The sequence below is a fragment of the Cherax quadricarinatus genome, chromosome 30 (genome assembly GCF_038502225.1).
Source record: "Cherax quadricarinatus isolate ZL_2023a chromosome 30, ASM3850222v1, whole genome shotgun sequence".
In the NCBI taxonomy this organism is placed as follows: Eukaryota; Metazoa; Arthropoda; class Malacostraca; order Decapoda; family Parastacidae; genus Cherax; species Cherax quadricarinatus.
In genome coordinates, this window is record NC_091321.1 from 32553506 (window position 1) to 32697684 (window position 144179).

Genomic DNA, 144179 nt, shown 5'->3' on the forward strand with positions numbered 1-144179 from the left:
TCAAATGAAAATGCTGGCCCACAGATGACTCCAACTTCATCCTGTTCCCTACTCGTATGTCTCATAACAATAAAAATGCTTTCAAATGAGCTGATGTAGGTAATAGCTCTTATCTTGCCAATAAAGTTAGGAATCCTTAACCTGTAAATAGCTTGCCAATAAAACTAGGGATCCTTAACCTTGTCAAACCCTGTGTAAAAAAAATAAAAGAGAGAGCGCAGAGCGAATGGCAGGAAGGGAGGGGTAAAGAAGGAAAAGTAGAAAACAGAAGGAACCGAGGGGAAAGAAGTGGAAGGGAACAGACGAGTTGATTATTTAGCGAAAATCCTTAGATATTCGGCAGGTACTGAAATTTTCATATACAGTATCAAAGTGCCAGTAGGTACTGAAGTTTTCTTACAGAACACGTAACTTTCAGTAGGTACTGAAGTTTTCGCACACTGGAGAAAGTTTCCAAAACTTTACTATCCCCGTCATTTCATTAGTGATTGCAGGCGCCGTGCACATAACGTCTTCAGTTCACCTTGACATGACACTTCTGATGGATATATATTTGTAGTCCTTAGCAACCCCATTATTAAACATGTTCCCAACATTTTCTCCAACACTTCTTCCACTGTGCCCAAGGACATCACCAGTAAGAATCACAACCAGCAAGTATACACAGGCTTAGTGCCCTTAGAATACCAGTACCCTAGCAAGATTTACACAGACGCCTTAATTTTTGTTACTTTTCGTTTTGGCAAAACACGCTTTTTGGTCTCTAACTCATTACACCCTCGAAATTCTACACATTCCAGGCAAGAGCAACGTCGTGACTCACGCACTAACAAAGCGTATCACTATTGTCAGTTCTGTCATCTCCTTTGTTGAGGATCTACAGTGAGCCCGTAACTCAGATCCGATTTAGTCACTTGTGATCAGGTTCATGATCCAAGATGACGACGTCCTACAGAACTATGACTGCTTCTACCTATAAAGGTAATTAACCAAGGCGTGCAGTACCGAGTTGCTTGATTAGCAGATCCTGATACAACTTACACCAGTTGGTGTTCCATAAATTCTTGATACCTGCAGCCTTGAAATTAATTCACTATGTTTCAGGTGTAACACTGGTGAAAAATTAGTGTCAGAGCAGAATGGCCTAAAATATCACAGAAGATCTCTAAGTATTTTCTGCCTGCAGAAAAAAGGCAATGTAAACATAACTTGATCGTAAAATATTCTGTGACAAAAGAGACGTGGAAGTGAATTTCGTTAACATGTTTGTAAACTTCTTTTCTTATATGAATGTTAGTAGGCATCTGTGATGGCTGATAAGCTGACTCGCTATTACTCACTTTCACTCTTTCAAACAAAACCACCGAGAAAAATTGAAAACGCATTTCTTGAGATAATGATCTTACGTCCAACTTATCCTCTTGTCTGGCAGTGGTTTAGATTTCATTAACTGCACGATTTTGTGATCTGTGCATTCACAAACTTGGAATGCGGTCATGGGTGTCTGGTTAATAACCATATGTCACCTTCCAACCTACTGCCAACATACCTACTAGCTGATATGAATGCCAAACACCCCGTCTTTCATCACACCAGTAACAACCAACTTGGTCACCAATTACTCAACTTCACAAACCACAAACACCTAGTTCACCTCGGCCCAGACTTCAGCACCTACAATCACACTGGCCAAGGCAAACCCAACATCATTCTGGCAAACCGAGCCAGCTCTCTCTTTCAACACTACATATCACCTGGCCCTGTTACAGGCTCTGATTACATTCCCGTCATCTTACACATCTCTTCTAACCCTATCCTCATCCCAGCCACACCTTCCTTCTCCTACAAGAACGCTGACTGGGATGCCTTCAAACAACACATAGATAATACTAACCTCACCTATGACTACAACAACAAACCCATCTCTGACATTAACACTTAACTTGCTCTCATTCAAGACACCATTACACAAGCAACCAACACTGCAATACCAAAGAAAACCCACACCACTCGTTATTCCTTCAAACCCTCAATCAGAACAAGAAGACTAATTATCTGTTATCACAACCGCTTTCTCTACAACACACATAGATTTAATCAAGTCCGATTAGATCTCACTTACCTCAGAAACAACATTCTACACAGTCTAAACCAAGACCACAACAATCACTGGTCACAGCTCATACTACAAGTGGACAAACAGCGTATCAAAAATACCAAAGCCTTCTGGAACTTTATCAAAAAAATCAGAGGCACCACTCCCGCCAACAAATTCAAACACATCACCCACAACAACACACACATCTCAGACCCGCAGGCTGCTACTAACATCTTCAAACACATCTGGGAGAACATCTTCCACCCTCACCCACCCCACTCTAACGCTATTCAACACATACAGAACATAGAACACTGGAACACTACACAAACACACGAAACAACACCAGACAGCCACATCCATCTGTACTCTTACCTCCTCCCAAGAACTTGACACTCCTTTCACCAACACAGACTTTAAAACTCTCCTCAGACACCTTCCTCCCAAGGCCCCTGGTGCCTCTGGCCTAAACCATATTATCCTGAAACACCTTCCTGACTCTATCATTACTGCCTACACAAACCTCCTCAATGCCTCCTTTGCCTCTGGATACTTCCCTTCCCTCTTCAAAGCTGCTACTGCTATCCTCCTTCCTAAACCCAATAAAGACCACTCTGACCCTAGAAACTATCGCCTTATCAGCCTCCTCGAAACTTTAGGAAAACTCTTTGAGAAACTCATCAATCATCGCCTTCGCAGATACCTGGAACAAAATTCTCTACTTTCTGATGGCCAGTTTGGCTTCAGAACACACAGATCCACACAGGATCCCATTAACATCATTCTCAACTACATCCACATAAACACAAAATAAAGAAACAGGACTGCCCTGGTTGCAAAAGCCTTTGACACTGTCTGGCACGAAGGGCTCAAGTACAAACTCTGCACTAACTTCAACCTGCCTCTCACTACTCGTAAACTCCTCTGCAACTTCCTAGACGGCCGTACCATGAGAATCAAATTCCAAGGCTGTTACTCTGACTACTTCACACTAAATGCCGGAGTACCCCAGGGATCTGTCCTCTCCCCTACCCTCTACATTTTATACACTAACGACATTCCAACACCTGTATTCCACAACTCCATCACACTAGCCTATGCAGACGACATTACACAACTTTTCACTCATGCCAATATAGATACACTCACACACAAAACACAAAATGAAGTCGACAGGATAGCCATCTGGGAACAAAAATGGAGGATCAAAACCAATGCAGCTAAATCCAGCATTACGTATTTTAACTACAGGAAACGTGATCCTCCATTACCTGTCGAGCTCAGAACAGCTGACACCCGCACTTACATCCCCATCACACAATCTGTCACTGTTCTTGGCGTTAATCTTGACTACCTTCTACGCTTACACGGACACATTCACTCTAGGCATGCAATAGCTAGTAAGGCCCTTGCGGGCCTCTACAAGCTGAAACATGCCTCTCGACGCACCAAACTACACCTCTAGAAATCCCTAATACGTCCTCTGATAACTTACTCTCCTCTAGCCCTCTCTCTTGCAGCAAAAACAAACTTACTTAAACTGCAGCGTGTCCAGAACAAGGCGCTGCGCTGGGCACTTGATGTCAGATGGGAGGACTTCGCCACAAGCGAGTCTCTCCATGCCCAATTAGACATCCCTGCGCTGAATCTGTACTGGAAGACGCTCAGTGACAGACAGACAAACTTGAGACACGACATGACTACTAGACCTCTCTCCTTGACGAAGACATTCGCAGACCCACAAACCAACACAACCTTTTCTACTCCTTGTATGATCCTGCTCCTAACCCTATTTACAAATAACCTTGGATTCGCTGACAGGTGCCTTCTATGACAGGTACCATTCTCTGACCCACGTTCGCCTTAGCTTTTGTGTTAAGACATGGCCCAGTTCTACACTCATCTCTAGTGCTAAACGTCGCATGTCCCTTCCTCCCCGCTCACCCCACCGGAGTCCTGAATTTCTCTTCTCAATATCTGTCCCACGATCGCCTTCGCTGCTGGGTTAAGCTCTGGCTCTATTTCTACGACTAAGAACACTCCTCTCCCGTCTTCCCCGCTCATCCCATTTGGGATCTTACCTGAACTTTCGTTCGTTCGTTCGTTCTGTATGTTAGAAGTGATCAAGGTCCCAGGACCGAAACGTTTTCTAATGTCATAGTGTTCGCTTACGTGTCTTTCTAAACCATCAGAAATCTTCCCTATGAAGATAGACTGAGGGCCCTGAATCTGCACTCTCTAGAAGGGTGTAGAATTAGGGGGGATATGATTGAGGTGTATGAATGGAAAACAGGAATAAATAAAGGGGATGTAAATAGCGTACTGAAAATATTCAACCAAGACAGGACTCGCAGCAATGGCTTCGAGTTGGAAAAGTTCAGATTCAGGAAGGATATAGGAAAGCACTGGTTTGGTAATAGAGTTGTGGATGAGTGGAACAAAATCCCGAGTACCATTATAGAAGCTGAGACGTTGTGTAGTTTTAAAAATAAGTTGGATAAATGCATGAATAGGTGTGGGTGGGTGTGAGTTGGATCTGACTAGCTTGGGCTACCAGGTCTGGTGCCGTGCTCCTTCCTTAAGTGGAAGTGACCTGACCAGGTGGTCATTGTTTTAGGCCGGAGGGCTGGCATGGACCTGCATCGCATGGATCAGTAGGCCTTTTGCAGTGTTCCTTCTTTCTTTTGTTCTTATGAAAACATAGATGTGAAAGTTAAGACACATGTGCAACATCTGGATATCTTTATTGTAGACGTTTCGCCATCCAGTGGCTTTATTAATACAGATTCTAGGACATAATAGGAAGACAGTAGAACTATATACCCTCGGCCTTGGAGTTAGTGTTCACAGCATCGTGGTGGAGGAGAATCTGGAGCAAAGGCAAAAAGACTGGCGTTTATATAGTCGTCAGTGGAAGGGACGGGCAGCAGACGAGGGCAGTCACTGGTAGGCGGGATTCCCCAGTGGAAGTAGGTCCTTCCCAAAGAGATGGGTTAGTTGCAGCAGCCGTGAAGAAGGTCTTGTAGATGTCCTCTGAACCAAGATTCCATGATGTTGCAGTGTCTGACAAGTTGTGCAAGAAAGGTATAAAATACCGACAATATGAAAGTTAAGACACATGTGCAACATCTGGATATCTTTGCAGATGTTGCACATGTGTCTTAACTTTCATATTGTCGGTATTTTATACCTTTCTTGCACAAAACATAGATACCAAGTGAACCAAATATTTTGTCACGCGTTGCATGGGAAGATGTCAGCCGAGATGAAACGTTGTGCTTTTCTTGTCGAGATAAAAAGAATTCTCTGCAGGTGGCAACTTTGGCAGCGATGTCAACTTTCGCCTTAGTGCACCTCTTGAAGTCCCTCTCGTATATTGAGAGTAAACTTCTCAATTATCAGACTCGGAACACTGTACAAATTTTTATGTTCATTCTCTTCTTTTTAAGTACATTCTTTCTAATAGTTTTTTTAAATTAAGAAGTTAAAACGATTACTTTGTCTACGGCACAGTAGAATGCGGATGCTGAACGACTGATTAAAAACAGTATGTCTCTCTACTTCAATATAAAATTTGCAGTTATGTATTTTTAATGATATAAAAATAATAGTTAACTAAGTAACAATTTCTGGGGAATATCTAAAATTTAATTCCTAAATTTTGGTGAAATTTTAGTTATCGAAGTGTAAAAAACAAAGGTCAAGGCTATTGCGTCCATTCTATTGTTTGTCACTGATATCAGTTCATTACAACTCATGATGAAATTATGCACTACGTTGATATGAAAGGTATGAAATCAGATGCGCCACGAAAATTTCTGGGGATTTAGGAAGACAGTTGGATCACAGATGATTATTCAACTAATTCACACTTGTGTTGGTTATACAATCATCCAATTGTAATAATGTTGGTAGAATTACCGACAATATGTAAAGTAAAAGGACACAAGTGCAACTAATGTGACATTTATTGTGGCAACGTTTCGCTCTCCAGGAGCTTTATCAAGCCATTACAAACAATACATGGACACAGAGGGTATATAAAGGCTCAGAGTGAGGTGAATACTAGTGAGGTACCATTTCGATGTTCACTAGTGGTAGTAGTAGTAGTAGTAGTAGTGGTAGTGACAAAAGTAATACAATATGATAGAGCAATTGATTCGTAATAGCTTTTATATCCTTTTACTCTTGTACGAATCAATTGCTCTATCATATTGTATTACTTTTGTCACTACTACTACTACTACTACTACCACTACCACTAGTGAGCATCGAAATGTTACCTCACTAGTATTGCACCTCACTCTGAGCCTTTATATACCCTCTGTGTCCATGTATTGTTTGTAATGGCTTGATAAAGCTCCTGGAGAGCGAAACGTTGCCACAATAAATGTCACATTAGTTGCACTTGTGTCCTTTTACTAATCATCCAATTGTAAGCTTCGTGATTGAGTGGAGAATCAGCCATCTTACAGAATACATCGTTATTTGTATTTTGAAGTCTGTCAGAAGATGCCGAGTTCCCTAGGGATTAATTCTTGAACAAATCCAAAATTTGACACTAAAATTGAGGAAGATTGCATCCAAAGTAGATTGAATATTCATATAAGTCGGAAAGGTTGGCAGTTTTGTCGGAGATGTGGAATATAAGTTTGAAAGTTGGCAAGTGTAAAGTTCTGTGTTTTGGACATAAAAAGTTTAAATGTGCAAATATAATGTTTGGCGATAAATAACTGAAAAGAGAGAAGAAAAGAACCTTTGAGTAATCATGAGCGAAGACTTCAGATAAACCATGCCATGGGCGGGGTTAGAACCCGCGATCAGAGTCATAAAACTCCAGACCGACGCGTTAGCCACTGGGGCAGCTGGTTACAATAAGATTCATCCAACTAGGTATATTTATATACCATAGGAAGGTATATAAACATACCTGCAAGTTTTTACAGACGAATCTCCCGCTAGCGTGGCCGTGACGAACTGTAGCGCAAGTCATTACATGTCATTACTATTTCGTGAGTCAGTTCAGATAATTCAAGGACATACGATGGTGTGAATGACTTTAGGCTAATTTCATTCTAGTCCCTGTTTGGTGTACTAGTACAACGAGCAGTATTTTATATTATTGTGACCACGTGTGTCCTTGGGTAGCGAGTACAACATCCAGTTCTGCTGGATGCGCTACTCTTAAGGATCGTATGGTCCAGTGGATAAGGGCGTCATGTGTTTTCGCCCACCATGAGGCAGGCCAAAGCAGCATGGGTTCGAGTCCTTGGCTAGTGCAGTGTCGTTATTGATATATAATATATATATATATATATATATATATATATATATATATATATATATATATATATATACTATGGCTCTCACTCTCACTGCTGAGGATGGCACACCTACCGAGACTGCTAAACCTTATATTGCTGAGGTCATACACACTACTGAGTCTATCACACTCGCTACTGAGTGTATCACACTACTAAGGCTTTCATACTGGACTGTCATAGTGAGTACTGTGGCTGCCATACTGAGACTGTCAGCCACTACTGTGGCAGTCATGCCATGGCTGTCTGTCTCACAGTCACTGGCTGACTGATTATAAAAACATAGACTCCCTTGCGCCTTTCTGAAAGCTAAAATAATTAGAGAATTATCACTAACGTTCCCAGGTCAAGAATAATGACAGCTGGTGGCCAGTCATTTGTTGTCGATGAAACGTAGAGATAAAGTGAGGAGGTGATGGATAAGAGAGGTGGGAGAAGAGACGGAGAAGAGGAAGTGGAAAGGGACAGCCACTAGGCTACGGTGCTCAGTGGCCTGGTTGCTAAAGCTCTCATTTCACACGGGAAAGGGCCGTGTTCGATTCCCGGTGAGGGTAGAAACACTGGCCGTGTTTCCTTACACCTGTTGTCTATGTTCCCCTTCAGGAAAATTGGTATCTAGATGTTAGTCGACTGGTGTGGGTCGCATCCTGGGACAAACCTGACCTAATTTCCCCGAAATGCTTAGCATAACAAGCGGCTTTCTATATACTAGTATGTCATTGATGTTAGCTAGGACTATATACCTTGTACATGTACTTGTAGAAATAAAGATAATTTTTTTTTTTTTTTAAAGTAGTTTGTTGGATTATGTATTGGTAGATAAAAGATTGTTGAGTAGACTTCAGGATGTACATGTTTACAAAGGGGCCACAGATATGTCAGATCACTTTTTAGTTGTAGCTACAGTGAGAGTAAAAGATAGATGGGATACAAGGAAAATAGAAGCATCAGGTAAGAGAGAGGTGAAGGAGGAGGCAGTTAGGGAAAGATATAAACAACTATTGGCGGATCGATGGGCTAGTGAGAGACTAGACAATGGGGTCGAATATGTATGGGGTAGGCTTAGGAATGTAGTGTTAGTGTTCAGCAGAAGTTTGTGGTTACAGGAAAGTGGGTGCGGGAGGGAAGAAGAGCGAGTGGTGGAATGATGATGCAAAGAGAGTAGTAAGGGAGAAAAAGTTAGCATATGAGAGGTTTTTGCAAAGTAGAAGTGATGCAACGAGGGAAGAGTATATGGAGAGAAAAAGAGAGGTTAAGAGTGGTGAAGCAATGTAAAATGAGCACATAAGAGAGTGGGTGAGATGTTATCAACAAATTTTGTTGAAAATAAGAAAGTTTTGGAATGTGGTTAATAAGTTAAGGACGCCTAGAGAACAAATGGATTTGTCAGTTAAAAATAGGAGAGTTATTCAATGGAGAGTTAGAGGTATCGGGAAGATGGAGGGAATATTTTGAGGAATAGTTAAATGTTGATGAAGATAGGGAATCTGTGATTTCGTGTATAGGGCAAGGACGCCAGAAAGACGGAAATGTGGGATACATCAACAGTTGCTGGATGCAAAACACACAACCGAGGAGGAGGTGAAGATAGCCAGCACCATTTCAGGGAAGGGAAATCCTGTGTAACAACCCTACTGGAGTTTTACGATAAGGTAGCAGAATTAAGACTAGAGAGAGAGAGGGGTGGGTAGATTGCATTTTATTGGACTGTGAGAAATCTTTCAACACAGTTCCACACAAGATATCAGTGTAAAAGCTAGAGGAGCAGGCAGAAATGACAGGAAAAGCACTGCAATGGATCAGAGAATACCTAAAAGGAAGGAAACAGCGAGTGATGGTACGTAAAGAGGTGTCAGAGTGGGCTTCCACAAGGGTTAGTCCTAGGGCTGGTGCTGTTTCTGGTATATGTGAATGACATGACTGAAGGGAGTTGTCCCTGTTTGCAGACGATGAGAAGCTGATGGGGAGAATTCAAACAGGCGAGGATTATGTAGGACTAAGGGATCTGGACAGGCTGCAAGCCTGGTCCATCAACTGGCTCCTGAAGTTGAACCCCATCAAGTGCAAAGTGACGAAGATTGGAGTATAGTAAAAAAAAGACCGCAGACAGAGTACAGGCTATGGAGCCAAAGACTGCAAACCTCACTCAAGAAAAAGGCTCTTGGAGTGTGGCATGCAAAGAGCGTTACAATTTATTTGACATATATCACACTCCCATATAGGCTGCCTCCCAACCAGCGAACCGGGTGCTAAGGGTTTAACGATCAATAGGGTACCCGTTATTAAATCAGTACCTTGGTTCATTGGCCAATCATAGGCAAGCCCGCCAAAGCTGAAGTAACGTGGTTCACATGTTCCAAGCGAATGGACAGACTTGCCTAGCTGCTGGCTGAGCATGGTGCACACTTTCTGGCTTATGCTTTGCCATCTGTCACCGTGGTGCACACTTACCATTTCTGTCTGTACATATTGTACATAGTGTCCATACCTAAAAGTATCTGGTGAAGGTAAATATAAACTATAGTCTAGTGTTGAGTTTTGCTTTTTCCATATCCCATTACGACCAGGTATCACAGGCCATTCATTCCCATATTTATATTATGGAGTATAATACCAAGCACATCTCTTGAGGCGCACCTCAACCAAATAACTTCTGGCAAACCTAAGGACAGCATTTCGACACCTTAGTAAGGAATTGTTCAAGTGTCTGTATACCGTGTACGTCAAGCCCATATTGGAATATGCAGCACTAGTATGGAATCCACACCTGGTCAAGCAGTCAAAAAATTAGAGAAAGTGCAAATGTATACAACAAGACTAGTTTCAGAGCTAAAGAGTATGTCCTACAAGGAGAGGTTGAGAAAAATCGACCTGAAGAGGACCACCTATTCTGTGCTCAGAAACCATTCAGGGCTACAGCTGCTCCCCTTGACGAGTCAAGTAGGGAGAGCACGCACACACCTTACAACTATAATCTTAGAAACCAACTCCCTGCACTCGGTAACAACGCAAAACACGCAAAATAATGGGGACCACAATTTTTCAACTTAGCATCCGACATTAATCAACAACCGCTGCATCCTAGAAGTTGAACTATGCAATCACATTCTGGAAATCATTATTCTGAATGAGATAGCTGCCAGACCAGACCAACATTTAAAGCTGTGTGGTTACTTTACACAGTTTCTCGAGTGTCTTGACAAATTAATTTTTGGTGTGATTTATAGGCCCCCAAACCTTGATAGGGAGTGCAGTAAGCTGTTACGGGACGAAATTCGTAAGGCATCTAGATATGAAAATGTATTAATGGGAGATTTTAACTTTAGACAAAATGATTGGAACAATGTGACAAGGAATGTTCAGTCTAGTGACTTTCTTAATACGGTTCAGGATTGCTTTTTAAAATAGTTTGTGACAGAACCAACTAGAGGAAACAATCTACTTGACTTGGTTCTTGCCAACAAAGATTCACTAATTAATAATCTTGAGGTTAATGATGAGCTTGGGGAAAGTGATCACCAATCACTTAGTTTCAATATATCATGGAATTACCCAGATAACTGCAATCAAATCTCTGTCCAAGACTTTCACTTGGCCGACTTCATGGGACTGAAAAATTACTTGGGTGGGCTAAATTGGGATGTCCTGACTATGGGTCAGGTAGGTGATCTTGGTTGCCAATATGACGTTTTTCAGAGCATAGTTCTAGCTGCCCAGACAATTGTTTTTTCCAAGTATGGAAATTAGACGTAACAAAAATGATCCCAAATGGATAAACAATAGATTAAAACATCTCATTGGTCAAAAGAGAGGCATATATAGGCATATCAAAAGAGGAGATGGGCAGTTAAGAAATCAATATATTTAATTAAAGAGAGAGATAAAAAAGAAGAAAAACGAAAAGGGATTATGAGGCTAAAGTTGCAAGGGATTCGAAGACTAACCCAAAAGGGTTCTTTCAGGTATTCAGAAGTAAGATTAGGGACGAGATAGGCCCACTTAAGAGTAACTCTGGTCAGATCACTGACAGTGATACGGATATCTATGAAATTTTCAATACTTACTTCCTCTCAGTTTTTACCCAGGAAAACACTAGCGAAATTCCAGAAATAATAGATTATGTAGAACAGGACGATAAACTATGCACGATTGCGGTAACTAGTGACATATTCCTCAGACAAATAGAGAAACTAAAATCTAACAAATCCCCAGGACCTTACGAACTGTTTGCAAGGGTGTTAAAGGAATGTAAAGAGGAACATAGCATACTTTTGGCTGATCTTTTCAACATATCAGGCACTATGCCAGTTTGTAGTGATAAGTGGAAAATGGCAAATGTAATACCTATTTACCTATTTACAAGGACAGGTCCTTGGCTTCGAATTATAGACCAATAAGCCTTACCTCCATAGTGGGAAAATTTATGGAGTCAATTGCCGGAGCACAGTTTTACAAAAGGGCATTCCTGTCTTACGAATTTACTAACTTTCTTCACTAAGGTATTTGAGGATGTAGATCATGTGTATATGAACTTCAGTAAGACTTTCGATAGAGTTCCACATCAGAGGCTATTGAGGAAACTTAAGTCACACGGAATAGGAGGAGAAATTTTTTCCTGGGTAGAGGCATGGTTGACAAATAGGCAACAGAGAGTTTGCATAAACGGGGAGAAACTAGAATGGGGGCACGTCATGAGTGGTGTTCCACAGGGATCAGTATTGGGCCCCTTGTTGTTCACAATTTACATAAACGACATAGATGAGGGAATAAATAGCAACATAAGCAAATGTGATGATCACACAAAAATTGGCCGCCCAATTCATTCTAATGAGGACACTAGAGCACTCCAGGATGATTTGCATAGACTAATGCAGTGGTCGGAGAAGTGGCAGATGCAGTTTAATATAGACAAATGCAAAGTTCTAAATGTTGGACAGGAAAATAACCATGCCACATATAAACTAAATGTAGATCTTAATATTACGGATTGCGAAAAGGATTTAGGAGTTCTGGTTAGCAGTAATCAGAAACCAAGACAACAGTGCATAAGTGTTCGCAATAAAGCTAACAGAATCCTTGGCTTCATAGCAAGAAGTATAAATAATAGAAGTCCTCAGGTTGTTCTTAAACTCTATACATCCTTGGTTAGGCCTCATTTAGATTATGCTGCACAGTTTTGGCCACCGTATTACAGAATGGACATAAATGCACTGGAAAACGTACAAAGGAGGATGACAAAGTTGATCCCACGTATCAGAAATCTTCCCTATGAGTATAGGCTGAGGGACCTGTATCTGCACTCTCTAGAAAGGCATAGAATTGGTGGGGAGATGATTGAGGTGTATAAATTGAAAACAAGAATTAATAAAGGGAATGTAAATAGCATGCTAAAAATATCTAACATAGACAAGACTCGCAGCAATGGCTTTAAATTGCAAAAATTCAGATTCAGGAAGGATGTAGGAAAGCACTGGTTTGGTTATAGAGTTGTGGATGAGTGAAACAAACTCCCGAGTACCGTCATAGAAGCTAAGACGTTGTGTAGTTTTAAAAATAGGTTGGATAAATACATGAGTGGGTGTGGGTGGGTGTGAGTTGGACCTGACTAGCTTGTGCTACTAGGTTGGATGCCGTGCTCCTCCCTTAAATGACGTGTGTAACATCCACGGTGACGAAGACAAGAGTCGGCACCATCGATGGAACTGGCTGATAGAACTAGACATTTTCCCTCCAGACAGTCGTATATAGAGCCCATCCCCTCCACCAGATACTCAGTATAAATGTTCCAACAGTCTTAGCAGGAGATTTTAATGCCCATCACCCCGCTCTCTTCAACCGCGGCGCCGCCCAACCGCTAGGTGACCAAGAGAAAAAAAGTAGCTATTCAATATAAGAGCAGCAAGAAACTTGTCATTGCAAGGCCCATTCTTCAAGTCATATGTGGGCCCCTCACCCGTGGACACCTGACGTAGTCCTTACCAATAGAGATTGAGACCTACACCATTGCATATTTTACCCAGGAGGAAATGTCAGATCGGACCACATTCCTGTCATAATTAAGCTCCAGACTTCGTCATGCCAGGTACTCACTCCTCCGAAACCCAACCTAAAAACCCTAGGCTTAAAGAACTATCTAGGCAATGACTGTACTGTTTTGCTCCCCTCAAGGTAGGTTTCTTGATGCTGGTGAGGGGCTCTTGATCTAGGAAATTGAATCTGTGCTCCAGTTTCTCAAATTAAGCCTGAATACTTTCCACATCCCCCCCACAGGCGCTTCCCCCTTTATAATAATAATCATGTACTGTTTTGCTTGGTAACCAGCCCTCAACTTCAATAGACAAGTCAGTCAGCTCCCTCCACGAAAGAATTTCCGATGCCACCCATGCATGCAGCCAACTAACAACAACGAAGATCTACCGGCAGTACAACCCAACGAGGGAAATTAAGCACAGAATGAAAAATTACCAAGCAGAGTAGAACATCAAGGAATGGAAGAGTGTTGTCGACTTCTAATGTGAATTGGATTGAGACTCGACCTGGCTGAGCTTGTGTTGGAGAGCTTGAACGTTGAAGCGTCTAGGAGGTACGATGAGAATGTCCTCAACATAAAGGAGGCAGGTGACTGAAGAGGGAATAATAGAGGAAAAACGCTCGGCTTCCAGATGTACCATGTAAAGGTTTGCCAGTATGGCACTACATGGGGAACCCGTGGGTAGTCCAGAAGTCTGCTAAAAAGGTAATTTTCGAAAGAGAAACATGTAAAGCCAACACACAGTTCAACAAGGTCGATGAAATCGCTGGCTGGAATAGGAAGATCAAGGGAGCCTTCAATTTTACGGCTTGTGTAGTGGTACCTTGGAAAAGAGAGACGTTACGTCAAAGTTAGAGAGTTTCTTGTTCTTGATGTTAATGTTGCGAATGCGATTCAGGAGATCACAAGTGTTTAAGTACTCGGCTGATAGTGCCTATCAGCCGAGTACTCATGTACTCGGCTGATAGGCACTATCATCCGAGTACATGAGTATATATAGGGTGAAGAGTCAGGTAAGGAATGCCGGGTAGGTTAGATCTGAGACGGACCTGTAAGGGACTGCCGAGAATGTTTGGTAGGTTGGAGCTGAGATGGACTTCCATTGGACAGGCGAGTGTGTATGTAGTCATGTAGAATAACGATGAAGTTACTTGGCAAAGGGTTCAGCTGTGTTATAGAAGCCGTTGTTCTGGTTGAAATTGTTAAATATACAGTTAAGTGATGATTCTTCTCTGGCGATATGTTACGAGTTTCTGTGGTTGATGAAATAATTGTTGAAGTTTTGGTGTTGAACGCAGGCGTTCCTTATATCGTGTGATCTGCTACTTACTGGTGTTCTGAAATACGTGTTTAGAGGTCTCTGGATATTTTGCCCACTTAGTGCTGTATTGGCGAATCTATACATGGAACATCGAGGTCCAGTCTTGCTCATTCATCCTCTCCTCTCTCTCTGGTAGTGTCCCTAACATGTTCATGCATGAGGTTTTCCAGCACCACGTCCATCATCTTGTCTTTCCATTTTTCGGGTCCCCCATGTGGCTCCAGATTTTCCCAGTCAATCTCCTTGTGATTTAAATCACCCATAACTAGTACCTTGCTCAACCCCTGTGAGCTCTTCTGGCCACTTCAGCTAGTATATCAACCATTGCTCTGTTGCTCTCGTCATATTCTTCTTTTGGCCTCCTGCTGCTCTGTGATGGGTTGTGCATTACTGCAATTATCATAAGAGGGGCCCCCAGACTGAACTGTTCCTACTATGTAGTCCCTGTTGCCAATTCTGCCCATTCCTTCCATTTCTTCATATCCCCACTAGTTTTTGATGAGCAATGTAACTTCTCTCACCCCTCTGCTCCCCTCTTTCTTTCCTCAGGATCTGATATCCGGATGAAAAGATCACATCTGTTATTCCATCCGTATATATATATATATATATATATATATATATATATATATATATATATATATATATATATATATATATATATATATATATATATATATATATATATATAATGTGTGTGTGTTTTTCTTGTATGTGTGTGTGTGTGTGTTTTTCTTGTATGTGTGTGTGTGTGTGTGTGTTTCTTGTATGTGTGTGTGTGTGTGTGTGTGTGTGTGTGTGTGTGTGTGTTTTTGTTGTATGTGTGTGTGTGTGTGTTTTTCTTGTATGTGTGTGTGTGTGTGTTTTTCTTGTATGTGTGTGTGTGTGTGTTTTTCTTGTGTGTGTGTGTGTGTGTGTTTTTCTTGTGTGTGTGTGTGTGTTTTTCTTGTATGTGTGTGTGTGTGTTTTTCTTGTATGTGTGTGTGTTTTTTCTTGTATGTGTGTGTGTGTTTTTCTTGTATGTGTGTGTGTGTATACTCGCCTGTTTGTGCTCACCTATTTGTGGTTGCAGAGGTCAGTTCACAGCTCCTGGCCCTGCATCTTCGCTGGTCGCTACTAGATCCACTCTCTCCCTGCTCCAAGAGATTAATCGTACCTCTTCTTAAAGCTATGTGTGAATCCTTCCTTCACTATATCACTGTCCAGACTGTTCGACTTCCTGACAAATCTATGCCTGAAGAAATACTTCCTAACATCTCTGTGACTCATCTGAGTTTTCCACTCTCAGTTGTGACCCCTTGTTACAGTGTCCTGTCTCTGAAACATTCTGTCCTTATCTACCTTGTCAATTCCTCTCAGTATTTTATATATTATATTTTTTATTAATACGTCGGCCGATTCCCACCAAGGCAGGGTGGACCGAAAAAAGAAAAATTTGCATCATTCACTCCATCACTGTCTTGCCAGAAGGGTGCTTTACACTACAGTTTATAAAGCTGCAACATTAACACCCCTCTTTCAGAGTGCAGGCACTGTACTTCCCATCTCCAGGACTCAAGTCCGGCCTGCCGGTTTCCCTAAATCCCTTCATAAATGTTACTTTGCTCACACTCCAACAGCACGTCAAGTATTAAAAACCATTTGTCTCCATTCACCTATCAAATACGCTCATGCATGCGTGCTGGAAGTTCAAGCCCCTCGCACACAAAACCTCCTTTACCCCCACTCTCCAACCTTCCCTAGGCCGTCCCCTACCCTGCCTTCCCTCCACTACAGATTTATACACTCTCGAAGTCCTCCTGTTTCGTTCCATTCTCTCTACATATCTGAACCACCTCAGCAACCCTTCCTCAGCCCTCTGGACAACAGTTTTGGTAATCCCACACCTCCTCCTAACTTCCAAACTACGAATTCTCTGCATTACATTCACACCACACATTGCCCTCAGACATGACATCTCCACTGCCTCCAGTCTTCTCCTCGCTGCAACATTCATCATCCATGCTTCACACCCATATAAGAGCGTTGGTAAAACTATACTCTCATACATTCCCCTCTTTTCTTCCAAGGACAAAGTTCTTTGTCTCCACAGACTCCTAAGTGCACCACTCACCCTTTTCCCCTCATCAATTCTATGATTCACCTCAGCTTTCATAGACCCATCTGCTGACACATCCACTCCCAAATATCTGAACACATTCACCTCCTCCATACTCTACTTTCAATCTGATATCCAGTGTTTCGTCACCTAATGTTTTTGTTAACCTCATCTTACTCTTTCAATAATAACTCTACCATACACTTTACCAGGTATACTCAACAGACTTATCCCCGCTATAATTTTTGCACTCTCTTTTGTCCCCTTTGTCTTTATACATGCTCTCTGCCAATCCCTAGGTACCTTACCCCCTTCCATACATTGATTAAATAATAACGCCAACCACTCCAAAACTATATCCCCACCTGCTTTTAACATTTCTATCTTTATTCCATCAATCCCAGTTGCCTTGCCCCCTTTCATTCTATCCACTTTCTCACGAACTTCCCCCACACTCACAACTGGCTCTTCCTCACTCCTAGAAGATGTTATTCCTCCTTGCTCTATACACGAAATCACAGCCTCCCTATCTTCATCAACATTTAACAATTCCTCAAAATATTCCCTCCATCTTCCTGATACCTCGAACTCTCCATTTAATAACTCTCCTCTCCTATTTTTAACTGACAAATCCATTTGTTCCCTAGGCTTCCTTAACTTGTTAATCTCACTCCAAAACTTTTTTCTTATTTTCAACAAAATTTGTTGATAACATCTCACCCACTCTCTTATTTGCTCTCTTTTTCCATTGCTTCACCACTCTCTTAACCTCTCGTTTTCTCTCCATATACTCTTCCCTCCTTGCATCACTTCTACTTTGTAAAAACCTCTTATATGCTAACTTTTTCTCCCATACTACTCTCTTTACATCATCATTCCATCAATCACTCTTCTTCCCTCCTGCACCCACTTTCCTGTAACCACAAACTTCTGCTGAACACTCTAACACTACATTCTTAAACCTACCCCATACATCTTCTACCCCATTGCCTATACTCTCACTAGCCCATCTATCCTCCAATAGTTGTTTATATCTTACCCTAACTGCCTCCTCTTTTAGTTCATAAACCTTCACCTCTCTCTTACTTGATACTTCTATTTTCCTTGTATCCCATCTACGCTTTACACTCGCTGTAGCTACAACTAGAAAGTGATCTGATATATCTGTGGCCCTTCTATAAACATGTACATCCTGAAGTCTACTCAACAGTCTTTTATCTACCAATACATAGTCCAACAAACTACTGTCATTACTCCCTACATCATATCTTGTACACTTATTTATCCACTTTTTCTTAAAATACGTATTACTTATAACTGAACCTCTTTCTATACAAAGTTCAATTAAAGGGCCCCCATTATCATTTACACCTGGCACCCCAAACTTACCTATCACACCCTCTCTAAATGTTTCTCCTACTTTAGCATTTAGGTCATCTACCTCCATTATTCTCTCACTTGGTTCAAAGGTTCCTATACATTCACTTAACGTCTCTCAAAATCTCACTCTTTCCTCTACACTCCTCTCTTTTCCAGGTGCATACACGCTTACTATGACCCACTTTTCCCATCCAACCATTATTTTATTCCACATAATCCTTGAATTTACACATTTGTATTCCTTCTTCTTCTTCCATAACTGATCCTTCAACATTATTGCTACCCCTTCCTTAGCTCTAACTCTCTCAGATACTCTTAACTTAATCCTATTTATTTCTCCCCACCAAAATTCCCCTAACCTCTTCAGCTTTGTTTCGCTTAGGGCCAGGACATCCATCTTCTTTTCATTCATAACATCAACAATCATCTTTCTTATCACCCGCACTACTTCCACGCACATTCAAGCATCACAGTTTTATAAAGTTTTTCTTCTTCTCTTTTTTAGTAAATGTCTACAGGAGAAGGGGTTACTAGCCCATTGCTCCCGGCATTTTAGTCGCCTCATACGACACTCATGGCTTACGGTGGAAAGATTCTTTTCCACTTTCCCATGGACAATAGAGGAAATAAATAAGAACAAGAGCTATTTAGAAAAAAAGAAGAAAAACCTAGATGTGTGTATGTATATATATGCATGTGCGTGTCTGTGTAGTGTGACCTATGTGTAAGTAGAAGTAGCAAGATATACCTGTTATCCAGCGGTTTTATGAGACAGAAAAAGACACCAGCAATCCAACCATCATGTAAAACAGTTACAGGTTTCTGTTTCTCAATCACCTGGCAGAACGGTAGTACTTCCCTGGGTGGTTTCTCTCTACCATCCTACTACCAAAAGTATTTTATATGCCGTTATAATGTCCCCTATATCCCTTCTGTCCTCCAGTGTGGTCAGGATGATTTCCCTCAACTTCTCCTCGTAGGACGTACTCCTTAGCTCTGGGATTAGTCTTGTTGGAAACCTTTGCCCTTTCTCTAATTTCTTGATGTGCTTTACCAGGTGTGGGTTCCATATTGGTGCTGCATACTCTAATATGAGCGTGACGTACACGGTGTGCAGTATCTTGAATGACTTTACTCAGGTGTCGAAACGCTAATCTTAAGTTTGCCAGATGCCCATATGTTGCAGCAGCTATTTGGTTGATGTCAACCTTTTGAGATGTGATCGATATGATAGTTACTTCAAGATAATTTTCCTTGAGTGAGCTTTGCAGTCTTTGGCCACCTAGCTTATGCTCCGTCTGCTGTCTTCTTTAATTTTCATGTCTCTGCACTTGGTGGGGTTAAACTCCAGGAACCAGTTGTTGGACCAGGCGTGCACCCTGTCCAGATCCCTTTGTAGTCCTGCCTGATCCTCATGCGTTTGAATTCTCCGCGTTAGATTCACATCATCTGCAAACAGGGACACCTCTGGATCTATCCTTTCCGTCATGTCATTCACATATACCAGAAACAACACGGGTCCTTGGACTGGATTTGTGGAACCCCGCTAGTCACAAACGCCCACTCTGATACCTCGTCACGTACCATCCCTCGATATTTCCTTCCTGTCAGGTATTCTCTGATCCATTGCAGTGCCTTTCCTGTTATTCCTACCTGCTCCTGCACTAATATATTGTACAGAACTGTGTAGAAAGCCTTCTTACAGTCCAATAAAATGCAGTCTACCCACGGCTCTCTCTCCTGTCTTGTGAATCCTTGTAGTAAAACTCCAGTAGGTTTGTGACACAGGATTTCCCTTCCCTGAAACCGTTCTGGTTTTTATGTATAAATTCTCCTTTCTATGTGCTCCACCACTCTTCTCCTGATAAGCTTATCCATGACTTTATTCTATACATGTCAGTAACATTGGTCTGTAGTTTAATGCTGCCTGTCTATCTCATTTCTTAAAAATTGCGACTACATTTGCTGTCTTCTACACCTCAGCTAATTGTCCTGTTTCGATAGATGTTTTGAAGAATGTTGTCAGTGGCACACACAGTGTCTCTGCTCCCTTTCGCAGGACCCATAGAGAGATGTCCGTTCTCACTGCCTTTGAGGTATTTAGTTCACTTAGCAGCCTCTTTATTTCCTCGGCTGTGTGTAGTGTGTGCAGCACTTGCTGGTGTACCCTACCATCCCGGTTGGCTGGAATCCTTTCTGTCGCCACTAAAAATACTTCCTTAAATCTCGTTGTGTGTGTGTGTGTGTGTGTGTGTGTGTGTGTGTGTGTGTGTGTGTGTGTGTGTACTCACCTAGTTCTCACCTAGTTGAGGTTGCGGGGGACGAGTCCGAGCTCCTGGCCCCGCCTCTTCACTGATCGTTACTAGGTCACTCTCCCTGAACCGTGAGCTTTATCATACCTCTGCTTAAAGCTATGTATGGATCTTGCCTCCACTACATCGCTTCCCAAACTATTCCACTTACTGACTACTATGTGGCTGAAGAAATACTTCCTAACATCCCTGTGATTCATCTGTGTCTTCAACTTCCAACTGTGTCCCCTTGTTACTGTGTCCAATCTCTGGAACATCCTGTCTTTGTCCACCTTGTCAATTCCTCTCAGTATTTTGTATGTCGTTATCATGTCCCCCCTATCTCTCCTGTCCTCCAGTGTCGTCAGGTTGATTTCCCTTAACCTCTCCTCGTAGGACATACCTCTTAGCTCTGGGAATAGTCTTGTTGCAAACCTTTGCACTTTCTCTAGTTTCTTTACGTGCTTGGCTAGGTGTGGGTTCCAAACTGGTGCCGCATACTCCAATATGGGCCTATCATACAAGGTGTACAGGGTCCTGAACGATTCCTTATTAAGATGTCGGAATGCTGTTCTGAGGTTTTCTAGGCGCCCATATGCTGCAGCAGTTATTTGGTTGATGTGCGCTTCAGGAGATGTGCCTGGTGTTATACTCACCCCAAGATCTTTTTCCTTGAGTGAGGTTTGTAGTCCCTGGCCCCCTAAACTGTACTCCGTCTGCGGTCTTCTTTGCCCTTCCCCAATTTTCATGACTTTGCACTTGGTGGGATTGAACTCCAGGAGCCAATTGCTGGACCAGGTCTGCAGCCTGTCCAGATCCCTTTGTAGTTCTGCCTGGTCTTCGATCGAGTGAATTCTTCTGATCAACTTCACGTCATCTGCAAACAGGGACACCTCAGAGTCTATTCCTTCCGTCATTTCGTTCACAAATACCAGAAACAGCACTGGTCCTAGGACTGACCCCTGTGGGACCCCGCTGGTCACAGGTGCCCACTCTGACACCTCGCCACGTACCATGACTCGCTGCTGTCTTCCTGACAAGTATTCCCTGATCCATTGTAGTGCCTTCCCTGTTATCCCTGCTTGGTCCTCCAGTTTTTGCACCAATCTCTTGTGTGGAACTGTGTCAAACGCCTTCTTGCAGTCCAAGAATATGCAATCCACCCACCCCTCTCTCTCTTGTCTTACTGCTGTCACCATGTCATAGAACTAGGTTTGTGACACAGGATTTCCCGTCCCTGAAACCATGTTGGCTGCTGTTGATGAGATCATTCCTTTCTAGATGTTCCACCACTCTTCTCCTGATAATCTTCTCCATGATTTTGCATACTATACATGTCAGTGACACTGGTCTGTAGTTTAATGCTTCATGTCTGTCTCCTTTTTTAAAGATTGGGACTACATTTGCTGTTTTCCATGCCTCAGGCAATCTCCCTGTTTCGATAGAGGTACTGAATATTGTTGTTAGGGGTACACATAGCTCCTCTGCTCCCTCTCTCAATACCCATGGGGAGATGTTATCTGGCCCCATTGCCTTTGAGGTATCTAGCTCACTCAGAAGCCTCTTCACTTCTTCCTCGGTTGTGTGCACTGTGTCCAGCACATCGTGGTGTGCCCCACCTCTCCGTCTTTCTGGAGCCCCTTCTGTCTCCTCTGTGAACACTTCTTTGAATCTCTTGTTGAGTTCCTCACATACTTCACGGTCATTTCTTGTTGTCTCTCTTCCTTCCTTCCTCAGCCTGATTACCTGGTCCTTGAGTGTTGTTTTCCTCCTGATGTGGCTGTACAACAGTTTCGGGTCAGATTTGGCTTTCGCTGCTGTGTGTGTGTGTGTGTGTGTGTGTGTGTGTGTGTGTGTGTGTGTGTGTGTGTGTGTGTGTCTTTCTGTCTGTCTGTCTGTCGGTGTCTGCTTGTCTGTGTGTCTTTAAGAATGTGAATCTGTGCTATTCTTATCAACTATAAATATATAATGAGTTACGCTACCAAATAAACACACAACCATTCATTTTTATTCAGCCTACTGCAGAGAAACAAGTACATTAAGACTAAATATATGCCTGCAGTCAGACCATCCACAAACAATATTAATTCTATTTTCTTAATATGTGTGTGTGTGTGTGTGTGTGTGTGTGTGTGTGTGTGTGTGTGTGTGTGTGAATGTGTAGGCTGTTTCAGAAATAAACTTTAACTGTTCACCATCAATACTAGCCGTTGCTTGGAGCCAGAGTGGTGTCAGCTGGGAGTGTTTCCCCTTTCTCGTTCCAATAAAATATATCGTTGTCAGTGAGTTATATATATTACGACAATTGCGTCTTTAATCAAAGTGTGTTCTTATGCCTTATTTCCCTTTAATTTGTTCTAGGATCATCTGCAGTGGTATCTAACGCCCCAGAAGTACGCAGGTTTATGTGAAGGTTGCGAGAGAATGATCAGAATGAACCTTAATTTATTTAATTTGTAATGTGTCTAAATTTGTAATGTCTAAATGTTCTACGGCAATGTAAACATTATGTTTATCTTATTTATTTTTCCCTGACGCTGCACGTATTAAATAATTGGTGATGTGAAATTGTTTCTCGAAATGTATAGATACCTTGAAAAATCAGTAAATTAGTCTACATGTAATGGTTCACACAGCTGAGAAACATGAACAAAGAAAGATCTGTATATTTCGACGTCAGTCAGCATCCTTCTTCAGCAAGTGAGGCCTAAATATTAAATTCATTTTACTTTTGTTTTGTATTTCGATCCAGATTAATAATAAACTATACTTTCTTTGTATGAGAACTTCAGTGGCAACTGGAGCAAATATACGTCAAAAGGAATTGTGCAAAATCCCTGCAGATCTGTAACTTTCAGTAAGCAATGAAATTAGCCAAGGAGACGAAACAACACGAAACAACGTACCCGATGAAGTGCAATTGTATATAAATTCAGAATTATTTAGACTAAAATCATTTATGTGTAGATACAAGCTACAGTTTATATAATGCAACAGTTATATTCAATAAATTGGAAGTAAGAGTGAGTTAACAAGGGCTATAATAGCCTACATTGGATTCTGACACCATAAATCACTCTCTTAATATATTTACACGACTCAATAAAAGCTTAACCTCAGTATAATGTACTACAAAAAGGAGTATTTATGAGCTGCATATGATTACCTCGCATCAGCTATTATATACCATCATGTATTATATACCATCATGTATTATATACCATCATGTATTATATACCATCATGTATTATATACCATCATGTATTATATACCATCCTGTATTATATACCATCATGTATTATATACCATCATGTATTATATACCATCCTGTATTATATACCATCCTGTATTATATACCATCCTGTATTATATACCATCATGTATTATATACCATCCTGTATTATATACCATCATGTATTATATACCATCATGTATTATATACCATCCTGTATTATATACCATCATGTATTATAGACCATCCTGTATTATATACCATCATGTATTATATACCACCATGTATTATATACCACCATGTATTATATACCACCATGTATTATATACCACCATGTATTATATACCATCATGTATTATATACCACCATGTATTATATACCATCATGTATTATATACCACCATGTATTATATACCACCATGTATTATATACCACCATGTATTATATACCACCATGTATTATATACCACCATGTATTATATACCATCATGTATTATATACCATCATGTATTATATACCACCATGTATTATATACCATCATGTATTATATACTATCATGTATTATATACCATCATGTATTATATACCATCATGTATTATATACCACCATGTATTATATACCATCATGTATTATATACCACCATGTATTATATACCACCATGTATTATATACCACCATGTATTATATACCACCATGTATTATATACCATCATGTATTATATACCATCATGTATTATATACCACCATGTATTATATACCACCATGTATTATATACCATCATGTATTATATACCATCATGTATTATATACCATCATGTATTATATACCACCATGTATTATATACCATCATGTATTATATACCACCATGTATTATATACCACCATGTATTATATACCATCATGTATTATATACCACCATGTATTATATACCACCATGTATTATATACCATCATGTATTATATACCATCATGTATTATATACCATCATGTATTATATACCATCATGTATTATATACCATCATGTATTATATACCATCATGTATTATATAGCATCCTGTCCCAAGACCCAGGTCTGACCTCATGCACTATGACTGACTTTAAAGAGGCCAGAGAACCAAACCAAGAACACTGGAAGACTTGCCTCGTAGCACACAGAATACAACAGGATCTTAGTCCATGTTATTACCATAAGAGATGCGTACCCAAAATTTTAACCATTGTAATATATATTTTGTAGACGGAAAAGAATGATGTATCCAAAACTCGAAATGTAATATATTACAAAATAGTTTTTCTGGTCTCCAGCCATGGCGTGAAGAAGTATTACCTAAATTATTATTTATCTCTGAAGAGGGATGAGAGATTAGCAGCTGCTCAACAGTGTGGTTACATAGTAAATTATAAAAAAAAAATCTGTTAAGCTAATTCTTATTATGGCAGCAAATTTTTAGGATGCATATATATTTAACTGCAAATGTCAAGGTGCCAGACAAACCCTACATGCTCTTACCACTTTAGACAGATCTCCACTTAGCTTTTGAGCAGCAACATCACAACATCAACACATATGATGCATATATATATATATATATATATATATATATATATATATATATATATATATATATATATATATATATATAAATATATATATATATATATATATATATATATATATATCAACCAATGCTGCTTTGGCCTCACGGTGGGCGGAAACTCATGACGCCTTAATCCACAGGACCACAACATCCAGTTCTGCTGGGTGTGCTACTCTTAAGGAGTGTGTGGTCCTGTGGATATATATATATATATATATATATATATATATATATATATATATATATATATATATATATATATATATTAGTCCCAAATAGGTAAAACCGGCCAGTTAGCAAGAACTCATTTAAAATTAACTCCTTTCTAAAATTTTCTCTTATACGTTTAAAGATATATTTTTTTCATTTATGTTAATGTAAAAATTAATAATTTTGTACGAAAAGAACCTTAAAAAACTTACCTAACCTTATTATAACAAGTGCAATTTAATTTAGCCTAATTCAACTATATATATTTTAGATAGGTTTACAATAATTTAATAAACAAACACACTAAAATATATTATTTTTCCTTAGGTTCAGAATGATTTTAGCCATTTAGATAATTTATAGGAAACTGAACCTATGGAGCTAATCACTGGTCAACAATTTTTGAGAAGCTGTATGCTTCTTAAATGAGATTAGTTAATTCTTGTGTTTTCATGTCGTGAATCCAAATATCACCTTGAAAAAATGCTTATTTTCGTTGTTGACCAGTGTAATTTGTCTGATTGGATTGCCTGGTTTGTGTGTTTTTATTAATCCATATATATAGGGTAAATATGGATTAATGGACGTAAAATTTTTAATTAATTCATCTTTGTCTTTCAGTAGATATAATCAGTCCCTCAACTGAGGGACTGACTACCTTAAATTTTGTATATAGTTCTGTCTTTCAATTATGTCCTCGAATTTGTACTGATAAAGACACTGGATGGCGATACGTCTACATTGAAGATACCCAGATGTTGCAAATTTGTGTAATTTTCATCTTGTCGGTATTGCATACCAGTCATATATTTTGTAAGAATTAATAATTTTTTTACCAAAAGAACCTTAGAAAACTTACCTAACCTTATTATAACAAGCTCAATTTAATTTAGCCTAATCCAACTATATATATTTTAGATAAGTTTGCAATAATTGTGTGGTCCAGGCCAGCATTAGTGGATGAATAAAAATGACTCACAGCAGAGCGCACGTTGTCTTAAGACAATTTATCCTCCTGCAGCCATCATCTTTGATCAGAGACAGGAGAATAAGCACATTGTGGCTGTGAAATTGCTTCCAAAAAAGCATTGTTATATTGCTGATGTCCTTGTTGATGTCCTTGTTGATGTCCTTGTTGATGTTCTTGCTGCTCTGACAAGTCAAGAGGATGAGTGTACATGTAGTGACAAAAGGTGCCCTATCCTGTTTCATATGCTTAGCAAAAGCATAGCAATACTCTATTGTATGTCCTCGCTTTTAGTAATAAGTACATCTGAAGTTTCTCCTTTCTTTACCTTTATTCAGCCTCGAGAGACTGACTTAGAAGTTATGGGAACTTCTGCAGGTTGGGTAGTAAAAAGTGGTGTACGATACTGAGGCGAGGGATTATGTAGACTTCACCCGTGTAGATCTCCCTGACTTAACCTTTATCTTTATGTGGACTCTTGTATGGATGAGCCTTTGTTTGTAAAATCTTATGAGTTATCTCATAAGTATCAGCTGTGATAGCCATCTCAGATACTTAAGAATAATGGCTATCATATATCCCTGAATGCTTGGAGGAATACAGTTATAAAATTCCTCAGTCAAATAGACTTGGAATAATACACTAGTTTATGTAGATCAGTCGTACACGATATGTGGAAGGTAATTTGCTTGTCTATAGCAAATTATACATACGTCTGTTGTTACAGTTCAAACTATCCGCATAGACAACTGCCGGAGAATATTAGATCAACATACTGATACGTCAATAGATACTCCCCAGTGGAATTAAGTCACTTTGACTTTTCTGGTCATCCTAGGTAATCTACACATATGCTACTGTGTATGACAATTTATGTGTACCTGTACATGAATAAGCTACTTCTTGCATCTAGCCTGTTTCTGGCTTGAAAATGGATTTGCAAGTTTTAACTCGGCCAATTATCGTTAGGTCAGTCCTCTTCAATGGAAGCTCCTTGACGAGGCGAAGAGGCTCTTGGTCTAAGGAATTAGACCCTTTGGTCTCTTTCTTCAGACCGAACCTAATCATCCCCCAGTCCTCCCTTTCCTATCCCATCCTCTCCATCCTCTTTTTTTCCTTTCCTCCAACCCCCAACCTTCCCTTTTTTTCCTCCCGTTTGTAGCCTCTGGGGTCCTCAATTCTGGCATTACGGTTTCTAGGTAGGGAAAAGTGTGCCTAGGTTCATCCCGACCCGTGAGGTTCCTCGGGTGAGGTGTAGTTTGCCGTGGAATCTGGATTATCTGGAGGCACCCAGCTCCCTTCCCAGATTTCCGAGAGGTAGGCGGGATGTCCTGCAGGTGATGGGTGTATCTCCGGAGGCTACCTGTCGGTTCTGGGAGGTGGTAACCAAAGAAGGTATGCTTTATGGCGGGTTTCCCAATGCCCTCTCTTTTGTCCGCTGAGGTGGCTCTGTAGCTGTGAGGTTGCTATCCCAGAGCGCTGGTTTAATGGCGTGAAGGGTAGGCTATGGCACGGGTTCCATGCTGCATCTGTACTGCTGGCGGTTTCAAGGTCCTCTCGGATGAGAGGGGGAACTTACGGCCCTTTCATGCCTTCTAGTGACTGTCCGTCTGCTGTCCCTCTTTTTTTTTTCCTTTCCTTTTTTCTTTTTTTTTTCTCAAAAATAATAATAAGAAAGTACCATCATTATGGAGTCTTCATTCCGTGATAACTCACCTCCTCCCAGGCTCCTTTTTGTTCCCCCATCCTGCTCTGACCCAGCTTTGTTATTGGACTATTCTCCAGACTTTTCCCATACCTTCTGCTGGTGACGCTTCGTCACCTGCTCCAGGTGCTGAGGCTCCACCTACTTCTAGTGCCTCTGCCTCTTGCACAACTTTTACAATGCGTCTGGCTTCCCCGAATACGGTGTGACAGTTTTCGGATCACCCACCTGCCTCAGGTCGGGCCGCCTGCAGAACTATGCCTAAATGTGCCAGACCATTAGCAGATGATGGTTCTTCGATATCTGCTCATTCTACCCAGAAATGACCTACATGACACCCTGTTGCTTTACATACCAAGTTTACAAGTACGCAGTCGACTAAATTCTTTTCTCTACAACCGACCTCTCCAACTGATTATCTTTCTGATCATAGTATTGATAAAACCCTTTTAAAACATGTTGGCCAAAATACATCCTTTCACGCTCTTCGAAGATGTGCGTGCATTGTTACAGTTCAGAATTCAGAACAAGCTCATGATATTTCCCATCTTACTTCCATTGAAAACATTCCAATCACAGTTCACAAGCACACTACTCTCAATTCTTGTAGTGGTACAGTGGTTATACCGCGTACCATTGTACACATTGATTTTCCGTCTTGCAGTGATGATATTTTTGAGCAATTAGCCCTTCAGAATCTTCCAATTCCCACAGTGGATACATATGTTCTGCCCGCTCGTGGGCGGAGGCGCTTTCCAAGCAACATCGCCCGCTTAACTTTTGACTGCTGTGAACTCCCGTCATTCATTTATATCACGGGCCATCGCCTAGAGGTCCGTAAAGTGGTCACTACTCCCCAACAGTGTCGAAATTGCTGGCGCTTCGGAGTGCCCGGTCTGCGGTGCCGTGGATCATGGTGATACATCTTGCAGTCTTCCCCCCACTTGTCTCAATTGCAATGAGACAAGTGGGGAGAAAAAGGATGACCCTTTTTCTTCCCGCCGATGTCAGGTCTATCTTAATGAATGAGAAATCCGTTGTCTTAAGGAGAGAGAAGGCCTTACGTTATGGCTGTCTCTCGGCTCTGCCTTCAGGAGAATCTTCCTTGTGTCCCTTATTCTCGAGTAGCTAGAACACCTCCAACCTTGGCGGTCCCTCTGCCTACCAGCTCCTCCAGTATGGTATCTTCCGGTATCAACCCCATCTCTAATTCTTTTGTGGTTTTATCCTCTGAAACCCCAACCTCTTTACATATTCCTACCTCTACTTTCGGGGGTCATCGCCCCCGCGGCTCAGTCTGAGACCAGGCTTCGTTTACCGGTGATTACAATTCCCCAACATTTTTCCTTTTCACCCTTGGTGCCTAGTTCTCACTCCCCTTTCTAACCCTCACACGAAGGTGGAGGTTCACCCCCCTCTTGTGTGGTCCTCTCTTCTCCTGGCCCCCCCAATTACCTTCCAGCCTCCTTCCTCTCCTGTTCCACCGCAGGACTCTTCTGTCCCCGCCGGTGCATCTCGCCAGGTTCATACTCCCATTCCCTCTTAGACCTCTTTGGCTCCCTCTGTAGTCTCCCCGATCTCTACTTGTTCTACCTCACCTGTCTCTGAAGTCATGGTATAGGCATCTTTCTTATTCGCTGAGACACTCGACGCTATCTCCGACTATATTGCGGAGATGAAACCTTCGATGGACATCAGCGCACCTCCTTCTACCCCTTCTTATTTTTCACGACACTCACAGCAATCTTTTCCTTCACAGCATTCTGATTTCTCTTTGTTTACACACTTTCCGTTGCCTCCACACATTGACTTCACTGACCCTTATAGCCCATAGATTTTACCACTTCTTATTGTTGGCTTACCTGACTTTGTGAATACTGACTTATTTATAATGGAATATTCGTGGCCTCAGGGGTAATCAGGGAGAACTCCAGGTGTTGCTCTCCCAGTTTTCCCCAGTATGTGTTGGGTTACAAGAGCCTAAACCATACCATAACGTGTCGGTCTGGAGTTTTATGACTGATTACAAGAGCCCAAAATTTGTTCAGCTGTTATTCGTCCTGCTTCGGGCTATGTTGCATTCTTCTGATCCCTTATCTGATGAATCATTTAATGAAAGTGAGCTTCTTGTGCTCGTTGGTATACCGTATTAACAGGTCATTGTTCGTTCTCTGCTGCATTATACTGCAGCCCATATTTATTTGCACAGTTGGTATACAGTTTATGGATATTGCATTCTTCATTTTTTCTCTGCCACCACCCTTCTTGTTGTTAGGTGATTTTAATGCTCACCATCATCTTTGGGGAGGGTCCCACTGTGACTCTCGTGGTGATCAGTTGGAGACTCTTCTTACTTCTCAACCTCATCATGTTTTAAATACGGGTGCTCCCACCCATTTTGACTCTTGCACTCAGTCTCTCTCTTGCATTGATCTTTCTATCTGCTCCTTATCAGCCGCACTTGATTACACTTGGTCTGTTCTCCCAAACTTGCACGACAGTGATCACTTTCATATTCTTCTTACTTCTACTACGTATTCCCTACCGCCTTGTAGCCCCCTTTGGCAATTTGGATGAGCTTTTTGTGGGGACCCTTCTTCGTCCTCCACTGATGAGCTTTTGCACCAGTTTTCGACCTTTGGTTTGACTGCAGCATCACATTCTATTCCTCAAACCTCAGGCAGGCATTCTCAGACATGAGTTCCTGCGTGTGCCCGTGCAGTGCATTTGAAACGTGTTGTGTGGGGCCATTATCAACATAATCGGACCTCAGATCGTCTTTCGGATTTTAAGCGGGCAAGGGCAGTTGCTCGCTGCATCATAAGTGATGCTAAATGCACTTGTTGGCTAGACTACATGTCTACCATTACCTCGACTTTCCCTGTGTGTGCAGCTTGGAAGAAGGTATGGAAGTTTTGTGGCAAGTACGCTCCAGACCCAGCTCCCGTTTTGCAGGTTTCCCGTGTTAGTGTTGCGGCACCTCTTGAAGTTGTCACGGAAATTAGAAACTATCTTGTCCATGTCTCCCAGGGGCTTCAACTCTGTCCCTCGTTTCTCACGTCTAAGCCTACCAAGGAGCAATTGCCCTTGGATTTCTCTTATAATAGAATGGAGCCATATAATGTACCTTTCACTCTCCTAGAGCTAGAGTCCATGCTTTCTGCTTGCCAGTCATTGGCAGCTGAGCCTGATGATATTCATACCCGCATGCTACAGCATCTATATTCTATAGCCCTTACAGTCCTTTTACGTCTTTTCAATCTTATTTGGACGCAAGAGGTTCTCCCCCAACATGGAATCTGCCATTGTACTACCATTTCGCAAACCAGGCACCTCGGGGTTTGAATCCTCTCACTATCGCCCCATTGTTCTGATCAGTGTAGTCTGCAAAGTGATGGAAGGATTGGTGAATAGTCGTCTGATATGGTATTTGGAGATTCATGATAGTCTTTCTCCTCGCCAATATGGCTTTCGCAAGGGCTACTCTACTTTGGACCCCTTGTTCCACTTAGATACACATGTGCGAAATGCCTTTGCTAACAAACACTCCGTCCTAACAGTTTTTTTTTTTTTTTTGATCTTGAGAAGGCATATGACACCACCTTGAGATATAACATTTTAGCCCAAGCCCATTTAGTCCTCTGCGGTAATCTACTAACCTTCCTTGCTGCTGTCTTATTTCGGCGCCTCGCTTTCCTCAGACTTTGTTAAGGCCGAGGGAGTCCAACAAGGTTGTGTCCTTAACACTACCCTTTTTCTCTTGGCTATAGGTAAACTACCTTCCATTCTTCCATCGCATATTTGATCGTCACTTTATGTGGATGACTTCGCTATAGTTTATACAGGCGCTGACTGTCGCCTGGTAACGGCCTCCCTTCAGGATACGATTGACTGAGTTTCCCATTGGGCTACTGCTCATGGATTTAAATTTTCTAGTACGAAAACCCATTTCATTATCTTCACTAGACGTCCTTTTGTCCCAGATATTCCATTTCATTTAGATGGCTCATGTATTCCAGAATGCGATACGGTCAAGTTTCTTGGCCTTCTCTTCGATGGCCGGTTGACATGGAAACCTCACATTTCCTATTTGAAGGCAGCTTGTCGTGGCCGGCTGAATTTCCTTAAAATTCTTGTGCATCGTTCATGGGGAGCAGATCGCCGGACTCTCCTCCGTTTGCGTTCCACCCTAGTCTTGTCCAGGCTGGATTATGGTGACCAAGTCTATTATGTGACTTCTCCTACAACTCTTTCTTAGATCTCCTTCATCCTCAAGGTCTACGTTTCTCCCTTGGTGCCTTTCGTTCATCCTATGTTGGAAGCCTCTATGCTGAGGCGAATGTCCCTTCCTTAGTGAATCGTCGTGATGCTCATTGCCTTCGTTACCTTGTCCGCTCTCATGACCTTCGTGTTCTTTCTGCGTATAGGTTGGTCTCAGACGTTAGTAAAAGCCCATTATTTGTTCAGCGCCCCTGCTTACTCCGACTATTTTCTCTTCGTCTTCACTCCAGTCTTCTCTCCAGTTGCCTCCCTTGCATGTTCATTTATCATCTGCCTTTTTTCATCCCCCTTGGGAAGTTCCAACGGTTCGTGTCTGTTCTCCCCTAATGCCGTGGGTCTAAGCTCTCCTACCTACGACTGCTTTTCACTCTCTTTTGTTTTGATTACTTTCGGTCACATGCTCATGCCGTTGCTGCTTATACAGATGGTTTGAAATCTGACGGTGTTGGGCTCGCGGCGGTGTTCCCTGACGATGTTGTCCGAGGTCATATGTTAGACTGGGCTAAGTATTTTTACCGCCGAGTTGTATGCCATCCTCGTAGTGCTTCTCCGTATTACATACATGTCTCCTTCGACGTCTGTGATCATTTCAGATTCCCTCAGTGCTTTACAAGCCATTAAACAATTTGATTCCCCTCATCCATTAGTTCCTCGTATTCAGCTATGGTTGCGCCGTGTGGCTAGGAAAAACAAAGATATAGTTTTCTGAAGAATTGAGACACTTATGCAACACATTAGAATCTTCAATTTGTCGGTTTTCAAAACCATTCATCACACATGTCGTTTTCTGTTGGGTCCCTGACACGTTGAGGTGCAGGGCAATGAACAGGCGGATGCTGCTGCGTGGTCAGCGGTACATGATCTCCCGGTTTCCTATAGAGGCATTCCGTTCAGAGATTATTTTAGTCATTTCTGCCCATCGCAGCCGTTGGCAACAACGGTGGTCGGACATGCACCATAACAAATTGCACTCTATTAAACCACTTTTAGGTTTTTGGTCATCTTCTTACCACCGTTGCCGTACCCGGGAGACTGCGCTCTCCCGTCTCCGCATCTGCCATACTCGCCTTACCCTATTCATCTCTGTGAGGTTTGTCGGGTCCCTATTTTAGTTCTTCACTTTCTAATGGATTGTCCGGTTTACCAGCTCACATGATTTACCTCTAGCGACGCCGCCGTACTACCGCTCTTACCTTATCTTCCCTTCTTGCAGACGGTCCTGCCTTTGACTTACAATCACTTTTTGACTTTTCGTCAGCAACTATTTGCTATACGAACTTTGACACATAGCCCTTAGCGTCCCTTCCAGCCCTTTTCTCCCCTCACCTCTGATCCCCTCTCCACCTAGCTGTTTATAGCCCCAGCACGATTTTCTGCCCCTCAGCACTGTGTGACCCTTGTCGGTTTAGCGCTTTCTTTGATTACAATAATCTTTAGATCAGTGCTATTATGTAAGGTTTTTAATAGCATTACATTTGGAAGAATTAATAGTAGCTAAAAAAGTCTGAGAAGTTTACTGAACCAAAAGCAGTTTTGTACACCACAAAGTGCATAACATCTGTAACTGTTATGTCTGTACATTAACTTCAACTATGCTCTTATACACGTTATCTTTGATCCTGTACATATTGTACTACCAGTAATAAACGGTACCATCTGCCATGTTATTCTATAAAATTGTACTCCGAAAGTACTAGAATAAGTAATGTGCAAGCGTAGGGTTCGACAGATTCAGCATAGGAAGTGGCAGTCAAAGTCCAACAAGTCATTAAATAGATTAATTTCTAAAAAATAGAGAGGCAATAAACACAGCTTTAACAACATTAACAATGCAGCGACCAGTTGGATGAACAGCAATACGCATAAAGTAGTCATAAACAGCACAGCGTCAAGCAATAATCAATGTACATATCACATAACAGTGAAGCTGTACACTCTTGGGCTTTTCCATTTAATGTAGTGTGTAACAAAGACGCCCACTGTTCTTTAGACCAGTTTAAGACAGTTGATTATATCCAAGAAACGTGGAGCTAGTGAGAGGCATTTCTGTACACTAAACACTCCAGGTCATATGAAGATTGTTGATTGTTAAACCTAGTTCTTTGATACCACATTTCCTCGCTGTCGCGCTCCTCCTTTAAAAATCTTTGGGCGGTTGTACACTCTAACTGTAACTTAAAAAGTATTTTATCCTCCCATAGTCTAAACCGCCTATCTTTCCCCCCCCCCCCACACTTTACTTTTCCTGCCACTTAGACATACTATAAGGGTTTCCATTGTGGAAGTTCATCTTTGCCCACGTACAGTCGCTCCCTCTCCTGTCTCCACTCAGGTTTCTTTCCACCAAGATACCGATAACCTGTCGTTATCTTTCCCTTCTGACTCTAACACTATGCTTCTTGCAGCTTCTTTGTCAATTGAAAAAAAAATGAAACGTTTATTGAGGAATTCAAACCTAAGATGGACACTGATCTACCTCTCAAAACTTCATATTTACTTCTGCCTCAGTCTTTTATATTTACTTTCATACATCGTCTCAGAGTTCCTCTAATTCGCTTCTTGATAGTTTCCTACTATATCCCCCACATTAACTTTGCAGAGCTTCCTAGTTCGTAGACAACTCCTGCATACTGTTAATGTAATATTTCTATTTACAGATCGTAGCATTCTTAGTGTGGAATATTAGAGGACTCAGGGGTAATCGAGTTGAGCTACAGTTTCCCCTTTATGTGCGTGTTTACAAGAATTAAAATTGTGCCCTTCTGTTGTCCTTCCCATCTCAGGCTATGTTTTATTGTGATTACCACATCCTTTTATCGATGAGACATTATAGAAGGTTCACTTCTTTTGCGTGTTGAAATACCACATTGTCAGTTTCTTTGTTCATACTTCACTGCATTACATTGCAGTCCGTATCTACTTGAACAAGTGGTTAACAGTCTGTTCTTTGTACGTTCTCGAACGTAGATTTTCTGGTTTCTTCCCTACCTAAAGAACCCCTTTTATTTTATGATTTTAACGCTCCTCATTTCCTCTGGGGAGAGTCCCAATGTTACTCGTGGCGATCAGTTGGAGGCTTTTCTCACTTCTCTTCCCCTCCATGTTTTAAATACCCATACCCCCTACACATTTTGCGACTCACTCGAACTCTTTGTTGCAATGGATCTTATTGTTTGCGCTTTTTCTACTGCGTTTAGCTTTACTCGGTCTGCAGTACCAGATCTACAAGACAGCGATCATTTCCTTATTCTTCCTTCTTCCCATTCGTATTCTCGATCTTCTTGTAGCTCATGTTGGCAGTTCGAACGAGCAGATTACTCCAACCTTTGTTTAGAAATTCTCGGAAATGCGTATCTTGGTGGACTCCTGCTTGTGCCTATGCAGTGCGCTTGCAATGTTTTGCGAGAGCCGCTGCCCGGCTAATAATTTGTAAAGCTAAACGCACTTGTTGGCGGGATTGTTTCTATTGCCACTTCCACTGCTTCCATAAATGTATTTTGGAAAAAAGTACGTAACTTGAGTGATAAGTATTTTACAGATCCAGCTCCTGTTCTTACGGTTCACGACGTTAGCATTGCATACCTTGCTGAAGTTGCCATAGAAATTAGAAATCATTCTTGTCTGTACATTTCAGGAGTTCCATCTGTTCCCTCGTTTCTTTTCTTAAAAATCTGCCCGAGTAGATTTTATTTCTAGGACAGGGGAATGATATAATGTGAAATTTACTCTTCGAAAACTTGAATCAACACTTAACAGTTGCTGACCGTCGGTAGCTGGAGCTCATGTAATTTTTGTGTGCTTCACTATTTACATAAAACGGCCCTTGTCATCCTTTTACGTCTCTTTACTCTTGTTTGGTCACAAGGGGTTCTTTCTCGTCCACGGAAAACTGCCCTAGTTCTGCCCTTTCACAAGCCAGGCACTTCGGACAATGATGCCTTCCACTATCGACCCATTGCTCGTACTAGTACAGTTTGCAGACTGTTGGAACGTCTGATAAACGTTTGATGTGTTATTTGGAGACGTATAATTGCTTTCGCTTCTTAATTTGGCTTTGTAAGGGCCGATCCAATATTGACGCCTTTCTCCGTATAGATATCTATGCTCGTAATGCTTTTGCTAGCATACATTTCGCTACTGCAGTTTTTTTTTTTATCATGCTAAGGGGCATGTCCTATGAGGAGCGGTTAATTAAGGGAAATCGACCTGACGACACTGGAGAACAGGAGAGATAGCGGGGACAAGAAAACGACATTTAAAAAACTGAGAGGTATCGACAAGGTGGACAGAGACAGGATGTTCCACAGACGGGACACAGTAACAGGGGATCACAGTTGGAAGTTAAAGACTCAGATGAGTCACAGAGCTATTAGGAACTATTTCTTCAGTCATAGATTTGCCAGGAAGTGGAATAGTCTGGAAAGTGATGTAGTGGAGGAAGGTTCCATGCATAACTTAAAGAACAGGTATGATAAAGCTTATGGAGCAGGGAGAGAGAGAGAGGACCTAGTAGTAGCCAGTGAAGAGGCGGGGCCAAGAGCTATGAATCGACCCCTACTACCACAATTAGATGAGTACAATTAGGTGAGTACACACACACACACACACACACACACACACACACACACACACACACGAGGTTCAGTGGGAAAGAGAATTCGTAGGAAAGTCAGTAAACAAAATGGACTACGTAAGAACAAAATGCAAGGACAACAGAAATAATGGGAAGAGCAGAATGAGCCCAGGAAAATAAAAAGATTAGTTAAAGAGCCAGAAACGAGTATGCACAGATAAGGAGGGAGGCCCAGCGACAATACGAAAACAACATAGCATCGAAAGTCAAGTCTGACCCAAAGCTGTTGTATAGCCACATCAGGAGGAAAACACTCGAGGACCAGTTAATCAGGCTGGGGAAAGAAGGTGGGGAGCTCACAAGAAACGACCAAGAAGTATGTAAGGAACTCAACAGGATCTTTAAGGAAGTATTTACAGTGGAGACAGAAAGGACTCTGGGAAGACAGAACAGAGGGGTACACCAACAAGGGATATGCTAAATAGTGTTGGATGAAATACACACAACCGAGGAGAAGGTAAAGAAGCTTCTAAGTGACCTTGATACCTCAAAGGCGGTGGAACCGAACATCTCTCCGAGGGTCCTTCGAGAGGGAGCAGAGACACTGTGTGTGCCACTAACCACAATTTTCAACACCTGAAGTATGGAAGATGGCAAATGTAGTCCCCATTTTTAAGAAAGAATACAGAAACGAGGCACTAAACTATAGACTAGTGTCAATGACGTGTATGATATGCAAAGTCATGGAGAAGATTATCAGGAGGAGAATGGTGGAGCCCTTGGGACGGAAGAAAATTATAAACGACAGCCAGCACGGATTCATGGAAGGCAAATCCTGTGTCACAAACCTACTGGAGTTTGTGACAAGGTAACAAAAGTAAGACGCGAGAGAGAGGGGTGGCCTTCGACACAATTCCTCACAAGAGATTAATGCAGAAGCTAGAGGATCGGGCACGTATAACACGAAGGACACTGCAATGGATCAGAGAATACCTGACAGGGAGGCAACAACGAGTCATGGTGCGTGATGAGGTTTCACAGTGGGCGCCTGTGACGAGCAGGGTCCCACAGGGGTCAGTCCTGGGACTAGTTCTATTTTAGGTATAAGTGATTGACATGACGAAAGGAATAAACTCAGAAGTGTTCCTGTTTGCAGATGATGTGAAGTTAATGAGAATTAAATCAGATGAGGATCAGGCTGGATGCGTGGTCCAGCAACTGGCTTCTCGAATTTAACACCGCCAAATGCAAAGCCATGAAGATCGGGGAAGGGCAAAGAAGGCAGCAGACAGAGTATAGGCTAGTGGCCAAACACTGCAAACCTCACTCAAGAAGAAAGATTTTGGGGTGAGTATAATATCGAGCACGTCTCCGGAAGCACACATCAACAAGGTAACTGCTGCAGCATATGGGCGCCTGGCAAATCTGAGAATAGCATTCCGATACCTCAGTAAGGAATCGTTCAAGACTCTACATCGTGTAAGTCAGGCCCATACTAGAGTATGCAGCACCAGTTTGGAACTAACACCGAGTCAAGCACGTCAAGAAATTAGAGAAAGCGCAAAAGTTTGCAACAAGGCTAGTTAAGGGAAATCGGCCTGAAGATACTGGAGGACAGGAGGGTTAGGGGAGACATGATAACGACATACAAAATACTGCGAGGAATAGATGAGATGGACAGACAGGATGTTCCAGAGATGGGACACATAAACAAGGGGTCACAATTGGAAGTTGAAGACTCAGATGAGTCAAAGGGTTCTTAGGAAGTATTTCTTCAGCCATAGAGTTGTCAGGAAGTGGAATAGTCTGGCAAGTGATGTAGTGGAGGTAGGAACCATACATAGCTTAAAGACGAGGTATGATATAGCTCATGGAGCAGGAGGAGAGAGAGAGGACCCATTAGCGATCAGTGAAGAGGCGGGGCCAGGAACTGAATCTCGACCCCTGCAGCCACAAATAGTTGAGTACACACTCACATACAAATAGTTCCATGGATTTTACTCAAGATACATTACACAGTCAATGAAAATTTGAAGTCGATCGAATAAATCATTCTTTAGTAACAAAATATATTGTTAGACAGCAAACTAAAGTGTTGCTGACAGTGTTCAGAAAAAAACGAGTCTCTCCTCGTTAAACTTAAAAAGACATAAAAGCGAGTAGATTTTTTTCCAGTTTATTTATCTGACATATTTCATTAAAAGTTGTCCACAGTCCTGTAAGAAAAAAAAATTATTTAAAAAAATCATGTTTGGTAAAACTGGCAGAAAAAAGTCATAGCCCAAAACATAGGCAAAAATACTTCCTATTGAGATATACAAGTATTTAGGGTTTGAAGCTGATCAAAAGAGCCATTCTCTAGTTATTAGCTTAATAAAATTAGGAAATCGATATTTTTCACATCTCGACCAGTGGTAAAAGTTTTAAGACGATCAGGAAAGGCATTTTCCAGAAATTGATTTGAACCCAGTGAATCCAAGTTTATATATTACATCAAATTTGCCAACACATAAACAAAAATTAGCTGGTACAATCCTGGGTCTAAGATGCAGCCGTCATTAAAAGTTGAAGCCTTTCAGAAAAGTTTAACTGAAATTTCTCTAACGTGTTTTAATGGGAATAAAAACTTAACACTATTTTACACATAATGCTAAATCTGCTTCTACACATTTGAATTTCACTCTTCGGCATCGTCGTCTATTTTGTCCTCTTTTGAATGTTTCCAGCTATGCCACAGAGGATTTTGGAAAATTTTCAAGGCATTCCAGGATGCTGGAAATAGGTTCTATAACTTTAGTCAGAGGGTCCATCAACATGCCAGTTGTTACAAGAATTTGTTCCTAATTACTGAATGAAGTGTTCTCGTATTACGAGCAAGATCTAAAAATTGGAAAAAGATAAAATTTCAGGCACCCTTTTAAGATACTCTTTTGGAATACCTGAAAAAAATACAGTAAAAGCAGTTATTATTTTGGATATATAACCGTTGGAATTTCAGGGGAAATTTCTGATGAATTTGAAATTAGGCTACATGTCCCTAGATTAAATCTACCTTCCACTCCTCTAGGCAGTGTGTGGCTCTTATGAGTTTAGCGCTTCCCACTAACTATAATAATCTGAAGAAGGATGCTCAATGTATGGGAGGCCAGTAACCCTTCTTCTGAACCTTTTGTAATATATAACTCTTGCAAGGAACTCTGGAACCACCTACACTATATTACTCTACATGACCTGCTTAGTGGGTACTGCAAAATGCAATTTATTCCATCATGACAAGTCTGTATTCATTGTGCATAGTTACCTGTACAAATATCTTGTGACCCTCTTTAGCATGAGGAATGCATCCCTCTCATTCTAGTGCCTCATGCATACCTCAGCGATCTGTTCGTCTATAGTAATGAGTGGAATCAGCACCACAGTCAACTGTTAGCCCTGTTTGATAAATTTACCTACTACAGTTGCCTACTAAATTTGTCGCGAATGTGAGTTTGGGCCACCCAAAGTACAATATCGTGGCTTTGTCATAGACCAGTGTCAGGTAGTTCCTGTGGATGAGAAAAAAGTGGCTACAGTTTTTTTTTTTTTTTTTTTTTTGGAAGAAGTTTAGTTCTGTCTGAACATTTCTGAGGTAGCTGCTCTTTTACCTTACTACTGAACTTATCAGTAGTAAGGTAGACTTTATTTGGTCACACCCCTAAGAACTTTCATTCCAGTATTTCTACCAGTTGCTTCCTCAGAATGCTAATTTCTTCCCAACCTTCATACTGCTGGAAAATAGTGGCACACTCCATGCAGTCTGCTTGCACAGCTCAAAGCTCAATTTATACCAAGAGAATTGTACTGCCACTGAAAGTGAAGCTTTAGCTCTGATTATGGCTTTGGAACACTTAGAAATCTATTTGGGCACATTATATAACATTAATATTGTCAGTGATCATAACCCACTGACTTTCATTACATAAGAACATAAGAAAGGAGGAACACTGCAGGAGGTCTGTTGGCCCATACTAGGCAGGTCCTTTACAATTTATCCCACTAACAAAACATTTGCCCAACCCAATTTTCAATGCCACCCAAGAAATAAGCTCTGATGTGAAAGTCCCACTCAAATCCAACCCCTTCCACTCATGTATTTATCCAACCTAAATTTGAAACTACCCAAAGTCCCAGCCTCAATAACCCAACTAAGTAGACTGTTCCACTCATCTACTACCCTATTTCCAAACCAATACTTTCCTATGTCCTTTCTAAATCTAAACTTATCTAATTTAAATCCATTACTGCGGGTTCTCTCTTGGAGAGACATCCCCAAGACCTTATTAATATCCCCTTTATTAATACCTATCTTCCACTCATACACTTCGATCAGGTCTCCCCTCATTCTTCGTCTAACAAGTGAATGTAACTTAAGAGTCTTCAATCTTCATAAGGAAGATTTCTAATGCTATGTATTAATTTAGTCATCCTACGCTGAATGTTTTCTAACGAATTTATGTCCATTCTGTAATATGGAGACCAGAACTGAGCTGCATAATCTAGGTGAGGCCTTACTAATGATGTATAAAGCTGCAGTATGACCTCTGGACTTCTGCTGCTTACACTTCTTTATATAAATCCCAGTAATCTATTTGCCTTATTACGTACGCTTAGGCATTGCTGTCTTGGTTTAAGGTTGCTGCTCACCATAACCCCCAAGTCCTTTTCGCAATCTGTATGGCTAAGCTCTACATCATTTAACTTATAAGTACTAGGGTTATGGGCACTCCCAAGCTTCAGAACCTTGCATTTATCTACATTGAACTGCATCTGCCACTTTTCTGACCAAGAATAGAGTTTGTTTAAATCCTCCTCAAGTTCCATAACATCTACGTTTGAATCAATTATCCTACCTATCTTTGTGTCATCGGCGAATTTGCTCATATCACTAGTAATTCCCTCATCAAGATCATTGATATATATTATAAACAACGGGCCCAAGACTGATCCCTGTGGAACGCCACTTGTTACAGATCCCCACTCGGATTTAACCCCCATTTATGGACACTCTCTGCTTCCTGTCAGTGAGCCATGACTCGATCCACGAGAGCACTTTTCCCCCAATGCCATGAGCTGCCACTTTCTTTAACAGTCTATGGTGCGGAACTCTATCAAAAGCCTTACTAAAATCTAAGTAAATAATATCAAATTCTTTATCGTGGTCAACAGCCTCAAAAGCTTTACTGAAGAAAGTTAATAAATTAGTTAGACAAGACCGGCCTCTTGTGAATCCATGCTGAGTATCATTAATCAAGCTATGCTTATCGAGATGGCTTCTTATAATCTCAGCTATAATTGACTCTAGTAATTTGCCTACAATTGAGGTCAGGCTTATTGGGCGGTAATTTGACGGTAACGACTTGTCCCCTGTTTTAAAAATAGGAATTACATTAGCCATCTTCCACATATCAGACACTACACCTGTTTGAAGAGATAAATTAAAAATATTAGTTAATGGTTCACAGAGTTCAATTTTGCATTCCTTAAGAACCCTTGAAAAAACCTCATCAGGACCCGGCGACTTATTTTGCTTCAGTCTGACTGTCTGCTTCACAACCATTTCACTAGTGACTGTGATGTTACATAATTTATCTTCTTCTAGCCCACTATGAAAATTAATTACTGGAATATTGTTAGTGTCTTCCTGTGTAAAAACTGAGAGAAAATAATTATTAAAAATCGAGCACATTTCATTCTCTTTGTCAGTAAGGTGCCCATAGTTATTTTTAAGGGGACCTATCTTATCTCTAACTTTTGTTCTATAGACCTGGAAAAAACTTTTTGGGTTAGTTTTAGAATCCCTAGCAACTTTAATTTCATAGTCCCTTTTAGCTTTTCTTATCCCCTTTTTAATGTCCCTCTTAATGTCAATATACTGATTCATAAGATGACCCTCACCTCTTTTGATACGCCTATAAATTCCTTTCTTATGCCCTAGTAGATATTTCAGCCTATTATTCATCCATTTTGGGTCATTTCTATTTGATCTAATTTCTTTATATGGGATAAACGTTCTTTGAGCAGCATGTATAGTGTTTAGAAAACTGTCATATTGATAGCTCACTTGGTTACCCCAGTCAACAGATGATAAGTGTTCTCTAAGCCCATCGTAATCTGCTAAGCGAAAATCTGGGACTGTTACTGAGTTATCGCTACTATCGTACTTCCATTCAATGCTAAATGTAATTGATTTGTGGTCGCTAGCACCCAGTTCCTCTGAAATTTCTAAATAATTAACAAGGGATTCATTGTTTGCCATAACTAAGTCAAGCAGGTTATTTCCCCTTGTAGGTTCTGTCACAAACTGCCTCTTCAAGGGGGGCTCCTTGGCGTGGTGAAGAGGCTCTTAGTCTGAGGAATTAGCCCTGTCGGTCTTCTTCCTCAGACCGAACCTAATTACCCCCCATTATCCCCTCCCCTATCCCATCCTCCCCATCCTCCCCTTTTTCCATTCCTCCTCCTCACCCCTCCCTTTTGCCCTTCCTCTTTTTGGCCTTTGGGATTTCTCCCACAGGCACGCTAGTTCCTAGGTAGGAGAAAGGACACCGGGGTCCATCCCATTCCGTTGAGGTTCTTGGCGGTGGCGTAGTTTGCCGTGGAATCTGGATTGCCTGGGGATGTCCCGATCCCTCTCCGGTATCCCGGAGTAGCTTTGGGTGTCTTTCGGGCGACGGGTGTATCTCTGGAAGCCACCTTTCGGATTCCGGGGGTGGTGGCCGAAGGAGGTATGCTTTGTGGCGGATATCCGGCCGCACTCTCTTTTGTCCACCGAGGTAGCTCGGCAGATGTGAGGTTGCTATCCCGGATTGCTGGTTTACTGGCATGAAGGGTAGGGTATGGCACGGGTTCCATGCTGCATCTGCGCTACTAGCGGTGTTGAGGTCCTCTTGGGCGCGGAGGGAGATTTCAGGCCCTTTCATTCTTCCTGGGAACTATTCCTCCCCGCTCCCCCCTTTTTTTATTCTTTTTTTTATTTTTATTTTCTTTTCTTCTTTCTTTTTTTTTTCTTAAAAACAAAAAGCAAAGGAGTAACCTAACCATGGCAGCCCTAGTCCATGAACCCACTACCCCCGGGCCCCTTCTTGATACCGCACCCCATTCTGACCCTGCCTTGTGTTTAAACCACTCTTTGGACACTCCTGATGCCCCTGTACCTCTTGCTGGTGCTGTTTCCTCACCCGCTTCAGGTACCGGGGCTTTGACTGACTCCTTGGATTTGTCTGAACTCCGCTCTCCTTTGACTATGCTTCCGGCTTCTCCCTCTACGGTATGGCAATTTTCGAATTGCCCACCCATTTCAAGCCGGACCAACTCCGGTCCTACTCCTAAACGCCAACGTCAATCTCCTGATGATGCTCCTTCATTACCTTCCCATTCTACTCGGAAAAGACCGACACGTCAAGCCCTCCCTCTCCACGCTCAGTTTCGGACCACACAATGGACTAAATTCTTTACTTTAAGACCGACTTCTTCTGCCTACCTTTCTGACCATAGTATTGGCAAAGCGCTCCTGCGTCATGTTGGTAGAGATATTTCATTTCATGCTCGCAAGAGCGGTATGCGCATCGTCACTGTCCAGAATGCTGCCCAAGCTCATGATCTTTCTCTCCTTTCGAATATCAATACTACTCCTGTCACTATTGAAAAACATCTTTCTCTCAATTCTTGTAGTGGTACTGTCATTCTGCCCCATACCATAGTCCAACAGAATTTCCAGTCATGTGGCAATGACATTTTGAACAGCTGGAACTCCAGGATCTCCCAATCCTCAAAGTAGACACTTATGTCCTTCCTGCCCGGGGGCGGAGACGTTACCCTTGCAATGTGGCTCGTTTAACTTTTGACAGCCGAGAACTCCCGTCCTCTGTATATGTCGCGGGACATCGGTTACAAGTTCGAAAGGTGATACCTACACCGCAACAATGTAGAAATTGCTGGCGTTTTGGTCACCCAGCGAAATATTGCAGATCTATGGCCGAATGCCCAGTCTGTGGTGCCGACGCCCATTCTAATACATCTTGCAGTCAACCTCCATCTTGCCTTAATTGTAATGAAGCTCACCCTTCGTACTCCTGCCGTTGCCAGGTCTACTTAAATGAACGTGAAATCCGTTGCCTCAAAGAGGCAGAAGGTCTCCCTTATGCTATGGCAGTTACTCATCTCCGCCTCCAAGGGAGACTACCCCGTGTTTCTTATTCTCGTGTTTCCAAACATCCCCCCACTTCTGGGGTCCCATCTTCTGCAGCCTCCTCTGTTGTTACCCCTCCCATAGCCACTATGGCATCTAATCCTTTTGCTGTCCTTGGCTCTGACGTCCCGACTACAACTCAGTCTGTTCTCACATCTTTGCGTCCTTCCTCACAAGCCCCAGTATCGACAAGACCTCGTACGACACCTAATACCAATCGCCCCTCTACTCAGAAGTCCAAAAAATCCACATTGCTCAAATCTTCTTTACCCCTTCCTTCCCTTCTTCCACCTCCACACTTTACCTTTCCAGTCTCTGTACCTAGTTCTTCCCCTCTCTCTGGCTCTATTACAAGTGTGGAGATTCACCCTCCTCTTCGTACTATGCCTTCCACCCCCGTCCCCTCCCAAGTTTCTCCCTCTTCTGCCACCTCCCAGGTTTCTGCCTCTTCTGTTCCCCCCCCCACACTTCATCTCCAGTCCCTTACACTCTTCCCTCCCCCTCTACTTTGGTACAGTCCATTACTGTCCCAATCTTTACTCACCCTCCTCCTTCTATCTCCAATATGGTCTCCCATACATCTTTGAATTCAGAAACACTTGAAGCCATTTCAGAATATATTGCAGAGACTAAACCTTCAATGGACACTGATTCACTTCCTGTTCCTTCTCTTCCCTCTCCTCCATCTTCACAACCCCATTCTTCGCAACGCTCCATTCCTTCGCTACTTGAACGTCTTCCAATGCCACCACATGTTGACTTTTCTAACCCCTCTAGTCCGTAGGTGCCTTTACCTACAGATTCCTGATATTTTCTTCATCGCCAATCATGGCCTATTTACAGTGGAATATCCGCGGCCTCAGGGGTAATCGGGGTGAGCTTCAGATGTTGCTTTCCAGGTTTTCCCCTGTTGGTGCTTGCTTACAAGAACCAAAATTACACTCGGCAGTTTTCCAACCTATCTCAGGCTATAATTTATTGTATTCTTCGGATCCTTTCTCAGATGGGACCTTTAATGAAAGTGCCCTTCTTCTATGCAATGATATTCCGTACTGTCAACTATTTGTCCATACCTCGCTGCATTACACTGCAGCCTGTATCCACTTGAATAAGTGGTTTACAATATGTTCTTTATATCTCTCTCCTTCTCGAGCATTTTCTATCCCAGACTTTGCCTTTCTTGTTTCATCCTTACCACCACCACTTCTGTTACTTGGTGATTTTAATGCCCACCATTTCCTCTGGGGGGGTCTCATTGTGACTCACGTGGCATTCAGTTGGAGGCATTTCTCGCCTCTCACCCCCTCCATGTTTTAAATACGGGTACTCCCACCCATTTTGATCCTCGTACTCATACTCTCTCTTGCATCGATCTATCAGTCTGCTCTTCCTCCACTTCACTAGACTTCACCTGGTCTGTTCTACCAGACTTACATGACAGCGATCATTTTCCGATCATTCTTACTTCTCCTTCCTATTCACCACCTTTCCGTAGCCCTCGCTGGCAATTTGATCGGGCAAATTGGGATCTTTACTCACACCTCACTGCTTTTACTGAGGTTCCTTCTTCATCCTCCATTGATGAGCTCCTACACATCTTCTCGACGTCAGTTTATAACGCAGCTTCTCATTCTATACCCCAAACCTCAGGCAGGCATTCTCAGAAGTGCATGCCTTGGTGGTCTCCTGCTTGTGCTCGTGCAGTACGTTTGAAACGTGCTGCATGGGGCAGGTACCGGTACAATAGAACCGCTGAGAGACTTCTTGATTTTAAGCAGAAGCGTGCGATCGCTCGCCGTGTCATCTGTGAAGCTAAACGCACTTGTTGGCGAGACTATGTTTCCACCATCACCTCTGCTTCTTCTATGAGTGCAGTCTGGAAAAAAGTGAGGAAATTGAGTGGTAAATACTCTCCTGACCCGGCTCCTGTTCTACGGGTCGCTGGTGTTGATGTAGCAAACCCTCTCAACGTTGCCATTGAACTTGGTACACATCTGGTCCGTATTTCCCGAGGGCTCCATCTATGCCCCTCGTTTCTTTCCTCAAAGTCTGCCAGAGAGTTAGTACCCTTGGACTTTTCTTCTCTCAGAGAAGAACAGTATAATGTGCCTTTTACACTTCAAGAACTGGAGGCAACGCTCTCAGCTTGCCGATCATCGGCAGCTGGGCCTGACGACATTCATATTCATATGTTACAACATTTACATCGGTCAGCCCTTGTAGTCCTCTTACACCTCTTCAATCTTATTTGGGCACAAGGAGTTCTTCCCCAGCTGTGGAAATCTGCCATTGTTCTCCCTTTCCACAAACCGGGTACTACAGGACATGATGCCTCCCACTATCGCCCCATCGCTCTTACTAGTGCAGTTTGCAAAGTGATGGAACGTCTCGTAAATCGACGTTTAATGTGGTATTTAGAGACACGCAAGTCTCTCCGCTAGTCAATATGGCTTTCGTAAGGGTCGTTCTACCATAGACCCCTTAGTACGCTTGGATACGTATGTTCGTAATGCCTTTGCGAATAATCACTCAGTTATTGCCATATTTTTTGACCTTGAGAAGGCATATGACACAACTTGGAGGTATAATATTTTGGCCCAGGCCCATTCCTTAGGCCTCCGAGGCAATCTACCATCCTTCCTTAAGAGCTTTTTAACTGACAGACATTTCCGTGTTCGAGTCAATAATGTTCTTTCCCCAGACTTCGTCCAAGCTGAAGGTGTCCCTCAGGGATGTGTTCTAAGCACAACACTGTTTCTCCTTGCTATAAATGATTTGGCCTCTGTTCTTCCACCCAATATTTGGTCATCACTCTATGTTGATGACTTCGCTATTGCTTGTGCAGGCGCTGACTGTCATCTTATTGCAGTTTCTCTCCAGCATGCGGTCGACCGTGTTTCCACTTGGGCCACCACGCATGGGTTTAAATTTTCAAGTACCAAAACTCACCAAATTACTTTCACTAGACGCTCTGTTATCTCCGATCATCCTTTGTATCTCTATGGCTCCCGTATCCCCGAACGTGATACAGTCAGGTTTCTAGGCCTTCTCTTTGACCGTCGGTTATCCTGGAAACCTCACATTACCTCTCTGAAGACAACTTGTCACAGCCGGCTAAACCTTCTTAAAACCCTTGCTCATCTTTCCTGAGGAGCTGATCGTCGAACTCTGCTTCGCCTACATTCAACCCTCGTTTTATCGAAACTCGATTATGGTGACCAGATTTATTCCGCGGCCTCTCCTGCTACTCTCTCTAGCCTTAACTCTATCCATCACCAAGGATTACGTTTGTGCCTTGGTGCTTTTCGCTCTTCCCCTGTTGAGAGCCTCTATACAGAAGCGAATGTTCCATCCTTGTCTGATCGCCGTGATGCCCATTGCCTTCGCTACTATGTACGCTCTCACGATCTACACAATCCTTCCATTTATAGAATGGTCACCGATATTAGTAGACATTCTTTATTCGTTCGCCGCCCCTGTTTGCTCCGTCCCTTTTCTCTTCACCTACATTCACTCTTGTGTTCCCTTCAGTTACCACCTTTATATGTTCATGTAGCATCTCACTTTTTCCTACCCCCCTGGGAAGTTCCAGCTGTTCGGGTCTGTTCTTTCTCACTCCCTTGCTCGAAAGCTCAACTGCCTACGGTGGCTTCCCGCTCTCTTTTTCTTGATCACTTCCACTCCCATTCTCATGCCACTGCTGTGTACACAGATGGCTCTAAGTCTTCAGACGGCGTCGGATTCGCAGCAGTGTTTCCGGACAGCATCGTGCGGGGACATTTACTATCTTCAGCTAGCATTTTTACTGCTGAACTGTATGCCATTCTTACAGCACTTATTCGTATTCGTGTAGTAGTCTCAGACTCCCTTAGTGCTCTACAGGCTATACGAAAATTTGATACATCTCATCCCCTAGTTCTCCGTATCCAACTTTGGCTACGCCGTATCTCTACCAAACATAAAGATATTGTTTTTTGTTGGGTCCCTGGTCATGTCGACGTACAGGGCAATGAACAGGCAGACACTGCTGCGCAGTCAGCAGTACATGACCTACCAGTTTCATATAGAGGTGTTCCATTTCTGGACTATTTTGCTGCAATAGCTACCCACCTTCGCACCCGTTGGCAACAACGTTGGTCAACTCTGCTCGGTAACAAACTTCATTCTATTAAACCGAGCATAGGTTACTGGCCGTCTTCTTGTCATCAGTGCCGAGGTTGGGAGACCACTCTCTCCCGCCTTCGCATTGGTCACACTCGTCATTCTCATGGGTATCTCATGGAGAGGCACCCTGTTCCTCTCTGTGAGCAGTGTCAAGTTCCAGTATCAATTAGCCACATTCTGTTAGACTGCCCTCTCTATCAACGAGCACGCAGAATTTACCTCCAACGTCGTCTTCGTTCTACTACTCTCTCTTTACCTTCCCTTCTTGCTTATGGACCCTCCTTTAATCCTGACTCTCTCATTGACTTCTTGACAATGACTGATTTACTCCACAAACTCTGATGATACTTTTCACACTCCCCTCAGCCCTTTCTAGTTCAGTCTCTTGCTGCCCTTTACCCTTTCACCATCCACTGCCCCGCTGTTATCCGTAACCTATTACTCATCCATCTCCCTTTTGCCACCTGATGCCCTCGCTTCCTTCCTGCCCTGCAGCGCTGTATAGTCCTTGTGGCTTAGCGCTTCTTTTTGATTATAATAATAATAATGTCACAAACTGCTTAAAAAGACAATCCTGAACTACTTCTAAGAAGTCGTATGATTCTAAATTCCCAGTCAAGAAATTCCAATCAATATGACTAAAGTTAAAGTCTCCTAGAATTACTGCATTATCGTGCCTAGTGGCCTTAACAATTTCCTCCCATAGTAGTCTCTCTTGGTCCCTCTCTAAGTTTGGGGGACGGTATATCACTCCTAAAATCAGTTTTTCATGCCCCTCTGAAAATTCTATCCAAACAGACTCTGTATGTGTTACTTCAGACTTAATACCCGTTTTTATGCAACAGTTCAAGCGATCTCGGACATACAATGCCACCCCACCCCCCTTCCCGACACTTCTATCTACTTGGAACAATTTAAAACCCTGAATATGACATTCCGCAGGCATGTCCCGACTTTTTGAATTAAACTACATCTCAGTTAAGGCAAATACATCAATGTTACCTGCACTAGCAACTAATCTCAACTCGTCCATCTTATTCCTAGCACTACGGCAATTAGCATATTAAACATTGAAAGACTCTCCTTTCTCTTTACCCTTCCTGCTCATTTCTGTTTTTCTACTAAACCTATTACTGTCCTTATCACCCAATGTCACTGGCTTTTCAATATCTACCTTGTTCTGCTTATTACTAGTTCCCCTAGAACTCTCCCCTCAAGGAAGGCTCCTTGACGCTGGTGAGGGGCTCTTGATCTAGGGAATTGGATCTGTGCACCAGTTCCCTGAATTAAGCCTGAATGCCTTCCATCCCCCCATAGGCACTGTATAATCCTACGGGTTTAGTGCTTCCCCCTTGATTATAATAATAATAATCCCCTAGAACTCATAATATTACTACACTGGGACTTCACTGTTTTCCTGCCAAAACCCATACCACTAACTATTCCTAGTTTAAAGTCCTAACAGCTCCCTCCACTGCAGTTGCCAGTGCTACCACCCCAGACCTAGATAAGTGAACCCCATCCCTGGCATAAATGTCATTTCTGCCATAGAAGAGGTCCCAGTTGTCAATGAATGTTACCGCATTTTCCTTACAGTATTTGTCCAGCCAGCAATTGACACCAGTTGCCCTGGACAACCATTCATTTCCAACTCCTCTCCTTGGCAAAATACCACATATGACAGGTTTCCCACCCTTACTCCTAATTATTTCTATTGCTGACCTATACCTGCTAATCAGATCTTCACTCCTACGTCTGCCAACATCGTTGCCTCCAGCACTGAGACAGATAATAGGATTGCTCCCATTACCTCTCATGATGTCATCCAGACGACTAACAATATCCTCCATCCCAGCCCCAGGAAAGCAAACTCTCTGTTTCCTACTCCTGTCCTTCAAGCAGAACGCCCTATCCATATACCTAACTTGGCTATCCCGAACAACAACAATATTCTTACCTTCCTTGGTGTCGTTCGTCGTGATGTTCCCAGTAGTCGACTCACATTCGTCGGGTAGCACTGAGAATGTATTAGATGTTTCCACAACAGTTTCCACGGCAGTCTCTTTCTTCATCGTTTCTACCTTTCCATTCGTCTTCTTGATCGTCAACTTCGTTCCCTGCTGTCCAGCCACTGACCAGTTTCCCTTTTTGACCTGAGGACTCAAAACAGGAGGACTACTACGAATCTTCTTGTTTTCCTCGGTCAGTCGCCGAATCTCCAACTTCGCTATCCTCAATTCTTCCTTAAGCTGATGGTAAAGTTGCTCGATGGAGGGCATCTTGCTTCAATTCGTAGAGAGCGCGCAAACAGGTCTTCACAGAGCTAAGTACACGTCAACACTGCGCAAAAACCAACTCAATCAGGAGCTACTGCGCAGCACGTCCGCACGGCCCAATAGCGAATAGTTATTCTGTTCAAATGACTTCTATGGAAAATTTCCTAGGGTGCTTGACTATATGTTTACCGTAGTCACCCCGTGTAGACATGTGAGAAAACTTAACCACCTCTGGTCGCGGCAGGTGGTCCCCTCGACCTCACTATCTTATCCATATCTATCCGAGACCAGTATAGATTGGATAGCACCCACAAGTACGGTGCTACCAATTATTTGTGGACTGTATAGATTATATTAGTTTAGCTGAATGAAGGGGGGGGGGGGGTAGGATACACATGGATACATCCATCAAGGAAAAACATTTGTACATAATCCCACTACTTACCAGATGTTCTCTGGTGGTCACTTGATGTAGCTGGATCAGTCGTAACCTATCTAATTATAACATACCACTACTGGCCAGTCTAAGGTTGCTATAACTAGAAGGGTTACTTAACTGTGGGTGATTGATATTCCTCATTTCTTGATTCACCATCTCATTTTCGATGTCCTGCTACACCGACACGATTCTCATTCCAGCAGGACGAGGTATCCGCTGGTTTGTCCTGCCTTTTAGACGTCGTGACTCAAGGAGTTTCCCTTTCCTCGTCTCATTAACAACGAGGTCTAGCGTGTTCACTCGGAGCAAACGACTTATCTCACTTCACATATTCTCTTAACTTAGCGTTATTATCATTAATTACATTACAATTCACAAGACGATTTAACGTCTCATAACTATTATACAAACTAGAGGTCACTCCATTAAGATCTGAGACCGATGAGTGATGATTAATCCAAGGGTAATTTTCCCCAGGACACAGTCCATTGCGACGCGTCAGTCCCCGGTCCTTCTCTCATCACACTTTTACCACTCTATTACTGTGGTCCCGTAAATCCCGTTCCCTCACTCTCCACCAGGAACAGTTACGACACTTCTTATTATGAAATGAGGCCTATATTAATCCTTAGGCCACCGTGAACGTCAATTTCGTGGTTCCATGTTTTCCCAGCTTCCTCACCACCATTCAAAAAAATACGCGCCTGCCTCCCCCGCACATCCGCGCATGCGCCAAGGGAACTCTTGGTTCTACTCTATTTTCAAATACATTTTGACTCATATCGGCACAAAAAAACACCTATTAGGCGCTATAGTTTCGGAAAATTAAAAATTTTCCACACTGCGGCCGGGCGGAAGTCGTTGTTAGACGACTTAAATTGCGTCTTCCTCCCGGAGACGGTTCCAGCCCTCTCTAGATTGCGCTGCTGTTTTCCTAGTGGGTCTTACTACAGTTTCTTCTTGCATTACCCGGTCAGTGTCTTCAATATCACTCGTGTCACTTTCCCTTAGGTTTCCATCTGCACTGGATTGAACATCATTTAATTCTAAGGGAATTAATTTATTAATGGTACGCAAACTTTCCTGACCACGACACAACACTTTGACGTTTCTGACAACACCTTGTGCATCTGGGTATAATGTAACTACCTTGCCCAGAGGCCACAGTGTTCGATGTTGTTCAGTATCAATTAACACAATGTCACCTGGTTGAATGTTCTGTCGGTTTACTGCCTCTGGCGCACCATAAAAGTGTTCACGTAATGTAAGAAGATATTCTTTACGCCACACATCAGACCAATGAATAATTACCTTATTTAACATTTTGAACTTGTCACTCAACACCGTCACGTTATTGTAATCCTCATCACTTCCCTCGGGATTATCTCTATAGATAGGCGCAGCTTCTAACCTTTGTCCACATATTAGGTGAGAGGGAGTCAGTATCTCCGCGTCAGGAGTGTCGCTCATGTATGACAGAGGGCGATTGTTCACTCGATTCTCTGCCTCCACCAACACTGCCCGGAACTCCTCCAAATCAATTCTCTTCCTGTGTAGCACCTTACGAAGACATCTTTTCACTGTACCTATCATTCTTTCGTACAGTCCTCCCTGCCAGGGGGCTCTGGGAGTAATAAATTTCCAGACACACCCTCGCTGGGTCAACAAAGACTGTACATCATCACTCTTATTTAATTTCATCAAATGTTGAGCACCCGCTACAAAATTGGTGGCATTATCTGAGATCATCAATCTTGGGCAGGATCGTCTAGCTGCAAATTTCCGGAACAGCTGTATGAACTGTTCTGCAGACAAGTCCTGAGCCACTTCTAGATGAACAGCCCTAGTAGCTGTACAAGTAAATAGACATACATACACCTTCAAGGGGACACCATCTGAAGTACCTGTCAAAATGATTGGCCCACTATAGTCCACTCCGGTCACATCAAATGGTTTTACCAACTGCACGCGTTCCTTGGGCAATGGTGGAGGACCTGGGTACATGTAGGTTCTGGCATCCACCCGGCGACATATTACACACGACTTGATAACCCCCTTTACACTTTGCCGTCCTTGTGGAATCCAGAAGGTTTCCCGAATACAGTTTAATGTATCCTGTACCCCACCGTGCATCACGTTATTATGGGCATTAAAGACAATCAAGGTTGTCAGGTGATGAGTTTTGGGTAGCAAGATAGGGTGCTTAGCATATTCCCCCAATTCAGCATTTTGTAACCTGCCTCTGCACCTAATTACATCATCCTCTAAATACAGCCCCAGCTTTTCTATTATTGAGCCTTTCACAAATTTTCCGTCCATCATGAATTTAATCTCATCCCTGTAGGTTTCTTCTTGTACCCTCTGTAGCCAGTATTTCAGGGGATGGGGAAAATTATGTGAGATATTCATCTTACTTATAAATTTAAACACTAACCTGGTCACACTAATCAGCTTAGGTAAGGAAGAATACCTGTTCATATCAATGGCTAAGGAGGGACTACTGACCGGAGCGGTGCTCACCGTAATTTCGACAGGAGCAATATGTGCCTTTTGCACCGGCCAGTTAATTTTGTCCACCAGCCAACTTGGCCCTTTAAACCACGATAAAGCACTCACAAATTTTCCATAAGTCAAGCCTCGAGACAAGAAGTCAGCTGGGTTCTCGTCACCAGGAATGTGATTAAAGGTTAACATATGTTGACCCAAACTGTTATGTTTCTCCTGCATTTGATGGATTTCAGCGACTCTGTTTTGTACATACACAATCTTACTGTTACCATTACGAATCCATTGTAAGGATACCTCGTTATCAGACCAAATTACGGTGTCGCTGATATTTATCTCTCGCAATTTATTTCTTATATAATTGGCTAATTTGACACCTACATAAATGGCCGTTAATTCCAACTGAGGTAAGGTGCGTGATTTGATTGGAGCCACCTTAGCCTTAGACATAACAAGAGAAATAGCACTATTACATTGAAGGTAAGCGACTGCTCCATAGGCTAATTTCGAAGCATCGCAAAAAATGTGGAGTACATTCTCTCCCTCTTGACTGGCCACATTACGGGGGAACTTCAACATTGGTAATTTTACATATTCCCCCATTAGTTCTTCCCACCTTTCAACAAATTCCTCAGGTAGGGTTTCATCCCAAGCACACTTAAGCTTCCATGCTTCTTGTATCAACAATTTTCCTCTTATGGTAAGTGGGGACACTAAGCCTAGTGGATCGAAGCATTTTGAAACTTCTGCAAGCAAGACTCTCTTGGTTAATTTATTGGGCATGTTGTAGTCATTAGACTTTAACGATAACAAGTCTCCCTCTGTGTCCCAAGTCAGTCCCAGCACATTACTATATTTGGACACTTCAACTCCAGGGTTGTCTTTATTTATTTGAACTCTTAAACTGGACGAATTACTGTTCCATTCCCTCAGGGGCATATTTGCACCTTGCATTATTTCATTAGCCCCTGCGTATATGCTCATTAGTTCCTCTTCAGTAGACGTCACCCCCAGGAAATTGTCCACATAAAATTGTTTACCCATTACTCCACTCAGTGGACCACCCGTACGCTTAAGGTGTGCATTTATCGTTGCCTGGAGTAGGAACGGACTGGAGGTAGCACCAAACAATACACTCCTGAAGCGAAAAGTCTTCAGGGGACTAAGTGGGTCACTAGGATTCTCGGGCCATAAGAACCTAGTGCAGTCCCGGTCAGCTTCCTGCAGACCCACTCTCAGGAAAGCTTTACTTATGTCTGCCGTAAAGGCATAATTCTTAACCCTGAAGTTTAATAGTATGTCTCCCAGTTTTTCCGTCAACGACGGACCTGTCATCAAACAGTCATTCAAACTAGGTACACTTTTATTACTCCTGGCACTACAATTAAACACAATCCTCAGAGGAGTGGTCTTAGAATCTTTCTTCACTCCGTGGTGTGGCAAATAGTGACCATAAATCTGGGTTTGCTCGGGAGGTACCTCCTCTATGAATTTATTATTTAACTGCTCATTAATTATATCATCGTAAGCAGTCAACAGTTCTGGTGTCTTGCTCAATTCGTGGAGCTGAGCCTTTAATTGTCCATACGCCATCCGGTAATTAGTTGGTAGGTCTGGATGGTTCAGCTTCCACGGAAGTCTCACCCAGTATTGTCCAGATTCAAATTTAACATCCTTCTGGTATTGTTCTTGAGTAAAGGAATCATCTGGACTTTCTTCATTTACATTGATCCCTATGCTGTCCAATTCCCATAATTTATACACAGGTTCAACTTCATCCTCTATTGAAGTATATTTATACTGGGGTGATACTTCATGAGTAAGACACACCGTAACTGTATTTATGGATTCCTCCAGTCATTCATTTTCGGTACGAGGAAGCCTGCCATACATCACGTGACCTCCGGCGGTCCTTAGAAGGGTGACTCCGCATTTCTTTGTCATACCCTTTACAAAGGTGGCATAATGGTCACTACCTATCAAAATATCTATTGGCCCCACCGAATCATTATTTATACCGGAAGGTGCCAAATCTACCTTGCTCGAAAGCCTTTCAGTAGCGTTACCAAGCCCTATTGTAGATATTTTCTCTGGGAGCCTATCCACAATTACGGCATTAATACGTTTTCTCTCATTGCCCAGCCGGACAGTTACATAAACAGTGTCGTATGACTGGGCCTTCTTATTCGAGAGAAAGCCAGATAGCTTGAGTATAGCAGGATCTCCCATTTGTACCTTCATCCCATTAAGGCAGTTACGTTTTATGAAGGTACGTTGTGATCCCTGATCCAGCAATGCTGTTACAGTTTTGGATTTACGCCGTTTATCCTTAATCACCACATCCAACACAGGCAAAGCTACCTCAGCTAGGCCATCATTACCGACGTTAGCTGCAATCTTTACGTGGGCTACTGTTGTGTCTGGGTTATTATCACTATCAGTACTATTGTTACCATCATTACGATTAGATCTGCCCTTACACATAGCTATGTGGTGTCTTCCCTTGTTACACTGATAACAATAGTGCAAGTTAGCATGGCAATTTCTTACATTATGATTTCCTAGACACCTGATACATCTAGCAAGCTCTTCCAATCTTTCCACTTTAACATCCCATGAATTATAGGCATTACAGTTCTTAGAGAAATGAGTGCCGTTGCAGAAGATACAATCTCTCCTTTCCTTGCCTGACCTCTTATCAACTGGGCTACCCTTATTGTGGTACTTCCTCCTCTTACTTGGAGGTGGAGAACCACTATAACTGGCACCTGTCACTTGATACGTGCCTACGTAACCCCGTGTAGTAGGTGGCTTAGGATTATTGATATTAGGATAAGGTTTCCCTTTGTGGAACTTGGCAGGTGCACTGGGGTCTGTAGACGTGGTATTCCTAGAGGTAATGGGTTGGCTGGTCTGCAGTTGGACAATTAGCTCTTGTAGTCCCACTCTTATTTCTTCCAACCTGAAGTAACCCTTGTGATATCTGTTAGATAACCACTCTATGGTCTTGTGGTTCAATTTATTCTGAATCAAGGCACTCAACAACCACTCTGCTCCCTCCAGATCATATTTATTACTCAAGGTCTTAAGAGTGCTTTCTAGTTTGATCCTAAATTGCTGTAAACTGCTGCGGTTGTGATCTGGAGTCTTCAAATTAGCCAAATTATCTACTAGGTCCAGCCTACTTTGCTCCAAGTTACCGTAAGTGACCTCCAACAAGTCCACTGCCTCACTATAGGAGTCATCTACATTTGGGAATGCTTGTATGAGAACATGCGCATCTCCCCTTACTTGTCCCTTTAAATAGCATAATTTGGTAACACTTGCAAGATCACTCCTATCATGTACGACTGCTTTAAAGATAGACCAAAACTCCTCCCAGTGTTCTCCCGGATTAAACACAGGCATACATAATTCTGGGAGTTTTGGTAGATGCCTCTGACTTTCCTTACTAGGTTGACCAACAACATTGTTTACACCCTTTACCTTCTCCAAAGCCTTAGTTTTGCAGGACACAATGTTGTCCTCCACTTCATAATGTTGATCCAGCAGTCGCTCCCTTTCAGCATCATCTGCACAATTCTCTAGCAGCTCTTTTTCATAGTCTTTAAACCACAATCTATATGACTCATGTCTATTTCCTAAGGCATCTAGGTGTAGCTTTAATTCATCAGGGTTTACCGTTTCTTGTTTCAGTAACTCCATACACCTCTTGTATGATTTAGTAACATGACCCTTCCGAGCTTGTAGTGACGCTTTCTTTGCTTTGGCATCCATGGACTTGCCAGTCGCACTAACTTCCTCAGACCCAGCCATGGTTAGGGAATTAATAATCACCCATTATACTACTTAAGTAGACGCCTTATAAGAGTAATTCTTGCACTTTACTCTTGTATAAATCCTAGCTACCCATGTGCTAGCAATTTATTGGGCTAATTATCATCCATCACACGATCGATTAAACTTGTGCACCCTACACCGACTTCCTTCAATCAGTCACTTAATTATTAAGTAATTAATTCAATTAATTTTTTCACTGATTGCATCCGGTTCACGAAGGACCAGCGCATAGATATGGAAAATTTCCTAGGGTGCTTGACTATATGTTTACCGTAGTCACCCCGTGTAGACATGTGAGAAAACTTAACCACCTCTGGTCGCGGCAGGTGGTCCCCTCGACCTCACTATCTTATCCATATCTATCCGAGACCAGTATAGATTGGATAGCACCCACAAGTACGGTGCTACCAATTATTTGTGGACTGTATAGATTATATTAGTTTAGCTGAATGAAGGGGGGGGGGGGTAGGATACACATGGATACATCCATCAAGGAAAAACATTTGTACATAATCCCACTACTTACCAGATGTTCTCTGGTGGTCACTTGATGTAGCTGGATCAGTCGTAACCTATCTAATTATAACATACCACTACTGGCCAGTCTAAGGTTGCTATAACTAGAAGGGTTACTTAACTGTGGGTGATTGATATTCCTCATTTCTTGATTCACCATCTCATTTTCGATGTCCTGCTACACCGACACGATTCTCATTCCAGCAGGACGAGGTATCCGCTGGTTTGTCCTGCCTTTTAGACGTCGTGACTCAAGGAGTTTCCCTTTCCTCGTCTCGTTAACAACGAGGTCTAGCGTGTTCACTCGGAGCAAACGACTTATCTCACTTCACATATTCTCTTAACTTAGCGTTATTATCATTAATTACATTACAATTCACAAGACGATTTAACGTCTCATAACTATTATACAAACTAGAGGTCACTCCATTAAGATCTGAGACCGATGAGTGATGATTAATCCAAGGGTAATTTTCCCCAGGACACAGTCCATTGCGACGCGTCAGTCCCCGGTCCTTCTCTCATCACACTTTTACCACTCTATTACTGTGGTCCCGTAAATCCCGTTCCCTCACTCTCCACCAGGAACAGTTACGACACTTCTTATTATGAAATGAGGCCTATATTAATCCTTAGGCCACCGTGAACGTCAATTTCGTGGTTCCATGTTTTCCCAGCTTCCTCACCACCATTCAAAAAAATACGCGCCTGCCTCCCCCGCACATCCGCGCATGCGCCAAGGGAACTCTTGGTTCTACTCTATTTTCAAATACATTTTGACTCATATCGGCACAAAAAAACACCTATTAGGCGCTATAGTTTCGGAAAATTAAAAATTTTCCACAACTTCAATTAATCCCTTTCCAACTGAAGATCAAGCAAGCTTTCTCATGTCTCTAGAGAAAAAGTGGTGTCTAGAGAACTCTCTACTCTTCATCCTCTAGACAAGTTTCTAAAAGCCTGTATCCCGAAAAAGACGTTCCTAGAGTTCACCTGCTTCTTTAGCGATGTTCCTCATTATTGTGTTCTAGGTGAACACAATGTTGATGTTCAGGGTGCCGTTCTTCTTAACCATGTACCATATAGAATGAGTCCAGTTAAAGAGAACCTCTACAAATAAAATCTCTGTTAGAACATAGTCTGATTAAAAAAAGTAATGATACTAAAACCTGAGGTTACCTATGAGATGTACAGTGATTACAACTAGATAAATACTGTCATCTTACCACACATACTTATCGTACCATTTACTCCTCGAGCACGAAATATCTACATTCACTATGCAGAACTGTTTCTACAACTACCCTTGTGATCCACCTTTGAGACGAATACACCTGCCTCATTCCAGATAATCAAATATCACTTTACAGAAGGCTCAAGCGTACATGCCTTCTTCAGTGACTTGCTGGTCTACAGTAATGACTGGATTCAACTGCGAGCCCCGTTTGACGAACTTAACTTCTTAATGGGAGTTTGAACAAACCAAGAAACAATATCTTGGCTTACTCATAAGCCAGGGTCAGGTAGCTTCTGTGGATGCAAATATAGTTGCAGTTATTAAATTTCTAGTTTCTAAGAATAAGAAAGGAGTGTAGTCCTTCTAAAGTATGACAAGATATTGTCGTAGGTTCTGTCTCAATATTTCGAAAGTAGCTGCTCTTCTCAGCTTATCTAGTAGTAAGGTAGATATCGTCTGGTCAGACACCTGTAAACTTGCATTCCAGTATCTCAAATAGCTGCTCACCTCGGCTCCTGTCCTTCAGAACTCTTCATACTGCAGATTCATACGAGCTACTAAGCCATTGGATATTTAGTCTTACAGAAAACAGACGGCGATACACTTCATCCAGTCTGCTTTTGCTGCACAAAGCCACTAATGAATAGGAGACTTTAGCTCCATTTGTGACTTTCATTAATACCTGACGTGCGAGAATGCTAGAATTATAAGGTGGGATTTACGCATACATTCTTTTAAGATTAGTGTATGCCACGTAAAACATCCCTTGAGTGTCCTAGCTAACACTTTGTCCCGGCCTTAATTTTACTTTATATAATGGATAGTAAGTGCTCAGATCTTTGCTTGTAAATAAATTTACTACAACGTAAAACAATTTATTGGACCACCTTTTTCTCGTCAGTCTTAAAGTGGCATTAATGGTATAGATATTTATGTAGTTAACCCATAATTAACATGTTTACAGAATATGTGTGAAGGTTATACAGCTATAATCCAGGATGATAGCAGATGTACACTGATGTGGAATGAGATATGGAGTCACTCCAAAGTAGGTGATCTAAATTTATTCTATAGCCGTCGCCCACCTGCACCTCCCCATCTGATATTAACACACATCCCTACTTTCACTTCATCGTCCCAGTTTCACCGAGCCAGTTCTTCACAGACTCATGGCTCAAGGGTATCTAACACGTCAGAAGAGTGCCAGGAAGAGAGATGTATCTCCTCTTCATATAATACCCCCGACATACATACTTCACATATCCAAGAATACGCCACTGCATTCATGGGGCAGGTTGAGGCATGTGGGAGTGAGAACTGGTGGCAAGAGGAACAGAAAGTATAGAGAACCCTCAAGTAACTTGGTGAGAACTGGATTCACAAGGGGAAGGGGTTGTCATGTAAATACAAGGGGAAGGGGTTGTCATGTAAATGCAGGGGGAAGGGGTTGTCATGTAAATACAAGGCAAATACAGATATCAGTAGGTGTACAATAACCTTCACAAACAATATTATCCGTGTTGTCTCTTATTAGTAGTAGTAGTATTTATTAGGATTAGTAAGATGTCCACTAGTGTCATGCATGTTATCATATAATACAAGCAGAATGGAACTATTGTGACATTAGTGTGATGTCATGCAATTTCATGCTACATTATGTGGCATGTAAAACATATAGTATAACCGGATGCTTGGTGGTTCAACAGCAAACTCAGCAATGGTCATTGTATCCAGGTGCTAAGCGAGCATGATAGCCATGGTTCTTATTTGCGTCACCCTTCGCCTAGTTAATTCTTTTTTCCTCTGAATGTTTTAAACATAGACAAAAGGTGATTTTGATTACTTAATGATGTAAATGGGGATTTCGCTCACTTCCGGAGTATTTCGTATATAGCCAGGCTCCCTACGATAATTCTCTCACTAACGTATGTGTGGTCTTGTTCAGTCGTATTTAGCCTGCATTCCGGTTGGTAGTTTTGTAACCTTGTCTCTCCAGGCTGATGCCCGCTGCTGTCCACACCGGCTGCTGTTGTCCACACTGACCGCTGCTGTCCACACTGACCGCTGCTGTCCACACTGACCGCTGCTGTCCACACTGACCGCTGCTGTCCACACTGACTGCTGCTGTCCACACCGGCCGCTGCTGTCCACACCGTCCGCTGCTGTCCACACTGACTGCTGCTGTCCACACCGGCCGCTGCTGTCCACACTGACCGCTGCTGTCCACACTGACCGCTGCTGTCCACACTGACCGCTGATGTCCACACTGACCACTGTAGTCCACACTGACCACTGTGTCCACACTGACTGCTCCTATCCACACTGACCGCTGTTGTCCACACTGACCGCTGTTGTCCACACTGACCACTGCTGTCCACACTGACCACTGCTGTCCACACTGACCGCTGCTGTCCACACTGACCGCTGATGTCCACACTGACCGCTATGTCCACACTGACCACTGTTGTCCACACTGACCGCTGTTGTCCACACTGACCGCTGTTGTCCACACTGACCGCTGTTGTCCACACTGACCACTGTTGTCCACACTGACCGCTGTTGTCCACACTGACCACTGCTGTCCACACTGACCACTGCTGTCCACACTGACCGCTGCTGTCCACACTGACCGCTGATGTCCACACTGACCGCTATGTCCACACTGACCACTGTTGTCCACACTGACCACTGTTGTCCACACTGACCGCTGTTGTCCACACTGACCGCTGTTGTCCACACTGACCGCTGTTGTCCACAATGACCGCTGTTGTCCACACTGACCGCTGCTGTACACACTGACCGCTTCTGTCCACACTGACCGCTCCTGTCCACACTGAACCACTGTTGTCCACACTGACCGCTCCTATCCACATTGACCGCTGTTGTCCACACTGACCGCTGCTGTCCACACTGAACCACTGTTGTCCACACTGACCGCTCCTATCCACACTGACCGCTGTTGTCCACACTGACCGCTGCTGTCCACACTGAACCACTGTTGTCCACACTGACCGCTCCTATCCACACTGACCGCTGTTGTCCACACTGACCGCTGCTGTTCACACTGACCACTGCTGTCCACACTGACCGCTCCTGTACACACAGACCGCTGCTGTCCACACTGACCACTGCTGTCCACACTGACTGCTCCTGTACACACTGACCGCTGTTGTCCACACTGACCGCTCCTGTACACACAGACCGCTGCTGTCCACACTGACCACTGCTGTCCACACTGACTGCTCCTGTACACACTGATCGCTGTTGTCCACACTGATCGCTCCTGTACACACTGACCGCTGTTGTCCACAATGACCGCTGTTGTCCACACTGATCGCTCCTGTCCACATCTCTCAGTGGCCATTTGTTTCATGTCTCGAGGGATGAATTTGGTCTCATATCTTAGTGGCACCTGCCACTATAATTATGGTGTCTGGTGGGTTATGCTTGATATGCTGGCAGTGAAGACAACATTAATGCCATTACATACATAACTTTCCAACAGCATATTTTAATTCTGTAAACACAGACACTAACTAGATCATCTGTTAATCATTGCTGACATTTTTCTTTAGTCGAGTGTAAGTATATTTATCAGAATAACCTGACAAATATTCTCGACAGCTCCTCAATAGAATATACGGTGTTTTAAACAGGTGGACCAATTACAAAGCGGTATATTTCACTGTCAGCATAGTTGCTGATCCCTGTGTTATAAGAACATAAGAACATAAGAACGAAGGAACACTGCAGAAGGCCTACTGGCCCATGCGAGGCAGGTCCAAGTCCCTACCGGCTTAAGCCAATGCACCCAACCTAGTCAGGTCAGGTCACATTGACTTAAGGGAGGAACACGGCAACCGACCTGTTAGCACAAGCTATCAGGTCCAACTCACACCCACCCACATCTACTCATGTATTTATCCAACCTATTTTTAAAGCTACACAACGTTCTGGCCTCTATAACGGTACTTGGGAGTTTGTTCCACTCATCCACAACTCTATTACCAAACCAGTACTTTCCTATATCCCTCCTGAATCTGAATTTTTCCAACTTAAAACCATTGCTGCGAGTCCTGTCTAGGCTAGATATTTTCAGCACACTATTTACATCCCCTTTATTTATTCCTGTCTTCCACTTATAAACCTCAATCATATCCCCCCTAATTCTACGTCTTTCTAGAGAGTGCAGTTTCAGGGCCCTTAGTCTATCCTCATAGGGAAGGTTTCTGATACATGGGATCATCTTTGTCATCCTCCTTTGTACATTTTCCAGAGAATTTATATCCATTCTGTAATACGGTGACCAAAACTGTGCAGCATAATCTAAATGAGGCCTAACCAAGGATGTATAGAGTTGAAGAACAACCTGAGGACTCCTATTATTTATGCTTCTTGATATGAAGCCAAGGATTCTATTAGCTTTATTGCGAACACTTATGCACTGTTGTCTTGGTTTCAGATTACTGCTAACCAGAACTCCTAAATCTTTTTCGCAATCCGTAATATTAAGATCTACATTATTTAGTTTATATGTGGCATGGTTATTGTCCTGTCCAACATTTAGAACTTTGCATTTGTCTATATTAAACTGCATCTGCCACTTCTCCGACCACTGCATCAGTCTATTCAAATCCTCCTGGAGTGCTCGAATGTCCTCGTCAGAATGAATTCGACGGCCTATTTTGGTGTCATCGGCAAACTTGCCGATGTCGCTCTTTATGCCCTCATCTATGTCGTTTATGTAGATTGTGAACAGCAGGGGGCCCAACACTGACCCCTGTGGAACACCGCTCGTGACGCTTCCCCACTCTGATTTCTCCCCATTTATGCAAACTCTCTGCTGCCTATTTGTCAACCATGCCTCTATCCAGGAAAAAATTTCTCCTCCTATTCCATGTGCTTTAATTTTCCTCAATAGTCTCTGATGTGGGACCCTGTCAAAAGCCTTACTGAAGTCCATATACACAATATCATATTCATTACCATGATCTACCTCCTCAAATACCTTAGTGAAAAAAGTTAATAAATTCGTAAGGCAGGAACGCCCCTTTGTAAAACCATGCTGAGATTCGTTGATTAATTTATGCTTTTCAAGGTGGCTACGAACTGCCTCGGCAATTATTGATTCCATAAATTTTCCCACTATGGAGGTTAGGCTTATTGGTCTATAGTTCGAAGCTAAGGACCTGTCACCTGTTTTGAAAATAGGTATCACATTTGCCATTTTCCACTTATCTGGCACCATGCCAGTTTGTAGTGATATGTTGAAAAGATTAGCCAAAGGTGTGCTAAGCTCCTCTTTACATTCCTTTAGAACCCTTGCATACAGTTCATCAGGGCCTGGGGATTTGTTAGGTTTTAATTTATCTATTTGCCTAAGGACCATGTCACTTGTGACCCTAATAGTGCACAGTTTATTATCGTCCTGTTCTACATAATTTATCATTACTGGAATATCGCTGGTATCCTCCTGTGTAAAAACTGAGAGGAAGTATGTGTTAAAAATTCTACACATTTCCTTATCACTGTCAGTGAGCTGACCCGAGGAACTTTTGAGTGGGCCTATCTTGTCCCTGATCTTACTTCTGTATACCTGAAAGAATCCTTTTGGGTTAGTCTTCGATTCTCTTGCAACTTTAACCTCATAATCTCTATTTGCTTTTCTAATTCCCTTTTTTATTTCTCTCTTTAACTGAATATATCGATTTCTTAATTGCCCCTCTCCTCTTTTGATTTGCCTATATATGCCTCTCTTTTGACCAATCAGATATTTTAATCTATTGTTCATCCATTTAGGATCATTTTTGTTTGATCTGATTTCCCTATTTGGAACATAATTTGACTGAGCAGCTAGAACTATGCCCTGGAAAGCATCATATCGGCAACCATCACCACCTACCTGACCCCTAGTCAGGTCATTCCAGTTCAGCCCACCTAAGTAATTTTTCAGTCCTATGAAATCAGCCAAGCGAAAGTCAGGGACGGAGACTTGATTGCCATTATTAGGGGAATTCCATGATATGTTAAAACTGAGTGATTTGTGATCACTCTCCCCAAGCTCATCATTAACCTCAAGATTATTAATTAGTGTTTCCCTACTGGCAAGAACCAAGTCAAGGAGGTTATTTCCCCTAGTTGGCTCTGTCACAAACTGTTTTAAAAAACAATCCTGGATCGTATCAAGAAAGTCACCCGACTCTAAATTTCCTGTCAAATTGCTCCAGTCAATCTGTCTATAGTTGAAATCTCCCATTAGCACAACATTTTCGTATGTAGATGCCTTACGAATTTCGTCCCATAGAAGTTTACTGCACTCCCTATCAAGATTTGGGGCCCTGTAAATCACACCCAAAATTAGTTTTTCTCGGCCCTCGAGAAGCTGTAACCAAACAGATTCAGTGGCTGACGCTTCTAATTTAATATCTTGTCTAACACAACAATTTAAATTGTCTCTGACATACATCGCTACTCCACCACCTTTCCTGTTGACCCTGTCAGTGTGGAATAATTTATAGCCTTGTATGTGACATTCAGAGGGCATCTCTCTATCTTTCAGATTGAGCCAGGTCTCTGTTATAGCAATAATATCTATGTTTCCTGCACTTGCAATTAATCTTAGCTCATCTATCTTATTTCTAACACTCCTGCTATTAGTATAGTAAACCTTAAGGGAGCTAGTCCCTTGCTGCCCTCTGCTGTCCCCCTTTGTTTGCTGACCTGTTCTATTGTCTTTATTTATAACTTCATGCTGAATGCCTTTTATACATTTACTGTTTCCAACCCTAGTGTTGCAACCTGCTTGTTTCCCACACACACCCATACCTCTATCTTCCATCAGTTTAAAATCATAGGCATTTCACCAATGGCCTTCTCAATCGAGTCTGCAAGTGCTACCACCCCTGCCCCAGAGAGATGAACCCCATCCCTTGCATACATATCATGTTTGCCATAAAAGTTGTTCCAGTTGTCAATGAATGGGATTGCAAGTTCCTTGCAGTATCTGTCTAGCCAGCAATTTACACCAATTGCCCTAGACAACCATTCATTTCCTACTCCCCTTCTAGGCAAGATGCTACATATGATTGGGATCCCTCCCTTAGACTTAATGAAATCTATAGCTGACCTGTACTTATCTAGCAGCTCTTCTCTCCTACCCTTCCCAATATCATTTCCACCAGCACTGAGACAGATAATGGGCTTGTTCCCATTACCTGACATGATATTATCCAGTCTGTTGACAATGTCCCCAACACCAGCTCCAGGGAAGCACACTCTATCTCTCATCTTCTTATTCCTATTACAAAAAGCACGATCAACATATCTTACCTGAGAGTCACCAACCACAAGAATGCGCTTACCTTCATTAGCAGGGGCAGTAGTACCCTTACCTTCACTGGCCACTGAAGTACATTCATCCTGGAGAACAGAGAAGCGATTTCCTACCTTCAGATCTGCACTCTTAACTTTCCTTACTCTGATGCGCCTCCCATTACTGTGAACAACTCGCCACTTGTAGCAGGTGCTGGGCTGCACCTCACTGCTGGTAGCCGTTGCTACCACCCCACCTACAGCCTCCTCACAGTGAGAGACAGACTGCACCTCACTGCTAGAAGCCTCATTCCCCACATCTCCAACCACCTCACACTCTCTCCCAGGCCCATTGAGGTGGACCTTCAGCCTCCTAATCTCCTCCTGGAGAAGCAAGACCTCCTCCTTCAACTCTCCAACCTCAGCTTTTAAAACACTGTAGAAGCAAGCCATGCTTTGTAACCGTCCACGCTAATCCCCAAGCAGCTCAGGGTCTGTGACCTCACGTGACGACTGACCACTGAACACTGACTGACCACTGAACATATTAGCATATTAGTATCATCCATGTGCTTTAGATAGGAGATCCCTTGTAGGCCTGTGACTTTGTGTGACGTCACGGGATGCGCATGTGTAGGCTTGTACCTCTGCCTCCCTCTCACTCGGCGTAGACCTACAGGCGAAGACAGGCAAGGCACTGGGCTCCATTCCTCATCATCTCAGTCTGACAATATATCGTAACCATCCAACAAGTGTGTCTACCTGGTGGCTAAAGCTCCCGCTTCACACACGGAGGGCCCGGGTTCGATTCCCGGCGGGTGGAAACATTCCGACACGTTTCCTTACACCTGTTGTCCTGTTCACCTAGCAGCAAATAGGTACCTGGGTGTTAGTCGACTGGTGTGGGTCGCATCCTGGGGGACAAGATTAAGGACCCCAATGGAAATAAGTTAGACAGTCCTCGATGACGCACTGACTTTCTTGAGTTATCCTGGGTGGCTAACCCTCCGGGGTTAAAAATCCGAACGAAATCTTATCTTATCTCTTAAGAACCCCTTACGATATCACGATCGGGTCCATCTGTTTGAAACGCTTTTTATTTACACGTTTTCTTTGTTCATTAATGTTTGTTTTCAAAAAAAATTCTGATTATCCTTCTGAATCATATAAATCGTGGTTGATTTAATTTTTACTTCATCTTAGTGCTAACCTGATTTTGGTGTAGAGGCCCACCTGGTTATTAGTACTAATCAGTTATAACCACTAGCACTTACTGTCGCTACCACTCTCTGTCACTAACACTCACTGTCACTAACACTCACTGTCACTACCACTCGCTGTCACTACCACTCGCTGTCACTACCGCTCGCTGTCACTACCACTCGCTGTCACTACCACTCGCTGTCACTACCACTCACTGTCACTACCACTCACTGCCACTTACTGTCACAACCACTCACTGTCACAACCACTACCACTGTCACAACCACTACCACTGTCCTACCATTCACTTTCACTACCACAACTCACTGTCGCAACTCACTCTCACAACCACTACCACTGTCACTGTCACTCACTGTCACAACAATTCACTGTCACTACCACTCGCTATCACTACCACTCACTGTCACTGCCACTCTGGAAATATAAACACATATGCAGTTTAATGTGATCCTTTATTGACAACATTAGCCATCTTCCACATATCAGACACTATACCTGTTTGAAGAGATAAATTAAAAATATTAGTTAATGGTTCACAGAGTTCCATTTTGCATTCCTTAAGAACCCTTGAAAAAACCTTATCAGGACCCGGTGTGTATTTGTTTCATAACCATTTCACTAGTGACTGTGATGTTACATAATTTATCTTCTTCAGGCCCACTATAAAAATTGATTACTGGAATATTGTTAGTGTCTTCCTGTGTAAAAACCGAGAGAAAATAATTATTTAAAATCGAGCACATTTCATTCTCTTTGTCAGTAAGATGCCCATAGTTATTTTTAAGGGGACCTATCTTATCTCTAACTTTTGTTCTATACACATGGAAAAAACTTTTTGGGTTAGTTTTCGAATCTCTAGCAACTTTAATTTCATAGTCCCTTTTAGCTTTTCTTATCCCCTTTTTAATGTCCCTCTTAATGTCAGTATACTGATTCATAAGATGACCTTCACCTCTTTTGATGCGCCTATAAATTCCTTTCTTATGCCCTAGTAGATATTTCAGCCTATTATTCATCCATTTTGGGTCATTTCTATTTGATCTAATTGCTTTATACGGGATAAACGTTTTTTGAGCAGCATGTCTGGTGTTCAGAAAACTGCCATATTGATAGCTCTCTTCGTTACCCCAGTCAACAGATGATAAGTGTTCTCTAAGCCCATTGTAATCTGCTAAGCAAAAATCTTGAACTGTAACTGAGTTGTCCCTACTATCATACTTCCATTCTATGCTAAAGGTAATTGATTTGTTATCGCTTGTGCCGAGTTCCTCATTAATTTCTAAATTATTAACAAGGGTTTCCCTGTTTGCCAGAACCAAATCAAGAAGGTTATTTCCCCTTGTAGGTTCTGTCACAAACTGCTTCAAAAAACATTCCTGAACTACTTTTAAGAAGTCATTTGATTCTAAATCCCCAGTCAAGAAATTCCAATCAATGTGATTAAAGTTAAAGTCCCCTAGAATTACATTATCGTGCCTTGTGGCCTTAACAGTTTCCTCCCACAGTAATTTCCCTTGGTCCCTATCTAAGTTTGGGGGACGGTATATCACTCCTAGAATCAATTTTTATGCCCCTCTGAAAATTCTATCCAGACAGACTCTGTATGTGTTACCTCAGACTTAATACCCGTTTTTATGCAACAGTTCAAGTGATCTCGGACATACAGTGCCACCCCACCTCCCTTTCCGATATTTCTATCTACTTGGAACAATTTAAAACCCTGAATGTGACATTCCAAAGGCATGTCCCGACTTTTGGAATTAAACCATGTCTCAGTGATTGCAAATACATCAATGTTACCTGCACTAGCAGCTAATCTCAACTCATCCATCTTATTCCTAACACTACGGCAATTAGCATAATATAATTTTAAAGACCCTCCTTTCTCTTTACCCATCCTCCCCATAAATGTTTTTTCACTTAACCTATTACTGTCCTTGTCGCCTAGTGCCATTGGCTTTCCAATATCCACCTCATTCTTCCTATTACTAGTTCTCCTAGAACTCATAGTTTTATTATACTGGGACTTCACTGTATTTTCGTCAAAACCCATACCACTATATATTCCTAGTTTAAAGCCCTAACAGCTCCCTCCACTGCCGTTGCCAGTGCCCCCACCCCAGACCTAGATAAGTGAACCCCATCCCTGGCATACATGTCATTTCTGCCATAGAAGAGGTCCCGGTTGTCAATGAATATTACCGCATTCTCCTTACAGTATTTCTCCAGCCAGCAATAGACACCAGTTGCCCTGGACAACCATTCGTTTCCAACTCCTCTCCTTGGCAAAATACCACATATGACAGGGTTCCCACCCTTCTTCCTAATTATCTCTATTGCTGACCTATACCTGCTAATCAGGTCCTCACTCCTACGTCTGCCAACATTGTTGCCTCCCGCACTGAGGCAGATAATAGGATTGCTTCCATTACCTTTCATGATGTCGTCCAGACAGCAAACAATATCCCCCATCCCAACCCCAGGAAAACATACCCTGAGCCTCCTCTTCCTGTCCCTAAGACAAAAGGCCCTATCCATAAACTTAACCTGACTGTCTCCAACTAAAACAATGTTCTTACCTTCATTTGTGGAATTTGTCATGACGTTCTTGATGGTCTTCATTGGGGTATCAAGGGATGTCTCACTCACGTCTGCCAATGCTCCCTTGGTGCTCGTTGTGACGTTCCAAGTAGACAACCCACAGTCGTCTGGCAACACCGAAAATGGATTGGAAGTCTCCACAGCAATCTTCTGGATCTTCGTTGTTTCCGCCACTCCAACAGACTTCTTGATTTTCAGCTTTGTTCCATGTTAGCCGGCCACTGACCAGGTTCCTTTCTTGACCTGAGGACTCACAACAGGAGGATTACTTCGAATCCTCTTGTTTTCCTCTGTCAGTCGCCGTATCTCAAGCTTAGCAACCCTAAGCAGCAACAGCAGCGGCAGCAACAGCAGCGACTTCCAAGCTCCGTACTTTTCTCCAACTATCAGAGCCACCTATGCTCCTATGATGACCTAGTTACAAGCAAAACTGCACTATCCAACGTAGCACCCAGAATGACCAAAGATTACCAACAGTGAAACCTACAAATCGAAAATAATAGAGATCAAAGGAAGACTGCCCTCAAACCCAAAGCAACACCCCGCTGCCAGCCGAACAACGTAACCCTAAGCTTTGTATAACTACAACTTCTTCTTAACTACAACAATTCCTGTAGTATTACGAGGTGCAATCTCAGAAAACAGCACCAAGGCCAGCAAGAAAACACCGAAAAATCAACTATTCAACAAGTGTAGCCAGGAGGATGCCGGCCCAGCTACCACCCCTCTCACCACTGCTCAAGGCGACACCACAACAATAACAACAAACATGGCTGCCCCCAGCCCAACCACCCCTCTCTTCCCCGGATTCAACCTACCAAGTAGTCTCTCAGGTATGACCAACGATCCAGATGCCCTAAAGTCATGCATCTCCACCTTAATTATTGAAAATATAAATCTTCGAGAGACGCTAACAAAACAAGAAACCAGGATGACAACTCGATAACAAAATCCTCAGTCTTGAACAAAAGTTATCAACACCAGGAATGACTATGACAAGACCATCCAGACAGTCATAGATAGCCATACAGAACAAATAATATCTCTTAATACAAAGGTTGAAGAAGCAGTAAAAGAATGGAAGAACAACTTAAATAACCAGTTCAGTGACTACTTTGCTCTCCAAGAAGATAAAACTGAGCAAGATAAACTATCGGACGCAGTAATAGTTAACAGTCCACTTTTTCCCAGTGATATGAACCAAACGAACAGTAAAGAAATTACTCTCCAGATCATAAAGGACCAAACAAAAGTTACAGTACCAGAGTCAGAAATAAAGGAAGCCAGGTTACTAGGATCCCATGGTAGAAAAAGTGTTATGCTTAGATTCCACTCACATGACAGGAAAAAAGACTTAATAATTGCATCTATTAAAGTAAAGAAAGAGGTATACATAAACGAGTGTCTTACCAAATAACGTCAGAACCTTCTGTATAGAGTCAGAAAACTTAAGCGGGAGAATAATGACACAATACACCAATGCTTCACACTGGATGGGAAAATTCTAGTTAGGAAAACAAATGTAGGTCAACTGTACACAATCACGAACGAGAATGATCTATCACGATTTCTCAGGGATACTAATCTTACAGAGAATAACTAAACAAATAACAGTGTCCAACCTAAAAGCCTACGTAGTGTAGTGTATGTTTTGCTCCATTATTGTTAAAATTTCATAGTACAATCTAGTAATTAAATAATCAACTACCTCATTATGTGATTTTCCTAGTAAGCATAAGTCACCTTATGTAACTTTCTTATTTACTATTGTTTGCTTAAATACTAGCTGAATTGATACTTTCTCTGTCCATATTACTACCCCATATTTTTTAAATGCTATTAATTGATATTACTTACTAAAATTAATAATTAATTACCATTTTTACTATCAGTACAATTTACTCTTAACATTTTTGACATTTAATTACCATTACTTGTCTAATTACCATAACCTGTTTTAATACCACATTTACTATCTTAGAGTACTCTTAAATACCTTGTACTGCCAAATAACCTCAAGTATAACTACCAGTGCAATATTGAATCCAAATAACTGTTCTTAAAATTTAATACTTGAAATAAAAATTACTTTTTCATTTTTTTTTGCTAATTAATCTTTTTTTGTAATCATTATTACTTACTAAAATTTTATTAAACACCATATTTACTACCAGTCAATTTTACTTTTGTAAATTAATCATTATTTTATACTTTTCATAACATTTTGTTGCCAAATTTTCAAGTTTGTTTATTCAGCTCCAACCTTTAAATTATCCTTTGTACCTGTGTACCTGTGTACCTGTGTACCTGTCTACCAGTCTACCTGTCTACCTGTCTACCATCTTACTATCATATTATAACCAAGTTATTGCCATTGTTATTTTTTACTTATTATTTTTTCGTACTTTAATTTGTGAATTTTATTTTGTCAATTTAAATCTAGTTATACTCTTGATCTTGTTAACAACTTATATCAGACTCTAGTGCAATTGCAAGTACCATTTTAATTTGTATTTTTATATTATAAGTTTATACGTAGTTGTACTTTAGCTCATTCTAGCTCAATACATAGACAACACTAAATTCATTATATTAGACCTTAGTGCAATTACAAGAGTGAGTCTGGTGCCACTTGTATTTTTTTATAGTATTAGTTTATACCTAGTTGTACTTTAGCTCATTCTAGCACAACACATTGACAATATCAATTTCATTATGTTTATTAGTGACTATACTCTATATGACCAAAGTGCTTTAGCGGTATACTTATCCAAACCTCCCACCACTACAGAAATCAGTATTAGAACTCACCACATAATACAATAAACAACCACTATTTAAACCTAAAAGATGATTGATCACGTTGACCCTGATCTAAACCTCCATAATCTAACACACGATCAAAACTTATTGGAAAGTAACTGCCTTTATTACACAGCACCACAAGCCAGCACTATCCTGAACACTGCTCAAAGTCTATCAGCTCTTAACTACAACATCAGGTCCTTAAGCAAACACTATGATGACCTCCTGGCACTCCTTGAGTCACTAAAGACGCCCTTCTCCTGCATTATTCTTACTGAGACCTGGCTTAAGCAGGACACAATAGATATCTACCCACTACCAGAAGACACAGCAATCCACAACTGCAGACCATACCAAGTTGGGGGTGGTACTGCAATCTATTACTCTAACCAACTATCTTGTATTAGCACTAATTGCTTTAGTGATGAATATGGGGAATACATTTTTGCTAATTTTACTGTAAAAAACCTCAAGACGCCTATAACAATCGGTGCCATATACCGGATACCCCACACAAACATCACAAACTTCAGTGAGAATCTAAAGTCACTAATAAGAAACAGACAAATGAACAAGCACCACCTTCTCTTAGCTGGAGACTTCAATATCAACCTTGGCCTACCAGATGATCAGACTGTAACTGGTTTCATCAACAATATGAACAACACACTTCTCATACCAACAATAACTAAACCAATCAGGCTGACTGAGACAAGTGCAACCATAATAGACCACATATGGACCAATATACTAGCCCCCCTTAAATCAGGGATAATCACAGACAGCGCTACTGACCACTACCCAACCTTCCTCTTAACAAACATTAGTAAGCCACCATTCGAATACAAAGTTTCATTTAGACTCCATGACGAGGCCTCAATAAGGAATTTCACAGCAGACCTAGAGACTATTGACTGGCCTACAGAATTCTCCAATGCCAATGGTATTGACGATTGGACAGACATTTTTCTTAACAAAATACTTAGACTATACAACAAACATTGTCCTATAAAAACGAAACAGAACACGAATAAACGGCTTGGTTGCCCATGGCTAACCAGCAGCATTCTGAAATCCATTGATAAGAAACACCAATATGAAAAGCAATATAGACGGGGCTTAATACACAGATATTCAAAAACAATATTCAACAGTTCTCACCAAATTAATAAAGAAAGCCAAACAACTGTACTACTCCAGCAGATTCACTGACACAAGAGATATAAAAAAGACCTGGAAAACACTTTCCCAGATTCTGGGGACCCACAAACTGAAAAAAAACAAGAATATTGTTTTAACTAAACCTCATGAAACACCACTGCATCCCACTGATACAGCTAACAAGATAAACGACTTCTTCTCAAACATAGGATCTAATCTCGCCAGTAAAATCCCACGTACCAATGCCCTTGCCGGGGACTACCTAGATGGGAATTTCCCAAATTCCTTCTATCTTGTACCAACTGAGCCCACGGAAGTCACCGCGATCATAAAGTCACTTAAAAATAACTCGGGGGATCTGTCTCACGTCCCACCATTATTGTACAAGCGAGCGGCTTATGTCCTTTCACATGCTATTACATTACTTTTTAACAAGTCACTAGAAACTAGCACTTTCCCGACACTACTCAAGACAGCAAGGGTTACACCAATACATAAAGGTGGTGACCCTACAGACGTAAACAATTATAGGCCAATATCAAACTTACCATTGCTATCCAAAATCTTCGAGAAACTCGTGCACAGGAGACTATATTCATTTATAACGTCACAAAACATACTCAACCCCTGCCAATTTGGATTCAGGAAAAATAAAAGCACTAATGATGCAATTATAAAAATGCTAGACATGCTTTACACAGCATTGGAAAATAAGGAATATCCGCTAGGAATTTTTATTGACCTAAGAAAAGCGTTTGACACAGTAGACCACGGCATCCTACTCCACAAACTTGACCACTATGGTATAAGAGGCCATGCGCTTGCATATTTTAAATCCTACCTTTCTAATAGGTACCAGTATGTCACCATTAAAGACACAGCATCATCAATACGGCCACTTGATACTGGAGTTCCCCTGCTCTTCCTCATTTACATCAATGATCTTCCAAACATATCCCAACACCTGAAACCCCATTCTCTTTGCTGACGACACGACTTATGTCATCTCCCACCCTAATCTTGCCACCCTCAACACCATTGTTAACGAGGAGCTGCTCAAAATATCGACTTGGATGACAGCCAATAAACTTACACTTAAGTTAACACTGGCAAAACCTACTCTATTATGTTTGGTAGCAGAGCAGGTGTTGCGCAACTTAACATTAAGATCGACAACACTCTAATTGCCAGACATAATGAGGGCAAATTCCTTGGCCTATACCTCGACAACAACCTAAATTTCAGCACCCATAACCAACACATAACAAAAAAAGTATCCAAAACGGTGGGGATCCTCTCCAATATACGATACGTGCCGCAAACTGCCCTTCTCACACTATACCATTCACTTATATATCCATACCTCACCTATGCTATCTGTGCTTGGGGTTCAACAGCAGCAACACACCTAATGCCAATATTAACCCAACAAAAACCCGCAGTAAGAATAATCACTAAATCCCATCCCTGGCAACACCCCCCCCCCCTTCCCCACTCTTTATAGATCTAAACTTACTCCCTGTTCAGAACATCCACACTTACTACTGTGCAATCTATATCTACAGGACCTTAAATTCCAATATTAACCTTGACCTATAATGCTTTCTTGATAGTTGTGACAGGATCCATAGGCATAACACCAGACACAAACATCTCTATGACATTCCTCGTGTTCGACTAAACCTTTACAAAAATTCAATGTATTTCAAAGGACCTAAAATCTGGAACACCCTACCTGAAAACTCTAGAACTGCAGACACATTCATCACTTTCAAAACTACAGTTAGAAAACATCTTATCTCCCTGATGCACCCCGACAACTAACTACATGATAACCTACTGGTGGTTCACAATTACACTCACCCACTGACTATAAACCCAGAAATACTAGTCTTAATCTTAAAATAATAAATCCTAACTAGTCATAAGTTTGCCTATGATACTCCAATATAGACACTTTGTATTGTGCCAAAACAAAAGCATTCTCATTGGTAAACTCACAAATTATGATGTAGTCACTTAGCCTTAATACCATAATCTGTAAGGATTTAATGTTAAGAATCAATCTAAGTCTGCTCGAAATGCCTAGCCAGGCTAGGTATCCTAGTGGCTCCCTATGTAATTAGCATTTTATAACATGTAAACCACACAATACCCAAAACCTGTAAACCCTACACTGTAACCCTTATAGAGAATAAACTTGAATTGAATTGAATTTCAGCTGCTGGTACAGTTGCTCAAGAGAGGACATCTTGTGCAGATTCACGGTTCAGCTATGTTATAGAAGCCATTGTTCTGGTTGAAATTGTTGGTTATAGAAATAAGCGATGATTCCAGGATTCTTCGGTATTGAGTGTTGTCTTCTCTGGTGATAAGTCTTGAGTTTCTGTAGTATTACAACCCAGGAGTCCAAATGGCCTGTTATCCTGGGTGTAAAGGGAGCAAAATAAACACAGCAGAAAACTTTTGACTTATATTATCCTTCACCAATTTAGAACAGAAGTATGTACACTATATACACTATGTACAGCAATAGGTATTAGTGCATTCCACAGTAAACAAGGCAGAATAGAAGTCACTAGAGAGCAGACCGTGCTTCAACCAGCTCTAGAATGGGAATGACAAGGGCAGACAGGAGAGTGGTAACCACATAACCTCTGCAATTGCCAAAACCATCTTCTCATTGGCTGGAACCTGGGTACTGGTTGAACGACAGGGCCCCATCGTCAACCCTCAGTCCCCTGGTTCGCTGGTTGGGGGAGATAGCCTGTAAATGAGGGTGTGTACATGCGCCGAATAAAGGTTACGTACTCTTTGCATGCCACACCCCCACCCCAAGAAGGCTCAGGATTAGGCTCCCACCTCCCAGTGGTAACCGTGCCGCTATGGCACAAAATGGGACCGCCTTTCCTCTCAACCATCCAACTCTTAGAGCTCAGCTTTTCACGTGACAAAAAGCCAAACCCTAAACTCAGAGTGAGACAGCAGTCGGGCTAGCTTAGGTCCAAGACACGGGCGGACGGTAGCCCGCATCCCCTCACTGAAAAAAAAAAAACCACACCAGGGGATAAAAAAAAAGAGCTTGGAAGGGGTTACCACAAGTAACCTAACACATCCTAACCTAATATATAATTATAAATAATATTGTTAGACTCTTGATAAAGAGTCTGCCAACATATTTTCTTTGCCGGCAATATGTACAATTCTCAGAAAATATGGTTGCAGTCTTAGCGTCAATCGCATGAGCCTTGTGTTGTGGTTCTTCATGGTTTGGAGATATACTAGAGGATTGTGATCACTGTAGACAGTGAGCACCTGCGAAGTTTGTCCCACGTATACATCAAAGCGCTCCAAAGCCAGTACCAGTGCGAGGGCTTCTTTTTCAATGGTAGAGTAAGCCCTCTGATGTGGCTGGAACTTGGCCGAAAAAAAGGCTACAGGCTGCAACTCCTTGGCCCCGTTTTGCAACAGTACTGCCCCAACCCCAGACTCACAAGCATCAACCTGTAATGAGAAAAGTTTGGAGAAGTCTGGAGACAAAAGAATGGGTGCAGTACACAATCTTTTAGCTTTGTCAAAAGCATCTTGAGAAACTGAAGTCCAAATAAAGGGAACTTTGTGACTGGTAAGAGAGGTAAGAAGGATTACAATATCTGAGAAATTCTTACAGAATCTTCTGTAAAATCCTATCATGCCTAGGAAACGTTGAAGAGATTTCCTATCATGTGGAACTTGATAATCTTTAATGGCAAGAACTTTAGCAAGTTTAGGAGCAACTTTACCACTACCTACTTCATTGCCTATAAAAGTAACAGTGGCCTGGCCAAAGGAAGACTTAGATAAATTAACAGTTAAATGGGAACTCTGAAAGGTCTCAAAAAGAGCCTTAAGCCTAAATAGGTGTTGATCCCAAGTATCAGACACCACAGCAATATCATCCAGGTACGCTGCCATGCCTTCAAGTCCTTTAATAGCCTGATGGATAAGTTTCTGGAATGAAGAGGGGGAGTTTTTCATTCCGAAGGGGGTAACTGTGTATTGATAATGACCTCCTGGAATTACGAAGGCAGAGATTTCCTTCGCCTTATCCGTCAAAGGTACCTGATAGTAACCTTTAAGGAGATTTAACTTGGATACAAAAGTAGCCTTACCCACAAAGTCGATTACGTCATCCAGACGAGGAAGAGGATAAGCATCTGTGATTGTGACCTCATTTACCTTACGGTAGTCTGTACACATACGAAACCTTCCATCAGCTTTTTTAACAAGGATGCACGGTGAAGCCCATGGACTAGACTCCTCCTCCACTAAACCATGCTCTAACAGAAATTCTACTTCCTGCTGAAGTAGTCTCGGCTTTTCAGGATTAGCTCTGTAGGGAGAGAGTTTAATAGGTTTAGAGTTTCCCACATCTACATCATGATAACCTAACGTACATTTTCTCGGCACATCCGAAAAAATATCAGGGTATGACGGTAGAAGCGCAGTTAAACTTGTTGCTTGAGTTTCAGATAGCCCCACCATTAAAGGGCTAGGGTCCTTGAGGAGGACAGAGTTTGAAAGTTTAACATTAATTTCAGAAATAGAGTGCAAAGAGTCAGAGTCGTTCTCAGAGGAAGAGCACAGAGTCATTACTGGGACTTTATCTGGTGTATGAAAAGATTTTTATTGATTAATGTGGTAAGTTTTAGTTTTTGAGGTCTTATCAAGGGGTGCTACCACATAATTTACATCAGATAATTTACTTACAATTTGCATTGGTCCCGTAAATCTAGCTTTCAAGGTGTGGCCAGGTATAGGTTCCTGCACCAATACCTTGTCTCCTGGATGGAAGGAGCGGAATTGTGCATTTCTGTCATACCTCTGTTTCATCTTATTTTGAGCTGCCTTTAGGTTAGCCTTGGCTAACTGACGTGCCACCTGCAACCTAGAAGAAGGGTTGCAAAGTGTTGAGCTAACGTCTTCTCCCATCCATCCTTCTTTGAGCGCCCGAAGAGGACCTGGTACATTGTGCCCAAAGATCAGCTCAAACGGACTATACCCGGTAGATTCTTGCACCGTTTCTCGTACTGAGAACAGCAACAAAGGTAGTGATTCATCCCAGTCTGTAGGAAAATGCATGCAAAAAGTTCTCATCATGGTTTTTAACGTCTGATGGAATCTTTCCAAGGCGCCTTGGGACTGAGGATGATAGGCAGTGGATAAGTTGTGGATTATCCCTAACCTAGTTAATGCTTCCCTAAATGCTTTGGCAGTGAAGTTAGTACCTTGATCACTTCGAATAGTTTTAGGAATGCCAAAACAAGAAATAAATCTTGTTAAAGCTTTGAGAATAGCTTTAGTATTAATACTGAGCATGGGAATTGCTTCAGGATATCTAGTTACTCTCTCCATAATGGTAAATAAATACTGATCTCCCGACTTAGACCTAGGTAGTGGACCTACACAATCTATAATTAAATCTGCGAAAGGTTTTCCATCAGCAGGTATAGGTTGGAGAGGTGCAGGTTTAATGGGATGTCCAGGTTTCCCTACTTGCTGACATTCTCGGCAACACCGGATATGATTCTTCAAATCCTGCTTTAATTTTGGCCAATAAAATTCTTTTGTGATTCTATATAAGGTTTTAGTAATTCCTAAGTGACCTAATGAAGTATTGTGAGCTATATTCAATATTTGAGGTCTAAACTTTGTTGGAACTACTAACCTGTCAGACAATTGCCAGCCCTCTATCTCCTTACCAGTCTCAGTGCAGATCAAATAGTCATTTTTAAGTTCATACTTGACCGGATGATCCAAAGAGGATTTACCCATAGCTGCCTGAAAAGCGGAATTGAAAGAATGGTCCTTTCGTTGTTCCTCCCGGAAGGACAGTGCCTCGGGCATGGAAACAGATATCTGGCAATCCTGCAACCTTGGAATAGGAAGGCTTGATCGGGGTTCACTTGATCTACGAGTCCCCGGCCGGTTTTCCTCTTACAATAATAAGGGGCCATCCCTTTTTCTACTTCTCTCGGGGACATGTTACTAGGGATATTAGAGATTTTCCCAATGGGTTGGAGTTTGTGGGGGCAGTTGGGACGGATGTGACCTACATTGTTACAGAGGAAGCAGACGACACTCTTGCCCTTTATTCCCGGCTGACGTTGCAACTGGTGTCGCTCTGGCTGGTGTCTCTCTTGATACTGTTGTCGAGATGCACCATGTTGAGTAGTTTGTCTCTCACCAGGTGGACCATAAGTTGAGAAGCGTGGCTCACCAGGTGACTTAGTTGGCTGACGTTGACGTTCTCCCTCCGGCTGGCACTTCATTCTCCAAGGTTGACGATCTCTGCTCATGCCAGGCTGTTGAAAATAGAGACAGGACCGCTCGGACAAGGAGCGGTTAATTTCAAAAGTATCAGCCAACCTGGCTGCCTCCAATGCAGTGGTTAAGTCACGATCCTGCAGAAAGACTCGAACCTCTGGTCCCACAGACTCCAGCAGGTTGTCAATCAGAATAAGCTGCACAAGATCATCGAAGGTAGCAACACCACTTGCTTTATACCAGCTGGTAAAAGCTTTGGTCTGCTGTCGCACAAAATCAACCAGGGATTGACCAAGCTGTAGTCTGCCTAACTTAAAAAAACTTCCGATACTTAGCTGGGATACAAATGTATGCTCGCAACACTGTGGTCTTCACTACTTTATAATCGGAAAAATCAGTGTCATTTAACACTGACGTAAATTCCTGTGCCTTACCAAACAATGCTGTGTGAACCAACGATGCCCAGTGCTGTTCCGGCCACCTCAAGGCTCGAGCTTGATTTTCGATAGCTTCGAAAAATTGTTCTGGTTCAGCCTCATTGAAGCGGGGAACAAGCTGTACTGCTTTCTGTAAACTAAAGTCATTTACAGAATGAGAAAACTGCCTCCTTTCTTTTTCCCTATCAAATTCTTCTTTTGCAAATGCTCTCTGTTCCCTAGTCTGCTCAAGATTGATTTTTGCCAGCTCAAGTGCCAACGCCGCTGATTCACCTTGAGACAACCCTGCTGCACTAGACTGACGATTTTGCTCCATTGATATATCATCTTCCTCCTGCGAGAACATAGGAGTTTTTTCCCTAGCTCCCATAGAGGGAGGAGTCTGATGTGCCATCTCTTCTCGAAGTTTGTCAGTGATCAGTGAACGCAGTTGCGCAGTTGTGAGAATGCATTCGTAATCAGTGCCAATGGAACGAGCAATTTACCAACAACGCTGTAGGGACAATTTAGGTAGGTTGAACGATCATACAATAGCAAGGCTGACCATAGCAAAGCAACTGACATGCATAGCTTGTAAAGCGTTGGCAAAGCTAAATGCAATGCCAGACAGCAAGCTACACAATGTTCCTGCTTCCAGCTTCACCCTAGGCTCAACTCTTTCTCTAAGTCCAGCTCCAGCTCCCGGACAGGCCTCCATATTACAACCCAGGAGTCCAAATGGCCTGTTATCCTGGGTGTAAAGGGAGCAAAATAAACACAGAAAACTTTTGACTTATATTATCCTTCACCAGTTTAGAACAGAGATATGTACACTATATACACTATGTACAGCAATAGGTATTAGTGCACTCCACAGTAAGCAAGGCAGAATAGAAGCCACTAGAGAGCAGACTGTGCTTCAACCAGCTCTAGAATGGGAATGACAAGGGCAGACAGGAGAGTGGTAACCACATAACCTCTGTGATTGCCAAAACCATCTTCTCATTGGCTGGAATCTGGGTACTGGTTGAACGACGGGGCCCCATCGTCAACCTTCAGTCACCTGGTTCGCTGGTTGGGGGAGATAGCCTGTAAATGAGGGTGTGTGCATGCACCGAATAAAGGTTACGTACTCTTTGCATGCCACATGTAGTTAATTAAATGGTTGTGTGAATTGCGGTGTTGTACACAGGCATTCCTTGTAAAGTAAAAGGACACAAGTGCAACTAATGTGACATTTATTGTGGCAACGTTTCGCTCTCCAGGAGCTTTATCAAGCCATTACAAACAATACATGGACACAGAGGGTATATAAAGGCTCAGAGTGAGGTGAACACTAGTGAGGTACCATTTCGATGTTCACTAGTGGTAGTAGTAGTAGTGGTAGTGACAAAAGCAATTAATTCGTACATGAGTAAAAGGATATAAAAGCTATTACTTGGGTAACATAAAAATAGGTTGGACAAATATAAACTGGAATGAGGCAGGTTGTTTCAGTGTTCACTCTCTGTGCTTTGTGTAGTATAACAGGAGAGACTATGTGATGGCAGGGTTTACTGTTTTCAGGAGGATTTTTGCTAAGACTTCGGAGATGGTGAAGCTGCCGTTGTTTTGTTTAATTGTATTCGAAACAGCGATCAGTGCTGATTCAAGGCACTTGGGTGTACGGAAATTAGTTTCTTTTATCACTAATTGGGCGTCTCTGAATTTCATAAGATGATTGGTGGAATTTCGGTGTTGTACACAGGCGTTGTTTAAGTTGTCGTTCCTACATGCGTATATGTGTTCATTGAGGCGGGTGTCGAGGTTTCTTGCTGTTTCACCTACGTAGATCTTGTCACAGCCTCCACAGGGTATAGTGTAAACTCCTGCATTGACTGGTTCGTGGTGCTTGGGTTTTGTCCTGGTTAGATCCTTTATTGAAGTGGTAGAAGCGATGGCGACTCTGGTGTTAGCTTGTGAAAGTACTTTTGAGACGTTTAGTGCAACCTGGCTGTTGGGAAGAATTATAACTTTGTTGGGAGCGGTGTTGATGCGTGGAGAATTGATGATCTGAAGAGCTCTTTTCTTGCAGTCTTTGATGAAAAAAGAAGGAAATTGTAACTCAGTGAATGTTTGGTGAATGTAAGTACATTCCTCGTCAAGAAACTCAGGACTACAAATTCGGTATGCTCTTAGGAAAAACCCGATGATGATGCCTCTTTTGGTCTTGGTATCTTGACTGGAATAGAAGTGTGTGAGATCATTTTTATTGGTGGGTTTCCGATAAACTTGAAATCTTAGGTTGTTGTCTACTTTGTGAATGAGGACGTCGAGGAAAGGTAGCTTGTCATTGGACTCTTCTTCTAGTGTAAACTGAATCGCTGGTTCAACTGCGTTGAGCCTTGCCTGAAGATCCCGTACATCAAAACGTTTTGGAGTTATTACGAGGACATCGTCCACGTAACGTAACCAAGTGACGCTTGAAGGGATGATGTTGGCGAAGTGTTCGGACTCTAGGTGTTCCATGTATAAGTTGGCTAGGACGGCACTTATTGGGGACCCCATTCCCATGCCGTAGGTTTGTTTGTAGAGCTTGTTATTGAAGGAAAAACAGTTGAAGTTAACACAGAGTTCAATCAAGTCAACAAAATCTCCGGGAGGTAAAGGAAGATTAAGGTCCTGGTTGACTTTACGTCGTAGAACCTCGATGGCTTTTTTGGTAGGTACTTTTGTGAAGAGGGAAGTCACATCCAAACTGCTTAGTTTCTTGTTACGGATGGAGAGGTTACGGATGCGGTTGAGAAGGTCGCCTGAGTGTTTAAGATGAGCGGGGCTGATGGTCCCCAGAAGGCAGGAAAGATGTTTGGCAAGAACTCCGGCTAGTTTGTGTGGAGCACTGCCTATTCCTGACGTGATTGGTCTGAGAGGAATATTGTGTTTATGGGTCTTGGGTAAACCATACATGTGTGCTGGTTTAGGGTTGCTTGGTAACAAGTACAGAAGTTTCTTCCCTTCTCTAGTGCGTTTGAGTATTTGTCTACTTTTGTATAGAAAGTCTTTGGTGAGCGTCTCCCACTGTTGAGTGCTGATAGGTTCGTATGTAGATTGATCATTCAAAAGGTCCATCATTTTAGTGTTGTAGTCACTGGTGTTGAGTATGACGACTCCACCTCCTTTGTCGGCGGTGGTGACGATAATGTTGGGGTCGTTGGCGAGGTCCTTAAGGGCAGTGATGTATCTTCTAGGAAGATTAGAAGAAGAAGGTTCACATAAAGCTGCAGTGAGAAGGCCCTGTATATAACCCTTCTGGAAGTTGCTGTCACTGTGTCTATGGTTCCTGGTAACAAGATTGAGTTGATAGTTAGGTTTGCGTATGTTGGTGGTAAATTTGAGTCCCAGACTCAGTGCTTGTTTCTCGTAGTCGGTTAAGGTGCGTGACGATAAGTTGTTTATCAGGGATTCGCGTCCCATTTCCTTCCTGCACTAACAGTCGGTGGAAGGAAATGGGACGCGAATCCCTGATAAACAACTTATCGTCACGCACCTTAACCGACTACGAGAAACAAGCACTGAGTCTGGGACTCAAATTTACCACCAACATACGCAAACCTAACTATCAACTCAATCTTGTTACCAGGAACCATAGACACAGTGACAGCAACTTCCAGAAGGGTTATATACAGGGCCTTCTCACTGCAGCTTTATGTGAACCTTCTTCTTCTAATCTTCCTAGAAGATACATCACTGCCCTTAAGGACCTCGCCAACGACCCCAACATTATCGTCACCACCGCCGACAAAGGAGGTGGAGTCGTCATACTCAACACCAGTGACTACAACACTAAAATGATGGACCTTTTGAATGATCAATCTACATACGAACCTATCAGCACTCAACAGTGGGAGACGCTCACCAAAGACTTTCTATACAAAAGTAGACAAATACTCAAACGCACTAGAGAAGGGAAGAAACTTCTGTACTTGTTACCAAGCAACCCTAAACCAGCACACATGTATGGTTTACCCAAGACCCATAAACACAATATTCCTCTCAGACCAATCACGTCAGGAATAGGCAGTGCTCCACACAAACTAGCCGGAGTTCTTGCCAAACATCTTTCCTGCCTTCTGGGGACCATCAGCCCCGCTCATCTTAAACACTCAGGCGACCTTCTCAACCGCATCCGTAACCTCTCCATCCGTAACAAGAAACTAAGCAGTTTGGATGTGACTTCCCTCTTCACAAAAGTACCTACCAAAAAAGCCATCGAGGTTCTACGACGTAAAGTCAACCAGGACCTTAATCTTCCTTTACCTCCCGGAGATTTTGTTGACTTGATTGAACTCTGTGTTAACTTCAACTGTTTTTCCTTCAATAACAAGCTCTACAAACAAACCTACGGCATGGGAATGGGGTCCCCAATAAGTGCCGTCCTAGCCAACTTATACATGGAACACCTAGAGTCCGAACACTTCGCCAACATCATCCCTTCAAGCGTCACTTGGTTACGTTACGTGGACGATGTCCTCGTAATAACTCCAAAACGTTTTGATGTACGGGATCTTCAGGCAAGGCTCAACGCAGTTGAACCAGCGATTCAGTTTACACTAGAAGAAGAGTCCAATGACAAGCTACCTTTCCTCGACGTCCTCATTCACAAAGTAGACAACAACCTAAGATTTCAAGTTTATCGGAAACCCACCAATAAAAATGATCTCACACACTTCTATTCCAGTCAAGATACCAAGACCAAAAGAGGCATCATCATCGGGTTTTTCCTAAGAGCATACCGAATTTGTAGTCCTGAGTTTCTTGACGAGGAATGTACTTACATTCACCAAACATTCACTGAGTTACAATTTCCTTCTTTTTTCATCAAAGACTGCAAGAAAAGAGCTCTTCAGATCATCAATTCTCCACGCATCAACACCGCTCCCAACAAAGTTATAATTCTTCCCAACAGCCAGGTTGCACTAAACGTCTCAAAAGTACTTTCACAAGCTAACACCAGAGTCGCCATCGCTTCTACCACTTCAATAAAGGATCTAACCAGGACAAAACCCAAGCACCACGAACCAGTCAATGCAGGAGTTTACACTATACCCTGTGGAGGCTGTGACAAGATCTACGTAGGTGAAACAGCAAGAAACCTCGACACCCGCCTCAATGAACACATATACGCATGTAGGAACGACAACTTAAACAACGCCTGTGTACAACACCGAAATTCCACCAATCATCTTATGAAATTCAGAGACGCCCAATTAGTGATAAAAGAAACTAATTTCCGCACACGCAAGTGCCTTGAATCAGCACTGATCGCTGTTTCGAATACAATTAAACAAAACAACGGCAGCTTCACCATCTCCGAAGTCTTAGCAAAAATCCTCCTGAAAACAGTAAACCCTGCCATCACATAGTCTCTCCTGTTATACTACACAAAGCACAGAGAGTGAACACTGAAACAACCTGCCTCATTCCAGTTTATATTTGTCCAACCTATTTTTATGTTACCCAAGTAATAGCTTTTATATCCTTTTACTCATGTACGAATTAATTGCTTTTGTCACTATCACTACTACTACTACTACTACTACCACTAGTGAACATCGAAATGGTACCACACTAGTATTCACCTCACTCTGAGCCTTTATATACCCTCTGTGTCTATGTATTGTTTGTAATGGCTTGATAAAGCTCCTGGAGAGCGAAACGTTGCCACAATAAATGTCACATTAGTTGCACTTGTTTCCTTTTACTTTACATATTGTCGGTAATTCTACCAACTTTATTACAGGCATTCCTTGTATCGTCAGACCTGCTTGCGTATTGGTGTTCTAAAATACGTGTTTGGAGGTCTCTTGATGTTTCGCCCACGTATAATTTCCTGCAATCATTACAAGGGATTATGTATACCCCTGCAAAACGTTGACAACAAAGGATCACATTAAACTGCATATGTGTTTATATTTCCATTGTGTCGGCATTTTATACCATTCATTTCCGTCTCTGCCACTCACTGTCACAACCACTTACTGTCACAACCACTACCACTGCCACTCACTGTCACAACCACTACCACTGCCACTCACTGTCACAACCACTCACTGTCACAACCACTCACTGTCACTACCACTCCCTATCACTACCACTCCCTATCACTACCACTCACTGTCACAACCACTACCACTGTCACTACCACACACTGTCACTACCCCTCACTGTCACAACCACTACTACTGCCACTGCCACAACCACTCACTGTCACAACCACTCACTGTCACAACTACTCACTGTCACTACCACTCACTGTTACAAGCACTCACTGTCACTACCACTCACTGTCACTGCCACTTACTGTCACAACCACTACAACTGTTGCTACCACACACTGTCACTACCCCTCACTTTCACAACCACTACTACTGTCACTGCCACTCACTGTCACAACTACTCACTGTCACTACCACTCACTGTCACTACCACTCACTGTCAAAACCACTCACTGTCACTACCACTCACTGTCACTACCACTCACTGTCACTACCTCTCATTGTCACTACCACTCACTGTTACTACCACTCACTGCCACTGCCACTCATTGTCACAACCACTCACTGTCACAACCACTCACTGTCGCAACTCACTGTCACAGCTACTACCACTTTCACTATCACTCACTGTCACCACTCACTGTCACAACCACTCACTGTCACTACCGCTCACTGTTACTACCACTCACTGCCACTCACTGTCACCACTACCACTGTCACTACCACTCACTGTCACAACCACTACCACTGTCACTACCACTACCACTGTCACTACCACTTACTGTCACTGCCACTCACTGTCACTACCACTCACTGTCACTACCACTCACTGTCACTACCACTCACCGTTACTACCACTCACTGCCACTGCCACTCACTGTCACAACCACTACCACTGTCCTACCGCTCACTGTCACTACCACTCACTGTCACAACTGTCGCAACTCACTGTCACAACCACTACCACTGTCACTGTCACAACAACTCACTGTCACTACCACTACCACTCACTATCACTACCACTCACTGCCACAGCCACTACCACTGTCACTATCACTGTCACTACCACTCACTGTCACTACCATTCACTGTCATTGTCACTGTCACTGCCACTCACTGTCACAACCACTTATTGTCACAACCATTACCACTGGCACTATCACACACTGTCACTATCCCTCACTGTCACAACCACCACTACTGTCACTGCCACTCACTGTCACAACTACTCACTGTCACTTCCCTCATTGTTACAAGCACTCACTGTTACAAGCACTCACTGTCACTACCACTCACTGTCACTACGACTTACTGTCACAACCATTCGCTGTCACAACCACTACTACTGTCACTGCCACTCACTGTCACAACCACTCACTGTCACAACCACTCACTGTCACAACCACTTATTGTCACAACCACTACCACTGGCACTATCACACACTGTCACTATCCCTCACTGTCACAACCACTACTACTGTCACTGCCACTCACTGTCACAACCACTCACTGTCACAACTACTCACTGTCACTTCCCTCACTGTTACAAGCACTCACTGTTACAAGCACTCACTGTCACTACCACTCACTGTCACTACTACTCATTGTCACAACTCACTGTCACAACCGTTACTACTGTCACTACCACTTACTGTCACAACCATTCACTGTCACAACCACTACCACTGTCACTACCCCTCACTGTCATTACCCCTCACTGTCATTACCCCTCAGTCATTACCACTCACTGTCACTACCACTCACTGTCACAACCACTACCACTGTCACTACCACTCACTGTTACTACCACTCACTGTCACAACACCTCACTTTCACAACCACTACCACTGCCACAACCACTCACTGTCACTACCCCTCACTGTCACAACCACTCACTGTCACAACCACTCACTGTTACTACCACTCACTGTCACTACCGCTCTCACAACAATTCACTGTCACAATTCACTGTCACAACCACTTCCACTGTCATAGCCACTACCACTCTGCCACTACCACTCACTGTCACAGCCACTATTACTGTTACTACCAGTCACTATCACAGCAACTCACTGTCACAACCACTACCACTGTCACTACCACTCTCACTGTCACTACCACTCACTGTCACATCCACTATCACTGTCACTAGCACTGTCATAACGACAATAACTGTCACACGCACTGCCACTGTCACTACCGGTCACTGGCACAACCATCGCCACCCGCTGTCATCACATCCTGCCCACCACATTGTCACCTACTGACATAACATTCCTCTCAGGTGACTCACAGGAGAAGCGTTACGCGACTGCATGCACCAAGTGACTTAAAGTACTCGGTGACTGACCATAAGCACTAGGTGACTCACCACAAGTACCAGGTGACCTCAACAGTCAATGCACCGCCAGCTTTACACCATCTTGGAAACACAGAACTCTTCAAATCAACATTTTGCCACAGGCATGTAAGGTAAGAGCGGCTGTCAGTCTCTTAGGAAGAAAGTGTTGCCAGCACCGTGACGTGTAGAGCTGCTGCCGGGTGAAGTGCGTAGTGATCTTGGCTGACATCTCTAGGAATACCACGCACAGTTTGGTTTTTGGTGAGCTAATGATAGCTTCCCTGTAATGCTTTCGATCAATTTAGCAACAGGGTATGCCCAGATATATTTATGTAATGCTGTTTTTAGAACTGGTGATATAAATAGAGGTTTTCTTAGGGTAGGATGAATTACCTGACTAGTTTTAAATGGTGAAACATGCATATTTGGCAGACACTTAAGTCATTCTCATTGTTAGTCAAAAAGAATCGTGCAAATGATTACAGGGAAGAAGCTGACCTCAGCAAGTATGGGAACTTGGGCCATCGATATCACTTTCTTCTAGGAGGATAGAGGACTATTGCACCTTGAGGCAAATGTGCTATCTCAGTGAACTGGTTCCGAAGTTACAGACACTGCCAGGGACCCAAACACTGTTACTTCCATGTTCCAGCACCACACTGTAACAATCCAAAGGGGAAATGACTGCTGCATTTCTGTTTCCCGCCTGTGGTTTAAAGCGTCATGTGGTTCTCGCTTACCATGAGGCAGGCCAGTACAACATGGGTTCGAATCCTTGGCTAGCGCAGTGTTGTTATATATATATATATATATATATATATATATATATATATATATATATATATATATATAATCTAGGTGTTCTTGATCCGAAGACACTCGTGGTAGTGGTGAGGCGGGGGAATGTGCCACAGAAACTAATCTCAGATGCCCACAGTTTGGTAAATGTTTCAATACCACTTGTTTCGTGGTTTCATGACTATATATAAATTGAAGGTAGGACTGTCAATTTACGGACCCCAGTTCGAGCCGTCCCTCGTCTACACTTCTGTTTATTTATTGACAGTTGTTTATTACAGCTTAATTTGAGTTCATATATATATATATATATATATATATATATATATATATATATATATATATATATATATATATATATATATATATATATATATATATATATATATATATATATATATATATATATATATATATATATATATATATATATATATATATATATATATATATATATATATATATATATATATATATATATTATATATATATATATATATATATATATATATTATATATATATATATATATATATATTATATATATATATATATATATATATATGTCGTGCCGAATATGTAAAACTGATCAATTAGCAAGAACTCATTTAAAATTAAGTCTTTTCTGAAATTTTCTCTTATAAGTTTAAAGATATATTATTTTCATTAATGTTAATGTAAAAAATTTTAATTTTGCACCAAAAGAATCTTAGAAAACTTACCTAACCTTATTATAACAAGAACAATTTATTTTAGCCTAACCCAACTAAATATATTTTAGATTTGTTTACAGTAATTTAATACTAAACAAACACAGTGAAATATATTTTTTTCGTTAGGTTCAGAATGATTTTGGCGAAATTATTGCATACACAAGTTTTCGTTCGTCCTATATGGCAAGATGAGCGTTGCTATTTAAGCCAAGATCGCAAGTTCTGCCTATTCGGCACGACATATATATATATATATATATATATATATATATATATATATATAAAGTCGTGCCGAATATGTAAAACTGGTCAATTAGCGAGAACTCATTTAAAATTAAGTCCTTTCTAAAATTTTCTCTTATACGCTTAAAGATATATTTTTTTTCATTAATCTTAATGTAAACAATGTTATTTTGCACCAAAAGAATCTTAGAAAACTTACCTAACCTTATTATAACAAGAACAATTTATTTTAACCTAACCCAACTAAATATATTTTAAATTTGTTTACAATAATTTAATACTAAACAAACACAGTGAAATATATTTTTTTTGTTAGGTTCAGAATGATTTTGGCGAAATTATTGCATACAAAAATTTTCACTTGTCCTATATGGCAAGATGAACGTTGCTATTTAAGCCAAGATCGCAAGTTCTGCCTATTCGGCGCGACATATATATATATATATATATATATATATATATATATATATATATATATATATATATATATATATATAGATATATATATATATATATATATATATATGAGAGAGAGAGAGATCTCAGAGAAGCGTAGGTGACACCTACGCTACTCTGACACCTCTCTGCTTTTGTTGTTCCTTTGCAACACTGCATGGCTACTGATGACGCATTGAGAAGTGTGAAAGTACTTGAGCTAAAGATTTCCATTTTCCCCCGTGGCTTGTCCTACAAAGTTAAGATCGCCCATCTGCGATTGTTTGCGCACACACACACACACACACACACACACACACACACACACACACACACACACACACACACACACACACACACACACACACACACACAAACACACACACACACACACACACATATATATATATATATATATATATATATATATATATATATATATATATATATATATATATATATATGAACACATCCTCCGTCTCCCACCAAGGTAGGGTGGCCCGAAAAAGAAAAACTTTCATCACTCCATCACTGTCTTGCCAAAGGCACGCTTACACTTCAGTTATAAAAGTACAACACTAACACCCCTACTTCAAAGTGTAGATACTGTACTTCCCATCTCCAAGAGTCCAGTCCGGCCTGCCCGTTTCGCTGAATCCCTTCATAAATGTTACCTTACACTCCAACAGCACGTCAAGTCCTAAAAATCATTTGCCTCCATTCGCTCCTATCTAAAATGCTCACACATGCTGGAAGTCCAATCCCCTCGCACACAAAACCTCCTTTAACCCCTCCCTCCAACTTTTCCTAGGCCGATCCCTACACCGCCTTCCCTCCACTACAGCTTTATACACACTCGAAGTCATTCTATTTTGTTCCAACCTCTCTTCATGTCCGAACCACCTCAACAACCCCTCCTCAGCCCTCTGGATAATAGTTTTGGTAATTCTGCACCTCCTTCTAATTACCAAACTACGAATTTTCTGCATTATATTCACACCACACATTGCCCTCAGACATGACATCTCCACTGCCTCCAGCCTTCTCCTTGTTGCAACATTCTTCACCCATGCTTCACACCTATATAAGATCGTTGGTATAACTATACTCTCATACATTCCTATGGACCACTCACCTTTTTCCCCTCATCAGTTCTATGATTCACCTCATCTTTCATAGACCCATCTGCTGACATGCCCATACCTAAATATCTGAATACATTCACCTCCTCCATACTCTTTCTCCCTCCAATCAAATATCCAATCTTTCGTCACCTAATGTTTTTGTTATCCTCATCACCTTACTCTTTCCTATATTCACTTATATTTTTCTTCTTTTACATACCCTACCACACTCATCCACCAACCTCTGCAACTTCTCTTCAGAATCTCCCAAAAGCAGTGTCATCAGCAAAGACCAACTGTGACAACTCCCACTTTGTGCTAGATTCTTTATCTTTTAATTCCACACCTCTTGCCAACACCCTCGCATTCACTTCTCTTACAACCCCATCTATAAATATATTTGACAACCATGGTGACGTCACACATATTTGCCTTAGGCCTACTTTTACTGGGAAATAATCTTCCTTTCTCCTACATATTCTAACCTGAGCCTCACTATCTTCGTAAAATCTCTTCACTCCTTCAGTAACCTCCCTCCTATACCATACATTTGCAACATCTGCCACATTGTCCCCTATCCACCCTGTCATACGCCATTTCCAAATCTATAAATGCTAGAAAAACCTCTTTACTGTTATCTATATACTGTTCACCTTTATGCTCCACTGTAAACACTTGGTCTACACTCCTCCTACCTTTCCTAAAGCCTCCTTGTTCATCTGCTATCCTACTCTCTGTCTTACCTTTAATTCTCCTAGTAATTCTGCCATACACTTTACCAGGTATACTCAACAGACTTATTCCCCTACAATTGTTGTACTCTATTTTGTCCCCTTTGCCTTTACACACACACACACACACACACACACACACACACACACACACACACACACACACACACACACACACACACACACATTATATATATATAAACGAAGAAATTCTTTCAATATCACTCCATCTGAAAGGCGTGCCGATATTGCAGCTCAGAGTGCAGCCATTGTACTTTCCACCTCCAGGGCTCAAGTCCGATTAACCAGTTCCCCTGAATTCCTTCATAAATGTAACCTTGCTCATACTCCAACAGCACTTAGTCATAAAAACTACTTATTTTCATTCACTCTTATCTAACACGCTCTCACACGCTTCTTGAACGTCCCAGTCCAGCCGTGGGAAGTGGAGAAGACTCCTTCCTCCACAAGCCATGCGTGTCGTAAAAGGTAACTAAAATGTCGTGTGCAAGGTGTTAGTAACCCCTTCTCCTGTAATGTCTAAATTTGTGTATGTGAGTGTGTTTAAATGTGTCTGCTTTTGTGTATATTGTGCGTGTATTCTTATGTAAGTGTATTTAGGCCTGTGTGCTTTTGGCTACGTTTGTTACTTTGTGTATTTATTTGTATATGTATTTGTATGTATAAGTGTGTGTGTGTGCCAACTCGTCTTCTCACTATTATATACCAACTTATAAGGGGTTGCATTAGTCGAGTCTTAGCTCATGGCCTCGCCTCTTCACTGTGTTTACTCTCTCCTGCATTCAAAGGCCTTATCGTACCTCTTCTTACAGCTATATATGGATCCTTCCTCTACCACTCCACTGTCCAAGTCATTCCACTTCCTTGCCACTCTGAGGCTGAAGAAATACTTCCTTATAAAGCTGTGACTCATCTGTGTTTTCAGCTTCCAGCTGTGGTCTCTCGTTCCTGTTTCCCTGCTCTCGAACAATCTGTCCTTGTTCACTCTATCATTTCCTCTTAGTATTTGTAGTTTATATCGCCTCTCGTCTTTACCCTAACGACATCAAGCTCATCTCCCTTAATCTCTCCTTAAAGCACATATCCGTTGTCTCAGGGGCTAATCTCGATGCAACCCTTTCCACTTTCTCCAGTTCCTTGGCATGCTGGTGCTGCATACAGAAAATACGGAACAGGCATATGACATATTTGGTGTAGTGAATGACTGCTTAGATTCCTGAAAGCTATCCTTAGATTTGACAGATGTGCGTTTGCTCAAGCAGCTATTTGTTTGATGTGTTCCTCAAGTAACATACTCGGTTCAGTACTCAAAGACAATCTCCTAAAGTGACGTTTTTCAGCCTTCCCACTCTCCCAGAGCCAATATTAAATCTGTAGTTTTCTTCGCCCATCCCCATTCTTCATAGCGTTGCAGCAACTGCTGAGGTTGAATTCGCTCGTCAGATAAGTCCTGAAACTGGTCAAGATCCATTTCAAGTCTTTATTGGTTATCTCCTGTTATTATTGTCTTCATTAGTTTCACATCATCTGCAAACAGAGATGTTTCTGACTTAATACCATTTATCGTGTCACTCACGTACACAAGAAATAGTACCGGTTGTCTTATACCTCTAATTCGACTACTCGCACAATTACTCGTAGTTTCCTTCTTGTTAAGTAATCCTGGACTCATTGTAGTGTCTTCCCTGATATTTAAGCCTGCTTCTCCAGCTTTTGTCCCTATTTCTTGTGCAGTAGTGTATACCTGGAGAGGGTTTCGGGGTCAACGCCCCCACGGCCCGGTCTGTGACCAGGCCTCGTGGTGGATCAGGGCCTGATCAACCATCCTGTTACTGTTGGCCGCACGCAACCCGACGTACGAACCACAGCCCGACTGGTCAGGTACTGACTTTAGGTGCCTGTCCAGCCCCTTCTTGAAGACAGCCAGGGATCTATTGGTAATCCCACTTATGTATGATGGGAGGCAATTGAACAGTCATTGATCCCTGACATTTACTGTGTTGTCCCTTATCGTGCTAGAGGCGCCCCTGCTTTTCATTGGGGGGATGTTGCATCGTCTGCCGAATCTTTTGTTTTCATAGAGAGTGATTTTTCGTGTGCAAGTCTGGTACTAATCCCTCAAGGATTTTCCAACTGTATATAATCACGTATCTCTCCCGCCTGCGTTCTTGGGAGTACAGGTTGAGGAACTTGAAGCGCTCCCAGCAATTGAGGTGTTTCATCGCAGTTATGTGTGCCATGAAGGTTCTCTGTAAACTTTCTAGGTCAGCTATTTTACCTACCTTGAAAGGTGCTGTTAGTGTGCAGCAATATTTCAGCCTAGATAGAACAAGCGACCTGAAGAGTGTCATCATGGGCTTGGCTTCGCTAGTTTTGAAGGTTCTCATTATCCATCCTGTCATTTTTGTAGCAAATGCTATTGATACAGTGTTATGGTCTTCGAAGGTGAGATCCTATATTATGATCACTCCAGGTCTTTTACATTAGTTTTCGCTCTATTGTGTGGTTGGAATTTGTTTTATACTCCGATATAGTTAATCCTCGCGTTTTCCATGTCAGAGTAATTGAAATTTCTCATCATTGAACTTCATATTGTTTTCTGCGGCCCATTTAAAGATTTGGTTTATGTTCGCTGAAGTCTTGCGGTGCCTTCAATAGAGGACACTGTCATGCAAATTCGGGTATCATCTGCAAAGGAAAACACGGTGCTGTGGCTTATATCTTTGTCTATGTCAGATGTGAGGATCAGGATCAGGATGGGAGCGAGTACTGTGCCTTGTGGAACAGAGCTCTTCACAGTAGCCACCTCAGACTTTACTCTGTTTACTACTACTCCATGTGTTCTGTTTGTTAGGAAATTATAGATCCATCTACCAACTTTTCCTGTTATTCCTTTATCGCACATTTATGTGCTATTACACCGTGGTCACACTTGTCAAAGGCTTTTGCAAAGTCTGTGTATACTACATCTGCATTTTGTTTGTCTTCTAGAGCATCCAGGACCTTGTCATAGTGGTCCAGTAGTTGGGACAGACAGGAGCGACCTGCTCTAAACCCATGTTACCCTGGGTTGTGTAACTGATGGGTGGCGATCTTGCTTCTTAGAACCCTTTCTAAGATTTTTATGATATGGGACATTAGCACTACTGGTCTGTAGTTCTTTGCTATTGTGGAGTGGGGCTCTGTCGTTTTTTAGCAGCTGTGGGACGAACCCGTTGTCCAAGCTCCTTCTCCATAGGATGTTAAGAGCACATGATAGGGGCTTCTTGCAGTTCTTGAACATGGAGTTCCATGAGCCTTTTTGAAGTCATTTGGCATCATGATAATATAAGATAGGTTCAAATCTACCGGTTCGACTCTGTCTGGTTAGCGGCTTGCTAAAAACCGAGTCATATTGGGACTTGAGTAGCTCACTCATTTCCTTGCTGTCATCTGTGTAGGACCCATCTTGTTTACGTATGGGCCCAATACTGGATGTTGTTCTCGACTTCGATATAGCATAAAATAAATGTTTTGGGTTTCTTGCAATTTCATCTATGGCTTTTCTTACTGCGTTTCTTGACGCCTGTAAGATTCCTTTAGCTTAAGTTTAATGTTTGCTATTTCTCTGGCCAGTGTGTCCCTGCGTGTTACAGATATATTGGCCTCTTTTAGCCTTTCTGTTATTCTTTGCCTTCGCCTATGTAGGGAGCGCCTTTCTCTTTCTAGTTTACATCTTCTCCTTTTCCCTTGAGCATACCTTGAGTGCCACAGAGTTAATTTGTTCTAGATATAGGTTTGGATCTATGTTGCTTAGGCTATCTTCCCAGATTATATCATTTAGGACCTGGTTTACTTGGTCCTACCTTATGTTTTTGTTACTGAATTTGTATTTGGTGAAGGCTCCCTCATGACTGATCACATTTTGCTGGTCTGGGGCCCCGCCCATACATGTATGAACCTCTATTATGTTGTGATCTGAGTATATAAGTGCACAAGAAAGAAGGAACACTGCAGCAGGCCTACTGACCCACGCAAAGCAGGTCCATGTTACCCTCTGGCTTAGCCCAATGACCCACCTAGTCAGGTCACTTCCACTTAAGGAAGGAGCACGGCATCAGACCTAATAGCACAAGCTAGTCAGGTCCAACTCATGTATTTATCTAACCTATTTCTAAAACTACACAACGTTTTAGCCTCTATAACTGCACTCAGGAGTTTGTTCCACTCATCCACTACTCTAACACCAAAGCAGTGCTTTCCTATATCCTTTCTGAATCTGAATTTTTCCAACTTGAAACCATTGCTGCGAGTCCTGTCTTGACTGGAAATTTTCAGCACGCTATTTAAATTCTCTTTATTTATTCCTGTTTTCCATTTATACACCTCGATCATATCCCCCCTAATTTTACGCCTATCGAGAGAGTGCAGATTCAGGGCCCTCAGCCTATCCTCATAGGGAAGATTTCTGATACATAGGATCAACTTTGTCATCCTCCTCTGTACGTTATTCAGTGCATTTATATCCATTCTGTAATACAGTGACCAGAACTGTGCAGCATAATCTAAATGAGGCCTAACCAAGGATATATAGAGGACTTCTATTATTTATACTTCTAGATGTGAAACCAAAGATTCTGTTAGCTTTATTGCTAACACTAATGCACTGTTTTCAATCCTAATACTACAACCTGATTGCTTTGCACAAACACCCATACCTCTATAATCTATCAGTTTTAAGTCCTAGACAAGTCATCAATTACCCCCTCAATCGAATTGGCTAATGCAACCACTCCAGCCCCAGAGAGATGAACCCCATCCCTTGCATACATAGAATTTGTCCCAGTTATCAATGAATGGGATTGCAAGTTCCTTGCAGTACCTGTCTAGCTAAATTTATACCACTTGCCCTAGACATCCATTCTTTGCCCACTCCCTTTCTAGGCAAGATGCTACATATGACTGGGATCTCTCCCTTAGACCTGACTACTACTATGGCTGACCTGTACTTATCCACCAGCTCCTGTCTCCTGCCCTTCCCAATGTCTTTACCCCCCGCACTAAGATAATGGGTTTTTTCCCATTACCTGACATAATATTATCCAACCTTCTGACTATGTCACTAACACCAGGTCCTGTGAGGCACACCCTCTGTCTGACCTTCCTATCTCTGTTACAAAATGCACGGTCCATATGTCTTATGTGAGGATCTCCTACAATTAGAATATTCTTACCTTGATTAGCAGGGGAATCAATGGTACCTTTAACCTCACTAACCACTGAAGTACACTCGTCCCAGAGAACAGAGAATCGATTTCCTACCTTCACATCTTCCCTATTAGCCCTCCTTATCTTTCTTCTTCCTGAACTGTGAACCACTTGCCACTTAAAGTGGCTGCCACTCTCACTGCTGGTGACCATTTCCTCCTTACCAGCTAAATCCATCTCACACTCCCAAACCCATCTAGGCGAAGCTTCAGCTTCCTATTTTTCTCCTGAAGAAGTAGAACCTCCTCCTTGTTTTTAGTACGATAATATTTCATATCAGATCATCACTGTTAGTGAAGATGAGGTCCAGTGTATTCTCCAATCTTTTAGGCTCTATAAATTGCTGGTTAAAGGTGAATTTGGTGCAGAGATTTAAATGCTCGTGTGTGCGTGAGTTTTCATCTCATCTGCCTCCTGGTGTTATTTCTGCTACAGCATTTTTTGCTACATTTCTCCATTTTAGGTGCCTGAGGTTGAAATCCCCCAGGAGCAAGATGTTGCGGGCAGGAACTGGAAGATTTTCCAGACAGTAATGAATTTTCACAAGATGTTCCTGGAATTATTAGGAGGCTTGATAACAATGACCAGGTTTTGGTTCTCGATCTTTACTGGCAAAGCTTCAACTACATCATTTGAGGCATTTAGTAGTTCTGAGGATATAAGTGACTCTGTGATGTACAGGCCAACCCCCCCCCCCTTTTTTTTTAGCCTGTTCACTCTGTCGCATATGTATAGGTTGTAACCTGGGATCCATATTTATGTGGGTTTCTGTGAAAACTACAAACATAGCGTTTGACTTTAAGCAGTCCACGGATGAAAGGTATTTTGTTTGTTTCTGGCTTTAGACACTGTATATTTGCAAAGATGAATGTTGTCGGATTGGTTGTATAGTGGGATGGGTCCTTCTCCCCAGCACTAATATCTGTTGTTTTGGAGTGGAAGCCATCAACTCCAGACTACTACAACTAACCCATCCCTTTTGGTAGGACCTACTTCCATTGGGGAATCCCGCCTACAAGTGACTATGCCCTCTTCTGCTACACGTCTCTATCCACTGACGCCTATATAACTGCCAGTTGCCTTGCCTTTGCTCCAGATTCTCCACCGCCACAATGCTGTAAACACTAACTCCAAGGCTCAGGGATTGATTACCTCATCTTTTGTATATAGTTCTACTGTCTTCTAATTATGTCCTAGAATCTGTATTGATAAAGCCACTGGATGGCGAAACGTCTACAATAAAGATATCCAAATGTTGCACATGTGTCTTAACTTACAATACCCATGTGATTTTTTTTCGACAGTTGAATCTCATTTGGGCATACTCAAAAACACTTCCCTGGCTTAATATCTTTGTAGATGTTTCCTGAATATCTGCACAAGATGTGTGGGCCCATTTCCCACAGAAGTTGCATGTAATCCAGGCAGTAACCTGTTTTTTTTGTTGCAGGTTATACAGAATTTCATGATGTGACTTTTTGGTTGTTGTATTGTATATTCTACTAAAAGCCTCCTTAAAGTGTAGATCTGACTATTTGTAACTGTATCTATTTGTATTTGTGCGTGTATCTGTTTGAAACAATCTTACCGGTGCTAGCAGTAACTGGTGTTTGATAAGGGCGTCTAAAAATCCCGTCAAGTTATGAATCCGGCCAGAGGATACCTTGTTCAACGAATCCAGTTGGGTGTTATGGACAATTAGAAACTCTTTCAGCTTTTGAATCTGGTCATTGGTTCACTCATATCTTGGACGAATCCAGACGAGTCCAGTTAGTGGATCACTTATTTTGAACGAATCCGGTCGGTGATTTTGGACTAGCTCGTGAAAGGACTGCTGGAATATTATTTAACAGAGTAATGTGTGTTCATTTTGATACAAAAGTATTCTTATAGATCAAAGAATATACTCTCTCTCTCTCTCTCTCTCTCTCTCTCTCTCTCTCTCTCTCTCTCTCTCTCTCTCTCTCTCTCTCTCCCTGCCTCACTTCTGTTACCTTATCGTAGAATTTTAGTTGTTTTTTAATACAGGATTTACCACCTCTAAAGCAGTGCTCCTACACTCTTTTTCCTGATAATCTTCCCCATAAGCAAGTATACTATACACGTTCTTAACACTGATTGTTCTGTAATTTAATGCTACCCGTTCTTCCATTTCCTTAAATACTTTGTCTTCATTTAATGCCTTCCACACGTTTAATACTTCCCCTGTATCGACTCACTTGTTGGAGAGTGTAGTTAGTACTAACACGTCCTTCATCTCCCTCTCTCAGGAACCCACGACAAGTATCTGGTCCCATTAGCTTGGAAATCTAACTGACACAAAAGTTTTGTCTCTTCTGTTGTATTTATTTTTTCTAGAACTCTCTTGTAAGCTCTACCTCTCTGATATCATCCCGATTTCCTCTAAGAATAAACACACATTTCTTGCTGAGCTCTTTACAGGATTCCTGGATATTCTTTGAGGTCTCCTCCTTGCTTACTCAGCCTGATTACCTCGTCATTACGTGTTATTTTCCTCCTGATTTTTTTTAAGAACTTGAGGAGTGATTTAACAGTCATTCTCAGGTTTTCGTTGAACATTTTATTTTATCCATGCATGCTCGTTTCTCACTCTTGACATCACTTGTTTTCCAGCGTTCTTTGACTTCATGAAGTGTATAAGTGGAAGATAGGTATTAATAAAGGGGATATTAACAAGGTCTTGAGGATATCTCTCCAAGAGAGGACCCGCAGTAATGGATTTAAATTAGATAAGTTTAGATTTAGAAAGGACATAGGAAAGTATTGGTTTGGAAATAGGGTAGTAGATGAGTGGAACAGTCTACCTAGTTGGGTTATTGAGGCTAGGACTTTAGGTAGTTTCAAATTTAGGTTGGATAAGTACATGAGTGGGAGGGGTTGGATTTGAGTGGGACTTGCACATCAGAGCTTATTTCTTGGGTAGCATTGAAAATTGGGTTGGTCAAATTTTTGTTAGTGGGATGAATTGTAAAGGACCTGCCTAGTATGGGCCAACAGGCCTGCTGCAGTGTTCCTCCTTTCTTATGTTCTTATGTTCTTATTATTTTTTCAGTACTCTAGTAACTTTAATTTGCCTTTCTGTACCTTGGGTGTGTATATGTGTTTGTGTGCATTATTGAAAGTGTATATGGATTGTAAGCGTGTTTTAGTAACCATTTATTGAAGGCACTTTTCGATAGACACTTGGCCCCATTTTATGTGTTTATTTGTCTTTGTATGTGAATGTTGTTCATGTATGAGGATGTAAGTGTTTGTGTAGATGTATATGAGTATATTAGAGAGCGTTTGTCAAAAGCGCTTTTAGACAGACACGACTTATTTTGTGTGTGTGTGTGTGTGTGTGTGTGTGTGTGTGTGTGTGTGTGTGTGTGTGGCGGGGGAGGGGTGATGGGTATGGTAATTCACTTTCTCTTTATATTTTAACATTCACTATTTCATTCTTCACATTTTCTAGGAAATACCAAATCCAGTATACATGAGTTATTCACATCTTTCACTCCGTTACCTCCTTCAACACACCGGTACATAATTGATCACTTCTTGAATCTAAGAATTTGGCAGACCTCCCGTTTCCCCTCTCAGCCTCACACAGTATCTGCTCTCTTTTCCCTCAGGGTAGTTTCCTTGATGCCTTAATCCTTTTCCTTGGATCAAGCCTGAATTCCTCCAACTCCTCCAGGCTCAATATGACTCTTACGAGTTTAGCGCTCCCGTGTAAGTAATAATACTGTTGCTTAATATTTTTAAAGTCATTTATAAGTAATTTTATTAATTAATTTGCAGCTTTTATGTTAATTTATTTATCCTTTTATAATGTTTTAATTTTTTCCCATTACATTTTTATTCTTATTAGTAATGTAAACAAAAGAATCACTTTTAAAATCATAGTAAAGAAAAACGAAACACTGCAGATCTTATTTTCAAATACCAACTGAGGAAGATTGAGATTTGTGCTTCAAATAACTTAATTTATTGAGCTCTTAAGTCAGCAATATTACACTAAGGACTATAGAGGAGTAACATCCTGAAACAGCACTAGCTAAGTGGCCCCGTGGCCTGGTGGTGAAAGCTCTTGCTTCACACGGTGTGTGTCCGGGTTTGATTCCCTGCCGAGTGGAAATATTGGGCGTGTTTCCTTACACCGGTTGTCTATGTTCACCCATCAGTAAAATGGGTACCTGGGTGTTAGTCGACTGGTGTGGATCACATCCTGGGACAAAACTGACCTATTTTTTCCGAAATGCTGCATAACAAGCGGCTTAGCTCAGTGGTGACCTGTACTTAGCTCAGTGGTGACCTGTACTTAGCTCAGTGGTGACTTGTACTTAGCTCAGTGGTGACATGTACTTAGCTCAGTGGTGACGTGTACTTAGCTCGGGGTACGGCTATTAACGGAGAACAAGAGGATTTGTAGTAATCCTCCTGTTGTGAGTCCTCAGGTTAAGAGGGGAACCTAGTCAGTGGCTGGGCAGCATGGAACCAAGCTGAGGATCAAGAAGACTGTTGGTGAGGTAGAAACAACGAAGAACCAGAAGACTACTGTGGAAACTTCCAACCCATTTTTGGTGCTACCTGACGAATGTGGGTTGCCTACTGGGAACGTCACAACGAGCACCAAGGAAGCATTGGCAGACGTGAGTGAGACATCCCTTGAAACCCCAAAGAAGACCACCGGGAACGTCACGACGAATTCCACAAGTGAAGGTAAGAATATTGTTTTAGTTGGAGACAGCTTAAGTTTGTGGATAGGGCCTTTTGTCTTAGGGACTGGGATGGGGGATATTGTTAGCCATCTCCACGACATCATGAAAGGTAATGGGAGCAATCCTATTATCTGCCTCAGTGTGGGAGGCAACGATGTTGGCAGACGTAGGAGTGAGGAGCTGATTAGCAGGTATAGGTCACCAATAGAGATAATTAGGAGGAACGGTGGGAACCCTGTCATGTGGTATTTTGCCAAGGAGAGGAGTTGGAAACGAATGGTTGTCCAGGGCAATTGGTGTCAATGGCTAGCTGGACAAATACTGTAAGGAGAATGAGGTAACATTCATTTACAACTGGGACCTCTTCTATGGCAGAATTGACATGTATGCCAAGAATGGGGTTCACTTATCTAGGTCTGGGGTGGGAGCACTGGCAACTGCAGTGAAGGGAGCTGTTAGGACTTTAAACTAGAAATAGTTAGTGGTATGGATTTTGGCGGGAATACAGTGAAGTCCCAGTGTAGTAACCTGAGTTCTAGGAGAACTAGTAATAAGCAGAATGAGGTAGATATTGGAAAGCCAGTGGCACTAGGTGACAAGGACAGTAATAGGTCTTGTGGAAAAACAGCAATGATCAGGAAGGGTAAAGAGACAGAAGGGTTTTTAAAAATACATTATGCTAATAGCCGTAGTGCTAGGAATAAGATGGAAGAGTTGAGATTAGTTGCTAGTGCAGATAACATTGATGTATTTGCCTTAACTGAGACGTGGTTTAATTCAAAAAGTCGGGACATGCCTGCGGAATGTCACATTCAGGGTTTTAAATTGTTCCAAGTAGATAGAAGTATCGGGAAGGGGGGTGGGGTGACATTGTATGTCCGAGATCACTTGAACTGTTGCATAAAAACGGGTATTAAGTCTGAAGTAATATATACTGAATCTGTCTGGATAGAATTTTCAGACGGGCATGAAAATTTATTCTAGGAGTTATATACCGTCCCCCAAACTTAGATAGGGACTAAAGGAGATTACTATGGGAGGAAATTGTTAAGGCCACAAGGCACAAGGCCACAAGGGTCATTGATTGGAATTTCTTGACTGGGAATTTAGAATCATACGACTTCTTAGAACTAGTTCAGAACTGTTTTTTGGAGCAGTTTGTAACAGAACCTACAAGGGGAAATAAGCTGCTTGACTTAGTTCTGGCAAACAAGGAAACCCTTGTCAATAATTTAGAAATTACAGAGGAACTTGGCAAAAGCGATCACAAATCAGTTACCTTGTGCATAGAATGGAAGTATGATAGTAGGGATAATTCTGTTATGGTCCCAGATTTTCGCTTAGCAGATTACGATGGGCTTAGAGATCCCTTATCATCTCTTGACTGGGGTAACGAAGAGAGGTATCAATATGACAGCTTTCTGAACACTATACATGCTGCCCAAAGAACATTTATCCCGTATAAAGAAATTAAATAGAATAAAAATGACTCAAAATGGATGAATAATAGGCTCAAATATCTTTTAGGGCAGAAGAAAGGAATTTATAGACGTATCGAAAGAGGTGAGGGTCATCTTATGAATCAGTATATTGACATTAAGAGGGATGTTAAAAAGAGGATAAGAAAAGCTAAACGGGAGTATGAAATCAAAGTTGCTAGGGATTCGAAAACTAACCCAAATACTATTTCCAGGTGTATAGAACAAAAATTAGAGATAAGATAGGTCTCCTTAAAAATAACTCTGGGCATCTTACTGACAAAGACAACGAAATATTCTCGATTGTAAATAATTATTTTCTCTCGGTTTTTACACAGGAAGACACTAACAATATCCCTGAAATTAATTTTTATAGTGGGCCTGAAGAAGATAAATTTTGTAACATCACTAGTGAAATGGTTATGAAACAAATAGACCTACTGAAACAAAATAAATCGCCCGGTCCTGATAAGCTTTTTTCAAGGGTTCTTAAGGAATGCAAAATGGAGCTCTGTGAACCATTAACCAATATTTTTAATTTATCTCTTCAGACAGGTGTAGTGTCTGATATATGGAAGACGGCTAATGTAATTCCTATTTTTAAAGCAGGGGACAAGTCGTTACCGTCAAATTACCGCCCGATAAGCCTGACGTCAATTGTAGGCAAATTACGAGAGTCATATCTGAAATTATAAGAAGGCATCTGAATAAGCATAATTTGATTAATGATACTCAACATGGATTCACGAAGGGCCGTTCTTGTCTAACTAATTTATTAACCTCCTTCAGTAAAGCTTTTGAGGCCGTTGATCATGATAAAGAATTCGATATTGCATATTTAGATTTTAGTAAGGCTTTTGATAGAATACCGTACCCGAGACTGTTAAAGAAAGTGGCAGCTCATAGCATTGGGGGAAAAGTGTTGTCATGGATCGAGTCATGGCTCACCAATAGGAAGCAGAGAGTATGCTTAAATGAGGTTAAATCCGAGTGGGGATCTGTAACAAGTGGCGTTCCACAGGGATCAGTCTTGGGCCCGTTGTTGTTTATAATATATATCAAAGACCTTGATGAAGGAATTACTAGCGATATGAGCAAATTCGCCGATGACACAAAGATAGGTAGGATTATTGATTCAAACGTAGATGTCAGGGAACTTCAGGAGGATTTAGAGAAACTCAGTTCGTGGTCAGAAAAGTGGCAGATGCAGTTCAGTGTAGATAAATGCAAGGTTATGAAGCTCGGGAGTGTCCATAACCCTAGCACATATAAGTTAAATAACGTAGAACTTAGCCATACAGATTGCGAAAAGGACTTGGGGGTTATGGTAAGCAGCAACCTTAAACCAAGACAGCAATGCCTAAGCGTACGTAATAAGGCAAACAGATTACTGGGATTTATATCAAGAAGTGTAAGCAACAGAAGTCCAGAGGTCATACTGCAGCTTTATACATCATTAGTAAGGCCTCACCTAGATTATGCAGCTCAATTCTGGTCTCCATATTACAGAATGGATATAAATTTGTTAGAAAACATTCAGCGAAGAATGGAAAAATCAATTCATAGCATTAGATCTCTTCCTTATGAAGAATTATTGAAGAAATCGATATATTCAGTTAAAGAGAGAAATAAAAAAGGGAATTAGAAAAGCAAAAAGAGATTATGAGGTTAAAGTTGCAAGAGAATCGAAGACTAACCCAAAAGGATTCTTTCAGGTATACAGAAGTAAGATCAGGGACAAGATAGGCCCACTCAAAAGTTCCTCGGGTCAGCTCACTGACAGTGATAAGGAAATGTGTAGAATTTTTAACACATACTTCCTCTCAGTTTTTACACAGGAGGATACCAGCGATATTCCAGTAATGATAAATTATGTAGAACAGGACGATAATAAACTGTGCACGATTAGGGTCACAAGTGACATGGTCCTTAGGCAAATAGATAAATTAAAACCTAACAAATCCCCAGGCCCTGAAGAACTGTATGCAAGGGTTCTAAAGGAATGTAAAGAGGAGCTTAGCACACCTTTGGCTAATCTTTTCAACATATCACTACAAACTGGCATGGTGCCAGATAAGTGGAAAATGGCAAATGTGATACCTATTTTCAAAACAGGTGACAGGTCCTTAGCTTCGAACTATAGACCAATAAGCCTAACCTCCATAGTGGGAAAATTTATGGAATCAATAATTGCCGAGGCAGTTCGTAGCCACCTTGAAAAGCATAAATTAATCAACGAATCTCAGCATGGTTTTACAAAGGGGCGTTCCTGCCTTACGAATTTATTAACTTTTTTCACTAAGGTATTTGAGGAGGTAGATCATGGTAATGAATATGATATTGTGTATATGGACTTCAGTAAGGCTTTTGACAGGGTCCCACATCAGAGACTATTGAGGAAAATTAAAGCACATGGAATAGGAGGAGAAATTTTTTCCTGGATAGAGGCATGGTTGACAAATAGTCAGCAGAGAGTTTGCATAAATGGGGAGAAATCAGAGTGGGGAAGCGTCACGAGCGGTGTTCCACAGGGGTCAGTGTTGGGCCCCCTGCTGTTCACAATCTACATAAACGACATAGATGAGGGCATAAAGAGCGACATCGGCAAGTTTGCCGATGACACCAAAATAGGCCGTCGAATTCATTCTGACGAGGACATTCGAGCACTCCAGGAAGATTTGAATAGACTGATGCAGTGGTCGGAGAAGTGGCAGATGCAGTTTAATATAGACAAATGCAAAGTTCTAAATGTTGGACAGGACAATAACCATGCCACATATAAACTAAATAATGTAGATCTTAATATTACGGATTGCGAAAAAGATTTAGGAGTTCTGGTTAGCAGTAATCTGAAACCAAGACAACAGTGCATAAGTGTTCGCAATAAAGCTAATAGAATCCTTGGCTTCATATCAAGAAGCATAAATAATAGGAGTCCTCAGGTTGTTCTTCAACTCTATACATCCTTGGTTAGGCCTCATTTAGATTATGCTGCACAGTTTTGGTCACCGTATTACAGAATGGATATAAATTCTCTGGAAAATGTACAAAGGAGGATGACAAAGTTGATCCCATGTATCAGAAACCTTCCCTATGAGGATAGACTAAGGGCCCTGAAACTGCACTCTCTAGAAAGACGTAGAATTAGGGGGGATATGATTGAGGTGTATAAATGGAAGACAGGAATAAATAAAGGGGATGTAAATAGTGTGCTGAAAATATCTAGCCTAGACAGGACTCGCAGCAATGGTTTTAAGTTGGAAAAATTCAGATTCAGGAAGGATATAGGAAAGTACTGGTTTGGTAATAGAGTTGTGGATGAGTGGAACAAACTCCCAAATACCGTTATAGAGGCCAGAACGTTGTGTAGCTTTAAAAATAGGTTGGATAAATACATGAGTAGATGTGGGTGGGTGTGAGTTAGACCTGATAGCTTGTGCTACCAGGTCGGTTGCCGTGTTCCTCCCTTAAGTCAATGTGACCTGACCTGACTAGGTTGGGTGCATTGGCTTAAGCCGGTAGGAGACTTGGACCTGCCTTGCATGGGCCAGTAGGCCTTCTGCAGTGTTCCTTCGTTCTTATGTTCTTATGTTCTTGTAAGACGAAGAATGAGGGGAGACATGATCGAAGTGTGCAAGTGGAAAATTGGTATTAACAAAGGAGATATAAATAAGGTCTTGAGGATATCTCTCCAAGAAAGAACCCGCAAGTTAAATAAGTTTAGATTTCGAAAGGATATAGGAAAGTATTGGTTTGGAAATAGGGTAGTTGATGAGTGGAACAGTCCGCCTAGTAGGGTTATTTAAGCTAAAACATTGGGTAGTTTCAAATTTAGGTTAGATAAATACATGAGTGAGAAGGGTTGGATTTGAGACTTGCATAATGAGTAAATAGAATCACCAAACCATATTTCTTGGGTACTTCTGAAAATTGGGTTGGGCAAATATTTTGTTAGTTGGAAGGATTGTAAAGGAACTGCCTAGTATGGGCCAACAGGCCTGCTGCAGTGTTCCTCCTTTCTTATGTTATGTCCAAGTCCTGGAATTCATTGCTATCCTCCTCAGAATGAATCATACGGCCTATCTTTGTATTAGCAAATTTGCTCATGTCACTCGTAATCCCTTCATCAAGGTCATTAATGTAAATTATGAACAAGAGAGGTCCTAAAATTGAACCTTGTGGAACGCCACTAGTGACTAATCCCCTTTCAGATTTGACCCCATTAATGGAAACACACTGCTTTCTATTGGTAATCTATGCCTCTATCCATGCTAGAACTTTACCTCCTATACCATGAGCTGCTACTTTCTTAAGATTCTCTTGTGAGGTACTCTGTCGAAGGCTTTACTAAAGTCCAAATAAACAATATATTCTTTATCACTGTCAACTGCCTCAAATGTTCTATTGAAGAACGTCAGTAAATTTGTCAGGCAGGAACGACCTCTTGTGAACCCATGCTAAGATTCATTAATCAAATTATGCCGTTCAAGGTGACTTCTAATAATGTCAGCTATAATTGATCCTAATAACTTGCTTATTGGACGGTAATTTGAAGGAGTGGACTTATCCCCTGATTTGAATATAGGAACCACATTAGCCATCTTCCACAACTCTGGCACAAAACCAGTAAGGATGGACGCATTAAACACACTCGTTAATGGCTGACTAAGTTCCATCTTGCATTTCTTAAGTACCCTGGAAAACAACTCGTCGGGCCCGCTGGACTTGTTTTGCTTCAGTTTGTCTATCTGTTTGATAACCATGTCCCTCGTGAGAGCAATATTAGTTAATTTGAATTCATCAGGAACTGAGTAATTGTTAATTTCTGGAATCTAATTTATGTCTTCCTGTGTAAAACCTGACAAAAAAAATAGTCATTAAATAAGGAGCACGTTTCCAGTTCGTTATCCGTCAGCTGTCCATTCCCAATTTTCAGAGGTCCTACTTTTTCCTTCACATTCGTCTTTTACACTTGAAAGAACTCTGGATTGATCTTTGATTCATTAGCAACTCTAATATCATAGTCACGTTTAGCCTTTCTAATCCCCTTTTTTACTTCTCTTTTAAGCTGAACACATTGGTCAGTAAGGTTAACCTCTCCTCTTCTGATGCACCTATAAATTCTCCTTTTCTCCGCTAACAGATGCTTTAGCCTTCTATTAACCCATTTGGGATCGTTATTATTAGACCTAATTTCTCTCTGGGGAATGTATATAATCTGAGCACAGTGTACATTATTAAGAAAAAAATCATAAACGCAGATTCTTTCGTAATCATAAGTATGATCATCGTCAATAAAATCATTAGCTAGATAGCCCCAATCGAGATTAGACAGGTGTTCCCTAAGTCCACTATAATCGGCAGAACGAAAATCAGGGATTTTTACCGTATTATCATTATTCTTGCATTTCCAGTTAATGCTAAAAGTGATGGATTTGTGATCACTTGCGCCAAGCTCTTCAGCGATCTCCAGATTATTTACGAGTGTTTCCTTATTTGACAAGACTAGGCCGAGCAAATTATTACTCCTGGTAGGCTCTGTTCCACACTGCTTCAGAAAACAGTCATGAACTGTTTACATAAAGTCACTGGACTCCAGATTACCCGTCGAAGAAATCCAGTCAATTTGACTAAAGTTAAAATCCCCTACTGTCACTACGTTATTGTGTCTAGAAGCCCTAATAATTTCGTCCCAAAGAAGTCTCCCTCTATCGTGATCCAAGCCTGGAGGTCGGTATATTACACCTAGAATTAGTTTTTCTTGACCTACAAACTACCCAAACAGATTCTGTTACTATTCCATCTGTTTTATACCTGTTTATATGCAACAATTAATATTTTCTCGAACATATAATGCAACTCCTCCCCTCCTTCCCATTACATCTATCCACATGGAACAACTTACACCATTGAATATTACACTCAGCAATCATATCCCGACTCTTTAAATCATACCACGTTTCAGTTAATGCAATGATATCAAAGTTCCCAGCACATGCTACAAAACGTAGTTCATTAATCTTATTTTTTGCACTTCGACTGTTAGCATAAAATACCATCATACGTTTTTCCTTCTGCACATTTTTCCTATTTACCTTTGCTTTTACACAGTTGCTGAAATTATTATTACCCAGAGTTACTCCATGACTGTTATTATTAAGATTCATAATATCAAAGCCTAAGTCAGTATATCCATAATCTTTATTTTTCATTTCTAAACCCATGCCTCTAACTAATCCTAGTTTAAAGCCCTAACAACCCCCTCAACTGATCTAGCAAGAAAACCCTCACCTGCCCCGGATAAGTGAACCCCATCCCTGGCATACATGTCATTTCGGCCATAAAAGTGGTCCCAGTTGTCAATGAATGGTACTGCATTATCCTTACAGTGTTTGTCCAGCAAACAATACCAATAGCTCTGGACAACCATTCATTTCCAACACCCCTTCTTAACAAAATGTCACATATAATAGGGCGCCCCCCATGATTCCTAATTATGTCTATTGTTGTCCTGAACCTTCTAACTATATCCTCACTTCTACGCTTGCCTACACCATTGCCTCCAGCACTGAGGCAGATAATAGGATTGATCCCATTACCATTCATGTTGTCAAGCCGGATAACAATATCCTCCATCCCAGCCCCAGGAAAGCAAACTCTCTGTCTCCTACTACTGTCCTTCAAGCAGAAGGCCCTATCCATATACCTAACCTGTTTATCCCTAACAACAACAATATTTTTACCTTCCTTGGTGTCGTTCGTCGTGACGTTCCCAGTAGTCGACTCACATTCGTCGGGTAGCACAGAGAATGCATTAGATGTTTCCATAACAGTTTCCACAGCAGTCTCTTTCTTCTTCATCGTTTCTACCTTTCCATTCGTCTTCTTGATCATCAACTTCGTTCCATGCTGTCTAGCCACTGTCTAGGTTTCCTTCTTAATCTGAGGACTCACAACAGGACTACTACTACGAATCCTCTTGTTTTCGTCAGTCAATCGCCATATCACTATCATCACTACCCTCAATTCCTCCTTAAGCTGCTGGTAAAGTTGCTCGATGGAGGGCATGTTGGTTCAATCCACGGAGAGTACACTAGACACGTCCTCACTGAGCTAAGTACAGGTCACCACTGGTGCGGTACTCTGGTGCACTACTCTATCAAAAGCCTAACTAAAATCTAAATAAACAATATCGAATTCTTTATCATCAACAGCCCCAAAAGCTTTACTGAAGAAAGTTAATAAATTAGTTAGACAACAACGGCCTCTCGTGAATCCATGCTGAGTATCATTAATCAGATTATGCTTATCCAGATGGCTTCTTATAACCTCAGATATAATTGACTAGCAATTTGCCTACAATTGAGGTCAGGCTTATCGGGCGGTAATTTGACGGTAACGACTTGTCCCCTGCTTTAAAAATAGGAATTACATTAGCCACCTTCCACTTATCAGACACTACACCTGTTTGAAGAGATTAATTAAAAATATTAGTTAATGGTTCACAGAGTTCCATTTTGCACTCCTTAAGAACCCTTGAAAAAACTCATCAGGACCGGGTGATTTATTTTGTTTCAGTCGGTCTATTTGTTTCATAGCCATTTCACTAGTGATGTTACATAATTTATCATCTTCAGGCCCACTATAATAATTGATTACTGGGATATTGTTAGTGTCGTCCTGTGTAAAAACCGAGAGAAAATAATCATTTAAAATCGAGCACATTTTCTTCTCTTTGTCAGTGAGATGTTCATAGTTATTTTTAAGGGGGCCTATCTTATCTAATTTTTGTTCTATACACCTGGAAAAAACTTTTTGGGTTAGTTTTCGAATCCCTAGCAACTTTAATTACATACTTCCGTTTAGCTTTTCTTATCTCCTTTTTAATGCCAATATACTGAGTTGATGAATGGTTTTGAAAACCGATAAGCTGAAGAATTGAGACACTTATGCAACATATGGGAATCTTTATTGAAGCAACGTTTCGCCACACAGTGGCTTCATCAGTCTTATACAAAGCAGGAAGGAATAAGGAGAGGAGGAGTTTGAGGTAATCAGTCCCTCAGCCTGGAGTCGATATGTTCAGTCTATCAATCTTGTAGAAAGAACAGCACAGGGCCGTAGCAGTGACTTATATACTGTAGTCAGGTGAGGCGAAGCAGGAGAAGGCGGGGTCATAGTGGAACCATCCACTAGTCTAAATAGGTCTTCGTCCTAAGATTGAAGTTTTGAAGAGTTTGTATGAAGATCTCATGTTGATGCAGTCTCTGACAGATGTAATGACTGGTTTTGAAAACCAACAAGTTGAAGAATTGAGACACTTATGCAACATATGGGAATCTTTACTGAAGAAACATTGCGTCACACAGTGGCTTCATCAGTCTTATACAAAGGAGGAAAGTGTAAGTCGGTTTTCAAAACCATTCATCACATCTGTCAGACACTGCATCATCATGAGATATTGATACAAAGAATTCTTCAAAACTTGTCCAATCTGTGGACGAAGACATACTTAGACTAGTGGATGGTTCCACTATGACCCCGCCTCCTCCTGCTTTGCCTCACCTGACTACAGTATATAAGCCACTGCTACGGTCCTGTGCTGTACTTTCTGCAATATTGATGGACTGAATACATCGACTCGAGGCTGAGAAACTGATTACCTCAAACTCCTCCTCTCCTTATACCTTCCTGCTTTGTATAAGACTGATGAAGCCACTGTGTGGTGAAACGTTTCTTCAATAAAGATTCCCGTATGATGCATAAGTGTCTCAATTCTTCAATATACTGATTCATTAGATGAGCCTCACCTCTTATGATACGCCTCTAAATTCCGTTCTTCTGCCCTAAAAGATATTTAAGCCTATTGTTCATCCATTTTGGGTCATTTTTATTCCATCTAATTTCTTTATATGGGATAAATGTTCTTTGGGCAGCATGTATAGTGTTCAGAAAGTTGTCATATTGATAGCTCTCTTCGTTACCTCAGTCTGGAGATAATTGTTCTATAAGCCAATTGTAATCTGCTAAGCAGAAACCTGGGACCAATACTGAATTATCCCTACTGTCATACTTCCATTCAGTGCTAAAGGTAATTAATTTGTGATTGCTTGTGCCAAGTTCCTCTGTAATTCCTAAATTATTAACAAGGGTTTCCCTGTTTGCCAGAACCAAGTCAAGCAGGTTATTTCCCCTTGTAGGTTCTGTCACTAACTGCTTCACAAAACAATCATGAACTACTTCTAAGAAGTCGTGAGATTCTAAATTTCCAGTCAAGAAATTCCAATCAATCTGACTAAAGTTAAAGTTCTCTAGAATTACTACGTTATCGTACCTTGTGGCCTTAACAATTTCCTCCCATAGTAGTCTCCATTGGTCCCTATCTAAGTTTGGTGGACGGTATATCACTCCTAGAATGAATTTTTTATGCCCCTCTGAAAATTCTATCCGGACAGACTCTATATGTGTTACTTCAGACTTAACACCCATTTTTATGCAACAGTTCAAGCGATCTCGGACATACAGTACCACCACACCTCTCTTCCCGATACTTCTATCTACTTGGAACAATTTAAAACCCTGAATGTGACATTCTGCAGGCATGGCCCGACTTTTCGAATTAAACCATGTCTCAGTGATGGCAAATACATCAATGTTACCTACACTAGCAACTAATCTCAATTCAGCCATCTTATTCCTAGCACTAAGCCTATTGGCATAATATATATTTCAAGACCCTCCTTTCTCTTTACCCTTCCTGCTCATTTCTGTTTTTCCACAAGACCTATTGCTGTCCTTGTCACCTAGTGCCACTGGTTTTCCAATATCCACCTCGTTCTGCCTATTACTAGTTCCCCTAGAACTCATAATATTACTACACTGGGACTTCACTGGTTTCCCGCCCAAATCTATACCACTAATTATTCCTAGTTTAAAGCCCTAACAGTTCCCTTCACTGCAGTTGCCAGTGCCCCCACCCCAGACCTAGATAAGTGAACCCCATCCCTGGCATACATGCCATTTCTGCCATAGAAGAGGTCCCAGTTGTCAATGAATGTTCCCTCATTTTCCTTAGTGTATTTGTCCAGCCAGCCATTGACACCAATTGCCCTGGACAACCATTCATTTCCAACTTCTCTCCTTGGCAAAATATCATATTTGACAGGGTTCCCACCCTTCTTCCTAATTATGTCTATTGCTGACCTATACTTGCTGATCGGGTCCTCTCTCATACGTCTGCCAACATTGTTGCCTCCCGCACTGAGGCAGATAATAGGATTGCTCTACCTTTCATGATGTTAGGTAAGACACATATGCAACAGTTAGACAACTTTATTTCGAAACGTTTCGCCTACACAGTAGGCTTCTTCAGTCGAATACAGAAAGTAGGCAGGAACAGTAGAGATGTGAAGACGATGTAATCAGTCCAACACCCTTGTAGTTGTAGAATTTGAGGTTGTCAGTCCCTCGGCCTGGAGAAGTTCAGTTCCATAGTTCCATAGTTCCTGACTATGGAACTGAACTTCTCCAGGCCGAGGGACTGACAACCTCAAATTCTACAACTACAAGGGTGATGGACTGATTACATCGTCTTCACATCTCTACTGTTCCTGCCTACTTTCTGTATTCGACTGAAGAAGCCTACTGTGTAGGCGAAACGTTTCGGAATAAAGTTGTCTAACTGTTGCATATGTGTCTTACCTAACAACCTGTCGGTATTGTATACCATTTTGATGTTCACCTTTCATGATGTCGTCCAGACGGCTAACAATATCCCCCATCCCAGCCCCAGGAAAACATACCCTCTGCCTCCTCTTCCTGTCCCTAAGACAAAAGGCCCCATCCATAATCTTAAGCTGACTGTCTCCAACTAAAACAATGTTCTTACCTTCACTTGTGGAGTTTGTCATGACGTTCTCGATGGTCTTCTTTGGGGTTTCAAGGGATGTCGACTCACGTCTGCCAATGCTTCCTTGGTGCTCGTTGTGACGTTCCCAGTAGACAATCCACATTCGTCAGGTAGCACCGAAATTGGGTTGGAAATTTCCACAGTAGTCATCTGATTCTTCGCTTTTTCTGCCAATCCAACAGTCTTATTGATCCTCAGCTTGGTTCCATATTGCCCGGCCACTGACCAGGTTCCCCTCTTAACCTGAGGACTCAAAACAGTCCTCACAACAGGAGGATTACTACAAATCTTCTTGTTCTCCGTTAATCACCGTATCTCGACCTTAGCAGCCCTAAGCTCCTCTTTTAGCTGCTGGTAGAGTTGCTCAAGAGAGGACATCTTGGTTCAGATTCACAGAGAGCACACAGACAAGTCTTCAAAGAGTTAAGTACAGTTCACAGAGCTAAGTACAGTTCACAGAGCTAAGTACAGGTCACAGAGCTAAATACAGTTCACAGAGTTAAGTACAGGTCACAGAGCTAAGAACAGGTATGTAGGATGAAACGTAGGGGCGTTGGAATTAGTTACAATAATGAGGGATTGGAGAGCTTTATGGGTGGAGAAGTGTGTGTGTTGCAGTGAATTATACAAATATGTATGCTTTGTATACGCGTGGGAATAGTTTCTGGGGTATTAGAATGTACGAGGCGCTGTGAATGGAGTTGTGAGTGTATGAGAGAGAACTGTAGGCAGTGTTGGATGAGTTGAAAATAATTTGATCGTAGGGCAGGTGTGAGAGTTAGATGTTGGTTTAGTTGAAAGTGTTGAAAATGTGTGTGGTGTGCAATAATGTCTAGCAGTGTCCTAAGCTGAAACTATCGTAGCTGGCAAAATAGCTGAAGCTCTGACTCGTTAAAGAGGCAAATGAGTTATGGGTCCACGAACACTAGCTTAACTCTTTCAACAGGTCTAGGAGGTAGAATTTCAGCCTCTCAAATTCTGTAGAAATTCGAGATAGGACGAGGCATCATCAGGGTGTTAATTTGATTTGCAAAACTCAAAATTTGGACCTACATGCCCCTCAACGCAGGTTCCTTGCTGCTGGTGAGGGGCTCTTGATCTACTGAATTGGATCTGCGCTTCAATTCCCTGAATGCTTTCCATCCCTTCCCCCAATACACAGGCGCTGTATAATCTCTACAGGTTTAACATTCCCCTGTAATAATAATTGTAGATTCGGCAGGCCGGACTTGAGTCCTGGAGATGGGAAGTACAGTGCCTGCATTCTGAAGGAGGGGTGTTGATTTTGCAGTTTAAAAACTGTAGTGTAAAGCACTCTTCTGCCAAGACAGTGATGGAGTGAATGATGGTGAAAGTTTTTTCTTTTTCGGGCCACCCTGCCTTGGTGGGAATCGGCCAGTGCGATAATAATAATAATAAAAGTACATGCTCTTAATAGAATCAACAGCTGCAGCTGAAGACCATAAAGAAGTATCAGTCCCTGAAGCTGAGACTGTAAGATGTAGTTCAACTTCAGTTTCTCTGTAAGAAGATAATCAAGTCGCATGTAAAACACCTGTACATCTTTATTCTGAAACTCGTTTCGCTATCCAGCGGCTTTATCAATTCAATACAGAGGTTATTTGAAGATGTTGCAACTAGAGACAGTAGAAAATGCGGTAATCAGTCCGTCGGTCTAGATGAAATATATGGTGAACTCCTTCACTTAGGTTGAGGGACTGGTTACCTTTTCTTCCACAGCCTTCAGTTTCACCACTTTCAAATAAAGACAATTATATATTAAAGCAAATTTTATCACAATTTAATAAGCACATGATCAAGTATTTACTGAAAATATTTTAGTTAATTGTTATGAGGTGAGGCAACCCAGACATCGACCATCAAGTGAGGTCAACTAATTAACTGAAGAGTATTATGACTCTCAATAACTGGATCTAAAATAGAGACCTAAATCAAGAATCCTAACCATCGTTTTTTTATATATAAAATATACAAGCTTTCATTGTTTGAAGCCTATCCGAAGATTACTTGTACAAAATGAACGAAAAGAAAGTCATTGAGGCACTCCAGGTCTCCTCCTGCCGGAGATACCTATTTATAAATAACGAATTAAAACAGATATAGATCTTGGCTCAAGACAGTGACCATGTGTAACAAAAGACATACTTGGATAACACAAGAATTTATTCCTCAGCTTTAATGAAATTGAAACTGTGAAGGCGAATATAAAAACGAAATTGTGGTATTGTGTGAGATAGTGAGAGAGTCCAGTGAAGAATTACGAGCTGCAGTAAACTTGTTGATGGTTTCACCTGCACTCTGACTTTCCTTAATTAACGCTTTAAAAATAAATTGGTGAGAAGATTTACTTAGCTGTTGTTATTTATCTAGTCTAGCTAGCGAGAGTTCATACCAAACTCGTGGACACTCTTTTTAAATTTATATTCGATGATATCGTCAATCTTTGCCAGATTCATATCCATGGTAGTGTTTCAAGCTTCACTGTACCATTCTCTGGTTAATTTCACTTTGTTATAATATTAAATAACTACTTTCTAACTTCTCAGGGACTAATCTGAGTGTTCAGCTTCTCTTAGAGTTCTGTCTTGTCCCTTTTCTTGTTTTGGGGAATATTCTCTTATAATTTTCCAGTTGTACAACTAAAGATTTAAAGAAACTTCAGTTCTGTGTAGATAATATACAAGATATCACTTCACATGAGTGCTTGATGACTAATTACAGCGAAGGCAAACAGTAGATGCAGTCAGCTAAAACGCCATTGAGAGAGGACAATGAATAATCCAAAGCTTTCAGGCATGTCAGAAGATATGAAAATTCCCAGTTACCTGTCACAACATCAGTACTAGGTCTAGAGTGGGTAGTCAGTCATAGTGTTGTATGGGAAATGAGTGAAAACCAACGAGCTGCTGTGGAATGTTCAGATCAACGTTAATTTATGTACCAAGTAAACTAGATGACTTAGAAGCTCTCACTCCCAACCAAATGTTGGTAAGGATAAAATCCTTCCCTAGAGAGTAGGTCATGTGAAGACAAGCTATTGTGACTCCCAGGGGCACTCTACCTAACACAAGTTGTGCTATAAGAAATTAATGATGGTGCTTGAGAGATGAAAGACGAGCATTGGCACTACAATAGGCCAGTAGGTCTACTTCAGTGTTTATGCTCTTTCACTTCACGTGGTACTTATATATACCCTGTGTCCTTGTATTAATTGTAACGGGTTGGATGTAACGGGTTGACAACATCCTGGAAAGCGAAACCTTACCACAATAAAATGTCATTTTATCTTACTTATATCTTACTTATTTCTTATATCTAAGGTATGTTTTTTATAACACATCCGCCGTTTCCCACCAAGGCAAGGTGGCCCGAAAAAGAAACACTTTTGTCATTCACTCTGTCACTGTCTTGCCAGTGGCGCGCTTACACTACAGTTATAAAACTGCAACATTAACACCCTCCCTCCCCTCCCCTTTCAGAGTGAAGGCTCTGTACTCCAGTCTCCAGGAACCAAGTCCGGCCTGCCAGTTTCCCTGAATCCCTTCATAACATCAGGACATCTCCACTGCCTCCAGCCTTCTCCTTGTTGCAACATTCACCACCCATGCTTCACACCCATGTAGGAGCATTGGCATGACTGTACTGTCATACATTCCCTTCTTTGAAGATTGAGACATTTATGCAACATATGACAATTTTTATTGAAGAAACGTTTCACCACACAGTGGCTTCATCAGTTCAATACAAAGCAGAAAGGTGTAAGAGGAGGAGGAGGAGTTTGATATAATCAGTCTCTAAGCTTGGAATCCATGTGTTTAGTCCATCTTGTAGAAAGTACAGCATATGGCCGGAGAAGTGGCTTATATACTGTAGTCAGGTGAGTGGAAGCAGGAGAAGGCGGGATCACAGTGGAATCATTCACTAGTGTAAGTAGGTCTTCGTCCGAAGGTTGGAGAAGTATTGAAGAATTCCTTGTATCAAGTTCCTATGATGTTGCAGTGTCTGTCTGTCTGTCGTATATCAGTGGTATACAATATCAATAAGATGTTGAATTAGTCAGACACATGTCTACAAATTAAAGATGGTTTAGAAAGACACGTAAGCAAACACTATGACAAGACACCCGCACTAAGAGAGGAGTCCTCATTGGCTTCTTCTTGAGAGCTCTTCGCATCTCCAGCCCTTGTTTTCTAGAAGAATGCACTTACATAACACAAGCCTTTACACGTCTTCAGTTCCCATCTTTCTTCATCCGAGATTGCAGACTTAAGGCACAAGCTTTTCTCAACAAACCGCCCATGGAACAGCCCCCTAAGCAGTTCATAGTACTCCCATGTGGGGATGTTGCCACGAATACTCGCCGGGCACTTGCTATGAGTAACATCAACGTTTCCACCATAAACACATCATCTATCAAAGACCTCACTACGAAACGCAGCCCCACACCTCTAAATTCTATAGCAGGCGTCTACACTATCCCCTGTGGGTTCTGTCCCAAGAAATATGTAGGCGAGACAGGCAGAGATCTTGCAGTCCGCTTGAATGAGCATCGAAATGCCTCTAACAGAGACGATGTAAGGTACGCCTGTGTCCTCCACAGAGACTCCACGGGACATTTGATGAACTGGAATGAGGCACAACTCGTTCTCACCGAACCAGACCTTAGACGCCGACGGTGCCTAGAAGCCTCACTAATCGCCGTCACCGACACTATAGAACGCAACACTGGAAACTACAAAATTTCAAAAACATTGGCATATCCACCAACCCAACAACACAGGAGTCACATGATTTCATCGTCTACCCGTCCTCATCATAGGCAGAGGTTGTTTTGATAAGGACCTGCCTCGCATGGGCCAGTAGGCCTTCTACAGTGTTCCTCCATTCTTATGTTCTTATGTTCTTATGACATTCCTCAGGTCACGTGCGTCACACCTATATATATAATGCCTTTCTACCTCTGTATGTTAGAAGTGATCAAGGTCCCAGGACCGAAACGTTTTCTAATAAATATGTCATAGTGTTTGCTTACGTGTCTTTCTAAACCAACTTGTCGGTATTTATACCACAAATTAAAGATACCCAGATGTTACACGTTTCGCCAACTAGTGGCTTTATGAATACAATATATGAGCATAATCTGAAGACGGTAGAAATATATATAGAAAATATAGTAAAAGACAAGGATATAAGTCCTTCAGCCAAGGAGCAGGCGATAAGCACAGCAGTCTTGAAGAATCTGAAGCACAGGCAGGAAGACTGGCGCTTATAAACTGGTGTCAGGTGATACAGAGGACATCATCACAACCTACTTGCTAACTCCTGGTCAAACTCTTGGGCATGCCATATTTCCTCTGAGGAATTCCGCCTACCAGTGACAATGCCTTCCTCTGCTCTACCTCACCTGAATCCAGTATATAAGCGACAATCTCCCTGTCTGTGCTTCAGATTCTGCAAGACTACGGTGCTCATCAGTTGCTCCCAGGCTGAGGGACTGATCACCTCGTCTTCCACTGTCATCTGTATATCTACAGTTTTCAGATTATGTTCATGTATGAAACGTCAACAAAAGAAAAATACCCAGATGTTGCACATGTGCCTAATTCATCATCTCGTCTTATGTCAATGATTTACAATATCGAGTGGTTGTCCGTTTTTCTTTCCTTTTCCTCCTTCACCAGATAGGCTTCAAATTTTCAACGCTGGTTCTCTTTACTAATGGCATATGCTGATGCCTTTTGATCGGTATCATATACCTCATTCCCGTATTTCATTTTCGTTTGTGGATCACACAACGCCTTTGGAATAAGATTCAAATAGATTTGATTACATTTACTATTTTGAATGATTACTTAGAGACTTTCAAAATATCCAGGACACACACCGTGAAGGTGGATGCTCCTCGAGTTAAATAGGTTGCAATCTGTAATCTGTATACGGCAGGTGGAGATAGGACTCGATTAATGCATAGCGGGAGGTTATTAAGCTCTGGAGACTGTCAATGTGTCGTGCTTTCATCCCTCACATCGAGTCACACTGATCCAGTGTATATGAGTTCTGGATCATTTATCTTGATAATGCTCCGCTTAGTCAGGCGTCATAAAGGAAGACAGTTATTGACTGATGGGAACTTGAATGAATTACTTGGCTGAGTCCTCGATAATATTCACACTAGAAGAAGAGAGAGATCCTTACTCTTTCTGAATGTCTTACTTGATGGAAATATACTTAAATACAAAGTATACATAAAACCCATCGACAAGAATGACTTAATACATTATTTTTCCCATTATGACATCAAAACCGAGAGACGTTATTACAAGATTCTTCCAAATTTGCAGTGATGAATATCTTAAAAAAAAAATAAGAATATATTGTGGAGGTGTTCACCAACTTAAAATTTCAAACGTTCGTTTTCCACTCCTTCAAAGGCCTCCCTCACAAGACATGCAAAGGTTCCAACATCGATAGATTACTAATCCTTCCCACTGGGCAAATTAACACCATCATTGGCATGATTCTCCGGAAAGTCACCATGAATGTTACTTTCTTTACTATAAAAACTACCAAAGAGACCAGAAGACCTATATCTAGAAGTATTTACTGAGTGGAGCATACCGCATATCGTGTAGTGGTTACAGTTTGAACATTAAAATGGTATAAAATACCGACAGGTTGTTAGGTAAGACACATATGCAACAGTTAGGTATCTTTATTTCGAAACGTTTCGAAATAAAGATACCTAACTGTTGCATATGTGTCTTACCTAACAACAGTGGTTACAGTATCTCGTAATGTCGGGGAGACAGAGATATTCAGACACGCTTTCAGAGACATAAATATTCCCGCAGGAGAGAGAAAACCAACACGTGTAGTACATCGTAAACTTTATTCACGTCAGAGTCTGGAGAAGAGCACAGGTGTTACGCCACGAGAACGACAGCGCCAGACGCAGAATTTTGGAAGCAGCAGCAGTGATCCATCTCTCCAAAACCAAAGAACAAAAGAGTGGAATGTACATGTTGGCTGAACCTGTTGTCCAGATTATTTATGATTTATATAATGAACATAAACTTGCCACCTTAAAATGACATATGTAACCTGCTCTCGTAATGACCTGTATCATCTCTTGTAAGTCCTCGTGTGTGTGTTCTCATAATGACCTCATGTGTGACCTGCTCTAGTAAAGGCCGCATTTGCAACCTGTTCTCGTAATGACCTGTGTGACCTGTTCTAGCAATGACCTGTGTCAACTTTCGTAAAGACATGGGTGACCTCTCGTAATGACTTCGTGTGGCCTGTTCTCAAAGTGATCTGTGTGATCTCTCGTAATGACCTGTGTCACCTGCTCTAGCAATAACCTGTGTTACCTCTCGTAAAGATCTCGTGTGACCTGCTCTCATAATCTCGTGTGACCTGTTCTCGCAATGATCTGTGTGACCTCTCGTAATGACTTGTCACCTGCTGTAGAAATGACATATGTGACCTTTGGTAATGATCTGTATCACCTGCTCTAGCAATGACCTGTGTCAACTGTCGTAAAGACCATGTGTGACCTGATCTTGTAATGACCTAGTGTGACCTCTCGTATGACTTTATATGTAACCTCTCAGGGAAAACGCTGGACCCTGATCAAAAGAATGGAAAAATATATTGAATCTCATAAGATCAAATAATAATATATCTTAAGAATATTTAATTAAATATAATCAAACAATATGTCTGAAGGTTAATTAAGAGTTGTTAGGTAACAGGAGAATAAAATATAGATAAGATTGAAGATGGTATACGTCCTTTGGTCGACTAAGATGGTCGCGATCTTCGATGTCTTGTAAGACGTTAAGAAGAATCTCTTGTTTATGCTGGGTAGCAGTAGGCAGAGTTTAGGCAAACAAGAAATAACATTAATTTCGCACTCAGTATATAGAAATCGCTGTGGATCTTACTCCCAGTTTTCAGAGCGTCTGCTGCAGGGTGACCACACCGGCAACAAGAGCTGGCAATAACATAAACACTGCTACTTTAGTCAATTAAGTACAACATTAAAGGGAAGCAAGGGTGGTAATTTTCAGTGACATAACTGGTAGAAGTGTTGAGGTGAAGTGATTATTCCAAATCCAGACAAAACCAGGTAAGGTTAATACTACCAAGACTAGAAACAATTACCTCAGACCAGGAGAAATCTGCGTCTTTCCAGAGCTCCAGTAAATAGCAGGAGGGGCGGCTACCTGCTGTTGCAGACGATAGTGATTCTGACATACGATAATAACGAACTTAAAGTTTTTTTTTCTCAGTGTCTTTCTCCAAGGTTGGCCTCAAGGTAGTGGGCGAAACGTAGCATTTAAAGGTTCCACTGCTACCAGTGTCTTTATTGTCTCTCGGCTGTTTCCTTTATGTACTTTTATGTGTTTTCGTTTTTGCACGTGTGTGTTATTAGTGTTTTTGTTAGTGTATATGCTAGTTGTTTTCGTGTGTATTTGCTTAAGTGTATGTGTGAGTTGCGTGTATGTTTCCTAGGTGTATGTGTGAGTTCTTTGTGTGTTTTAGTCTGTATGTGAATTATCAGTTGTTGTCGGAACGTGTATAAATTATTTGCGATTTTCATGGATTAGGTGTGAGTTATGTATATTGTACGTGTGAGTTATGTATGGTGTACGTGTGAGTTATGTATGGTGTACGTGTGAGTTATGTATGGTGTACGTGTGAGTTATGTATGTTGTACGTGTGAGTTATGTATGTTGTACGTGTGAGTTATGTATGTTGTACGTGTGAGTTATGTATGGTGTACGTGTGAGTTATGTATGTTGTACGTGTGAGTTATGTATGTTGTACGTGTGAGTTATGTATGTTGTATGTGTGAGTTATGTATGTTGTACGTGTGAGTTATGTATGTTGTACGTGTGAGTTATGTATGTTGTACGTGTGAGTTATGTATGTTGTACGTGTGAGTTATGTATGTTGTACGTGTGAGTTATGTATGTTGTACGTGTGAGTTATGTATGTTGTACGTGTGAGTTATGTATGGTGTACGTGTGAGTTATGTATGGTGTACGTGTGAGTTATGTATGTTGTACGTGTGAGTTATGTATGTTGTACGTGTGAGTTATGTATGTTGTACGTGTGAGTTATGTATGTTGTACGTGTGAGTTATGTATGTTGTACGTGTGAGTTATGTATGTTGTACGTGTGAGTTATGTATGTTGTACGTGTGAATTATGTATGTTGTACGAGTGAGTTATGTATGTTGTACGTGTGAGTTATGTATGGTGTACGTGTGAGTTATGTATGGTGTACGTGTGAGTTATGAATGTTGTACGTGTGAGTTATGCATGTTGTACGTGTGAGTTATGTATGTTGTACGTGCGAGTTATGTATGGTGTACGTGTGAGTTATGTATGGTGTACGTGTGAGTTATGTATGTTGTACGTGTGAGTTATGCATGTTGTACGTGTGAGTTATGTATGTTGTACGTGTGAGTTATGTATGGTGTACGTGTGAATTATGTATGTTGTACGTGTGAGTTATGTATGTTGTACGTGTGAGTTATGTATGTTGTAGGTGTCAGTTATGTATGGTGTACGTGTGAGTTATGTATGTTGTACGTGTGAGTTATGTATGTTGTAAGTGTGAGTTATGTATGTTGTACGTGTGAGTTATGTATGGTGTACGTGTGAGTTATGTATGTTGTACGTGTGAGTTATGTATGTTGTACGTGTGAGTTATGTATGTTGTACGTGTGAGTTATGTATGTTGTACGTGTGAGTTATGTATGGTTTACGTGTGAGTTATGTATGTTGTACGTGTGAGTTATGTTGTACGTGTGAGTTATGTTGTACGTGTGAGTTATGTATGGTTCACGTGTGAGTTATGTATGGTGTACGTGTGAGTTATGTATATTGTACGTGAGTTATGTATGGTGTACGTGTGAGTTACGTATGGTGTAGGTGCGAGTTACGTATGGTGTAGGTGCGAGTTACGTATGGTGTAAGCGTGAGTTATGTATGGTGTAAGTGCGAGTTATGTATGGTGTAAGCGTGAGTTATGTATGGTGTAAGCGTGAGTTATGCCGGGTGTAAGCGTGAGTTATGTATGGTGTAAGTGCGAGTTATGTATGGTGTAAGCGTGAGTTATGTATGGTGTAAGCGTGAGTGACGTATGGTGTAAGTGTGAGTTATGTATGGTGTAAGTGTGAGTTATGTATGGTGTAAGTGTGAGTTATGTATGGTGTAAGCGTGACTTATGTATGGTGTAAGCGTGAGTTACGTACGGTGTAAGCGTGAGTTATGTATGGTGTAAGCGTGAGTTATGTATGGTGTAAGTGTGAGTTATGTATGGTGTAAGCGTGAGTTATGCCGGGTGTAAGCGTGAGTTATGTATGGTGTAAGCGTGAGTTATGTATGGTGTAAGTGTGAGTTATGTATGGTGTAAGCGTGAGTTATGTATGGTGTAAGTGTGAGTTATGTATGGTGTAAGTGTGAGTTATGTATGGTGTAAGTGTGAGTTATGTATGGTGTAAGCGTGAGTTATGTATGGTGTAAGCGTGAGTTACGTACGGTGTAAGCGTGAGTTATGTATGGTGTAAGCGTGAGTTATGTATGGTGTAAGTGTGAGTTATGTATGGTGTAAGTGCGAGTTATGTATGGTGTAAGCGTGAGTTATGCCGGGTGTAAGCGTGAGTTATGTATGGTGTAAGCGTGAGTTATGCCGGGTGTAAGCGTGAGTTATGTATGGTGTAATCGTGAGTTATGTATGGTGTAAGTGTGAGTTATGTATGGTGTAAGCGTGAGTTATGCCGGGTGTAAGCGTGAGTTATGTATGGTGTAAGCGTGAGTTATGTATGGTGTAAGCGTGAGTTATGTACGGTGTAAGCGTGAGTTATGTATGGTGTAAGTGCGAGTTATGTATGGTGTAAGCGTGAGTTATGTATGGTGTAAGTGCGAGTTATGTATGGTGTAAGCGTGAGTTATGTATGGTGTAAGCGTGAGTTATGTATGGTGTAAGCGTGAGTTATGTATGGTGTAAGCGTGAGTTATGTATGGTGTAAGCGTGAGTTATGTATGGTGTAAGCGTGAGTTATGTATGGTGTAAGTGTGAGTTATGTATGGTGTAAGTGTGAGTTATGTATGGTGTAAGTGTGAGTTATGTATGGTGTAAGTGTGAGTTATGTATGATGTGAGAGTTATGTATGGTGTAAGTGTGAGTTATGTATGGTGTAAGTGTGAGTTATGTATGGTGTAAGTGTGAGTTATGTATGGTGTAAGTGTGAGTTATGTATGGTATAAGTGAGATAATACGGAGGTAGAATATAACCACACAATATAAATAAGACTCATTATGCAGGTTATGACAATTTATTGTGAAGACGTTTCGCCCGTCAGGGACTTCATCAGTTCACTAGAACAACAGATACAGTGAACTGAGAGTCCCTCACTGGCGAGACAACTTCGCAATAACCCGAGTTGTGTGTTTTATTTAGCTGTTTTAACTGTTCAGGTTTGTTATTGAGTGTGTGAGCGTTTAGTGCCACTTATTTGAGATGTACTCACCTAGTTGTACTCGGCTAGTTGTACTCATCTGGTTGTACTCGTCTGGTTGTACTCGTCTGGTTGTACTCGTCTAGTTACACTCGTCTGGTTGTACTCGTCTAGTTGCACTCGTCTGGTTGTATTCGTCTGGTTGTATTCGTCTGGTTGTATTCGTCTGGTTGTATTCGTCTGGTTGTATTCGTCTGGTTGTATTCGTCTGGTTGTATTCGTCTGGTTGTATTCGTCTGGTTGTATTCGTCTGGTTGTACTCGTCTGGCTGGACTCGTCTGGCTGGACTCGTCTGGCTGGACTCGTCTACTTGTACTTGCAGGGACGATTCATAGATAGCTTCTGGCCCCTCCTCTTAATTCCGATGGACCTAGCCTCTAAGGTCCTATCATATCTACTCTTGAAACTGTGTATGTATGTTGAGGTTTGTGTTATTTTTGCAGGTGCATGTGTTTGTATTGGAATGTTTGGAGAGGTGCTCGCTGGTGTATGTGTGTTTGTATTGGAATGTTTACAGAGGTGCTCGTTGGTGTCCGTGTATTTGTATTGGTTCGTGTTTCTTTCGGTGCATTTTTATTGATAGGTATTTCCAGTGGTGCGTTTGCATTGGTACGTGTCTGCGTACGTTGGAATGTTAGTATTTGTACGTGTCGGCAGTACTGTGTTTCTGTTTGATAATATAATAATTCTAACGTGTTTGGTCAGTAACACTGATATTTTTTACGTAGAAGCGAATCTATTAAAACGTGAATTTCAAATTGCTTCAAAACATAGCAGATAATTATTTTTATTACAACTTATTCAGATTTATGAAGCTTATTTCACAGTTTTGATTTTTCATTTCGCCTCCGTCTAGCGTGCGTCGCACCTCCCTCGTGTATCTTACACCTGTTAGCAAACATCAGCCAAGCTTCTCGTAATAATTTTTCTCTTCACGCTGAAGTTGTACTGAAGTCCTCACCACTTGTATCAACATCTACAACACCAGCATCCCTAATATCTCTAAAACCAGCATACGTATCACCAGCATCCCCAGCACCAGCGTCCCCAGCACCAGCATCCCCAGCACCAGCATCCTTAACACCAGCATCTTCAACACCAACAATATTCTTAATTCCAGCATATTCACCACTACGGTCTTCAACACTGGCATCCTCAACACTAACATCACCAACACAAGCATCTTAATTCGAATATCGTCAACACCAACATCTCTAATTCGAGTATCTTCAATACAAATATTCTTAACACCATCATCCTCAAAACCACATTGCTAACAGCAGCATCCCAAACACCAGCAAGTGCCACACCAGAATCCTCTTTAACACCAGTTTCCTCAACATCAGCTTCCTCAACACCAGCTTCCTCAACATCAGTTTTCTCAACACCAGCATCTGCCACACCTGCGTTATCAAAATCAACATTCTCAAAAACAGTAGCCATAATTCCAGCATATCCTACTTCACAATCATCAATACCAGCATTCTTGCTACAGCTTCCTATACTTTCTTTATGATCTGAGAATATATATATATATATATATATATATATATATATATATATATATATATATATATATATATATATATATATATATATATGTATATATATATATATATATATATATATATATATATATATATATATATATATAACACATTGGCCGTTTCCCACAAAGGCAGGGTGACCTGAAAAAGAAGAAGAACCTTTATCATCATTCACTCCATCAGTATTTCTAGAGGCGTGTCTACACTGCAGTTATAAAACTGCAACCTATCAACACATCAAAGTGCAGGCATTGTGCTTCCCACCTCCAGGACTCGAGGCCGGTTGCCAGTTTCATTGAATCGATTCATAAATGTTATTTTGCTGACATTCCAGCAGCACGTCAAGTCTTAAAAACCATTTGTCTCCACTTGCTCCTATCTAACACGCTGATGTATGTTTGCTGGAAATCCAGACCCCTCGCACACAAAACCTCCTTTACCCCTCCCTCCAACCTTTCCTAGGCCTACCCTTCTTCCGCCTTCCTTCCATTACAGATTTATACGTTCTCCAAGTCATTCGATTTTGTCCCATCCTCTCTGAATGTCCGAACTACTTCAACAACCCCTCCTCAGCCCTCTGGATAATAGTTTTAACAACCCCACACCCCCTCCTAATTTTCAAACTACGAATTCTCTGCATTATATTCACACCACACATTGCCCTCAGACACGACACCTCCACTGCCTCCAGCCTTCTCCTTGTTGCAACATTCACCACCCATGCTTAACACTCATAAGAGCGTTGGTATAACTATACTCTCAAACATTTCCTTCTTTGCTTCCATGGATAACTTTCTTTGTTTCCATAGACTTCTCAGTGCACCAATCACCTTTTTTCCCTTATCAATTCCATGATTCATCTCGTCTTTCATAGACCCATCTGCTGACAAGTCTACTCCCAAATTTATGAATACATTCACTTCCTCCATACACCCTCCTTCCACTCTGATATCCAATCTTAGATTACCTATTTTTTTTTATCCTTATCACCTTACTCTTCGCTATGTTCGCTTTTAATTTTCTTTTTACATTACCAAACTTGTCCACGAACCTTTGAAACTTCTCTTCGAGAACATCTATGACAACTCCCACTTTGTGTTAGATTCTTTATCTTTTGATACCAGACGTCTTGCTAACATCCAAGTATTCATGACTCACGAAATCGTAATGACACAGTTGCAAACACACCATGATGTCGGCTTTGAGGGAACTTGAGCTAGAGTTCGTCACCTCCACTTTGGCAGGAGATTCATCTGTAAAACCTTGCAGTTGTGGTCATGGTGGTGCTTATGCTAACGTTCCTTTGATTTATAAATATAACTAGTCGGATAAATGTTATTGTAGCCAGCTGGTCCAGTGGCTAATGCGTCGATCTGGAGTTTTACGACTCGCCGTGAGTTCAATCCCCGTCTGTACCGTGGTTTGTTTACCCAACTTCTTTTCATTCATAACATTGGCAATCATCTCTTTATCATCATCTGTCCTATATCCACGCAAATTCAAATATCCATCCTTATAATTTTTGTTTTTGTTTTTAGTAATTTATACAGGAGAAAGGGTTACTAGCCATTGTTCCCGGCATTTTAGTTGCCTTTTACGACACGGAGAAAAGATTCTTTTCCACTCCCCCATGGAGATGGAAAGAAATAAAAAGAACAAGAACTATTTAGAAAAATAGGAGAAAATTCAGACGTGTACATGTATATGTAGTGTACCTAAGTATAAGCAGTAGTAACAAGATGTACCTACTTTTCACGTGTTTATTTGTCAGAAAGACACTAGTATTCCTACCATTGCGTAAAACAATAACACGTTTCCGTTTCACACACATAGTTGAGGTTGCAGGGGCCGAGTTGTAGCTCCTGGCCCCGTGTGTGTGTGTACTCACCTAATTGTAGTTGAAGGGGTCGAGACTCAGCTTCTGGCCCCGCCTCTTCACTGAACGCTATTAGGTCCTCTCTCTCCCTGCTCCATGAGCTTTATCATACCTCGTCTTAAAGCTATGTATGGTTCCTGCCTCCACTAAATGTGTGTGTGTGTGTGTGTGTGTATTGTGCCGAATAGGTAAAATTGGTTAATTAGCAAGTAAGCGTTTAAAATTAAGTCCTTTCTAAAAATTTTCTCTTATAATTTTAAAGATATATATTTTTTATTTATGTTAAATATATTTTAGATAAGTTTACAATAATTTAATAAACAATCACAAATAAATATATTTTTTTCGTTAGGTACAGAATGATTTTTGCGAAATTGTTGCATACACAAATTTTCGCTTGCCCTATTCGGCAAGAAGAGCGTTGCTATTTAAGTCAAAATAGCAAGTTTTACCTATTCGGAACGACATTATATCAAGATGTAGCAAACCTCCCTTTGATATGTAATTTAACTATATCATTATACAATTATAAGTGTTGCTATGCAATAAGATCACAGTCAACTGGTGATATCACTATATGCAAATTAACCACTGTGAAAAAATGGTGAAATTCCAGCGCTTTCGTGATTTCTCACACTACTGGAATGATAATGCGAGAACACGAAAGAGCTTGGAATTTCACTATTTTTCACAGCTGTACAGTTGTTTTGCAGGTGTTGCTGTGTGTACAGTACCAGAGAAACTGACTGCTGTGTTGGGGTTGCCCCAGAAAATATCCCTTGAGATAAAAGTGCCATAAAATCCCACATTACCTTCATACTTAAAGTCAGTACCTGACCAGCCGGGCTGTGGTTTGTACGTCAGTTTGCGTGTGGCCAACAGTAACAGCCTGGGTGATCAGACCCTGATCCACAATGAGGTCTGGTCTCAGACCGAGTCGCAGGGGCGTTGAACCCCGAAACCTTCTCCAGGTATACTCTAGGTTAACACCAACATCACCAACACCTTCATACCTAACACCAGCATCACCAACACCTTCATACCTAACACCAGCATCACCAACACCTTCATACCTAACACCAGCATCACCAACACCTTCATACCTAACACCAGCATTACCAACACCTTCATACCTAACACCAGCATCACCAACACCTTCATACCTAACACCAGCATCACCAACACCTTCATACCTAACACCAGCATCACCAACACCTTCATACCTAACACCAGCATCACCAACACCTTCATACCTAACACCAGCATCACCAACACCTTCATACCTAACACCAGCATCACCAACACCTTCATACCTAACACCAGCATCACCAACACCTTCATACCTAACACCAGCATCACCAACACCTTCATACCTAACACCAGCATCACCAACACCTTCATACCTAACACCAGCATCACCAACACCTTCATACCTAACACCAGCATCACCAACACCTTCATACCTAACACCAGCATTACCAACACCTTCATACCTAACACCAGCATCACCAACACCTTCATACCTAACACCAGCATCACCAACACCTTCATACCTAACACCAGCATCACCAACACCTTCATACCTAACACCAGCATCACCAACACCTTCATACCTAACACCAGCATCACCAACACCTTCATACCTAACACCAGCATCACCAACACCTTCATACCTAACACCAGCATCACCAACACCTTCATACCTAACACCAGCATCACCAACACCTTCATACCTAACACCAGCATCACCAACACCTTCATACCTAACACCAGCATCACCAGCACCTTCATACCTAACACCAGCATCACCAGCACCTTCATACCTAACACCAGCATCACCAACACCTTCATACCTAACACCAGCATCACCAACACCTTCATACCTAACACCAGCATCACCAACACCTTCATACCTAACACCAGCATCACCAACACCTTCATACCTAACACCAGCATCACCAGCACCTTCATACCTAACACCAGCATCACCAACACCTTCATACCTAACACCAGCATCACCAACACCTTCATACCTAACACCAGCATCACCAACACCTTCATACCTAACACCAGCATCACCAACACCTTCATACCTAACACCAGCATCACCAACACCTTCATACCTAACACCAGCATCACCAACACCTTCATACCTAACACCATCATCACCAACACTACCATCCACTCAGCAGCATCCTCAGTAACAACATCTTAAATACCAGAGTGGCGTCATTCTTGCTGGTGAGCATCACACACAACCACACATACTACATTCCATCAGTACCTGGACTAAGCACGAGTGGTTATTGCCTCTGCGGATATAAAGGCCACCTTATGAATATTAGGATAAGTACCCTTTGTAAGAGTCAACCAGAGTGAGGAGGGAGGCACCAGGTTAGCTTATCTTGTATACACATAGCCGTAGAGGTCAATACACCACCCTCTTTCAGCTCTTTGAAGAGTTTCGAGAGTTTCTCTATTCTTGGAGCCTAGCCAGGCTCGTCTGGTGTTTGCTTGGTCAACCAGGCTGTTGCTGCTGGACGCCCGTTGCCCTACATATCCATCATAGCTTGGTTGATCTGGCACCTGGTGAAGATACTTGTCCAGTTTCCTCTTGAAGGCTTCTACACTTGTTCCAGCAGTGTTTCTGATATCTTATGTTAAGATGTTGAATAGTCTGGGACCCCGGATGTTGATAGTGTTGCCTTATTGTCCCCACCGCACCCTTGCTCCTCACTCGGTTTATTTTATACCTTCCATATCTCTCACTCCAGTATGTTGTTATGGCAGTGTGCACATTTGGGACCAGGCCCTAGAGTACTTTCCAGGTATATATTATCATTATCTTTTATCTCTCTCTCCTCCACTCCAATGAGTACATGTTCAAGACTTGAAGGCGTTCCCAGTAATTTAAGTGCTTTATTGGCTCGATCTCTGTAGTTGTTCCAGTTCTGATATTTCTCCTGCTTTGAACGGGGCCGTCAGCACTGAGCAATATTCTAAGTGAGGGAGTACTAGCGATTTGAAGAATGTCACCATCGGCATTATTTCCCTTGTTTTGAAAGTTCTCAATACCCACCCCGTCATCTTCCTGGCTGTCGTGATCTTTGTCTTGTTATGGTCTTTAAGAGAAAGGTCAGCTGACATAATTATTCCCAGGTCTTTTACTGTTCCCTTCGTTCTATTTGGTGACCCTCTTGAGTTTTGTATATAGTGCTCCTTTTGAGTTCTTCATTCTTTCCATACCTAAGCAGCTGGAACTTATCGCCATTGTACGTCATGTTGTTCTCCACTGCCCACTGGAAAACCCTGCTTAGGTTTTCCTGTAATTTTTCAGTGTATCTTACCGTAGCGACTTTCATGCTTATTTTAGTGTCCTCTGAAAATGATAATACAAAACTGTGACGGGTGTTTTTACCTATGTCTGCTATGAGGATGAGGAACAGCAGAGGTGCCAGGACAATGCCTTGGGGCACTGAGCTTTTCACCTCGCTGATGTTGGATCTTGCTCTGTTCACTACTACTTTTTTTTCTGTGTGTTAGAAACCCGAAAATCCATCTGCCTACCTTCCCCGTAATGCCCACGGCCCTCATTTTGTGCGCTATCACTCCATGATTGTATTTGTCAAACGCCTTGCAAAATCTGTGTAAATCACATCTGCGTTGTGGTTGTCTTCCAATGCCTCCGTAATTCTGTCATAATGGTTCAGCAGCTGTGAAAGACATGATCGTCCTGCTCTAAAACCATGCTGGTTCGGGTTGTGTTGGTTGCGCTGCTCCATGAAATTGTAATCTGCCGTCTCTTCACTCTTTCGAAGATTTTTGTGATGTGAGAAGTTAGGGCTGCCGGTCTGTAATTTTTAGCTAGTGCTCTACTACCTCCCTTATGCAACGGAGCTATGTCTGCACTCTTTAAGGCCTCCGGTATTTCACCTCGCTCTAAGAATGCTCAGTGCTCGTGCTAATGGTACTTTACACTTCTTTATAAATAGAGCATTCCATGAAACTGGTCCAGATGCTGAGTGGGTGGGAATGTTGCCCATTTCTTTTTCGAAATCTGTGGGATTTGCATTGTCAGTTAGTTGGTCTGCGCGGCCTTCTTCTGGAGTGAAAAATATTTCTGCATTTTCTATCTTGCTGTCATTTCCTGTTCATCGTCAGTATACGAGTCTCTTCTCAGTAGTAGTCCAGTTCTACAGGTAGTTCTTAGCTTGGATTTTGCGTAGGAATAGAAATATTTTGGGTTTCTTGCAATATCCTGTATGGCCCTTTGTTCCTTTTGTAATTCTTCTGTGAGGTATGACATCCTAAGTTTTAGCTCTAATTCTATGGGTAATTAAGATGTAACCAGTGAGAGTACCCATTCTTATTCTCTTTCTCTCTCTCTCTCTCTCTCTCTCTCTCTCTCATAAAATATATTGTAAATACTTATATGACATTGGTGGTTTGGATTTATGGTTACTCAGAAAACAAACAACTGTTATATACTCTATTTCTTAAAATCTTGTGACTGCTATAAGAGTTGGTTCCTCGTTGGTTTTCTACTTTCGTGACCAAGTACAACAGGCCAATGACCAGCGCTCGTGTTCGTAATAATCAGCCATCACAACATCATCACCAACACCAGCATGCTCAGCATTGGCATCACCCACTCCAGCATCTTTTAACCATGAGCTTGCGTAATACCAGCCTCTCCTCCATCAGCAACATCACCAGCATCCCCAACACAAGCTTTCGTAACACCAGTATCCTTAACACCAACATTCTCAACATCAGCATCCTCAACATCAACTACAAAAACATCCTCACCAACGTTTCAAACACCAACATCCTTAACACCAAAATTCCTAATTTTCTTTCCCAACACCAGTCCTTCCCAACACCAGTCCTTCCCAACACCAGTCCTTCCCAACACCAGTCCTTCCCAACACCGGTCTTACCCAACACCAGTCCTTCCCAACACCAGTCCTTCCCAACGCCGGTCTTACCCAACACCAGTCCTTCCCAACACCGGTCCTACCCAACACCGGTCCTACCCAACACCAGTCCTTCCCAACACCGGTCCTACCCAACACCGGTCCTACCCAACACCCGTCCTTCCCAACACCAGTCCTTCCCAACACCAGTCCTTCCCAACACCGGTCCTACCCAACACCGGTCTTACCCAACACCAGTCCTTCCCAACACCGGTCCTACCCTAACACCCGTCCTTCCCAACACCAGTCCTTCCCAACACCAGTCCTTCCCAACACCGGGCCTACTCAGCACCGGTCCTTCCCAACACCGGTCCTTCCCAACACCAGTCCTTCCCAACACCAGTCCTTCCCAACACCAGTCCTTCCCAACACAAGTCCTTCCCAACACAAGTCCTTCCCAACACCAGTCCTTCCCAACACAAGTCCTACCCAACACCAGTCCTTCCCAACACAAGTCCTTCCCAACACCAGTCCTTCCCAACACCAGTCCTTCCCAACACCAGTCCTACCCAACACCAGTCCTTCCCAACACAAGTCCTTCCCAACACCAGTCCTTCCCAACACAAGTCCTTCCCAACACCAGTCCTTCCCAACACAAGTCCTACCCAACACCAGTCCTTCCCAACACCAGTCCTTCCCAACACCAGTCCTTCCCAACACCAGTCCTTCCCAACACCAGTCCTTCCCAACACCAGTCCTTCCCAACACCAGTCCTTCCCAACACAAGTCCTTCCCAACACCAGTCCTTCCCAACACCAGTCCTTCCCAACACAAGTCCTACCCAACACCAGTCCTTCCCAACACAAGTCCTACCCAACACCAGTCCTTCCCAACACAAGTCCTTCCCAACACTAGTCCTACCCAACACCAGTCCTTCCCAACACAAGTCCTTCCCAACACCAGTCCTTCCCAACACCAGTCCTACCCAACACCAGTCCTTCCCAACACAAGTCCTTCCCAACACCAGTCCTTCCCAACACAAGTCCTTCCCAACACCAGTCCTTCCCAACACCAGTCCTACCCAACACCAGTCCTTCCCAACACAAGTCCTTCCCAACACCAGTCCTTCCCAACACAAGTCCTTCCCAACACCAGTCCTACCCAACACCAGTCCTTCCCAACACAAGTCCTTCCCAACACCAGTCCTTCCCAACACCAGTCCTACCCAACACCAGTCCTTCCCAACACAAGTCCTTCCCAACACCAGTCCTTCCCAACACCAGTCCTTCCCAACACAAGTCCTACCCAACACCAGTCCTTCCCAACACAAGTCCTTCCCAACACCAGTCCTTCCCAACACAAGTCCTACCCAACACCGGTCCTTCCCAACACCAGTCCTTCCCAACACCAGTCCTTCCCAACACCAGTCCTTCCCAACACCAGTCCTTCCCAACACAAGTCCTACCCAACACCGGTCCTTCCCAACACCAGTCCTTCCCAACACAAGTCCTACCCAACACCAGTCCTTCCCAACACCAGTCCTTCCCAACACAAGTCCTACCCAACACCGGTCTTACCCAACACCAGTCGTTCCCAACACCGGTCCTACCCAACACCAGTCCTTCCCAACACCAGTCCTTCCCAACACAAGTCCTACCCAACACAAGTCCTACCCAACACCAGTCCTTCCCAACACAAGTCCTACCCAACACCAGTCCTTCCCAACACCAGTCCTTCCCAACACAAGTCCTACCCAACACCAGTCCTTCCCAACACAAGTCCTACCCAACACCGGTCCTTCCCAACACCAGTCCTTCCCAACACAAGTCCTACTCAACACCGGCCCTACTCAACACCGGTCCTACCCAACACCGGTCCTTCCCAACACCGGTCCTTCCCAACACCAGTCCTTCCCAACACCGGTCCTTCCCAACACCGGTCCTTCCCAACACCGGTCCTTCCCAACACCAGTCCTTCCCAACACCAGTCCTTCCCAACACCAGTCCTTCCCAACACCGGTCCTTCCCAACACCAGTCCTTCCCAACACCAGTCCTTCCCAACACCAGTCCTTCCCAACACCAGTCCTTCCCAACACCAGTCCTTCCCAACACCAGTCCTTCCCAACACCAGTCCTTCTCAACACCGGTCCTTCCCAACACCAGTCCTACCCAACACCAGTCCTTCTCAACACCAGTCCTTCCCAACACCAGTCCTTCCCAACACCAGTCCTTCCCAACACCGGTCCTACTCAACACCAGTCCTTCCCAACACCAGTCCTTCCCAACACCGGTCCTTCCCAACACCAGTCCTTCCCAACACCGGTCCTACTCAACACCAGTCCTTCCCAACACCAGTCCTTCCCAACACCGGTCCTACTCAACACCAGTCCTTCCCAACACCAGTCCTTCCCAACACCAGTCCTTCCCAACACCAGTCCTTCCCAACACCAGTCCTTCCCAACACCGGTCCTACTCAACACCAGTCCTTCCCAACACCAGTCCTTCCCAACACCGGTCCTTCCCAACACCAGTCCTACCCAACACCAGTCCTTCTCAACACCAGTCCTTCCCAACACCAGTCCTTCCCAACACCAGTCCTTCCCAACACCGGTCCTACTCAACACCGGTCCTTCCCAACACCAGTCCTTCCCAACACCAGTCCTTCCCAACACCAGTCCTTCCCAACACCAGTCCTTCCCAACACCGGTCCTACTCAACACCAGTCCTTCCCAACACCGGTCCTTCCTAACACCAGTCCTACCCAACACCAGTCCTTCCCAACACCAGTCCTTCCCAACACCAGTCCTTCCCAACACCAGTCCTTCCCAACACCAGTCCTTCCCAACACCAGTCCTTCTCAACACCGGTCCTTCCCAACACCAGTCCTTCCCAACACCAGTCCTTCCCAACACCAGTCCTTCCCAACACCAGTCCTTCCCAACACCGGTCCTACTCAACACCAGTCCTTCCCAACACCGGTCCTTCCTAACACCAGTCCTACCCAACACCAGTCCTTCCCAACACCAGTCCTTCCCAACACCGGTCCTACTCAACACCGGTCCTTCCCAACACCAGTCCTTCCCAACACCAGTCCTTCCCAACACCAGTCCTTCCCAACACCAGTCCTTCCCAACACCAGTCCTTCCCAACACCGGTCCTACTCAACACCGGTCCTTCCCAACACCAGTCCTTCCCAACACCAGTCCTTCCCAACACCGGTCCTACTCAACACCGGTCCTTCCCAACACCAGTCCTACCCAACACCAGTCCTTCCCAACTCCGGTCCTACTCAACACCGGTCCTACTCAACATCAGTCCTACCCAACACCAGTCCTTCCCAACACCGGTCCTACTCAACACCGGTCCTACTCAACATCAGTCCTACCCAACACCAGTCCTTCCCAACACCAGTCCTTCCCAACACCGGTCCTACTCAACACCAGTCCTTCCCAACACGAGTCCTACCCAACACCAGTCCTTCCCAACACCGGTCCTACTCAACACCGGTCCTACTCAACATCAGTCCTACCCAACACCAGTCCTTCCCAACACCAGTCCTACCCAACGCCAGTCCTTCCCAACACCAGTCCTTCCCAACACCAGTCCTACCCAACACCAGTCCTTCCCAACACCGGTCCTACTCAACACCGGTCCTACTCAACATCAGTCCTTCCCAACACCAGTCCTTCCCAACACCAGTCCTACCCAACGCCAGTCCTTCCCAACACCAGTCCTTCCCAACACCGGTCCTACTCAACACCGGTCCTACTCAACACCGGTCCTTCCCAACACCAGTCCTTCCCAACACCGGTCCTACTCAACACCGGTCCTACTCAACACCGGTCCTTCCCAACACCAGTCCTACCCAACGCCAGTCCTTCCCAACACCAGTCCTTCCCAACACCGGTCCTACTCAACACCGGTCCTACTCAACACCGGTCCTTCCCAACACCAGTCCTTCCCAACACCGGTCCTACTCAACACCGGTCCTACTCAACACCGGTCCTTCCCAACACCAGTCCTTCCCAACACCGGTCCTACTCAACACCGGTCCTACTCAACACCGGTCCTTCCCAACACCAGTCCTTCCCAACACCGGTCCTACTCAACACCGGTCCTACTCAACACCGGTCCTTCCCAACACCAGTCCTTCCCAACACCGGTCCTACTCAACACCGGTCCTACTCAACACCGGTCCTTCCCAACACCAGTCCTTCCCAACACCGGTCCTACTCAACACCGGTCCTACTCAACACCGGTCCTTCCCAACACCGGTCCTTCCCAACACCAGTCCTTCCCAACACCAGTCCTTCCCAACACCAGTCCTTCCCAACACCAGTCCTTCCCAACACCAGTCCTTCCCAACACCAGTCCTTCCCAACACCAGTCCTTCCCAACACCGGTCCTACCCAACACCGGTCCTTCCCAACACCGGTCCTTCCCAACACCAGTCCTTCCCAACACCGGTCCTTCCCAACACCGGTCCTTCCCAACACCAGTCCTACCCAACACCAGTCCTTCCCAACACCGGTCCTTCCCAACACCGGTCCTTCCCAACACCAGTCCTTCCCAACACCAGTCCTTCCCAACACCAGTCCTTCCCAACACCAGTCCTTCCCAACACCAGTCCTTCCCAACACCAGTCCTTCCCAACACCAGTCCTTCCCAACACCAGTCCTTCCCAACACCAGTCCTTCCCAACACCAGTCCTTCCCAACACCGGTCCTTCCCAACACCAGTCCTTCCCAACACCAGTCCTTCCCAACACCAGTCCTTCCCAACACCGGTCCTTCCCAACACCAGTCCTTCCCAACACCGGTCCTTCCCAACACTAGTCCTTCCCAACACCAGTCCTTCCCAACACCAGTCCTTCCCAACACCAGTCCTTCTCAACACCAGTCCTTCCCAACACCAGTCCTTCTCAACACCAGTCCTTCCCAACACCAGTCCTACCCAACACCAGTCCTTCTCAACACCAGTCCTTCTCAACACCAGTCCTTCTCAACACCGGTCTTACCCAACACCAGTCCTTCCCAACACCAGTCCTTCCCAACACCAGTCCTACCCAACACCAGTCCTTCCCAACACCAGTCCTTCCCAACACCAGTCCTACCCAACACCAGTCCTTCCCAACACTAGTCCTTCTCAACATCGGTCTTACCCAACACCAGTCCTTTCCAACACCAGTCCTTCCCAATACCAGTCCTTCCCAACACCAGTCCTTCCCAACACCGGTCCTACCCAACACCGGTCCTACCCAGCACCAGCCCTACCCAACACCAGTCTTTCCCAACACCGGTCCTACCCAACACCGGTCCTACTCAACACCAGTCCTACCCAACACCAGTCCAACCCAACACCAGTCCTACCCAACACTAGTCCTTCCCAACACCAGCCCTACCCAACACCAGTCCTATCCAACACGAGTTCATTGGCATTCCAGTCCACTGCCATGCCAGTCCTCCCCAGTACCAGTCCACTGCAATACTATTCCTCTCCAATACTAGTTCTCCACAACGCTACTACTCCCTTAACATCAGTGCTCCCCCAACAACAATCTAGTCGCCTCATTAACCACTCCACCATATCTCCAGTCCTCTGTGTGATCTTCATTTGTACTGCATTTCTCAGCCTCTCTCAGCCTCGTCATCCTCAGTGACTACTGTCTTCACGTCTCAGGGCTTCTCCATCTTCTTCACTGTCTTCTGCTATGTAAATGTTCTCTCCTCCTGCTTCCACCCCCCATTCCTTGTATCATCGTTTATCCCTTCATCTGCTGGTTTCTATCAACAATTATCTTTTCATCTCCGCTGCTCTCTTGGTTTTCGTCAACTTCCATCTGTGCAGCGTTCTCTCTCCATCATCTGGTCAGAGGTGACAGCCTGGGTGATGTACAGCATAATAATGTATTTTTTTCACATTCCACACCTATAATAATAATATTAATAGCAATAAAAATAATAGTAATAAATACAATAGTAATAATAATAATAATAATAATAATAATAATAATAGAGATAGAGATATTTCAATGTTTTTTTTATAAGAATGCCTAACTTAATCTAATTTCAAATAAAGAATATTTTGAGTTACTTTGATCATAGTTTACGATTCTTTTCCGATAGTGTCATAATGATGTTAGGTAAAAAGACACAAGTGCAACTAATGTGACGTTTCACTGTGGCAATGTTTCGCTCTCCAGGAGCTTTATCAAACGATATTTACTAACCACCTTCAAGATATCTGATGATATTTTTGATATCTCTGACTTTAGTCCTCAAGGGCTAAAGTCAGAAATATCGTGAAATATCAAAGTGCTTAACTTGTAAATAAAAAACTAAATGTCTTGACTTAGCGTCTTCTAGGGAAACATTTAAACATTTCCATTTGAATGTTCAAGGTGAAGATTTGATTGCTGATCTTACAAGTAACATTTTCTTGGAATTTTGATGAATCAAAAGTCCTAACAAATGTTTTGGCCACCTCCAAGAAATTTGATTATAATCTAGCATTTTAACAGCTAGGTCATTGATTCCAATAATAACACCAGAGTATACTCAAAGCAAACCAAAATGCTTTAACATGCTCGTTTTATTGAATGAAATAATGAGCAAAGAGGCCTACACTCCACTGTATAACAGAAAATTTCACTATCACCACTAATAGAGATGATCTTAGTATTATCTTCGATGAGGTCCTTGTTACAATCACTGTATTTCTTCTAATGAATTTCCCATTTCGACCTGGTTCAACACAACAGCAGAATCCTTCACGGGAACCTGTCCATGGCAAGTCACAGTTTCAACACTATTTTATTGATTATCATCTTATTAGGGAAGAAAAAATAATCTCTTATGACCTTCTCTAATCTTTAAGTCTTAGAAGACACTTCAGATTTCGTGAAACTGGGTTTAGGATACTTTTTAGGACTCGGCTTCGCCACTTTAAACCACACAGAAGCGGCAGCTCCCTAAAGACTTACACATCCTCCGTTGCTAGTACCAAACAACCGATATCGGCGCCACTGAAAAAAGTGAAGCTGGATGCCCGGAACAAAGACACTTCCAGAGAGCTAAGGAACTACTCGTTTAATCTGTACTTCTGTGTGAGAGTTGTAACGAGCGAAAAGGAGAAATGAAAGGAAGTAATGGCTACAGCCAATGGCCAATAGGACATTGTCTTGAATGAGCAGCTGCACATGGTCTCGAACATCACCACACCAGGACCTGACACCGTGATGCAGGTCACATCCTCACCTACACCTGACGGAATATCTCAGTTTCGGTCCCGCTCAGCACCTAACACCCTTATTTTTTAACTATTTACCTGTCGCTAATTTAGTTTTTCTTTGCACTTGACAAAG